Source organism: Mauremys mutica, chromosome 13 (assembly GCF_020497125.1).
Source record: "Mauremys mutica isolate MM-2020 ecotype Southern chromosome 13, ASM2049712v1, whole genome shotgun sequence".
NCBI classification, from domain to species: domain Eukaryota; kingdom Metazoa; phylum Chordata; order Testudines; family Geoemydidae; genus Mauremys; species Mauremys mutica.
In genome coordinates this window covers 56,878,169-57,005,645 of record NC_059084.1, presented here as the reverse complement: position 1 = coordinate 57,005,645, position 127,477 = coordinate 56,878,169, and the positions used below count along the sequence as shown (strand labels likewise).

Below are 127,477 nucleotides of genomic sequence, written 5' to 3'. Positions count from 1 at the left end.
GTTGATGGCTCCATAAAATGAACTTGGGGGCCATAACAGTAACATAGGAAAATGCCCCAGACTGTCTCGTATTTACCTTCCCACTTGTGATCCACTACTTCATTTCTGAAACCCATTAAGCTACAGCAGAGAAGCTTCTCTGCTAGAGAATCTCAGATGTAGATCCTTTCTGTATTCTTCAGTGACCCCTGGTATCAAATCTCCAGGGTTCTCTTTGACTATGGGTGCCCAGGAGAATTAGTCAATGCATTCTGTTTGTAAACATTTTGATCAATGAAATCAACTCAGTAACTCAGCAACAATCATTCTGTTCAGAGATGGCCTAGTCCAGATTGCAAGGCCATTTGTACTTGTTGATCAAGGTGAAGAATATTGGTTTACTGTCAGTTCCCCAAGCATTTCCTGTAAGCATATTCTTCAGCACTGTTAAGCTGTATTTGTTGCACTAAAGATCTGAGCCCCTAGAGCCTGGACAATTTACCTAAACTTCTCAGGTACAAGTACATGTCATAAGGATGTATCATTTATATTTATAGATCTCAGGAAGAAATATAATTGATTGCTAGGCCAAAAGCTTTTAGCAATAACTGTCAGTGACATCAACAGCATAGCGCTTGGTGGAACTGGTGTGAGGTCTGACTAGACCGTAATGGGACACTGTGTCCATTTCATCATGACCAAACCATCATGCTGGGAACTAATTGCCCAGCTTGTTGGCACTCTCAGGATGGAGCTGAGAACTCACTGGACCGTGGGTAGTTCTTAACTCCCCTCTCAGCCCTAGAGTGACTTCTTAAGGACAGAGTTGAGGCAGACTGGCAGGGAGTGGGTGTAGGGAAATTCACAGAGCCCTTTTCATGCTGTATGTGACCTCCAGAAAGCCAAGGACAGTGTCCTACAGAGATATCAGCTCTTTCTACCATGCATTTCTAAATCTCCACTTCAGATCTGTCCCCTGGCAAGAGTGACTGCAGTTTCTTACCACCTGATGACTCTTTGGTATCTCATGTGAAACGCATACACTGGGTCTCAGACCAACTCCCAATGGACAAGTCTCCATGTCTAAAATGTATTCACCAATGGCCTTGGAACTCATTTGAACACCTCTTGGTCCATTCATGTCACTGGCCAAGAGCTAGTGGCAAACTTCAATCCAGTGCAATTCCCACTGAGTGTGACTTTCAGTGTGACCTGGACAATCCTTCGAATATCCCAGCCTAAACCTGCAAAGGTCTTGATTGGTGCATAGGCCTTGAGTGTACTTGATGCTGAAGGGTCATGGACCTTGAGGCAACCTGGGACACCCGGATGCAGGCTCCCCAAAGCCGGGCTGAGGCAGATTGGTGAGACAGTGCGTTGGAACTGTCACTACTTCAGCTTTCGCCCGATCTCTTTGATGGGCCACAGGAGAAATTTTGTCCTCATGTGCAGAGCTGTGCTTGTTGGATTATGGTTTTCTTCACCTCCCTCTGAGACATTGGATCTTGGCAATTGACAAAGTTATGACACTGACAGGAATGGTCTCACCTTTTAGAGACAGTCTTTTTTGGCCTGTGATTTTTGCCAGTTTTGAATATTAAGTAGAACTGGTATAAGAATAATGAAACCTCTGATTTATAAACTTGTTTGTGAATGACATAGTAAGGACACTTCTCCAATCATTGGAGAAAAGCCTGTTTCAAGAAGATTGACTGTTTAGAGAAGGTAACTGAGCATCAGCTTTTGTGGATTCAATTCCTCGCTCGGAGAGAGGAGTGGGTGTAGCAGTTAAAGTGTGCGGGGTGGGTGGGAGTCTAGATTCTGGGCTAAAAGGGGACATCGGGGAGATGGTTCGGCGTACATATGAATATTGTAATCTCTCTCCTCCTTCCTGTGGAGATCAACTGTCTTCTTTAATTGACAGCTTTTCAGGGAAGGGATCCTATTGTCAAATAAACCTTTGTTATGGCCATATCAATAGAGCTCCTGTCCTCATTGGAGCCTATGAGCATTGATCTCACTCCCTCCATGGTTGTAGACTTGGATTTCCAAAGGAGACTCGTGGAATTAGGCGCCCAAATTGAATTGGGCGCCTACAGGAGTTGGGTGACTGACAATCTCAGCCTTCATTATTTTTGCCATATGGTCAAGGTCTACAACAATGACTGTGAGTGACCACAGATGGGTGGACAGAGTCTGTGGTTGCTTCCATTTCCCTGAAGAAGGGTTCAGCTTTGAACAAACAGAGAAGCACTGGGCAAAGGGATGAGTATTCTGAGACACGATGCCATTAATATACGAAGGCGAAGATTTGGAGTCAACCAACTCTCATTGACTTTGAGCACCATTTGAGAGTCTACCTCAATTAGGAGTCTTTGAACTCCAAGTGGGGTGTCAATGTCATCATGGAATACATCTTTTTCACACCTAGACAAATTTCTTCACACCCTTGCTGTCAAACTTTTGACACCCCAAATGTCAAAATCAGTTCTTCCCCCTTAGGGATCGTTGGCTGGGGGGAAGTGCTAAGAGATTGGTTAGGGGTAGCACTATGGAGGACATTATTTCGGTACTGCTCCCACTGGGCATCTGCTCTGGAGCACAAGCAGGCCTTTCTGTGGTAGTTCCTTCTCTCCCCCTGACCAATCAACACTGAGATGTGTTCAGAAATCAAGTCCTATGAGGTCCTGAGTTGCCAATGAGCATGTACAACACCTCTGGTTTCATTCTAATCAGAATTGCCCCTCCGAAGAGTTCACTTTGTTTTCTCATTTCGCCCCAAGTTATGTCACCCAGCCAGAGATATTGGCCACCCACTGTGACAGTATGAACCCCTATGTTCACCCTTTTACAGGACTCTTCTGTACAAAGTATGTCTTGTGAGGAATCATTTGGAAAATCATACATTGCTGAGCATTATTTTCAATATGGAACTATTGTATGTAGAGTTATAAGATGCATCCATATAACAATGCTAAAACACATTCTAAGGCTAAGGAACAAGTCCAGACAGATCCTCAGAGGCCAAAGGAAGGCTTGAGTCTCAGCCAGGAGTCACCTAGGACTTTCACCTGTTTAAGTGGCCATTCATCAGGCAGGAAAAAGAATGTGGGGTGAAAATCCACATTTTGACAAGGAGATAATTGTGGTTCCTGTCAAAAAGCAGACTTGCTGGTGCCTGAACCCCAGCATGAGATGGTTCTCAAAAAAGAAAAGAAATAATAAAAGGTGGAAAGGACACTCCAAATGACTCCTTCTCCCTTCCTCACTGCCCATGGCATCCATGACATCTTATGAACCGAGAACTGGGGGTGAGGGGCCCTTGCTGGAGGGTACCTAGCCAGTAGGAATGCAAAAGCATATGGTGAGAAAACCATTGTTTTGAATGCTTTTAACTTGTGAAGTTAGATGTTATTTGCATTTTACCTTTTTTTTTCTTTGTAAATAAATCTGATTTTGTGCCACATTGCTTGAAATCATTTCAAATGTATCTTTTGTGGTTAATAAACTTGTTTTCTTGTTTTATCTACACCAGTGTGTTTGGATTAAGGCATTTGGTAAACTCCATTTTGGATAACAAGGCTTGTGCATATCATTTATTATTAATAAAATGATGGACATTGCATGAGCTTTTATTATCCAGATTGCACCCTGGGGAATGTCACACCCACTCTCCACCCTTTCATTCTGGAAGAGCCTGATTTTGCAAACATTAGCTTTTGAAGCCAGTCTTGCTGACATGAGATTTCTCATTGACTGCATTGTGACCACTTATACAAGCACAGATTTCTCCTCAGAATTGGAGCTGTTCAGAATCCCACTCCAAAGACCATATTCCCTGCTGGTGGACACTGGCAGAGCTGTGGTGATTTCAGGGGAAAACTGGCAGAGCTGTGGTGATTTCTAGTTGGCATCATCTGAAGATCTGACTCCTGGAGATTGGCTCTATTTTGGTTTAACCTTAGAGCCTTACTCCAGGCTGTCTAAATTCTTGTGACGGGCACCAATTTACTGAGAGCTTTCCACAGGGCCTCCTTCACCGCGTTGTTTCTCAAGCTGTATATCAGGGGGTTAACCAGGGGAGTCAAGATGGTGTAGAAGCCAGAGAACACTTTGTTCAGGGATCTCAGCCTGTTGGAGTCTGGGAGCATGTACACAATGATTAGGGATCCATAGTAAATTGTCACCACGCTGAGGTGGGAGGAGCAGGTGGAAAAGGCCTTTTGCCTCCCGGTGGTGGAGGGGATTCGCAGGATGGCAGCAATGATATGAATATAGGATGCCAAGGTCAATAGAAATGGGGGCAGGGTGAATATGGAGGAAGATACGAAAGCAGTAACTTCCAGAAGGTGAGTGTCACTGCAGGCGAGTTTTACTATGGGGGTGAAATCACAAAAGAAATAGTCGATTCCATTGGAGTCACAGAAAGTCAACTGTGACAACAACACTGTCAATGTGGCAATCGCTAGGGAGCCACTTACCCAAGAGCCAATCGCCAGCTGGAGGCAGAACCTGTCATTCATACGGGTGGTGTAGTACAGGGGTTTGCAGATTGCTAAATACCGATCATACGACATTGCAGACAAGAGAAAACATTCAGTAGCTGCTAAGCATCCAAAGAAATAAAATTGTACAAAACAAGCAGTAACAGAAATAGTCTTGTTGCCAGTCAGGAAACTTGACAGCAACCTGGGCAGGATTACTGAGGTGTAGCAGATCTCCAAGCAGGACAAGTTTCCCAAGAAAAAGTACATGGGGGTGTGAAGGTTCTGAACAGATACAACCAGCGCCAGGATGAGGATGTTCCCAACTATGGTCACAATGTAGATCACTAGAAAGAGGAGGAAGAGAAGAGTCTGCAGCTCCGGGAGATTTCCAAATCCCAGGAGGATGAATTCTGTGATGGATGTTTGATTTCCCTCTTCTGTGTCTGCCATGGATTGTGCCTAAATGAAATTGGAACTAGAATTGAAGGGAAATAAATGTATATGTTAAGAGATGTTCAATATGTTTATTCCATACACCCATTTCCCCCTCCGATAATCACAAATTCAACATCTTATGATACCACCCAAAAATTAAGGCAGACAAAACCAGTTGTCACTTAAAAATATATAAAACTAGGAGGATACAACATCCTGAAACTTTGGTTCTATTCATTCCCCCAAACCCTTTAACCAGGGAGCAAACATGACCATTCAGGAAGGTATAACTATTAATAAGTACACTACAATTAAGTATTAACCATACTTTGCACATGGGGTTAAAACAAGTATATTAGTTGTTAGATTTGAGATTCACATAAATAGACAAATATTTAGGCACACAAAGAGATAAACATCTCTCTCTCTCTCTCTCTCTCTCTCTCTCTCTCTCTCTCTCCTTCCACCCTTCTCCATAGCATCTGAGCGCCTTTCCCATCAAATCAGTAGTAATAGAGAAGTACCTAGTTAACTTCAAAGTGTTTGGACATTCCTCCTTTTTTGAGATACCAGCTCATCTCATGGAAGGTTTTCTTGGTTTTGGATTTTGGGAGAGGAGGAATAAAGTTGAAGTAGGTGTCACAGAATCCTACATCAGAGGCCAGGAGGGAGCATTGCATTGCAGGTATGAGGCTCATTCCTGTTTAAGTGGAAAAGCTTTCCCAAAGGTTTTACAGTGTTTCCTAAAGACAGAAAATGGATTTACCTCATCTGACTCTGAATGCACCTAATCTCCTCTGGAAGCTCCTTTCATTACCACATCCCCCCATCCAAGAATGCCTTCTCCCCAGTTCTCATGCATTTCATCCTTAGCTTTGTGATTTTGGATATTACCGGGCTCCTAGGTGCTACAATAATACTTGGAGAAAATTGAATGCATAGACACAATTTGAATCAGATACAAATCTACACACACAAGCACAATGGTGCATGCACAAACACAGACAAACAAACAAATGTCTACAGACCCACAAACAAGTATAACGGAATACATAGACATGTCAACATACAAAGATATAAAGCTGTGATCTTCAAAAGACTCCAGAGGAGTTAGACATTCAAATCCTATAGATTTTCAGTTTGATTTGGGCACCTAAATCTCTTAGGGGTATTTGAAAATCCCAGTTTCAACCTACAAGGACAATCACACTCACATCGACAGGCACACCCAAACTGACACATTAGCACACTCAAGTGGCCATACATATATGAATATACAATCAAATAGGAATGTACAGTCAGAATCTCTTTCATGGTCATGAAAACACAAGAGAGAAAATGGTTTACTTTGGTACGGAATGAATTTGCTGGAAGTGGCTGTGAAAACTTCACTATTTTACAAGCTAGAAATTAGAGCTATTGTAACTCTCCCTTGTCTGGTTGATATATCATACCTGTTGTTTTGCTTGAGTGCTGTAGTCCCTTGACCATTCTGAGCTCTTATATTTATAATGAAGACTGTTTGTGTTCAAATTTTTACTAACCTATGTTCATTTCAACCATGAAAACTCCTAACTCATCTTGCCAGAAATGAATTGTCACTATCTTGCATGGATCTCCAAGTGCTGCAGAACAATTGTTTATACAGCTTCTGGTGACCATTGGGAAAATATTCTCAGAGAGACTCTGCTGAGGTGTTGCCAGGCAACCCAAACTCCACTGACAAACAAGAGATGATGAGCTCATTCTTTCAACAAAAGAATCGCAGGCTCTATCTGACTGAGCGAAGGATTGGTATATCGTAGACCGGTGCAGTGCAGGGTTGAAAATGTGAAGAGTGAACTTGTCTCTCAATTAAGCTGTGAAGACCCATGGTCCCCTTTCCATTACATTGCAAGGATGGTATCATGGTGCATTGCTCCCTTGATGAAAAATCACATCACAGACATTGGGTAGCCATTGCCAAGAGGGTATCCCATAGTTATTTTACATATCTATCTATAGATCTATGTAATCAGGATAATATCTGAGTTTGTCCCAATATCTCTTCTCTCTCCCTCTCTTCCTACTCCTCCTCTCTCCCTACCCTTCTCCTCTCATCTTTTTTTTCTGGATGTTTCTAAACTGCTATGAGCTTCCTTCTCTCTCTTCCTCTCCCAGGATCCTGTGTGTCTCCTCCTTTGCCATCCCACCAGCCTCCTCTAGGCCTGAATCGACCACTGGGATCCATGAGTGGCTCCTGTCAAATTCACAGGAGTTCTTGGCATTTACGTGGCATTAAGATTTGAATGAAAAGAGAGCAGCTTTTCTACTGTTTGCTCAACACCTCCTACACAGGCCAACACGTGGGAGTCAAAGACAGGGAGGATTCCTCCGAGCAGTCTTTCAAAAGGAATTATTTTGGGGAATTTCTCTGGCCTGTGTGACTCAGGGGGGTCAGACCAGATGATCATAATGGTCCCTTCTGACCTTGGAGTCTATGAGCCGTCACAGTGCCTATCTGCAGACAGGTTGAAAAAAGCACCTATTCAATACGAGGTTTCCAGGAGAGAAATGTATGGCCACCTGGATGTTGCTGGTTAAAAAGTGTGTCTGCTGCTATTAAGTCATTATTGGAGTCTGACCTTCAGTCTCAAACCATCCCTCATTCTAGACAGTGATGAGCTGCCAAAATCTTAACAACGGGTTCCCTATAAAAAGTTCTGATTTAACAACGGGTTCCCTATAAAAAGTTCTGATTTAAGGGATGTGCGACAGCATGTATTTTTTGTACCAATAGGGTTACCATACGTCCATATTTTCCCAGGAGGTGATTAAGAACCGAAAAGCCTGACATGTCCAGGAAAATACAGATGTATTTTAACCCTACCTAAAGTTCTTTTTTAAAAAGATGGGGCTGAACTAGAAATGAGCTCCATTTCACATGTGTGGGTGGTGATCAGGGACAGTCTCAGTTTTTGGGTCTTTTTCTTATATAGGCTCCTATTACCCCTCACCCCCGTCCCGATTTTTCACACTTTCTGTCTGGTCACTCTAGGGTGTGCACATGTGTGGTTCCCAGCTGCTCCCTGCCCCCCCCTCATTAAAGCAGGTGTGCAGGGTTACTGCCCTGGGAACTGCAGGGCACCAGTGGATGTGGGGCTGGCTGCAGATAGGGGCGTGGGGCAGGGCTAGCTGGAGGCAGGGAGTGACACGGGCTGGCTGTGGGCAGGTGATGCAGATGGGCGGGCTGCAGGTGGCTGTGGGCAGGGGGTGGCTGCGGGCGGCTGTGGGCAGAGGCTGGCTGCAGGCAGGGGGTGGCTGTGGCAAGGGCTGCAGGCAGAGGCTGGCTGCGGGCAGAGGGCGGCTGTGGGCAGGGGCTGGCTGCGGGTGGCTGTGGGCAGGGGGTGGGGCAGAGGGCAGCTGTGGGCAGGGGCTGGCTGCGGGTGGCTGGGGCAGGGGCTGGCTGGGGGCAGGGGTTGGCTTTGGGTGGCTGCGGGCAGGGGCTGGCTGGGGGCAGGGGCTGGCTGTGGGTGGCTGGGGGCAGGGGGTGGCTGGGGGTGGCTGGGGGCAGGGGCTGGCTGGGGGCAGGGGCTGGATGTGGGTTGCTGGGGGCAGGGGCTGGCTGGGGGCAGGGGGTGGCTGGGGCTGGCTGGGGGCAGGGGCTGGCTGGGGGTGGCTGGGGGCAGGGGCTGGCTGGGGGCAGGGGCTGGATGTGGGTTGCTGGGGGCAGGGGCTGGCTGGGGGCAGGGGGTGGCTGGGGCTGGCTGGGGGCAGGGGCTGGCTGGGGGTGGCTGGGGGCAGGGGGTGGCTGGGGGCAGGGGCTGGCTGGGGGCAGGGAAGGCGGGGGAGGGGCGCAGATACTCACACGGGGGGGGGCTGAGAGCAGCAGGACGCAGCTGGGAACCCCCCCCCCCCCCCCAGGCAGCAGCAGGAGCCCCAGGGCCAGAGGTCCAAAGAGCAGGAGCAGCAACAGGGCCAGGAGGCAGCTCACATGGCTCCCGCAGCACAGCGCAGCGCCCCCCCGGCCGGGAGGAGGAATTACAGGCTTCCCAGGCAGAGCCCATCAAAGCTTCCCTTGCAGGGAAGCTAGTTAACAAGCGGTTCTAAAACCGCTTCTAAATTTAACAACGGGTTCGCGCGAACTGGTGCGAACCGGCTCCAGCTCACCCCTGATTCTAGAGCCATATAACAGACTCATTGGAGCAGACAAGTGGATTATGGGTTGCCCACCTTCCACCGGTCTATAAAGTCATGCACTTGCTCTCTCTCTCTCTCTCTCTCTCTCTCTGGCCCAATGGCTATTTAAGTATTTATCCAATGTGGAAAGGCTTCAGCAGGAGAGACTGGGGAACCTCATATCAAAATATCCCCCAGCCCAGTGGTAATAGCACTGTTCCTAGAAATTTCAGATCTCTGTTCAAGTCCCTTTACTCCTAATGCAGAGGTGGGAACTGAAGCTGTGTCTTTCACCTCCTAGGTGAGTGCTCCAAATGACTGAGCAAAGAGTTATGAAGGAGGTGAGAGTGCTCACAGCTGAGCATCCCAAGCAGAGATGAGAACCTTGATGGTATCTCTCATTGGCTAGCCTAGACAAGGAACCCCTGAGTGCACTGACTTTTGTGAATCCCATTTTTATGTGCCTACCTTACCCCATTCACTGTACAGGAGACTGGGTGATTGAACTGAGGCTTTCAGAATCGGAGTGAATTTTTCAGCACCTAAAAAGTTACTTGCCGCAATGCTCCAAAGTTGCTCCTGAAATACAAATAATGACTATGAAACACACAACAGTTATATAGGTAGGAAGAGCTGATATCTCTGGAGGATGCCATCCTTGGATTTCTGTAGGTCACATATAGCATGGCAATGGCTCTCTTAATTTCCCTACACTCACTCCCTGCCAGTGTGCCTCAACTCTGTCCTTAAGAAGCCACTCTAGGGGTGAGAGGGGTTTTAAGAACTACCCGTAGTCCAGTGAGTTCTCATCTCTGTCCTGAGAGTGCCAACAAGGTGGGCAATTAGTTCCCAGTGTGCTGGTGTGGTTATGATGACATGGACATGGTGTTCCATTACTGACACCACCCCAGCTCCACTATGATGTGTGCTGTTGCTGTCACTGACAGTTATTGCTAAAAGCTTTTGGCCTGGACTTCAGAGTCAAGAAAGAGAGACAGAGGGTCAGGAGCTGTAGCGGAAAAGCTGTAATTTGGTGCTCATAGAGAACAAGAACCTCCAAGGCTGAGTAATGTCTACCTAGTGACTGTCAGGAAAGGCCGACTGTAGGAAAGACAATGGGTTTATAGGTATTTTAAATCTACTTTTCTAAGTTTTGGGCACTGTATGGACAAATACTCCTGCTTCTGCTCGCTGAAAACTTTTCCTGACCTCAGGCCTCCAAAGGGGAACTCCAGACAGGTCCAAGGACAAATGGACCTACCAAGTATCCCAGCTGGAGCCCAGGGAAGAGTAATCAAAAGACACAGTCAGAGAGTGGTAGGATTGCGGGCTTCCCACCCCAGAGAGAAGTGGAGGCATGAACCGGCCACGTGAAAGGGATGCACTAAAGGGACTGGAGAAGGGTCTCAGGTAAGTTTTAAAGTCTGGGCTGTATTTTATTACAGCCACATTTTAGGAAAGATGTGGGCAAACAGGAGAGAGTCCAGACTAGAGCAACAAAAATGATGAAAAGTTTAGAAAGTCTGACCTATGAGAAAAGAGGAAAAAACTGGCCAAGTTTAGTCCTGAGAAAGGAAGACTGGGGGAGAACTTGATAAGAGTCTTCAAACACATTGTTATAAAGAGGACAGGGATCAATTGTTCTTCATGCCCACAGAAGGTAGAACAAGAAACAATGGGCTTAATCTGCAGCAAGGGAGATTCAAGTGAGATATTAGGAAAAACTCTCTAACTCTCAGGGTAGTTAAGCTCTGGAACAGGCTTCCAAGGGAGGTCGTAGAATCTCCGTCATTGGAGGTTTTTCGGAACAGGTTGCACAAGCCCCTGCCAGGAATGGTCTAGTTTTACTTGGTCCTGCCGCAGCACAGTGGCTGGATTTGATGACTTCTTGGAGTCCCTTCCAGCCTGACATTTCAATGATTGTAATTGTTATCCCATAAGGCCAAGCTCCTGGTGTTCTTCTGCAATTTAGTGAGGTGAAATTCCTATTGACTTCATAGGCTTGGATTTTCTAAACCACCTAAAGGGTTTAGCTACTGATATTCCACTGACTTTCACAGGAATAAGAGGGGAGATTTTCAGAAGCAGAAATAGGAGTGAGGCACCACACTTTCATGGATGTACAATAGGATTTAGGCACCTAATTCCCTTAGGCCATTTTGAAAATACCAAACCGAACCCTTATTGGTATTTGTCATTGATATTGAAAATTCGTCCTCAGATCAACGTCAATGGGAATAATACTCTCAGCTCTCTCTGTGTATGACGTTTTCTTTGAGTCGAGAGGGGACATTGTCAAAGAAACAAAGGTAGTTTAGGGACTTACCTTTGATTGAAAAGCAACCATAATTTCCAATGAAAAATATAATAAATCATAAAGTGAGTGGGAGATGGAACCCTTTGAAAGTCCTCATTCTAATTATATTAATCTGTATCATCTAGATCTGTGTCTACCCATCAAAACTACATTAATTTGTCATTGAAAATAATGAACACTTATACAACACTTCTTTTTTTTCATTTTCTGTTATTTTTTTGAAGGGTGCAGGAGTAAAAAATGTGTAGAAATTTCTCCGTGGTGATGAAATACAATATTTGATTCTGCTGCTTCTTTGCAAGGTCACAGAGTTACATTTGCTTTGGAAATCGAAAGTATGATGAATATCCTGATTTTCTGAAATTAAAACTTCAACCTCAATGTCATAGTTACATGTTGTCACCTTTTTTACAAAAAGCACCTTTCTGAACCAGCCCTGGTAGAGGGAACAAGCCCTAGTATCTAACATTGATACATCATATGGTCACACTGGACATAATTCTTTTGTCACTTATGTTGGTGTGAGTCCTCTGACATCACTGGAATTATCCGAGATTTGCACTGCAATGAGTATCAATCCTTTCTTTGTTTTGTGTTGTTTGTCACCATAATAATTCTTGACCAGGTTTAACCTAACAGAAAGACATCATTTCCTGAACTGCAGAGGTGCTGAAGGTTCTCCAGGAGCGCACAGATGGACCTCTCAATTGTCCTCCAGAGACTCCTCTTTAATTCTGGAGACTAAGGGCTAGGCTCACAAGGGAGAATAAGGGGTTTCAAGACTCAGGGTCTCATCGCCTCCATTTCAGATGCTCTTCTGCCTGGTGGAGCCCACACCCCCAAATTTGGAACCTAGGAATAGACTCACAAAACAATTTGGGTATGGTGAGGCTGAGTGTCACCATGCCCAGCTTTTAGGAAGCTGGAGAATCACTGGGGCTCACAAAGCATGAGTGCCTTAGCTCCCTATGCAATGAGTGAGAGACGGGCACTACGAATGTGACTCACAAAAGGCAGCCCGCTAGGTGAGGAGAGGCCACAGGGAGGTGACCAGGAGAGGGGTGTCCTCTTTTGCAGACAAGTTCCTAATCCCATTGGCAGGGAGGCACCTCACTCTGCTTGAGATTCTCCGCTGTCAACCATCTCTTGGTGTTAGGCACCTACGTCATTTTCATAGAATCATAGAATCATAGAATCTCAGGGTTGGAAGGGACCTCAGGAGGTCATCTAGTCCAACCCCCTGCTCAAAGCAGGACCAAACCAACTAAATCATCCCAGCCAGGGCTTTGTCAAGCCTGACCTTAAAAACCTCTAAGGAAGGAGATTCCACCACCTCCCTAGGTAACCCATTCCAGTGCTTCACCACCCCACTAGTGAAAAAGTTTTTCCTAATGTCCAACCTAAACCTCCCCCTCTGCAACTTGAGACCATTACTCCTTGTTCTGTCATCTTCTACCACTGAGAACAGTCGAGATCCATCCTCTTTGGAACCCCCTTTCAGGTAGTTGAAAGCAGCTATCAAATCCCCCCTCATTCTTCTCTTCTGCAGGCTAAACAATCTCAGTTCCCTCAGCCTCTCCTCATAAGTCATGTGCTCCAGCCCCCTAATCATTTTTGTTGCCCTCCGCTGGACTCTCTCCAATTTATCCACATCCTTTTGGACGGGACAAATCACAATCCCTGCTAACATTTAGCCCAGTGGTTAGCCTACTCACTTGAGATGTGGGAGGTTCCTAGTTCAAGTCCCCCCACCTCCACAATTCCTGAGTGGGAGGACGGATTTGAACAGATCTGTTAGATTCATAGACTGTAAGGACAGAAGGGATCATAGAGATCATCTCATGTGTCCTTCTGCACATTGCAGGCTGCAGAATCTCATCCACCTACTGCTCTAATACACCCCACACCTCTGGATGAGTTTACGACCTACTCACTGTGATGGGCTGGAACACAGAACCCCCTTTGGGACTGCCGTCTGATGTGCCTAGACAATCTCTAAGCCTGTTTTCCCTGCCAGCTTGGGACTTCAGTCCCTTGCCTTGTTTGAGTCAGACACACTTGCCTGCTGCAAACACAGATCCAAGTCTGAAACACATCCCCCACAAGCTGCAGGCTTAACTGAAAACAGCTTAAGAAGTGCTCCTGTCTTCAGCAGTCAGATACCCAGCTCCCAATGGGGTCCAAACCCCAAATAAATCCATTTTATGCTGTATAAAGCTTATACAGGGTAAACTCATAAATTGTTCACCCTCTATAACACTGATAGAGAGATATGCACCGCTGTTTGCTCCCCGAGGTATTAATTACTTACTCTGGGTTAATTATTAAGTAGAAACTGATCTTATTAAATACAAAAAGTAGGATTTCAGTGGTTCCAAGTAATAACTGAAAGAACAAAGTAAGTTACCAAGCAAAATAAAATAAAACACGCAAGTCTAAGCCTAATACAGTAAGAAAACTGATTACAGATAAAATCTCACCCGCAGAGATGTTTCAATTAGCTTCTATCACAGACTGGACACCTTCCTAGTCTGGGCCCAATCCTTTCCCCAAGTACAGTCCTTGTTCCAGCTCAGGTGGTAGCTAGGGGATTTCTCATGACTGCAGCCCCCTTTGTTCTGTTCCACCCCCTTACATATATTTTGCACAAGGCGGGAATGCTTTGTCCCTCTATGGGTTCCCACTCTTCCTTCTAAATAGAAAAGCTCCAAGTTAAAGATGCATTCCAGTGAGGTGACATGATCACATGTCACTGTAAGACTTCTTTAACCACTTGCCAGCACACACCTCTACAGGAAGACTTAAAAGTAAACAGAGCCATTTACAACCAATTGTCCTGGTTAATAGGAGCCATTAAGATTCCAAGCCACCATGAATGGCCCACACTTTGCATAATTACAATAGGACCTCAGAGTTATAGTTCATATTTCTAGTTTCAGATACAAGAATGATACATACATACAAACAGGATAACCACACTCAGTAGATTATAATCTTTGTAATGATACCTTACAAGAGACCCTTTGCATGAAGCATATTCCAGTTACAGTATAGTCACACTTATTAGCATATTTTCATAGAATCATATGCAGTGCAATGGCACACGCACATAATGATTTACAGAGAGTTATAGAGAGAATATAAATTATAGAGAGAATCCACCTTTTACTCTAGTTTAAACCTGCAACTGGTCCATACCCTAAGATGCAGAGAAATGTGATCCTCCCCATCCCCAAAAAAGTCTCTGCCAATCTGACCTGGGGGAAAATTCCTTCCTGTCCCCAAATATGGCTATCAGTTTGACCCTGAGCATGTGGGTGAGACCTACCAGCCAAAGAATACTTTGTAGTAACTTAGAGCCCACCCCATCTAGAGTCCCATCACCGGCTGTTGGGCAGATTTTCTACTAACAGGCTCAGATATGCCACATGCCATTGTAGGCAGTCCCAACAGACCATACCCTCCATAAACATAACAAGCTCAGTCTTGAGGCCAGTTAGGATTTCTGCCCCCACTGCTCCTCGTGGGAGGCGATTACAGAACTTCACACTCTGATGGTTAGAATCGTCTACCTATCAGGTGAGTGTTCTGCGTTATTCTGGTGCAGGGCTCCCTCTGTCTCACTAGGTGAAATCCTCCACTGTGGAGAGATAATTTTAAAAGGAATTGGAGCAGGAAAATCAGAATATTTTGGCAAAATCAAAATTTTCCTATGGAAGATTAAAGTTTAAGATTTAAGTTTTCCAGAAACTTTATTTTCCATCGATAAATATTTCAATGAAAAATTCCCAATCAGCAGTAGACACAGTATCTGGGATTATAGACCTTCTTAAACTGGAGGGGTGAAAATCTAGCATGATTGAAATCAATGGCAAAACTCCTATCGACGTCAGTGATTTCACCCTATGTGGCTGTTGTAGAAATCAGCTTCTACCAAAAGTACAAACACATAAGTTCCCACACATCTTGAGTTCCAGCCTTGTCTGCATTGTTGTTTACCATGCGTCACACCATTCTCTGGAACTGTATACCATCTACAGAGCTGACCAGTGTTGGAATATCATTGTTTTGCATTCATCAAATACTTCTGCCCCCTTTTGAATAAAAAAGTATCTAGTTATATTTTGGGACCCTGGAGACGTTACAGATGGAAGAATTTTCCTTGATGAAATCTTGTTTATTTACGAGGAATTTACAAAGTCCTACTTCTCTGAACGCAGGAGAAAACAAGAACAAACAAAAGAGGCAGATTCTTAGCTTACAGTCACAAACCTCTTTAGTCAACACCAACCCAAAAAACTTTCTCTTTCTAGCTTTTCCCAGGGTCTCAACAGGCTCACGGGCTACTGCTTGGCTTCTTTGATTTTTTGCCTCTGCCTCTTTTTCTGTTCCTTTATGTTATCAGCTTCTGTGTGTTCTGCCTTCCCCTCCCCCGCACCAGACTCTTCCCCCTCCACACACAGACACACTCACAAAGAAAACCCCCACAAACAATACTCAGTAACAGCCCTCCATCCACTCAGTCCAAACTCCTGGGCAGGATCACAACCTCCTTTTGCCCTAGGTGAGAGGCTTTTGCTTAACTCATCCTAACTGATGAGTGAGGTTTGTGATTGATGTAATTCCTGGTACCACTCCATGTAATGAAGCCACCTGGGTAAAGTTCTTCCTTAGACCCTAAATAATCCTGAGGTTGTCACTGATTTCCTCAGTGCCTCTTTCACCATGTTGTTCCGTAGGGTGTATATGATGGGGTTCAGCAGTGGGGTCAGGACACAGTAGAAGAGCGACACCACCTTGTCCATGTTAGAGGACTCCATCACAGGTGGCCGGGCATACATAGAAAGTGCTGAGCCATAGAATATGCCTGTGACCACAATGTGGGCACCACAGGTGGTCAGAGCTTTCTGGAGCCCACTCTCTGAAGGCGTCCGCCATGCTGTCCGTATGACGCAGCTGTAGGAACCGACGGTGAGGAGGAAGGAGGTCCCGGCTACGGTGCATGTCAGGGTGAAGCACACGAGCTTGCTAAGATGCATGTCTGAGCAGGAGAGCTTGGCCAGGGGGACAAAGTCACAGAAGAAGTGGTCAATCTCATTGGGACCACAGAACGACAGCCTGGACACGAACATGGTGAGAACAGAGGAGGCCAAGTAGCCAGACACCCAAGCGACTGCTGACAGCTTGAGGCACAAGATGTTGCACATGATAGTGGAGTAGCACAAGGGGTGGCAGATGGCCAAGTAGCGGTCATACACCATCACTGCTAGAAGGAAGAACTCAGTGGAACCCATGGAGAAGAAGAAAAACATCTGGGCTATGCATCCACGGACAGAGATTGATCTGTTCCCTGGCAGAAGCCCAGCCAGCAACTTGGGCACCGTCACTGAGGTGTACCAGATCTCCAGGAAGGAGAGGTTGCTGAGTAACATGTATATAGGGCAGTGGAGGCTCAGACAACTCCTGACTATGACAATGATGGAAGTGTTGGTGGCAATGGTCAGGAGGTAGATGATCAGGAACATCACAAAGAGGATCCACTGTAGCTCTGGGGATGCAGAGAAACCCATAAGAATGAACTCAGTCACTTCAGTTTGGTTAGCCCCTTCCATGGGGCTTGCAACTGTTTGAGCCACAGGAGAAAAAATGTATATGTTAATATGAGGATTTCCAGAACAGAGCCAAATCCTGAAAGGCACTGAGATAGATAGATAGATCTGGAAGGGACCTCGAGAGGTCATCTAGTCCAGTCCCCTGCACTCAAGGCAGGACTAAGTATTATCAAGACCATCCCTGACAGGTGTTTATCCAACCTGCTCTTAAAAATCCCCAGTGATGGAGATTCCACAACCTCCCTAGGCAATTTATTCCAGTGCTTAACCACTCCAACAGTTACGAAGTTTTTCCTAATGTCCAACCTAAACCACCCTTACCTAAATTAAAACCCATTGCTTCTTGTTCTATCCTCAGAGGTTAAGAAGAATAGAGGGAACATATGGTGATAGATAGATAGATACATAAAGACTGTGAGCACTCTAAACTGCTTTGTTTTTTGGCAATTAAAATATGTGGAGCTATACCTATCTCAGAGAACTGGAAGGAACCTTGAAAGGTCATTGAATCCAGTCCCCTAAATTCACAGCAAGACCAAGTACTGTCCCTGACAGATTTTTGCCCCAGACCCCTCAGTGGTTGAGCTCACAATCCTAGGTTTAGCAGGCCAATGCTCAATCCACTGAGCCATCCCTCCCCCTCTCACAAAAGTCACTATATAGGACATTAAAAATCTAATTGCATGTGCTCTTTAGTAGCTCAATAAAGTAATGAAGAGCTAAAATTTCTAATGCTCTGTGAGAATCTGGTACCTTAGATTTATCCTGGATGCACTCTAGATACTTCTTCTTGTGTCAAATTAATGCCCTCCGATTAAATACCAGCTCATGTGTGTACGATTATCAATGTCTCTGCTGCCTCTTCATTCAGGAATGGGGTTTGGAGTTGCAAAGCAGCACTCCGCACGCCTGAATCCTGTCTGTCCCAAACTGGGCCATTTATAACGAGTGAAGGACACATCCAGGGAATGCACTGGGAATCTGAAAGCTGAGGGATGTGTCTGCTGTTGCTCTACCTAATTACAATATGATGTGTACATTTTCCCCCAGCTCCTATTTTACCTCAGAGGCGGATGAGTCTGCCATAGCCTGAGCTAACAACCTTTGGGATTTTAGCTCAGCCTGGAGCGGTTCAGAACTCAGAGGTCCTGGGTTCATTGCCCCAACCAGACCTGAGACCCTCATGTAACATGTGGCAATGTGAACAAGAATTTAAGCTGTGATATGGGTTCCTCAGCCCCACCCCTCAGTGCCACAGGAAAGAAGGGAGATTCTAGGCTACTTGTGCAGCTTTTAATTATGCTGGAGCAGAGGCAGGTGGATGGTCCATTTGGAAGAGCTGCGAGGCAAGAGGCTGGGATTCTGTCCCCACACTTGTCCAGTTGCTTCCCTGGGTGACCCAAGGCAAATCACGTTGGCCAGATTTTCAGATCTATGGATTCATAGATGCCACGGCCAGAATTGGCCAATATGATCATCTAGTCTGACCTTCTGTACAACTTAAGCCAGAGCACTGCTCCCAAATAATTCCAGTCTTCATTTAAAAACTATCCGTGATGGAGACTCCACCAGAACACTTGGTAAATTGTCCCAGTGTTTAATTACTCTCCCCATTAAAAATGTAGGAATTTGTCTACCTTCACCTTCCAGGCATTTCGGTGCCCAAAGATACATACAGGTGTCTAGTGGGATTTTCAAAATGCCTTCACCGATTAGCCACCTAACTCCCAGTGAAATCACACAAACGCCTAACGTACATGCCAGTGCCAAGCAAAGGAACAAACCACACCCACCCAGACACCTACACAACTCTGCCATATACCCAAGCAGATACACTCCACACACCATCTATATCCAACACACACACACCCCACTCCCCAAAGGCCTGGTCTAAACTTAAAAGTTAGGTTGTCATAGATACCTCAGTCGGGGGCATGAAAAAACCACACCCATGAATGACACGCTATGCTGCCCTAACTCATGGAAGACGTTTTCTGTCAAGTTAGCTAGTGATGTTCCTACACTGACAGAAATACCCCTTACATTGGTGTCAACTGCATCTATGATGTGGGTGAACACTAGCATAGCTACACTAATGTAGCTGTGCCAGTATAGTCTCTGTATTCTAGACACAGCTTCAGGCTGAATTCTTCCAAGCCTGTTTCTGTTTGCTACTCATGGCACTAACTGAACTATTTATTAATTAATATTTCTCATTTTAAATATATTTCTGGTTCTTTTATGTAACACAGACACATTAATCTGCCAATGCACCCTATTTATCCCCCCCACCACACACACATAAATATATTAGACAAAATTAAACAAAGCTTTCAAGTACACAAAATAACCTGCAAATTTGCTTCTTCTCCAGTCTCTGTTTTTTATTAAACTTCTTCTTGTTTTTACTGTGAATATATCTGGGTATGGTGTATTGAGTAGAGAATGAATCTGAGGTGAAAGTGGGCACTATCCATTTGGGACTTGCGATCTGTGAACTTTGTCCACTGGAAAAGGGGTTGGAGGCTAGGAGGGCTTGTGGACTGGCAAATGCCTATCGCTAAGCTGTGAAGGAAGAACAATGTCTGAAGAGGCGTAGCGTTGCTAGAGGCTGCTGGGGACACACAGTCTTCTGCCCTCCCCCCCCCACAGCCACCATTTTTTGGGGCGTTGGGCAACATACACATTTTATCTTGGCTACATTTTGAAGATTTAACACAAATTTAGAAACTTCCCATCATGAAAAGGTTAAAAGAGAGGCCCCCTTCTCCCACAATTCCCATGACATTTCATGAATCCTTTAGCCAAAATGACTGAAATCAAAGCAAAATTTGTCGAGTTTGATTGAAATGAAATGTTTCACTTCAACATTATCAAAACATTTAGATTCTTTTTTTCAGTTTCTTCACAACTATGTGGTAAACGTGACACACATGGATGAACAGTTTGGGGTCAACCAAAACTGCATTTTTTTGGTGAATTAACTCAGCGCTACTTGCCAGAGTTCAGTACTGTTTTTTCTGCAGAATTATTTTGTCTTATAAGATTGGCCATAGTGGGTCAGACCAATGGTCTATCTAGCCAAGTATCCAGTCTTCCAAGAGTGCCTGGTGCCAGATGCTTCAGAAGAAATGAACAGAACAGGGCAATTTTCAAGTGATCCATCCCCTGTCATCCAGTTCCAGCATCTGGCAGTCAAAGGTTTAGATTATCTGTGAGCATCAGCCATCAGGAGGTAATGACAGATAGTAAGTGTCCAAACTGGATTTATAGAATGTAGGAATAGTTCTGTGTTCTGTTCCTAACTCCTCCCTTGCCTCTGTGAATTAAGAGATTTGAGATCTAGATGTTACATCGGAGTGGCCTATTAGTTTGCACTCCTGGGTAAAGCTGGGAAAAAATTTTCTGATGAATATTTTTTTGGTCAAAAAATGCAGTTTCAGGCCAATCAAAACTATTCATGAATTCAGGTTAAATTTGGTGAGTAGTTTTGACTGCAAAAAAATGTTCATTTTGACATTTTCTAAATGCACCATTTTGTCTTTTTTGTCAAATGACATTTTTTAGATGCTTAGCTAGATTTCTTAAAAAACAAACATACAAAATGGAAAAAAAAAACCACCCAGAACAAAATGAAACAAACAAAATAAAATAATAATAATAATTTTGGTCAAATGAATTATTTTACTTGACCAAAACTAAAATTAAATGTTTTATTTCAGATTAACTAAAATGTTTTGGGTTTTTTGCTTAATCCAATTGGGTTTTTATCCATTTTGGGGAAGAAAAGAAATCCATTTCCGGTTGACCCAATTTTATTTTTATTTTTCCATAGTTTTGGGGTTGGCCACTGAACCAAAAAACTCAGCAATTCACTCAGCTCTACTTTTGGCTTCGATTCCCAGCTCAGGGATGAAAGTGGCATCTAGTGGTTAGAGCACGGGGTCCCTGAGTGTCAGGACTCCTGGCTTCTATTTCCAGCTCTGGCAGAAAGAAAGTCTAATTGTTTAGAGTAGCTGGCTGGGAATGAGGAATCCTGGGTTCACTTTCTGACTCACTGTATGACTTGGAGCAAATCGATTCACCTTTCTGCACGTCACTTTACACATCTGTAGAGTGCTGATTATAGAGAGGGTCATTTTCACACAAGGGATATGCTGTGAGCAAATAAATGATGCATACATTGTATTTTCCTTTTTAAATGCAGAACTTTTTATTTTATATATTCTGATTGGAATTTTTTTTTATCTATTTCTCTTCTAAAGGCAGCTTCTTCTGTATTACTGACATGAAAGGAGTGATTTGAAAGAAAGAAAGAAAGAAAGAAAGAAAGAAAGAAAGAAAGAAAGAAAGAAAGAAAGAAAGAAAGAAAGAAAGAAAGAAAACTTTTATTTTAGTCATACTGGTATATTTTTTCATATCTCCCTGCTAAAACACCCACTTCTTCTGTACTGGTCAAAGGGAAACGATCAACATCATCATCCCGGTTTTCGTTCCTAGCTGAGATGCTACAAGTCCCACACCGGTGGACCAGTGCAATGCTGCTGCTGTGGGACTCTTATAAATCACTTGTCAGTTTATAACCCAGCCATCAGCGCCGCAAACACAAGGAGCAGCTAAACGACACAATGGGCAGCTTTGAAAAAAAAAGCATAGGCCTTCCTTTGTGACCTTGCCAGGTGCTTGTCGGGAAATGCTGAGCATCCTCAAGGACAACAGTGGGAGTTGTGGGTGCTCAGTCAATTCAAGGAGGTTGTCTGCACCCCGAACAATCATGCCCATGGGCACCTTCCATTGTGAAGCAGATGTACTAGGGAATACCAAGCCTCTATACTTCTGCACTCTCTCCTTCTTAGCTCAGCTCAGACTGCGTGTTCGATGAGCCTCAGGCACTTGGCAATTGAGTCTCTCAATGCCTCCTTGACCTTCTAGTTCCTGAGGCTGAATATGAGTGGGTTGAGCATAGGGGTCACTGCAGTGGTCATCAGAGCGGCGACCTTGTTGAGGTTCATGGAGCTGGCTTAAGAGGGCTTGACGTAGATGAAGATGGAGGTGCTGTAGCCGACGGTGACCACGGTGAAATGAGAGGCACAGGTGGAGAAAGCTTTCTGCCTGCCCTTGGCAGATGGGATCCGGAATTCAGTCACACATGTCCCATTCCTTCCTTCCATACCTGTTACGACCCTTACCTAGACAGAGAACGATAAAATAATGAAACCAACACATTTTCAAATGTTATCGAGAACTTTACTCAGAATTGAAGAGGGAAACGTGAGGTTTAATTAATAGATAACAGTAAATAATAATGGAGAAAATACAGGAGAGGATGGAGAAAAAAATGATGAAGAACAAGAACATAAAGAATGAGAAGAGCCTCTAAAACAAGATTGGTCATTGGGATTGATACATGAATCACTGGATGAGGTTCTTAGGCCTGTGTTATGCAGGAGGCCAGAATAGGTGATCCATAATGGTCCCATTTGGCTTTGAAATCTATGAAACTATCAAAAAGACAACGACAACAATGAAAATAGAGAAGCAGAAGTTAATGACAATGCAAAATAACTAAATCACAAAAGTGGAACGAGGCATATTTTATTTTATTTTTCTCCCAAGCACATGATGATCTGATCTGAACACGTAGGCTGATATTTTCAAAGCAGGCTAAAATTAATTGGAATTGGCCATCCAAATCTGCTATGCACTTTGACAATCTGTTTATTTGTCCATCATCTTTAATAATATTTCAGGATTTGCTCTTCCCTGCATCACGCTTTGTGGCAACAGCATGCCCTATACCAGTGGTTTTCAAACTGCAGGTCATTACCCAGTACTGGATCATGGCATGTCAGGCACTGGGTCGTGGTGGCTCTGGCCAGCACCACCAACTGGGCCATTAAAAGTCCCATTGATGGTGCTGCCCGGCTAAGGCAGGCTAGTCCCTACCTGTTCGGACACCATGCTGCACCCCAGAAGCGGCCAGCAGCAGGTCCCTAAGAAGGGGGGCCACAGGCCTCCACGTCCTGCCCCCGCCCCGAGCACCGGCTCCGCACTCCCAACGGCCAGTTCCCAGCCAATAGGAGCTGGGCGAGGTGATCCCTGCTGGTGAGAGCAGCATGGACCCGCTTGTACACCTCCACCTAGGAGCCAGACCTGCTGCTGGCCTCTTCCAGGGCGCAGTGCAGTCCATGGTGCCAGGACAGTCAGGAAGCTGCCTCTGTACCCCTGCTGTGCCGCTGACCAGGAGCCATCAAAGGTAAGCCTGCACCCCAATCCCCTGCCAAAGCCCTGAGAGCACCAATCCCCTGCTCCCAAACCTTCCTGCACCCCAGACTCCTCAGCCCCATCCCAGAGCCTTCACCGCCAGCCCAGAGCCCTGACCCCCTCCCGCACCCCAACCCTCTGCCCCAGCCCTGAGCCCCTTCCACACCCCAAACCCCTCATCCTCAGCTCCGTTGGGTCATGGGCATCAACAATTTTCTTCAACTAGGTCACCAGAAAAAAGGTTTGAAAACCTCTGCCCTATACCATACCTACCACATACCTACCTACCCTGAAAAATCAATCCGTAAAAAACAATCACTGAAAAATTCATCCAAAGCAAAAGAACTATAAAAAGACCTGAAACAAACAAAACAAAGAGAAAAATAAGTAGTTTTTTATACCCCCAAATGGAGAAGAGTCAGAAGCTTAAACACATTTCTATGGGCAATCTATTTTATGTCAAAGATGCTGAGATAGGTGTTGGGAAGCAGGATAAAGTGAGAAGAGAAACAAAGAGAAGAGATATTTTTACATCTGTACGCAGAGAATATAAAGTAGTTGCCAGAGATTAATATAAGTAACAACGGAATTTGGATTTGGTACCATTTTACACCCAGTTTGCATTCATCGTGCAACAATTCTTAATGCATGGTGCAAGGCATGAGAAAAACAGATCTACTGATGGCATTTATTGAATGGCATGTTTGTGTATTAGGCATTATTTTACACTACTTAATAAAACAGTGGTCTACAGAATCTGACAAGAGTGTCCCTTCTAGTCTCTCAAATGAGAAAAGTGAAATATCCATGTTTCTTAGAATTTTCAGATCTACAAGGCTTAGAAAGGGTTTTACTCTGTGTTTTGTGAAGCATCATGTAGGTTTGTGGTGTGAAATAAAAGAAAATAAATAACACTGGGGCTCATATTTCTCTGTGGTGTAATTCCTCATTCAACAGGGCTCTCACTCAGCCTGGTGTGAATGAAGCCTATGGAAGTCAAGGGATAAAGGGAACTTAAGTGAAAATCCAACCCACCCCAGTAACATCACCATCTAAAGAGCTCCCTCATTCTCTGAGTCTTCAGCTGCATCTCCAAATGGAGCTGATGATAGTGTTCAAAGTTGCCTTGCTCACAAATAAAATAAAGATGATGTTTTATTCTCCAGGTACAAGATGAAAAAACTAAAACCAACAATCCACAAACCAAGGGAGATTCTCTCCAATTAATGCATTATTGCCACTAATGAACATTTTGCCAGGGAAATTCTATCCTCAGTGACTCCTCTGCAGCCCTGGCCCCTTCACATCCAGCCCTCTGTGACCCCTCTGCAGTCCTGCTGCCTGCCATGGTTCTATAAGTTAGAAGCTGGCCATGTCAATGAAACTTGCTTGGCAATGCAGGAGCCAGAAGATGATCCGTCTCTCATCAGTGCATTGATTCAGGAGGATAACTAGAATGAAAAGTTGCACAAGCTTGGCACTGTCCCTTCATTTAACAAATCTGAGTCTGATAAGCATGGAGGGAGGGGGAGTGGTGCAAAGGAGGAAGTTGTTGGTTTAGCCAGGGAATGCAGTAGGATTCCTAGTTAAGTATTACAATGCAACAGCCAGGTACAATTCCTTGGTTTACAGATCTCTTTACCAGGTGGAATTTCCTGGACAACATGCCAGACTCAGGGTCCCATTCTCCATGTATTGCACCTTGTGTTCTCATTTACAGCAGAGCAAAATGTGTGCAAAATGCTACAAAACCAGAATGTTAGTGAGAGTCTGGGCTTTCTATTCCTGGCTCTACCATGGGCCAGCTGTGTGGCCTTGTGACAGTTCCTTCCCGTCTCTGTACCTCTCTGTCTCCTCTCAACCTTTCTCTGTCATTTCTATTTAATCTGGAAGATTTTTGGTGGGGACTGGCTTTCTCTATATGTCTGTGCAGTGCCGAGCACAGTGGGGCTTCATTCTTGTTTGGCGTTTCCAGGTAATAAAAATAATAATTATTGTTGTTGTTGTTCTACACCCACTTTGCACAAGAATAAATGGCAACCCAAGTTGCAAGGCAATGGAGAAGCAAGCCCTATACAAAAACGCCTTGGTGTCACCCCATATGAATAACACCAGAAAACCGTGAAATACACAAAATATGATAGTCAGAAATACTCACATCATTTCCCACACATCATCCTCAAGGGCTGCATTTAGCGCTATTGTCCTTTCTCAAAGGAGAGAGGTCCCATCCAGCCTATATGGACTCCAGAATGCACAGTTCTCTCCTTTCAGGACATCTTCGGCTAACGACAGCTGCGCTCTTCCTGCCTATACCCAGACCACTGGCTTCCGTACAGATTTTCCAAGCTTGGAAATTTGTGTGAGAGACAACTTCATTGTAGGAGTTATGGAAACACTGAGCACAGACTCGCTAATTTAACTGTTCACTGCTATACTGACAATAACCCTAGTCTTAACCTCAGCACTATGTATTGGCAGGATGTGCCAAGTTTGGCTACCAGTCGAGAACCTGCTAATAGCATAATCTGCGTCAGTATCCAGCCACCATTTGGCCATCATGACAAGATCATGGGTTCCAGCAGTCAGATATTTGAAGCATCGGTGCTGAGCAAGAATAATTGATGTGCTGCTTGAAATTATCTCCCCCGGCAGCAAAGATGCATGTGGGAAATAGCCAGTTCTTTTCTGGCTCACCATATGTATTTTTAGCCAACTGATTAGTATGTTCCATAACAATGTCCTCTGGGGCCAGTTATAAACATTTCTCCTAGGGGAAGGAGAAAAAAATGTTTCCAAAATACTACTAAAAAACTATCTAAGAACTGAGATTTAGCAGTATTGATCATCCACAGCAGATAGATAGATAGATAGATAGATAGATAGATAGATAGATAGATAGATAGATAGAAATTGCCTCTAGGCTCCAGTACCAGCATGGGCAGGCTCCTTTCCCTAAAATCAGCAGTCATGTCTCCCATCATTATCATTTACCTTGGCTTGAGGAGTCATTTTGACCTGGATCAAACTTGGGTTCAGCCACTGACAACTAAGTCCTGGTCCACATTACAAAGTTAGGTCAACATAATGCACATTGCATCAACCTTTTTGTGCATGGGTCTACCCTCTAATTTGTCTCTGGCTGACATAAGCACCCCGTTACGGTGACACAGTGAAATCACCTCTCCAAATGGTGTTGAGTCTTGGGGTATGTCTATACTACCTGCAAGATCGGGTTCAATGTGTCGGGGATAGATTTATCGCGTCTCGTCTGGACATGATAAATCGATCCGCTAATCGACACCCATACTCCACCTCAGCAGGAGGAGTAAGCAGCATCGATGGGGGAGCTGCAGCAGTCGACTCGCCGCTGTGAGGATGGCCAGGTAAGTCGAACTAAGATACTTCAACTTCAACTACGCAAATAGCATAGCTGAAGTTGCGTTTCTTAGTTTGAAACCCCCTCCCCACCAGTGTAGACCAGCCCTTGGTTAACCTACTGAGGTTGATGCAGTGCGAGTGTAGACACAGTGTAGACACTGTAGCAGTTCTCCAGCAGCTGTCCCACAATGCCCCGTTCCCTGGTCATAATTGTGAACTCCATTGTCCAGGGGTCACGGAGACTGGAAGCCACACACCAGTGGAAAACACCCAGCATATTTTTAAAATGCCTTTTCTAGGGCAAGCCAACCTAGGAGCTCTCCTGTGTTGTGAAATCAGCAATGAACAATAGGCACCAGTTCTAGTGGACTGAGCATTGGGCTGGGATCCACACATCAGACTTCTCCTGGGCTCTCAAGGACACGTTGTTAGCTAAATCACAAATTCAGCCTTCTGTTTGTCTACTCATATGGTCCTCAGCACCATATGAGCCCCTCCTAATTGTGAATCGATGGTACCCTCACAACACCCCTGTGAAATAGGGAACTATTACTCTAGCCTTACAATGGAGAACTGAATGACAGAGAGATTAAGTGACTTCTCCAGGCTACAGAGGCTGTCTAAAGGGGAACAAGGAATTGAATCCAGGTCTCTTGAACACAGGGCCAGTGCCCTATCCAGTCGATGATGGCAAGCCCCAGAGTCTGTGAGCCTAACACTCCTCTCTCTTGCAACTGTATAACTCCAGTGGAGTTACTCCTGATTTACATTGGGGCTGGAGCTCAGATGCTGAGACTGACGGGTTCCAGATCCAAAGCTGTGGCCTGAATGAAAGTACCTACACTGCTATTTTTAGCCCTGTAACATGAGCCCCGCACGCCCACGACAGTAGACCCAGGCTCTGAGACTCCCTGATATGAGGGTTCTCTGCAGTGTAGACATACCCTGAGTGTCTAGAGTCGAGGAGCTTATTCCCAGGGTTGGCACCGACAACTGGGTTCTGTAACCTGCACCATCACCAGTCTTACAGTCTGCCATCTGTTTGTGGATTAGGGCAAAAATGGTTTAGCCTGTCACAACTGGAGGGAGAGTGAGCAATAGTTTAACTCTGCCTTCCTACTGAGATTTTGCTTTCCCTGGTTGTTCAGTATGTGTATGTGATCCTGAAAGGACAGGCACTGCCTCAGCTCCCCATGGCTTCAATTGTGAGGCACGAACCCTATGTGTCATAGAGCCCATACTCCAGATATTTAATGGAGAGTTTACTTTAGTTCAAGTGAGCACTTGCAACACTGGGAGTTGAGGGCCAGACACTCAACTGAAGTAAATCGGCTGAGAAACTGTCCCTTTGTATATTGTGCTATTTTAAGCTGCAAAGTTCCCTCAGTAACTGATACACGGGGGTTGAGCTCGGCAACAACATCTCAGTAGGATGGGAACACCCTGAAGATGGACTACCAGAAAATAGTGTGGACTTCAGGAATGCCCACAATGAAGGAAGATTAGTATAATAGATCCAAAGGCCTGAAGGAAACATCTAATCTGAACTCCTGCCTAGTGCCGGCTATCAAATGTCACCGATTTACACCTATATTGAGTCCAATACACATATATTCCAGACAGGCATCCCATCTGGGTCTAACATCAGAAGTTGGAGAATGCACCACTTCCCTTGAGAGTTGGTTCCATTCAGGGGTTAATCACCCTCCCTGTTAGACGTGTGGTACTTATTTCTAATTTGAAGTGGTCTGGTTTTAACTTCCAGCCACTGGTTCTCGTTATGACTTAAAGGGCTGCCCGTCCCCTTGGCTTGGCCTAGAGACACAGGAAACGGGTAACCAGAGTTGCAAAGGGGGCACTGGGGTAAAGAAGCAATATGTGTGGTCCTGGATTAGCTCTGTAATCACCACAGGATTAGACTTCTCTCTGGAATAGGGGACGAAGGGTTAGGGAGGGTTGCTCATAGTTCCCCGCCCATTCACTGGCTGATGTTCTCCTGACCCTGCTTCTCCTACTGGTTCCAAAAGCAGGCCAGGTATACAGGGGTCTCAAAGAGCATGATTGTTCAGCCTTACCAGGAGAAGGTGGAGGGGAGCTAGGATTGCTCTCTATGAATACATCAGAGGGAGAAATGCCAGGAAGGAAGAGGAGTTATTTAATTACCAATGTGGACACAAGAATAAATGGAAATAAACTGGCCATCAGCAAGTTTAGGCTCGAAATTAGGAAAAGGTTTCTAAATAAGGCTACATTTTCGTCACAGGTATTTTTAGTAAAAGTCATGGACAAGTCACAGGTAGTAACAAAAATTCACAGCCCATGACCTGTCCATGACTTTTACTATATACCCCTAACTAAAACTTGGGCCGGGAGGCTGGGAGTGCTCAGGAGGGGTGTTCTGGGGGTGCTGCGGGTGCTAGGGGATGGCCCGGGACCCCTGCTGGTGCTGGGGCAGAAGCAGGCAGCAGCATACAGCCCAGGCCCCCTGCTGGTGCTGGTAGGGGAATTGGCGGGGTTGGCAGGCTCCCTACCCAGCTCCAACCAGCACGTCACTGCAGCTCCTACGGGGAGGATGGCCAGGGGGTCTCCGCACGCTGCTCCTGCCGCAAGCACTGGCTCTGCAAGCGCAGCTCCCACTGGCCCATTGGGAACCGCAGCCAATAGGAGCTGTGGGGGCAGTGCCTGTGGGCAATGGCAGCTCGCAGAGCCCTCCTGGCCGCTCCTCCCCCTGGGAGCGTGGGGACATGTTGGTGGGAGCTGTGGACTCCCCTAGGTAAGCGCCCCCCTCATCTCCTTTGCCTCAGCCCTAAGCCCCCTCCCACACTCAAACTGCTGCTGCTGGCCCAGAGGCTGCCTGGCTTGGGCAACCCCTGAGCCAGCATTGGCCACTTCAGAAGTCACGGAAAGTTACAGAAACCGTGGCTTCCATGACCTCTGTGACAGAGATGCAGCCTTATTTCTAACCATTAGAGGAGTGAAGTTCTGGAGCAGCCTCCCAAGGGCAGCAGTGAGGGCAAGAATCCTAACTGGATTGAAGACTGAGCTTGCTATGTTTGTGGAGGGGATGGGATGATGGGGCTGCCGACAATGGCATGGGGCACATCTGCGACTGCAATTAGCAAATATCCCCAATGGCTGGTGATGGGACACTAGACGGGGAGGCCTCGGAGTTACTACAGAGAATGTGTCCCAGGTGTCTGGCTGGTGGGTCTCACCCACATGGTCAGGGTCTAACTGATCCCCATAGTTGGGGTCAAGAAGGAATTTTCCCCCGGGTCTGTTTAAATTCTACACAAATCAGTGAAATTATGCACAGTAAAGCCAATAGAAAGTGAGAGGAAGACTTAGGCTCCATGGATACTACTGCCAGCTCTGGCACCCGCTCCCTTTGTGACCCTGGGCTAGTCAACTCGACGATCTGTGCCTCAGTTTCCCCTTCTATACAATACGAGCAGTAATGCACACCGGTGCAGTGAGATTAAGCTCATCATTGTTTGCAAAGTGCTTTGAGGTCCTTGAATGAAAAAGGAATGGAATTCTGTACTGCTACACCTAAAATCCCAGTTTAGTAGCTAAAAGAGGATGAATTTTCTTCTCACTCACCCTGATGTAGAACAGAGTTAACTGCTTTGGAATCAATGGACCCAATTTCCCTCTTACTAATCATCATGTAAACCAGGAACAACTCCACTCATCTCCACAGACTTGTACTGGTCTAAAACTGGTGTAAGAGGAAAAGCAGGCCCAGAGAAAATTTCTGCTAGTGACTGTGCAGTTTGGGCTTTGTGTATCGATTGTGTTAGGTCTCAGTGGAGAAATGTCTAGCTCACAAGAAATAGCTGGTGTCTTCACTGTAAGTCAGAGCGTAGAGGTAAATATTATTATTTTTAGAATATAAGAACAGCCAGACTGGGTCAGACCAAAGGTCCATCTAGACCTGTATCCTGTCTACCAACAGTGGCCAATGCCAAGTGCCCCAGAGGGAGTGAACAAAACAGGTAATGATCAAGTGATCCATTCCTTGTTGCTCATTCCCAGCTTCTGGCAAACAGAGGCTAGGGACATCATCCCTGCCCATCCTGGCTACTAGCAGGGCCAGCTCCAGCATTTTTGTCACCCCAAGAGAAAAAAAACCCCACCATGATTGGCGGCACTTCGGCGGCAGCTCTACTGCCGCCGCTTCATTCTTCGGCAGCAATTTGGCGGCAGGTCCTTCCCTCCAAGAGGGACTGATGGACCCACCCCTGAATTGCCGCTGAAGAGCCGGACATGCCGCCCCTTTCTGTTGGCCGTCCCAAGCACCTGCTTGCCATGCTGGTGCCTGGAGCCAGCCCTGGCTGCTAGCCATTGATGGACTTATCCTGCATGAATTTATCTAGTTCTTTTTTGAACCATGTTATAGTCCTGGCCTTCACAACATCCTCTGACAAGGAGTTCCACAGGTTGACTGTGCGTTGTTTGAAAAAATACTTCCTTTTGTTTGTTTTAAACCTGCTGCCTATTAATTTCATTTGGTGACTGCTAGTTCTTGTCTTATGAGAAGGAGTAAATAACACTTCCTTATTTACTTTCGCCACACTTCTCATGATTTTATAGACCTCTATCATATCCCCCCTTAGTTGTCTCTTTTCCAAGCTGAAAAGTCCCAGTTTTATTAATCTCTCCTCATACAGCAGCCGTTCCATATTCCTAATCATTTTTGTTGCCTTTTTCTGAACCTTTTCCAATTCCAATATATCCTTTTTGAGATGGGACGACTACATCTGCATGCAGTATTCAAGATTTGGGCATACCATGGATTTATGTAGAGGTTATATGATATTTTCTGTCTTATTATCTATCCCTTTCCTAATGCTTCCCAACACTCTGTTAGCTTTTTTGACTGTTGCTGCACATTGAGTGGAAGTTGTCAGAGAACTACAATGACTCCAAAATTGCTTTCTTGAGGGGTAATAGCTCATTTAGACCCCATGTGTAGGTGAATGAACTGGTGATGTTGTGGCTGATCTGGTTAGGTCCTGTGATGGTGTCGCTGGTGTAGATATGTGGGCAGAGTTGGCATCGAGGTTTGTTGCATGGATTGGTTCCTGAGTTAGAGTTACTATGGTCCGGTGTGCAGTTACTGGTGAGAATATGCACATTCACCAATGTAATATACGCCATCATATGCCAGCAATGCCCTTCTGCTATGTACATCGGCCAAATTGGACAGTCCCTACGGGAAAGGATAAATGGACACAAATCAGATATTAGGAATGGCAATATACAAAAACCTGTAGGAGAACACTTCAACCTCCCTGGACACACAATAGCAGATTTAAAGGTTGCCATCCTGCAGCAAAAAAACTTCAAGACCAGTTTTCAAAGAGAAACTGCTGAACTTCAGTTCATCTGCAAATTTGACACCATCAGCTCAGGATTAAACAAAGATTGTGAATGGCTAGCCAACTACAAAAGCAGTTTCTCCTCCCTTGGTTTTCACACCTCAACTGCTGGAAGAGGGCCTCATCCTCCCTGATTGAACTAACCTCGTTATCTCTAGCCTGATTCTTACTTGCATATATATACCTGCCTCTGGAAAGCTCATGCTCCAATACGTCTGTTAGTCTATAAGGTGCCACAGGACTCTTTGCTGCTTTTACAGATCCAGACTAACACGGCTACCCCTCTGATATTGACATCATTTTATATGTAGAGTTGGGATTATGTTTTCCAACGTGCATTACCTTGCATTTATCAACACTGAACATTGTTCAACTCTTTTCTCATCCCTATTGTTCTCCCTCCACATCAGGGTATGAATATTTGTATGTGTGGTCGGAGCTCTGGGCCATCTGAATCACCCATGCTGACACTGGGGTAAATGGAGGATTTAGGCTCAGATTTCAAAGGCCTTTAAGAGATTTAAGATCCTTATTCGAATTGAAATCCAATGGGAGTTGGACATATAACTCTATTAAATAACGTCCAATATCATCCGCAAGCCATTCTAAACCACTTCAAGTGATAATTGAATATAGACTAATAAACCACCTAGATTTTCATGATTTGATAGGGTCTAGCCAGCTGGACTTCTGCAGAAGGGCTCTCTGGACTCGTTTGATCTATTACAGCAATTCCTATATTCCTGTGATCTTTCAAATAAAAAAATCCCCGGTGTAGCTGTGATCCAAAGACAGTGAGGACATGTCAGTTTTCTGCAGAGGCAAACATTTCAACCAGCTTTTTTGGATCCAATTAGCTACAAAACAATTAGATTTTTCTCTTTTCCCATCTCACATGCAAAACCCCACAGAAATCAGTGTAACTTTGGAGACAGAATTCCCTCAACCAATTCCTGCTAATGAATGGTGCAGAAATCTGTTTAATAAACTCCTGAACTGGGTTGGGGGAAAAAAGTTCTGAACACGAGTGGATGGAGAGAGAAGCAGGAGAAGTTAACAATGCACTTAGTTATGTCTCTGGAAGATACTTGCTATCCCCTCTCATTAATAGTGTGAATCCTCTTAATTAGTCTCCTGGTAATAAAGTTATGTGCAGAAACACCTGTGTTAAGAATCCCTGACCCAGAGTTCACTGCTTGGGCCGGTGGTGATTTCTTCTACAAATGTGAGTTCAAAAAGCCTGTAACTTACAGGGACCAGATCCTGATGTCCTTACTCAATCCTTACTCAGTGTTTGCTCACATGAAATTCCCATTGAAGTCAATTGGTCAAATCTTTCCATTTTACTTAGGTTTTACTCTGTACTTGCTCAGTAAATGTTCACACTCAAGACAATGGGCCAAAACCTTAGGGCCTTGGTTCTTCTGTACTCATGTAAACCTGCTTCAAAGTCAATGTGTCACATACTGAAGTCCTATCTAGTTCTTACTCAGGCAAAACTATCCCTGAACTCAATGGGAGAAGGCTGGTGTTTTCAATGGGGCCTAAGGGAGTTAGGCACCTAAATGATGTTGACTCTTAAAGAGAGTTCTGCATCTAACTCCTGCAGACTCCGGTCAAACTCCCAGCCTAAATCCTGAGTCTTTACCCAGTTTTTACTCAGGAAAACTTACAGTGAGTACAAATAAGAGTTTTATCTGAGCAAACCCTTCTGCCATGGTAATAGGTAACCGTTATGCTCTTCTTGATACAGGAGAGAAGGAATCACCCCCTACAATAACGGAGGAGAAGCCTTGTACCCCTAAGGCTTGGAGGTCTGCTGCCACCACTGCGAATAGGAAATGTAGGGTAGTGGTGGTCGGAGACCATCTGCTGAGGGGGATGGAGGTGCCCATCTGCCGCCCTAACATTTCAGCTCGGGAGGTATGCTGCCTGCCAGGGGCCCATATCCGAGATGTTACAGAGGCATTGTCGAGGATTATCCAGCCCTCTGACTACTACCCCATGCTACTCATCCATGTGGGCACAAATGATACTGCGAGGTGTGACACTGAGCGGATCCAGAGTGACTACAGGGCTTTGGGAGTATGGATGAAGGAGTTTGGAGTGCAGGTGGTATTCTCTTCAATTCTTCCTGTGAAAGGTAGGGGCCCGGGCAGAGACAGATGCATCATGGAGGTGAATGCCTGGCTGCGAAGATGGTGTCACCAGGAGGGCTTTGGCTTCCTCGACCATGGGATGCTATTTGAGGAAGGACTGCTAGGAAGAGATGGTGTTCACTTTTCGAGGAGGGGAAAGACCCTATTTGCACACAGACTGGCTAACCTAGTGAGGAGGGCTTTAAACTAGGTTCGACGGGGACAGGTGAGCAAAGCCCACAGGTAAGTGGGGAACATGGAGACCTGGGAGATGGGTCGGAAACAAGAGGGAGTGTGGGCTATAATGGCAGAGAGAAAGGAGGGTCAGGGCAAAACTGGGAGGCAAGATCAAACCAGTATCTTAGATGCCTATATACAAATGTGAGAAGTATGGGTAATAAGCAGGAAGAACTGAACGTGCTAATAAATAAATACAACTATGACTGAAACTTGGTGGGATAATACACATGATTGGAATGTTGGTGTGGATGGGTACAGCTTGCTCAGGAAGGATAGACAGGGGAAAAAGGGAGGAGGTGTTGCCTTATATATTAAAAATGTACACACTTGGACTGAGGTGGAGATGGACATAGGAGACGGGAGTGTTGAGAGTCTCTGGGTTAGGCTAAAAGGGGTAAAACACAAGGGTGATGTCGTACTAGGAGTCTGCCACAGGCCACCTAACCAGGTGGAAGAGGTGGATGAGGCTTTTTTTAAACAACTAACAGAATCATCCAAAGCCCAAGATTTGGTGGCGATGGGGGACTTCAACTATCCAGATATATGTTGGGAAAATAACATCACAGGGCACAGACTATCCAATAAGTTCTTGGACTGCATTGCAGACAACTTTTTATTTCAGAAGGTTGAAAAAGCTACTGGGGGAAAACTGTTCTAGACTTGATTTTAATGAATAGGGAGGAACTCATTGAGAATTTGAAAGTAGAAGGCAGCTTGGGTGAAAGTGATCATGAAATCATAGAGTTTGCAATTCTAATGAAGGGTAGAAGAGAATATAGCAAAATAGAGACAATGGATTTTAGGAAGGTGGATTTTGGTAAGCTCAGAGAGCTGTTAGGTAAGGTCCCATGGGAATCAAGACTGAGGGGAAAAACAACTGATGAGAGTTGGCAGTTTTTCAAAGGGACACTATTAAGGGCCCAAAAGCAAGCTATTCTGCTGGGTAGGAAAGATAGAAAATGTGGCAAAAGACCATCTTGGCTTACCCATGGGATCTTGCATGATCTAAAAACTAAAAAAGAGTCATATAAAAAATGGAAACTAGGACAGATTACAAAGGATGAATATAGGCAAACAACACAGGAATGCAAGGGCAAGATAAGAAAGGCAAAGGCACAAAATGAGCTCAAACTAGCTACAGGAATAAAGGGAAACAAGACTTTTTATCAATACATTAGAAGCAAGAGGAAGACCAAGGACAGGGTAGGCCCACTGCTCAGTGAGGAGGGAGAAACAGTAACAGGAAACTTGGAAATGGCAGAGATGCTTAATGTCTTCTTTGTTTCGGTCTTCACCGAGAAGTCTGAAGGAATGCCTGACATAGTGAATGCTTATAGGAAGGGGGTAGGTTTAGAAGATAAAATAAAAAAGAACAAGTTAAAAATCTCTTAGAAAAGTTAGATGCCTGCAAGTCACCAGGGCCTGATGAAATGCATCCTAGAATACTCAAGGAGCTAATAGAGGAGGTACCTGAGCCTCTAGCTATTATCTTTGGAAAATCATGGGAGACAGGAGAGATTCCAGAAGACTGGAAAAGGGCAAACATAGTGCCCATCTACAAAAAAGGAAATAAAAACAACCCAGGAAACTATAGACCAGTTAGTTTAACTTCCATGCCAGGGAAGATAATGGAGCAAGTAATCAAGGAAATCATCTGCAAATACTTGGAAGGTGGTAAGGTGATAGGGAATAGCCAGCATAGATTTGTAAAGAACAAATCATGTCAAACCAATCTGATAGCTTTCTTTGATAGGATAACGAGTCTTGTGTATAAGGGAGAAGCAGTGGATGTGGTATACCTAGTCTTTAGTAAGGCATTTGATACGGTCTCGCATGATATTCTTATCGATAAACTAGGCAAATACAATTTAGATGGGACTACTATAAGGTGGGTGCATAACTGGCTGGATAACCGTACTCAGAAAGTAGTTATTCATGGTTCCCAATCCTGCTGGAAAGGTATAACAAGTGGGGTTCCGCAGGGGCCTGTTTTGGGAACAGCTCTGTTCAATATCTTCATCAACAACTTAGATGTTGACATAGAAAGTACGCTTATTAAGTTTGCAGATGATATCAAACTGGGAGGGATTGCAACTGCTTTGGAGGACAGGGTCATAATTCAAAATGATCTGAACAAATTGGAGAAATGGTCTGAGGTAAACAGGATGAAGTTTAACAAAGACAAATGCAGTGTTCCACTTCGGAAGGAACAATCAGTTTCAAACATACAAAATGGGAAGAGACTGTCTAGGAAGGAGTACAGCAGAAAGGGATCTAGGGGTTATAGTGGACCACAAGCTAAATATGAGTCAACAGTGTGATGCTGTTGCAAAAAAAGCAAACGTGATTCTGGGATGCATTAACAGGTGTGTTGTGAGCAAGACATGAGAAGTCATTCTTCCGCTCTGCTATGTGCTGGTTAGGCCCCAACTGGAGTATTGTGTCCAGTTCTGGGCACCGCATTTCAAGAAAGATGTGGAAAAATTGGAGAGAGTCCAGAGAAGAGCAACAAGAATGATTAAAGGTCTTGCGAACATGACCTATGAAGGAAGGCTGAAAGAATTGGGTTTGTTTAGTTTGGAAAAGAGAAGACTGAGAGGGGACATGATAGCAGTTTTCAGGTATCTAAAAGGGTGACATCAGGAGGAGGGAGAAAACTTGTTCACCTTAGCCTCTAGTGGTAGAACAAGAAGCAATGGGCTTAAACTGCAGCAAGGGAGGTTTAGGTTGGACATTATAAAAAGTTGCTAACTGTCAGGGTGGTTAAACACTGAAATAAATTGCCTAGGGAGGTTGTGGAATCTCCATCTCTGGAGATATTTAAGAGTAAGTTAGATAAATGTCTATCCGGGATGGTCTAGACAGTATTTGGTTCTGCCATGAGGGCAGGGGACTGGACTCGATGACCTCTCGAGGTCCCTTCCAGTCCTAGAATCTATGAATCTATGATGACATAATGCCACGCTGATTAGGCCTTAGCTGGAGTGTTGTGTCCGGTTCTGGATGGGCTTCTGGTTTGAGCCACTATCACTGTGATTACTGTAGCATCCAGAAATTTCAATCCCGTTCAGGGCCCCCTTTTGTTGGGTGCTGCCCAGAGACCAAAAAGTGGAAAGATCTTGCCCAAGGAGTAAATAATCTAAGTATGCAAGGCTGGGGGGTAAGACAGAAGGGAAATGAGTTGCCTGAGTTCACCCCGTAGGAAAGCTGGGAAGAAGACCCAGGTGTCCTGAGGCCCAGTGAAATGCCCTATGCACTAGGCCATGCTGCAGCCTTTCTGTACCAGTTTGCAGAATGGGAGATGGGGAGTCACAATGGTGGTGCCATTCTAGGCCTGAAGGACCTTTGTGGAGTTGAGGATAGTCAGCAGTTTATAAACTTGCACCCGAAAGTCCCACTGGACCCAGTCCTGCAGTATGTAGGAAGTTTGATGAAATAAAGGCTGCAGGTCAGGGCCCACAGAGGTCTTTACATGGACAGGAAATAAGCTGAGTCCTGTCACTTCCATGCATCCCTGTGTCTGGTAAACTGAGCCCGTGTACCCTAGGGTTAAGGAATAGCTATAGGCCATTCTCAGTTCTTTGTCCACTGGACAAAATGTCATGCCTAAAACAATTTGGGCAGCTTTCTTGGCTGTATTCCTTTATGGAGAAATCAAGAAAAAAGGAGAGAGCGAGGGAGAGAGACTTCCAGAAAAAACACAGAGGGTGAAATCCTGGCCATGCTGAGATCAATGGAAGTCCAATAATTGACTCTAATATGGCCAGTATTTCACCAACAGAGCGCAACACGCCAGCACACACACATTTTCTCCTACACACTGGAGCCTAGATTTTCTGCCATCTAGAACCACCCTAGTAATAAGACACAAAATTTGAGTCCAGATATGAAACTATTGGACAATAGCCCTTAACAGTGTGTCTAAGGAATTACCTAAGATAGATAGATAGACAGATGTACTATTAGACTGAAAAAAGTCAGAAAAGGAGGAAGAGAGTAGAACTGGTCTAAAATCTTTTGGCTCATGGGAAATTTTCACATTTTGAAATGTGTTTTCAGTCCCAACTGGAACAAAAACAAACATTTTCAGAATTTCCCATGAAATGAAAATTATGAAAAATTTCAGTTTGGGGAAATTGCCATTTAGGAAAGTTTTGGAATTTTGTTTCAGAGGGGCTCTGCTGGCACAGGTAGCATCATTTGGGGAGGACATGGTCCTACTCCAGTAGAAAAATTCCTTCTGGGTACATGCTGTGTCTACCCTAGTGCACTGACTCCAGCTCCCACCAGAGCTCTGGTTGGTGATCAGTCCTTCGAACCCCTGCGGTGGGGGTTCTGTGGTTACAACTTGGGAACTGCTGTTAGCTCAGAACAAGCAACCACACGAGTCGCTTATTTGTTCCTTTATGTATTTGGAACCTTTGATTTTGTCCTCCTGTCACAGGTGATCAACAGACAAAGATTCCGCCTCAGGGCGCAGCTTAAGAGGCAGAGTTTTTGCATGACATGAGCTGGTACATTTGCATCATCTCCCCTTAGAGATTTCCTGGGAAATAAATGTTGTTTGTCCCAGTCATTCATTCTTGTCTGGCACATTATTTCAACTATTCTTGGAAGCTCATAACACTTCCTAGGGTTAACATTGGTTACATTTGAAATGTGCATGGGGTGGGTGGGTTTTTTTGTTTTGTTTTGGGTTTTTTTTGCACCGTTCTATTTCTATCTTTGATACTTTACTTTTATATTATTTCCTGTCATGTCACTGTCAAAAATGCATAATATGAGCAGACAGAGCTCTTGAAGATTCTTGCTGTTAAGCATTTTCTCCAGGGTATGAATCACTTTTGTGGCTCTGTTCTGCACCCTCCTCAAAACCAGATGCAGTATTCCGGTATTGGTCTCATCTATGCTGCATACAGAGGTAAAATCACCTTCCTACCCCAATCATTATTTCCCGGTTTATATATCCCTTGGGTTCCTTTCAAAATCCCACTATTAAGCCTCCTCTATCTTTAACTAACTATTTTTCCTCAGACAGAAGCAGCCATTTTATTGTTAAAGTGATCTACTCTGAAGAGTCAGTGTGTAAGAATGGCTGCTTCTTATTCCGCACACATTCTCCTTGCATGTGTCCAGAATCCGACCTCCTACACTTAGGGAGAAAAATAATGTTTCCCTATTTTTTAATACTCAGAAATGGGAAGGGGAGATGGATTCTATTTAGGCCTGTGTATTATGGAAATAATATCCCACAGAGTACACCTAGCACAAATAACCAGAATACAAAACGTAGCCACATTTTAATATTTAACCTATAATTACAGTATGAACAATTGGAAAAAATATGACAACTTTAGTTCTAAAAATCAGACTACATTTTATTTTTGCACTTTATGTATTGTGCTTCACTTTACCATTTTAGTGGGTATACGCCACTATTAATACTGCACCATTTTTATTATCGAACTGTAACTTACAATTCTGTACATTACAATCAAATCATCTTTGTTTACATATGATGCGTATTTTAGCAATTGTAACTCTAAATTGAAAATCTCTTTGGAAAAAGGTGTTGGCAAAATAAATTCTAATAAAAACAAACAACTTTGAAAGGAGGTAAATGTGTCCCCATGTAAGGCCTACTATATAAAATGATTTTTTTTCTGTTTTATAAAAATAAAATAAAATCAAAAATATATTTTTATATTAGTAGAAAACCTAACAAACACCATCCACAGGCTGTAGTAGATCAGAGCAATACGATATCTATTAAGCAAAAATTGAAAACTTAATGCAATTTTGATTCCATTTCTCCCAGCCATCCCGGGATCATCTCATCATCATCTTATGATCCACTGATCATCAACTGGCAAGAGCAAACAGGACAAATGCACAGTTTTGGCAAAAAAGTGGGGTGTGACCCCTAGTGGGGTGCAGAGGAATGTGCAGGGGGCAGGAGTAAATGAGCAGTTCGGGCCGGGCCAACTCCATGCAGGCAGGTGTCAGGGAGTCTTGGGCTGCCACACCTGCAGGGGTTGAGGTGGGGCCCTTGGGCCGGTCCTGGGTCGGTGGCAGGGGGCTTAGGATGGCCCCACAGGCAGGAAGCAGGGAGGGCTACAGGGGTGGCTTACATGGCGGGGAGGGGACGGGGGCTCAGGCCGGCCCTGTGTGGTGTCCCATTTTCCCTTTGGGAAATATGGTCTCCCTAGATAGCAGTGGATACCAAGGAATGCATCTGACCCAATCTCACAGCGCATCTTAGCTTTTAGCAGTATCATCATTTTTTCCGCACTATGTACATGTTTCTTTTGTTAAAACCATGGCCCCTGGGACCCCCTGGTTCTGGGGCCAGTGATCACATTTCTCTCCCAGTGCCGAGAATTAAACTTGGGGCTCCTGGGATTTCTTCTTCTTCACAGGCCACCCAAAAGTCCATTTCATTCCATGCATCTCCTATATCCCTCTTGTGTCTGCCAGCCCAGAGTTGGTTGATAATCTTTGTTTGTCAGTGGGTGGCGACGGATGGCAGGAGAGAGATCACTTATGAGTTTTGGTGGCTGACATCAATGCGTAACCAAACTGAACCACCCCAGGAATTTATTAATGATTCCCCTTGTGGCAGACTCTCTCAGTGTCCCAAAAGGCAGCTCTCTTGATCCTGCCCAGGAAAGCTGAGAGGGTTTTCATTAGAGAGTCTTTGATGCTAAAGTCAGACACTTGAGTAAGAGGCAGATTTCTGGGGCTGTGTCGGCTTTGGAATGAGATCCACTTCCCCTGCCTGACAGAACAGCAATGTGACTCTCCCAGGGCTTCCTCGCTTTGTCTGGAGGCAGCTGACTCTGACAGCACGCTGGAGGAGGTATTGACTCTTGAAATGTGCAGCATGATACTTGCGATAACCAATTTTTTATTGCAGGTGGGATGCTCAGAGCCCATGGTGAGAAGCAAGGAGAGATTTGGTTGGGGAGATCACACTGAGCCCTTGTATTATTTTCTGTTCTAACGAGTTCTAAGATATTGGCTGGTGCTTTCACACTCCTGCAGAGTAGGGAACAATTGGTCACTCCATTTTTGAGACAGGGACTAGATGCAGGGAGCCTCAGCTTTTGAAAGAATTCAGGTATCCAACTCCCTATCAAGTTCTATGGGAACTGGACACCCAACTATCTTCCTGTCTCTTGGAAATCCCAATCCAAGACAGGGTGTGAATTATCCAGGGTCACAGAGGCTGTTCTCAGCAAGGCAGAAATAGAAGCCATCACCCCACAGGCTTTGGCAATAAACTTCCCTCCTAGAACTGGCATATACCTCACAAGAGAGTGTGGATGGGAAAATTCTGCTTTGTATTATATTTTTTTTCAATTTTTCATCAGAAAACTTCAATCAAAAATTTTTTTTCTTTAATTTTGAATCAAATTTTTCTTCTGTCAAAAGATGTCACTGTCCAAAAAAAAAGGGGGTGGGGGGGAGGTTCTCAGACTCAAAGTATTTGACGGGAAAATGGCTTTTTGGATGAAAATCTGTTTTTTTCCATGAGAAAATTTCAAAACAATGTGAAACTTGTCATTTCGTTTGAATTCATTTCTTAATCTTCGCACAGCAAATTGTGAGAGATGCCATTTTTTTCACACTTTCTCACCTTCTTTTAAATTTCCCCATACAGTGGAAAAAAGTGGGGTAAAGTAAAACAGTGAGAGAGTAGGAGGAAAGAGGTTGAACATCTAAACCCTGACAGTGAATACCAACATTTGGCAGGTCAGTTGAATCAGGGAGGGCCCTGTGGTGAGCAGAGGGCTCTTCTGGTGAGTAGACTACTCCACTTCCCTCCCAGCACCCTATCCTGTGGTGAGCAGTGGTAGGATGACTTGGGTTTGATGAATCAGGGTTCTCCTGAAGTGAGGCTGAGGATACTGTGTTAGTAAGAAAAGCCCCAAACAAAATGTGCTTCTTAATGTGGATTGAAAATAGATTTAATATCAATAAGTTAAAGGGAAGCTGAAAAAATATAATTATTATTAGCTCTCTTCAATTTGCAGATATAGTTTAAGGACACAAAATGAAGCAGCAGAACCTCACCAGTACAGTGACTGAATTTGTTCTCTTGGGCCTCACCCAGAATCAACCACTGAAGTATTTTCTCTTCATGGTCTTCTTCGTAGTCTACGTGACCACCTGGCTGGGAAACTTCACCATCATCATCACGGTGATCGCTGACCACCGACTCCACACCCCCATGTACTTCCTGCTGGCCAACCTGGCTTTTATAGATGTCAGCGACTCCTCAGTCAATGCTCCCCACCTGCTTTCAGGTCTCCTCTCCCAACATAAAACAGTCTCCTTTGAGGAGTGCATCCTCCAGATGTTTTTCTTCCACTTCATCGCGGGTGCAATGGTGTTTTTTCTTGTGGGGATGGCCATTGATCGGTACGTGGCCATCTATAAGCCACTGAGATATTTGATTATTATGAACCGGGGCACGTGCATGGGGCTAGTGGTACTGGCATGGCTAGCTGGATTGGCTCACTCTGCTGTTCAAATTGGACTTCTCCTCCAGTTATCATTCTGTGGGCCTAACATCCTGGATAATTTTTATTGTGATGTCCCACAAGTCATCAAACTGGCCTGCACCGACACCTACTTGGTTGAACTGCAGATGGTCTTCAATGGTGGAGTTCTCCTCATCATACTATTTATCAGTCTGCTGATTTCCTACACCATCATTTTAGTCAAGATCAGGACACATGTCACAGAAGGAAAACACAAGGCTCTGTCCACCTGTGGAGCCCAAATCTTGGTTGTGAGTTTAATATTCACACCCTGCATCTTCATCTACGCTCGGCCCTTTAAGAAGTTCACCCTGGACAAGGTGGTCTCAGTCATTTACACTGTAATCACCCCAATGCTGAACCCGATGATCTACACGCTGAGAAATGCTGAGATGAAGAAGGCCATCAAGAGACTGATGAGGAGAGTGCTGTGCTCAAGGAGGGAAATAAATACATAATTTATCTTTCAATGTCAATTTGTGTTGAAAAACTGAATACAGTGCACTCATGAGAAACTGTGCTCACAAATGAGTGATAGACTGAGGGCCAGAACCTCCATAAAGGGAAGAAAAGCAATCGGTTTAAATAAGATATGACTCCATCCGGGTAAATAGACCAGATCCCCAGCTGGCGGAAATGGGGGCATCTCCCTAAATTGCTTCCATCAGCTGAGGCTTTGACACTGAGTCTTGATGGTTGAAATTATTCTAAGAATGATTTTGACCAATGAGGAATCCATGAGGGATCAATATCTTCTCTGAGAAAAGAGCTGTTCAGTATATTAAGTGTCACAAATAACGTACTGGCTGTGGTGAGGAAATTACTGTAGAGTATTGCAAGAAGTGATTAGGAACAATCTTTTGCTTTATGACTTATATTTATCCCTTATACATATACAACTCTTACCTGTATTTGTCATGTGACTTTCCATCAAAGTGATTTAAGAATGATCAAACCTTACTTTCACAAGGAAGTGATTTTAATTTTCATACATGCTATTTCTGTTTCTATCTCTAACTTCACAGGTAAAAAGTCAAAAACAAACAAAACACAACTTGGACTTGCTTGTCTTTTCTATTAATCCTTATATAGAGTGCAGTAACGGATAGAGTTGGGAAACATTTTGATGGATTTTTTTTTATAGTGTCCGTTTCATTGATAATATATAAATAATATTTTAAAAAGTTTCCGTACATATTCCAGATTTTTGTTGTCAAGGGGAAAAAAGATGTTGATGTTTCCATATTTACTTCAAAAGAAAGAAAGAAAGAAAGAAAGAAAGAAAGAAAGAAAGAAAGAAAGAAAGGAAAATTGGTGGATATTTTGTTATAAAGGAAACAATTATGAAATTTTCCAATAAGAGAAAAACAGAGTTGTTTTCCAAATATAAATAATTTTGTGAATTTTCAAATAATATGGTGGTTCTTTTTTCTTTCTCAAAAAGTTCTATATTCTCAAAATTTAAGAGCTAAAGAAGATGTTCTACAGTTATAATTATTTAGCTCAAACTGGGCACCTGTTCCACAACAGATCTACTCTTCCTGTGTATCAGAACTTGAGTGTCAGATCCAGAAATGAATTATAACTATCTATACTCCTGTTAAGACCTCCAATACAAGCACTGCTCTGCAACAACAGCTTCACACTATTTCTAGAGAGAAAAGGTAGGTGATGTAATATTTTTTCTTGTGCCACCTTCTTTTGGTGAAAGAGACGAGCTTTCACGCTTACACAGAGCTCTTCTTCTGGTCTGGGAAACTTACTCAGAGTGTCACAGCGAAATACAAGATGGAACTGATAGTTTAGCATATAGAGTTAGCACATATTTCAAGTGATCATTCAAGGTGAAGTGGCCCATTAACAATGCTCCAGTCATAGGGAGGAAAGAAAGTGGGGGGGGACACTAAATGCCCAAATAGCAACTATATGGGTGAAACCAGACAATCACAACTCTCTCCAATGAACTCACACAGGAAAACAATAATGGCCCAAAACACCTCATCACAACTGGGTGAACACTTTTCACTAAGTGATCACTCTAAATCTGACCTGTCAGTCCTCATGCTCAAAGGAAACCTGCACAACACTGGGTAAGCTCAAAAGGTTGTCTCTCTTGCCAACAGATGTGTCAAGTAAAAGATATTACCTCCCGCACCTTGTCTCTCCAGTATCCTCGGATTGACACAGTTACTGCATACACACTATTTCTGACTGTAATATCTTTAGAATAGAATTGTCAATCAATGTCAAATCAATCACACCTATATATAATGAATGAAGTCAACAAGAACATAAAAAATTAAGGGTTTGATATTCAACTGAGGTCAGTGGGGTCAGCATGTGACCGGGATGGGGACTACTGAGAGGCACTGAGGGCAAGGTGTCAAGAGGATGGGTTTCCACAGGGGTCCACAGTGAGGGCAGCTTTTCAGTGATGGAGACCGTCTAGGTAACCCGAGAAAGACAGAGTGAGAGAGGCGGGGAGAAAAATATAATCGCTTCTACGCCCATGCGGTCAGCAGATTTGGGTTGTGTTGGGGAAAATGGTAAGTGATTGATCTGCTCCCAACCCAACAGATCAGAATTCTTGTCTCTTGCAAGCCAGCCCAGGTGGGTCTCTTCAGTTCTGTTCAAGGCATCAGGGTGAGATTTTTAAAGGTATTTAGGGGGCCCAGTGGAATGTCCAAAAGCACCTAGGTGCCTTTGTACTCAATGGGTTTAGGCACTCAGGTGCATTTAGAAATCCCATTAAGTGCCTAAATACTTTTAAAAAACTGGTGCTAATTCTCTGAACACCCCTACTGCTGCCTACACACATCTGGGCATCAGTCTAAAGTGCTGCTCAGTCCCCCCACACATAACAAGCGATCCTCGTTGGTCCCAGTCCCTCACTGACGTCATAAGTTCCCATGTTCCTATTGAGCTGGAATGTTGAAATTCTTGGACACTGATTGTCCATTGGCTGCTGAGTGCAAAAGGGGACCGAATTTGAACTTTGACCTTTCAGGCAGTGCTCACCAAAAGGTAATCCGGATCTTCAGCCTTGCTCGTAGCTCAAGTATGTTAAAGAGGGTGTGAGGGACTTGACATGACCATGCCTGCTTGTTCTAACCACTACACCTCACTCCCCTCCTAGACCTGGCATACAACCCACAAGTCTCTGTCTCTGACCCCTGGAGCAGACTGATCTCTCAGTGGCAGGAGAAACACTCAGGAGACCTGGGATTTCTGCTGCTTTGGAGGCCAGACAAACACCCTATTCATCCTCTGTGTCCCGACTATCCTCCTTGTGTCAGCCCCAGACAACTCTGCAAAGTTTACAAGCCTGTTGAGTTCGGATGGCCAGAAATAAACTAAATGAAACACTCCAGAAACATATTAAAGATTCTCCTTGTGGTGCAATCTTCACACCTCTGGGGAAGCAATTTCTCAATCAAGCCCCATAAAGCTCAGGGGGATTTCAGGGAATCTTTTAGCCCAGCGCCTGGGCAGATATTATACATGGAAAAGATTTCTGAGGATGTGCCATTTTTGGAACCACGCTCACTTCCCCTGTCAGTCAAGAGAGCAATGAACATCTCTGAGATGTGACTTCCCCTGGCCATCCTCAGTCGTTTGGAGGCAGCCGGCTCTGAAAGCAGAAAGCAGACTTTTACTGCAGAACATCTTTGATGTGCTACTAGAACATAAGAACGGCCGTACCATGTCAGACCAAAGGTCCATCTAGCCCAGTATCCTGTCTACCGACAGAGGCCAATGCCAGGTGCCCCAGAGGGAGTGAACCTAACAGGCAATGATCAAGTGATCTCTCTCCTGCCATCCATCTCCATCCTCTGACGAACAGAAGCTAGGGACACCATTCCTTACCCAGCCCTAGACATTGTGATAGCAGGTGATGGAGGTGGGAAGACAGTTTTTCTGATATTCAGGGCCGACCAGAGGGTGGGGGCAAGTGGAGCAATTTGCCCCAGGCCCCGGGCCCCACAGGGGCTCTGTGAGCCCTGGCCCGGCAGCGGTCCGGGTCTTTGGCCGGCATTTTGGCTGGCGGGGGGCCCTTCAGTGCTGCCAAACACGCGGGGCGACTGAAGGGCCCCCTGCCGCCAAAGACATGGACTGCTGCCGGGTGAGTACAAGCGCCGTGGCTTCCCCGCTTTGCCCCAGACCCCCTGAATCCTCTGGGCGTCCCTGCTGATATTGACTTGGATATTTAGAGGAACCTAAGTGAGTCAGAAAGAGAACTGAGAACAGAGCCTATCTGAGACCTTCCGTGAGACTATCTCTGTCTGACCAAGCTTCTCCTATGGCTTCTCCTATGGCTCTATGCTGCTCTGATGTGAAAGACATTTTCTCTGAGGCAGGTTGGAGCATGGAAGTGAAAACTGGGAAAAGCCCAGGGAAGTGCCGTGATCTGTGGATAAAACCTGAGTGCAATTCCTTGCATCTAACTTCCTTATTCTCCTTTAAAACTCCCCGATGAGGAGGGGATATGAGTTTTCCAGGGTGCCAGAAAGATGTCTGCAGTAGGGCAGAATTTCTGTGACAGAACTGTAGCCGTCCTCCCACTTTCCTCATGGAAACAGAGCATGGTCCTTTAAGGATGAGATTTTTAGGGCTGGATGACATTCATGTGCAGGGGAGGTGGTGGGACATCCTGCTGAAGAATGAGCTTCCCTCGAAATCCAAATTGCAGATAGGAAAATCTCTTCTTTCATTTTGTTACCAAAAAATTGAATTGGAAGTTTTATTTCTTACTCTTTCAAATGCAAAAGGAATGAGAGAAAGGGTCCCCCCGCCTACCCTCTGCCATGCACACAACATTTTCTCACATAGTTTTATTTTTTCCTTTGCAAAAGGTGAGGTAAAGTAAAAAGTAAGGGGAAAAAATTGATTGAGGGGACATTAAAAGCAGCATGGCCAAGCAGAGAGAGCACTGGACTGGAACGCAGAAAAATTCTGTTTTATTCCCAACACTACTGATAGCCTGCAAGTGATATTGTCTAACTCACATCCCCTCTGTGCCTCAGTTTCCCATCTGTTGGATAGGATTAACAATAGTGACCTCCTCTGTAAGCTGCTTTGAGATCCATGGATGAACCCCACTATACAGGGCTAAGTGTCATTAAAAGTGACAAATATTTTTCATTTCCCAAAAAAAGGAGCCAAAATTTGAAAGAAAAAAATATTTACTATTGAAACAAAAACATTGAGGGAAATGAAATTTTCATAGAATCATAGAAATGTCGGGCTGGAAGGGACCTCATGAGGTCTTCAAGTCCAGCCCCCTGCACTGAGGCAGGACCGAGTGAACCTAGCCCATCTCTGACAGGTGTTTGCCCAACCTGTTGTTAAAAACCACCAGTGATGGAGATTCCACCACCTCCCCTGGAAGCCTGTTCCAACGCTTAACAACCCTGAGAGTTAGAAAGGTTTTGCTAATATCTAACCTAAATCTCCCTTGCTGCAGAATAAGCCCATTGCTTCTTGTCCTCCCGTCAGTGGACGTGAAGAACAATCGATCCCCATGCTCTGTATAACAGCCTTTAACAAATTGGAACACTGCTCTTAGGTCCCCCTCAGTCTTCTTTTCTCAAGACTAAACATGTCCTTTATTTCTGACCTATCCTCATAGGTCAGGTTTTCTAAAGCTTTTATCATTTTTGATGGTCTCCTCTGGATCTCTCCAGTTGGTCCGTGTCTTTCCTAAATTGTGGCACCCAGAACTGGACACAATACACCAGCTGAAGCCTCACCAATGTTGAGCTGAGAGGGACAGTTACCTCCTGTGCCTTACGTACACTCCAGTATAATATTAGCCTTTTTCACAACTTCATCATGTTGAATAATATTCATTTTGTGAGCCACTCTGACCCCATCCTCTCCCGATCCTTTTCAGCAAATATGGCATCTGTGCTAACTATGCAGTACCTGGCTAGCTCAGTTAGTAGTATATGAGACTTTTAATCCTAGGGGTGCGGGTTCATGTCCTGCATGAAATACAGCAAACTTTTGATTTAGTTGGTATTGGTTCTGCTTTGAGCAGGGGATTGGGCTAGATGACCTCCTAAGTTCCCTTCCAACTCTGAGATTCTATGATTCTATAATTCTATGCCCCATTTTGTAGCTGTGGATTTGATTTTTCCTTCCCAAGTGAAGTACTTTGCACCTATTTTATTTTAATTTCATCTAATTGATTTTGGACGAATTCTCATGTTTCTCAAGGTCATTATGAATTCTAATCTAGTCCTTCAAAGGGTTTTCGACCAGTTCTAGAGATGCGCAAAAATGTTAATCGGAGTACAGCATAAACAAGTCCATGGCAGCTTGGAATATTTCACTCTATATGCACACTTGGAAACATTTATGTATTTACACTTTTGAAATGCGAGTGTTTAAGTTCAGCACCAGAATCATGGGCACCATAATACAGCTACATCATTCTTCAGAGATGTTGAGCACACCTTATTCCTAGTAAAGTTAATCAGATTTAATTTCTTCTCTTTTTGTAGTAACTAGAAGGGGGCAAAGACCATCATTATGGTAAGGTGGGATACACGTTAGGACCTCTGATATCAAGGTCATGAATTGGGCATCAGAACCCCTGAATCGGTGTGTCTAAAGTTTTCCATTGCAACCCCCTCCCATCTTGTGAGGCTCTAGCTGGGATCCCCCTCCCATTTAGCATCTGTGACCCCTCCGATGAGAATCTCTAGACACAGAGAATCTCTGCTATGCACACCCGCTGCAAATCCATATTCTTCCCCACCCTGGACCTAGGCCCCTTCAGGAATCTGTGGCCCATCAGAGGTGTGCCCCATCAGGGCTACAGGAAGAAGAATGGAGACTGTGGGTTAGCAGAGGGCTTGTCTGGGTGTGTAGACCACTCCTCTTCACTCCCTATGACCCCAGGAGTGGAGAAGTCCACTGGTGGAGCTCACAGGTTCTGCTGAAGCAGATTTACTCACAATCAGGGCTGAGGATACAGTGTGGAATTTAGCAAACAAAGGAAATTCCCAAGCAAATGTTTTTTATCAAGGTGGAGTTAATGTTCATTTAATGTCAGTAATGCAGTAGGATCACATCATAATTATTATCATCACTATTCCCTCTTCAGGCACATTTTGAGGTTAACAAATGGAGAAGAGCCTCACTACCCCAGTGACAGAATTTATCCTCTTGGGCCTCACTCAGAGTTCTGATCCAAAGTGATTCCTCTTTGTGGTTTTCCTCATCGTCTACATGACCACCTGGCTGGGAAACTTCACCATCATTACCATGGTGATCACCAGCCACCAGCTCAACAGCCCCATGTACTTTCTGAGGGCCAACTTGGCTTTCCTGTATGTCAGTGAATCATCAGTAAATGCTCCAAAATTGCTGGTGGGTCTCCTCACTCAGCTTAAAAACATCTCCTTCTATGAGTGCTTCCTGCAGATCTTTTCCACTTTATTGGGGGTGCAATGTCATTTTGTCTTTTGGTAATGGCTCTCGATTGGTACATTGCCATCTATAAACCACTGAGATACTTGACTATCATGAACCAAGGTGTGTGCATGGCATTAGTGTTCAGTGCATGGCTGGGTGGATTGGCTCACTGCTGTTCAGCTTGGACTGCTCCTCCAGTTACCATTCTGTAGTCCAAATGTCTTGGACAATTTCTACTGTGATGTCCCACAAGTCATCAAACTGGCCTGTATTGACACTCATCTGGTAGAACTGCAGATGATCTTCAATGGTGGGGTACTGCTCATAATAGCATTCATCATGGTGCTGATATCCTACGCTTTCATTTTAGTGAAGATCATGACACATATTACAGAAGGGAAACAGAAGGCTCCATCCACTTGTGGAACTCAAATTACTGTGGTGCATATACAATTCATACCCAGCATCTTTGTCTACGCTCAGCCCTTCAAGCACTTCACCCTGGACAAGGTGGTTTCAGCCATTTACACTGTAATCACCCCGATGCTGAACTTGATGATCTACACGCTGAGAAATCCCGAGATGAAGAAGGCCATCAGGAGACTGGTGAGCAAAGTGCTGTGCTCAGGGAGGAAGATAGAGGCATAATTTATCTTTCAATGTCCATTTGCGTTAAAAACCTGATCTCAGCAGGTATTAGACAGGAGATGTATGTGAAACATGTAAGGGATCAGATAGTGCTCTCTTATCAGACTTTCTGAAACATAGAACATCAAGGTTGGAACAGATCTCAGGAAGTCATCTAGGCCAACCCCCTGCTCAAAGCAGGAGCAATCCCCAGACAGATTTTTACCCCAGTTCCCTAAATGGCCCTCTTAAGGATTGAAGTCAGAACCCTGGGTTTAGCAGGCCAATGCTCAAACCACTGAGCTATCCCTCCCCATTTGTTGACAAATTTGTTATAAACTGAGGGCAAGAACCTCCATATAAGTAGAAAAAGTGGATGATGTAAATACGGGTTTATACTGAGGATTCTTGATTCAGATTCTTATAAGAATTATTTCAACTGACGAGGAATCGATGAAAATCAGAAACTTCTCCAAAAAAAAAAGATTGGTTGAATAAATTATGTATCATAACTAATGTACTAAATGTGATAAAGAGATTAATATAAAATGTTCCAATGGGTGAATAAAAACATTATTTTTATTTACAACTTATTCTTTTTCTCCTTTCTACACATAGAACACTTATTTGTCTTTACCTAATGGCTTCTCATCAGAATGGTTTAATAATATTGAGGCCTTACATTCACATGGAACTGGTTTTAATTTTCCTACATCATGTTACTAATTATATCTCTAACTGCACATGCTGAACTATACTCATCTCTGGTGTTCTTTTCTCCTAATATTGATATAAACAAATAATAATATATATAAGAATAGCCATACTGGGTCAGACCAAAGGTCCATCCAGCCCAGTATCCTGTCTGTCGACAGTGGCCAATACCAAGTGCCCCAGAGGGAGTGAACCTAATAGGTAACGATCAAGTCATCTCTCTCCTGCCATCCATCTCCACCCACTGACAAACAGAGGCTAGGGACACCATTCCTTACCCATCCTGGCTAATAACCATTAATGGACTTAACCTCCATGAATTTATCTAGTTCTCTTTTAAATTCTTTTATAGTCCAAGCCTTCACAACCTCCTCAGGCAAGGAGTTCCACAGGTTGACTGTGTGCTGTGTGAAGAAGAACTTCCTTTTATTTATTTTAAACCTGCTGCCCATTAATTTCATTTGGTGGTCCCTTGTTATTATATTATGGGAACAAGTAAATAACTTTTTCTTATTCACTTTCTCCACACCACTAATGATTTTATATACCTCTATCATACCCCCCACTTAGTGTCCTCTTTTCCAAGCTGAAAAGTCCTAGCCTCTTTAATCTCTCCCCATATGGGACCCATTCCAAACCCCTAATCATTTTAGTTGCCCTTCTCTGAACCTTTTCTAATGACAGTATATCTTTTTTGAGATGAGGAAACCACATCTGTACACAGTATTCAAGCTGCGGGAGTGCCATGGATTTATATAAGGGCAATAAGATATTCTCCAATTTATTCTGTATCCCTTTTTAAATGATTCCTAACATCCTGTTTTCTTTTTTGACTGCCACTGCACACTGCGTGGATGTCTTCAGAGAACTGTCCACAATGACTATCCACGATAACTCCAAGATCTCAAGAACATGGAGTTATAAATATATAAAAACATTTTTGCTGGATTTTTTAGTGTCCTTTCCATGGTTAACAAATAAATAATGGGTAATAAAAGACTTCAAATATTTTCTGTATATAAATATTTTTTTAAAAAAAAGAACAAATTTTCCTAATGATTCTTAGTTTTTTAATTTTTCCATATTGATTCCTTTTATACTAAGAAAGAAAGAAATAATAAATATGAAATTTTACAGTAAGAGGACATGATGGGGAGGGGGCTGCAAAGAGGTCACTGAGGGCAGGGGGAAAAAATTATAGAAATATACCTAGAACTGGAAGGGACCTTGAAAGGTCATTAAGTCCAGTCCCCTGCCTTTACTAGCAGGATCAAGTACTGATTTTTGCCCCAAATGGCCTCTTAAAGGATTGAATATATAACCCTGGGTTAAGCAAGCCACTGCTCAAACCACTAAGCTATCCCTCCTCCCAGGTCCTCTGAGGGCAGGGTGTGAAGGGGAGGGGGCTGCAAAGGGGTCACTGAAGGCAGGATTTGGAGGGGAGCTACACAATTATCTCTGAGGGCAGTGCTGATCGGGATGGGGCTCCACAGGGGTCATTGAGCGCAGGGTGTGGAGGGGAGGGGGCTTCACAGAGGACACTAGGGGCTGGGTTTTGGGGGGCAGGTGTTTCACAGGGGTCACTGAGGGGACGGTGTGAAGGGGAAGGGGCTGCACTGGTGTTACGGAGGGCAGAGTGTGGAGAGGAGGGGCTGCATTTGGATCACTGAGGGCAGGGTGGGGTCTGCACACAGGTTACTGAGGGCAGAAGTTGTAGGTAAGAGGATACCCAGTGTTTAAGATGGGCTGAATGCTATAAGGAAGACTGACTTTTTTTCCCTTGCCACATGACTATCCATTGTTGTCATGAATGACTATGAGTTGTCCTTGTGAGTTCCAATATACAGGAACACCTCACTTAACGTTGTAGTTATGTTCCTGAAAAATGCAACTTTAAGCAAAATAATGATGGGGGGATAGCTCAGTGGTTTGAGCCTTGGCTTGATAAACCCAGGGTCATAAATTCAATCCTTAAGGGGGCCAGTTGGGGATTGGTCCTGCTTTGAGCAGGGGGGGTTGGACTAGATGACCTCTTGAGGTCTCTTCCAACCCTAATAATCTATGATGTTAAGCAAATCCAATTTCCCCATAAGAATTAATGTAAATGAGGGGGTTAGGTTCCAGGGGAAAAAAACTTTCACCAGACAAAAGTCCATACTATATATATATATATACATACACACAGAGTATAAGTTTTAAACAAACAATTAAATACTGGTACACAGTGACGATGATTGTGAAGCTTGGTTGAAGTGGAGGAGTCAGAGGGTGAGATATTTCACAGGGAATGCCTTACCGCTAAACGAACTAGCAATTGACTGAGCCCTCAGGGGTTAACTCTCACACTCTACAAGGCAGCAGGAAAGGAGGGACAGCAGACAGAGACAGAGACACATACCCTTTAAGTAGCTGACTCCAGGCTTAAGTACACTGCCTTGTTAATTAAATCAGCTTGCTGAGACCTGAGACTGCAGCTACTGCCTAGATATTCTCTCCATTGTGTGTCCCCCCCTGCTCTATGGAAGATGGGGTAAGTGGGGTGCAGGAGCAGGGCAGGGCAGATACCCTGACAATAGCCCCCCTCTTCCCCCCTCCCCCATACAGCAAGCAGGAGTCTCTGGGAGCAGCTCCAAGGCACAGGGCAGGATCAGCACATGGCAGTGTGGGAGGGAACTTAGGAGAGTGGGGAGCCGATAGGGGGAGCTGATAGTGGGGTCGCTGGTCCACCCTGGTTCCAACCACCCACCAGCTAGCTGCAATGGGCTTCTCTTCCTGCAAGCAGTGGACACAACAGGTGGCTGCCAAGACATTAGAAAGGAGCATTTCAAAACTTTAAAGGCGCATGTTCCCTAATTGATCAACAACTTAACATTGAAACAACCTTAACTGGGACGACTTTAAGTGAGGAGTTCCTGTATAAGGTTTGGCTTGAGTGAGAATGAGAATTACTCTAGTGCGTGAGCATGCTTTAGAGTTTTCACTGAGACATCCCACAACTCATCCAACTGGCCTGAACCGACACCTTCCTGGGCGAGCTGCTGATGGCCTCCAACGGTGCAATGGTTCTCCTCATAATCTTTATACTCCTCCTCTTTTCGTACATCATCACTTTAGCCAAGATAAGGACAGACATTACAGAAGGGAAGCACAACACACTGTCCTCCTGCAGAACCTAGATCACAGTCATCTCTGCTCCACCCTTCCGGAAATTTCCCCCAAATAAGTTGGGCTTCAGTCTTCATAGCGTATCCACAACATGCCTCAGGTGGTGCGTGACCAGGATTTATCCCCGAACTTGGTCTGCTGGTTGGATCATTAGCTTCCCTGGCTCAGGTACTGATGGGGAGTGCGACATGAATGCTGGCTTCAGTCATTAACTCTGTAATCTCCTGGATGCTGCTCATTGTTCTCCATGCTGAGAAACACCAAAATGAAAAAGGCCATCACGAAACTGAGGAGCAGAATCCTTTTCTCGGGATGAAACTATAACAGCAGAATTTATCTTGGCATTAGCTTTTTTTCTTTTGAAATTATTATTCTACATGCATTTTTCATTGCAATATTAATAAACCTCATTTATAATCTCTATTACATTTAAAAATATGTATTGAGGATCAACCTCTTACCATGACGCTTATAATCATTACAGTCCAATTCCAAATGTAGATATGATTCATTACATAGTCTAATTGACCCTGGACTAGGGATCTCTACCATCTTCTCCACTGGAGGAATTCCCCCCTACTTTATTCCTTCAGGCCACTAGTGTTGAATTTAGACAACAAGGGAAATTTCCCAATCCAATATCTCTGTTAAGGTGGAGGTAATATTGATTTAATATAGGCAATGTAAAGGGACAAATATATCACTGCTGTTATTTCTGTTTGTTTTTTGTTTGTTTGTTGTTTGGTTTTTTGCAGTATATTTTAAGGATACAAAATGGAACATTTTCAAAAATGGAAATACTAGTTCTTTTCCAAATTTACAAATAATGTGTAGGAAAATAAACTGTGTTACAATGGGTGACTTCAGTCTGACTGACATATGCTGCAGGTTGCATGCTGCTAATCATGAAATGTCCTCTGAGTTTCTAAAAAAGGATAGCTGACAATTTCCTAACACAAAAAACGTTGCATCTAACAGCAGGGAATTCTATAGCAGACCAAATCTCGACAGCAAAAGAGAACTAAAAGAAAATTGTTGCATGGGTGTAAATGATCAGCACACAATTACATTTGTTATGTGCAAACAGCATACAATCTAAAGCAATAGCACCCAGTGCTTTAAAAGGCCAGTTTCACAAAGATGAGTCGTATCAGGTAGTAGAAAAAGTTTAAACAGAAAAATGGAAGGATAATTGGGAACTGCTTCAGAACACTTCATTAGATGACACAAAAGCTACAACTGAGAGACAAGGTTACGCTGGTTAGAAAAAAAACAGTTTGGCTTGCAGGGCAAATGAAAGCAATTATAAAGGATGGGATAGACATTAAGGTCAGGCTGTGACAGACACGGGGCTGCACAAGGGTCCTTGGTAGTGCTGAGCAGGGAGGATTCTAAGATTGCAAGTTGAGCATGGAGAAGGAGAAATGTCTTTTCCGTACCCCGCAGTGTAATAGAGGCCAAACTTCACAATATGGTCCTGGTGACTGAGTCACTTCCCCCCTTCCCTGTAATATAGGGAACATATACATAATGCTGGGAGCCCTATTTATCCCCTACCTCTGTGAGGTGCTTATCAAAGCTCCCCAGGCCTGGTAGGCCAGGTTTGGTGCCCAGACTTCATACAGAACCTGTCTGTGAGAAGAGACAAAGGAAAGGGGAGGGGGAATCACAGCAGTGGGGTTGAGGACTCTCTGGGCATGGGGTGCTGCCACTTTAGACCCCTACATCCCAGAATCAGACCCCAGTGGCAGGGCTGGCTCCAGGGTTTTTGCCACCCCAAGCAGCAAAAAGAAAAAAAAAGAAGCTGTGGTCTGCTCTACTGCCGCTGCTTCAGTCCTTGGCGGCAGGTCCTTCGCTCCGAGAGGGAGAGAGGGACCCACCGCCGAATTGCCGCCGAAGAGCTGGACATGCCACTCCTTTCTGTTGGCCACCTGCTTGCTGGGCTGGTGCCTGGAGCTGGCCCTGCCCATTGGGATTCACAAAATCCTCTAGCAGCTTCTGGCTAACCCTGTAGGTACCTAAAATTTTATTGTGGGGGTGCTGAGAGCCATTGAACCAAACTGTAAACCCTGTATACGATGGACTCCACTTCAAGCCAGGGAATGAGGCAGTTCCCCACCCCAGCATCCCTAGTTCCAGCACCTCTGCTACCAGTCTATGTTTCGGTCTCTGGGTGTGTGCGTTGCTGCCTCCCTCTAGGTACTTGGATGCCTAAACCCCAGAGAGATGCACAAAATGGGGGGAGATAAGCATCCCTCTGCCTAGCTCAACAGCAGAGCCTGATCCAGCAAGTGTGCTCAGAGCTCACCTACTGGATCAGGTCCCTGTGCTGGAGCTCAGACAAGACATATTTGCAGATAAGGCCCCACCCTTCTGACTTTTAGCCCAGTGCTTAGGGTTCTCCCTTGCGATGTGGGAGGCTTCCAGCTCAAGTTCCCCCTCTGCCCGAGGGCAAGAAGGGATGTGAAGAGGGATCTGCTATTTCTCAGGTGACTGCCCTAGTCAAATCCCTTCTTCAGAACACATAAGAAGGCCATACTGTGTGTCAGACCAAAGGTCCATCTAGCCCAGTGTCCTGTCTTCTGACAGTGGCCAATGCCAGGTCCCCCAGAGGGAATGAACAGAACAGGTAATCATCAAGTGATCCATCCCCTGTCACCTGTTCCCAGCTTCTGGAAAACAGAGGCTAGGAACACCATCCCTGTACATCCTGGCTAATAGCCATTGATGGACCTATCATCTGTGAACTTATTGAGTTATTTTTTGAACCCTGTTATAGTCTTGGCCTTCACAACATCCTCTGGCAGAGTTCCACAGGCTGACTGTGCGCTGTGTGAAGAAATACTGCCTTTTGTTTGTTTTAAACTTGCTGTCTATTAATTTCATTTGGTGACCCCTAGGTTCCTTATTTACTTTCTCTGCACCAGTTGTGATTTTATAGACCTCTATCTTCTCCTTCAGGGAGTGGGAATGAGTTGAACAGAAGATGTTCCTCATTCCAGGTGAGGATAGATTAAAAGTTACAAGGGAGGTGGTCCGCCTCAGAAGAGGCTCCTAACTCCAGGAATTTAGCCCACTTTCCAGCCTAATGGGGAGATGTGATTTATGCCATAATCCCTGCCCTCCTTGGGAGTTGCTCTGAGGCTTAGAGGACAAGTTTGGATATATAGGGGATAACAATATGAACATTGGTTTGTTTTTTTTCCCCCTGCATAGTGCCTAGAAACTCCAATCAGGATGATGGCCAAATTGTATTAAGTTCTCTTACAAACATATAGTAAGAGAAAATACCTGCAACTACACTAACACCACCATTCTGTGGCGAATAAGAATAATATATGGAGATATTAATAATAGCAATTAACAGGGCTGTCTGAGAAATATTTTCCCCTTCCTCTCCCCCCTCCCCCAATTGATGACAATTTAAAATATTACAAATCTTTATTTTTTCCCAGGGAAAACAAACAAAACAAACCCACCCAGGTTTTAACTGCAACTGAAACCCTGACATCTGAAAAAAATCTACTTTTAGTTGACAAAAACAATTTTTTTCAGAGTTTTGGTTTTTAGACAAAACCCTAAATGTTGTAGATGAAAATGTCTAAAACCTATTTTAAATAGAAAAAAAATGTTTACATGGAATTTGTTACCATGTAACTGTTAAGTTTGCTGTTTGCTGTATCACATATATTCACAATTCTGTTACTAACGGTAGCCATTTTGTTGCCAAAGTTGCTGCAGGCTGTTGAAACAGATAGAAATGCACTTTGCTTTTTGTTTCTCATGAAGATTTTTTTTTATTTTATTCATTCTTGCTCCCTCATCTAAACCAAAACCCTTTTTAAACTGAGGGCACCTACTTTAATTTTACATGTTGCAAACATAATACTGACCCACTAACAAAGATGTTACATATTTGGCTTCCTCCATGAGAAGACCCTGTTCATTAATCGCTTGATGGCATTCTTCATCTCAGTATTTCTTAGTGTGTAGATCATGGGATTGAGCATTGGGGTGATGACTGTGTAGAGAGCAGATACTGCTTTGTCTATGGAAAATTTCCGGAAGGGTCGAGCGTAGATGAAGATACAAGGCATGAAATGGATGCTCACCACCACAACCTGGGCTCCGCAAGTGGACAGGGCTTTGTGCTTCCCTTCTGGGACATGGGTCCTTATCTTGACCAAGATGACTGTGTATGACACAATCAGGATGATGAAGATGATGATGGTGAGCAGCCCACTGTTGGAGACCATCAGCAACTCCACCATGTAGGTGTCTGTGCAAGCCAATTTGATCACCTGAGGAACATCACAGTAGAAATTGTCCAGTGTATTGGGTCCACAGAAAGGCAGTTGGATTGTCAGTGCAACCTGGACAATGGAATGGACAAAGCCACCTAGCCATGCCCCAGCCACCAGCCCTACACACACACCCCAGTTCATGATTCTGTGGTAGTGCAAAGGTTTATGGATAGCCACATACCGATCAAGTGCCATCACCATGAGGAAGGAAACCACAGTGCCCCCGGTGAAGTGGAAGAAAAACATCTGTGACATGCAACCACCAAACGTGATTGTCTTTTGCTTGGACAGGAGGTCCCACAGCATCTTGGGCACCGTGACCGAGGACTCGCTCAGGTCAATGAAGGCCAAGTTTCCCAGCAGAAAGTACATAGGGGTGTGGAGCTGGTGGTCAGTGATCACGGTGGTGATGATGGTGAGGTTTCCCAGCCAGGTCATCATGTAGACTACGAAGAAGACCACAAAGAGGAATCTCTTCAGTGCCAGACTCTGGGTTAGACCCACGAGAAGAAATTCTCTCACTCTACTGGTGAGGTTCTGCTGTTCCATTGATCAACCTTAAAATGTGCCTGCAAAAAGTACACTAGTATTAATTATTATTCACAGGTTCATATATTTTAAGGCCAGAAGTTCATTTAGTCTGACTTCCTGTATAACACAGGCCAGAGGATTCATCCAGATACCCCTGCATTGAACCCAATAACTTGTGTTTGACTAAAGCTTTTTCCAGAAGGGCATCCAGTCTTGATCTGAAGCCATCAAGAGCTGGACAATCTACCACTTCCCTTGGTACTTCACAACAAATGGTTAATCACTCTCACTTGTTAAAAATGTGTGCCTTAGTTTTAATTTGAATTTGTCTGGCCTCAGCTTCTGGCCATTGGTTCTTTTTCTTCCTTTCTCCACTAGAGAAGGTAAAGGTATTGTTTTACTGTAATCATCACTTCTCAATCTTCTTTTTCATAAGCTAAACAGATTGAACTCTTTAAGTCTTACACTGCCATGCATTATCTCCATCTCTCTCTTTTTTCTCTCTCTCTCTCTTTTCTGCAACATCTCCAAATTTTAAGTATTTTTTGTTTAAAATATGGATACCAGACCTGGATCCAGTAGTCCGGTATTGGTCTCACCAACCCTGTGCACAGAGGTAAAATCACCTCCTGGCTCCTCCTCCGAAGTGTTCCCAAATTTACAAATTGGAAAATTTCAGAATTTACCTTCCATGCAAATTTTTGAAACTTCAATTTTTTTGTCGCTGTTTAACATGAAAAGAAATATTGGAATTTCAGTATTTCCCTCATCTCTAATTAGCACTGTTCCCATCTTCTGGAGTTTCCCCAGAATTCCAAGATTTATTAAAGATTAACATGAGCAGGACTAGACAGTAATTCAACAACCACAAGTCATACAAATATATCATCCTGTTTCTTTCCACGTAGGGAACAGAAATATTTATTGAACACTACTGCGTTCCAGCATCATATTAATGATTTTATTATGTCCATGTAGTAATGAGCCTATATCATTACTAGGATTTCTTCTGTTCCTAACATACTTTAAAAACATCCTTCTACTTGTCCTTATCCCTGCCAGCCATGCATTTTCTCCATATGTCTTTAGCTTCTCTTACCAATTGTATGCACTTGATTGCTATTTATTTTCCCCCTTTTTTTCATTTTGTTACATACTGCTTTTCTTTAAATTCTTTCTAATTTCTGCCTTCACTTTGCTATTGAACCAAAATTGTCTTTTAGCAGAAGATGCCCTTTTTCTTCACTGCACAATCATGGCTTTTGGACCATCTAATAAACTCTTATCTAAGAATTCTCAATTTCCTGTCTAAATTTTTCCTCCAAATCAGTTTTGTTCATAATTTTCCTCAGCTTTGGGAAATTAGTTCTTTTGAAGCACCAAGTATATCTGTTACTGGTTGGGACTGTCTTTTTTTTGCCCATAATGGATGTTATCAGGTCATGATTACTGGTCTGTAGGAAATCACCAACTTCCAGTCCAGTGATTAATGCATCTTTATTTGTCATAATGAGGTTAATATGGAGTTACCTTGTGTTGGATGCAATACCTTTGGGTTAGAAAATCATCATCTATAATTTTTTAGAAACTCTAATGGTGTTTACTACTGGCTGCATGAGACTTTCAGTATGTGTCCCAAACTTAGCTCCTCTATTACAACATATTTATTTCCACACATGGGAGACAGGTATTCAAGGAGAAACTCATCCTGGTCTCTGATTTGATTCAGTGGTCTCTAACAATATCCCCTCCTGAGTGTTGTTAGTCAGAACACTGGCCCATATGCATTTCAGCTCTAGTGGTTCTGAATTATCAATAACTCTAAAACAGGTACTGGTGTCTTTAATGTGGAGTGATGGGCCTATCTGACCCCCCACCACACCCCTTTTTATTCACTCTTTCCTTCCTGAGCAGGTGATAACCAATGATTTAAACATCCCAATCAGTTATCAAAAAGAGCAATTGTATCAATTCTCTTCTCATCGGTGAGAATTTCCCTTCCCTCTTGCTTGTTACCTAGCATTGGTATATGGCAACTGAAAAAAAAATCTCTTCACATCCTTCAGCACCTGGGCTCAATTTGTTCACAACACACTGAGTTTGAGTTTGTCCCACATTTGCCTCCTTAGCTCCCTTCATACCCATTCTTTATTTAATGTCCGCTCAACTTCTCCAACTAGTCTCCAACCAAGATGCTTAGAAAGACGGGCGAGGGCTTGCATGGATGAAGGAGGTAGTGTCACTGGTTGTACTCCAGGGGTATTCAGATAATTTAGGTGGAGATTTTGAAAGAAGCCTAAGAGAATGTCAGTGCTCAGCCACTATTGCAAGTCATCTAGGATAGTAAAACTTGGATATCTAATTCCATTATGCCCTATTGAAACCCCCAGCCAAAGCCTGCACCAGATCTGCTTAGGCCTGGTTGTAATTGCAGTGTAATTACATTGTAATGTGGAGATAGGCTTATTTGCTGAAGACTGGTCCTCGAGTCATTTTCTAGTAGAGACTCTAGTGTTTAATTCTAGGCACCCATATTTGGAAATTTCATGTTCATGAAGACTGCCATGTTAGAAAGTAGGGAAGAAAGAAAAACAGACTATTTATCACCATAAAAGTTCAAGGCCAGACAGAGAGATTCCTAAATGAATTTTATAGTGAAAAAGAATTTCTCTGTACCCACTGAAAGTTATACTGGTTTAATTAAACCCATAGAGCAAAGAGCAACCTAGATAACAACTAGTCAGGAACTTTTGTTTCAGTTCAGAGTCATATTCTAAGCCTGACTTGTAAGATCTATGAAGATTTTGTTTTAATGAATTCAGTTCTTCCATCATATGAGGTAGGTCATCCATTAACAAGCAGTTAAATGAATGGAGACATAGAGACTCAGATAGAAATTCATGGACAGGAATGGATGAGAAAGCAAGCAAGCAAGAAGCCCTTTCTATATACTCACAATGGTGATATCAGCAGAACTTGGCTCGGTCCACTTTGACCTACAGCAGAGGGATGAGTGGCCCGTATTGGCTGGAAAATTGGGTTCAGTAATGAGTAGTTACATTATGGCACCAGACAATCATGGCAATATTCACTCCCTTGACTTCTCCCCTCCTTCCAACTCCAGCCCTGAGAGTCTTTTTTCTCCTTACCTACCCTTCCACTAGCTCCAGTCCATACACATGCAGTTACGGGCTAGCCTAGGTGTTGAAGGGAAGGGTCTACGTCATTCATATCCGCATCTCCCCCAGCTCAGAAGAATCTAAACCTTCCCTTCAGTATCCCCACTCGGACCTTCTCCTTTGTCTTAAACTTAGCCTGCGTCTACCCTTGCAGCTGTTCGTAGAGCACAGGCATTACACATATCGCTACTGGCTGCAGTGAACGGCACCTGTCACTGGGGTATGAAGCCACATGCCACAGGGAAAGGCTCTGGCAGCAGGGAGGCAGTGGCATGCTAGACTGATAAAAACAGCAGTGCAGAAATGGGATGCACTGGCTGGACATGTAGAGAGCTATGCAGGGTACATACCCTAGGGTTTAGGCAGGTAGGGCACTCTATTCACCTAAGCCATGCCGCACCGTATACCCTGATGACTCTACCCATGCTAGCTGAGCGTGGAGTGTCTGTCTGCTACACGCCACTATAAGTGTAGACATACACTCCGAGAACCATCCCACTCCAAAGGTCTGCAGCCCTTGCCAAGACCTGGAAAGCCACCACCCATTCAACCCTTCCTACTAGAAGCAATTGTTAAAATCAAACATGTGATGGGGTACAAAGAGAGTGGCTGGGATTTTCACAGGGGTCTAATTGATGTAGAAGCAGCAAAGAATCCTGTGGCACCTTATAGACTAACAGACGTTTTGCAGCATGAGCTTTTGTGGGTGAATACCCACTTCTTCGGATGGAAGTGCACTTGCATCCGAAGAAGTGGGTATTCACCCACGAAAGCTCATGCTGCAAAACGTCTGTTAGTCTATAAGGTGCCACAGGATTCTTTGCTGCTTCTACAGAACCAGACTAACACGGCTACCCCTCTGATAATTGATGTAGGTGTCCAATGCCCATTGACTTTCAAATAGGTTAGGCATCTAACTCCCCTAGGCTACTTTCAAAATCCCAGCTAATATTTGTTTCTTTTAGAAAAGGAAACTGTCTACCGGTGCTAAGGATTATCCCCCCTAACCGGAGCTCTCTTTCCTTACCACCGGATTCTCTGTGCATATCCCTCCGACCATATCCAACCACCAGAGGATCCTTGAACATCTCAGAGCTGTGTGTGGTTCCCCATAACAGGCAAGGGAAGTAGGTCAGATACAAAGAGGAGGCTTCCCTAGAAATCTTCCCCTTTTATCATTCTTACCCTCCCATTGACACTAGAACTGGGGCCAAAACCGTTCAGAAATCCATCTGAGGAATATTTGGTGTGATCAAGAAACCTGCTGCTTTGGAGGGCTGAGGATTAATTATCTGGAGATTTAGTCTCAAGGAAAATCATTAAAATGTCGGTGGAATCTTCAAGAGTATTGTTTATTTACAGACAGACAAACACAACAGACTTTGGGTGTCCTCACATTTAACCCCTTGACCCGGAGGACTTTGAAGACACTGCAGAGGAACACTGGACCTCACTGTTGCGGGACCCCATGCATTATGCATGTGCTGTGTATGCTGGCAAGTAGGAAGCTTCATAGTCAATTCCAATGAGGGAATTAGAGAGACAATGCTCCCCAGCCCAATTGTCACCAGAGGACTGAGAGCCAAGACTCCAGAGATATAGTGCAAATTTATTCTAGCGGTTAGAGCAGTGGAGAATGATGCCGAGCACTGTTTTCCTGGCTCTCCCATACCCTCCTGGTATCACCTTGAGCAAACCCTTTCAGCACACTGACCCTCAATTTCTCCATCTGTAAAAAGAGGCAATGCTATTTCCTGCTTTCTAGTATTAATGATGAGTTCATGGACTGCAGGATCTATCTATCTATCTATCTATCTATCTATCTATCTATCTATCTATCTATCTATCTAAACAGTTTCTCTCCTCATTCATCATCACCAAGAAAAAAATAATCTTTAGGCCCAAGTAGACCTGTCCCCTTCTCACCCTTCTCTCAGTGACCCCTGTGCAGCCCCCTCCCCTTCACACCCTGCCACCAGTGACCCCGTCCAGTCTTTTAAGCTTCCAGTCTTTGGAATGGACCAGGCATGGCTGCTGTCTTTGGGCCACTGGGGACACTTTTGGGGTGTAGATGTCATATCCCCTTCTGAAAGGTTTGACCACATGATCCACTGCCCTGTCCCGAGGTCCTGTGATGACCCCTGGTCCCCCACATTGCTTCAGCCCAAACTCAAGTCAAATCTCCACCAAAAGGGTGGCCTTGTCTTTTACTTCATCGGTCAACTGATAAGGTCCTGTAGAGCACTGTGAACAGCCCAGTAGTAGCTATTGCTCTTTCTTTAACAGCAGGAGACATACACAGATCTATGCTGTGATGGGTTGGATCACAGAAACCCCTTTGGGAATTGCCAACTCATGTACCAAGACTACTTCTGCCCCTGCTTTCCCTGCCAACTCAGGATCCCAGCACCCTGTCCTGTTGAGCCAGACACGCCCGTCTGCTCCGATAAAGACCCAGGGTCCAAATTACTTGCCCCAAAGCTGCAGGTTTACCTGAAAGCAGCTCACAGAAGTGTTCTTGCCTTTAACACTCAGATGCCCAACTCCCAATGGGATCTAACCCAAATAAATCCGTTTTACCCTGTATAAAGCTTATGCAGGGTAAATTCATAAATTGTTCGCCCTCTATAACGCTGATAGAGAGATATGCACAGCTGTTTCCCCCCCCCCCCCGGTATTAATAAATACTCTGAGTTAATTAATAAGTCAAAATTTATTTTATTAAATACAGAGAGTAGGATTTAAGTGGTTCCAATTAATAACAGACTAAACAAAGTGAATTACCAAGTAAAATAAAATAAAACACGCAAATATATGCCTAATACTGCAATACAACTGAGTATAGGTAAAATCTCTCCCTGAAAGTTGTTTCAATAAGTCTCTTTCACAGACTGGATGCCTTCCTAGTCTGGGCACAATCCTTTCCCCTGGTACAGCTCTTGTTCCATTTCAGGTGGTAGCTAGGGAATTCCTCATGATGACTCCTTCTTTGTTCTGTTCCACCCATTTATGTATCTTTTGCATAAGGCGTGAATCCTTTGTCCCTCTCGGTCGTCCCACCCTGCCCTTCTCAATGGAAAAGCACCAGGTTAAAGATGGATTCCAGTTCAGGTGACATGATCACATGTCACTATAAGACTTCATTGTCCACTTGCCAGCACACAGGTATACAGGGAGACTTACTGGTAAAACACACCCATCTGCAGACAATTGTCCTGGGTTGATGGGAGTTATCAAGATTCCAAACCACCATTAATGGCCCACACTTTGCATAATTACAATAGGCCCTGAGACTTATATTTCATATTTCTAGTTTCAGATACAAGAGTGGTACATTTATACAAATAGGATGACCACACTCAGTAGATTATAAGCTTTCCAATGATACCTTACAAGAGACCGTTTGCATGAAGCATATTCCAGTTACATTAGCATTTTTCCATAAAATCATATAGAGTGCAACATCACATATTCCAATACAATAAACTCCACACATATTTGCCTGCCTCGGTTTTCTCACCTGTCACTATCATTCTTTTGGCCCGGTTTAGGGGTCTCTGGGGCTATGCTCGATCCTGATGCAGCCGTGCATGGCTACACTTCTGAAACAAGGAGACTTCACCCTTGCAGCTCATGGTCTCTGACCTTGGTTGGACAGTCCATTGTCCCTCTGTAGCCTGCCACAGGTGTAAAGCAAGGGCCCACAGGCCTCAAGCCTATTGGACAATTAGCTTAGCAGAACTAAGGCCTAGGTATAAAAGGATGATGCATGTAGTTGCTAGGTACGTTGTATTTAACCGATAGTTTGACCTTAAGTTATAATATCACAGTAAAGAAGAGAGGTACCTGATGGGAAAAAGCAAAGCAAAGAACTCAGAGCCTCATGGACTTTAAGCTCAGAAGGGACCATCATGTATCCTTCTGGCATTTTAGGGGACGTTTAAAAGGATGTTGAACTTAACCAAAATTTACATGTACTAGTTGCAGATGTACCATGGCCACTAATTGACATAAACGCTAATGATTCTAACATAAGTAACTGACTGACCTACTGAAGATAAGAACTCCAATATTGTTGAGAGGTGGAAGTGAGTTGAAGGAGGAAAAGAAGAATCCATCATTAAGAAGGATGGTGGTTATCAGTCTAACATCCTATCAAAGGTCAGACCCAGCCCGAATGCAGGGTGATAAGTGGAATGCGTTGGCCTGATGACCCCGCAGATGGCTTCAAATATTCTGGGGCTTAAAGAATGCTGTGAGTATAGAAGTGCTAGCCATTTTGTACTGGCTCTACCGCCTTTGCTGTGTTACACTGTCTGTGATCTTGGTGGTTTTGCTAATAAATGTTAGACTTGTGGGAGAACAGGATGTGACTTGTTTCTCAGGCTCTCCTCAAGAGCCTCATTCTATTGATAATTCTATTGCGGTGCCTGATTTGGAGAAAGAACCTATCAAACCACTGTGTAGTGTATCAAAATAAATATCTCCCCTGATCAGTCGGGGTACACCTCTCATGCCCAAAACTTCCCGTGTGTCTCCTTCAGTGTCAGTCTTTTTAGACCCTCCTGGTTTGCCCCCTTTATCTCTGTGTCCTGTTGTTAGTAACTTTCCATCTCCAAACCCTCAGCCCCAGAGAGCCCATGGAACCAATCTGCTTTGCCTTGAGTAGGTTGTCATTGGCTTCTAACAACACATCATTGTCCATGGTCTTGCAGAGACTTGACACATCCCTGTCAGCCCATGCTGGACTTTCCATTTCCTCGAAGGAATTCAGAAACATGGCAGTTTTAATAGTGACAATTTCAAAACATCAACCATCATTCGTAAGTTGTAAACACAGATCCCTCCACAAACCATCCCACCATGCCGCTTTCACAGTCCAACCTCATTCACCTCTCTGCGGCCCCAACTCCTTCACATCCTTCACCCTCTGTGCAATACCATTCCTTCATGATCTGCTCTCAGGTACTCCTGTGCACTCGTGCAGACCTCAGCAGTTTTGCACAGGTGTCACTGGTGATGGTGAGAATTTAGCTCATAATGTTGCTGACAATAGCCCAGCCAGCAATAACACCCATGCTCCCTGGTGGAAGACACTCACTGAACCGCAATATGTTAGCCTAGCTAAGGACATCTTTACTGCAACAATGTTGATTTACACCTGCTGTGGATCTTTCCCATTCACTTCCACAGAGCTCCACAAATTAACACCAGCCGAGTATTTTCCATATTAACTTAAATGGGGCAAAGTTCTTTTACTCCAGATGGGGATCGGGCCCCAATGACTACAATGGAAATACATCACTTCCTGGGGAAGTGGCTCATTGATTCCAATGGAGCAAGGCCAATTTATACCAACTGAGGCTCTTTCCCATTAGTGTTAGTGGAGCTGCACTGATTTGCACCAATGTGTCCCACTGACTCATGCCCTGGGTCTATAATTCATTCACTAGCATGTTGTTTTCATGAGGGTTCAGTATCTGATCTCCTTAGATGCAGGGCTGACAATCCTTCAGGATTGGCCTGGAGTCTCCAGGAATTAAAGATTAATCTTTAATTAAGGATTATACCACGTGATTAAATTTCCCAGAATACATCCAACCAAAATTGGCAAACCTACTTGGATAGCACACCCAGCTATGCCATTTGACAGAGATGAGGCATAGCCACTTCCCCTCTTGTTTCACATCTGTATAAAACAGGACACAGTTTCAGCCTGGGTTATCTAATCCAATAGAAGAAGTTACGGAGGGGAAAAGAATGTAAAACCATTAGTCGATACCTCTTGGTGAAGATGAATATATCCGATTTGGCGTACTTGCAACTGAAGCTTTCTGTCAAACCCCATGTCCAAAACCCAGATTTCTGGAGACCATTAACAAGGAAAGAAAGACTATACACAAGGAGCCACGGAAGCTCCCCAAAAGTTGGGGGGGCATGGCTCTTTGCCCAGTCCCCCCTTCCAGTGCCCCTGCTATGCATAAAGCCCATCGCTAAAGTCCAGTGTTGGTTATTGACTCAGCAAGGACCCCTTGATAACACGGTTGCGGCGAGTAGCTGGATGTGTGGTAGCTTGTTTTCGGAAAAGGACAGATCCCGCCACATTAGTGGCTCGGAGGAATAAACTATGTGGAATCCTGCCAGTGACTGGGACGCGGGCGGTTGTGCCCAGTGGTTAGAGCAGGCCTCATGCCTAGTGGTTACAGCTGGAGTCGGTAGTCAGGAATCGGAGCCAAGGCTCAGAGCCAAAGTCAGAAGTCAAGAATCGCAGGCACAGCTCAGGACCAGGGAAACTGGAGTGTGGGAAGGCAGGACTCATGACACGACTAAGGCTGAAACAGCTGGGAACAAGAAAGCACAGGTACTCTCCCAGCCACTGGTGAACACTTTGAGCAGGTGTGGAACTGCTGCAGCTGCTGGGCTTAAAAGCCAGTCTGCTCACTCTTGACACCAAAAAGGTGGTGCCTCTAATTAGGCACCACACTTGTGCTCATTAGGTTGCCTGGAGAATAGCTTTGCAGCAGACCCTGCTTCCCAACAATCCTTCCAATAAAAGAAAAGGGAAGCCAGATCTATCACAGGGTCATCCACATTTTCTAATGTATAATATTTTTTAGAATTTGAACAAAATAAACCCACAGAAAATTATCACAGCTTGACCCAACACAATGGGTCCTATAAAGGGAACAAACACAGATGCCTACTGAGAGTTGTTAACACTGTATGACAAGTTCCTGTACTGTGTTAATAACAAAATTGAAAACATAATAATTTGGGAAATCATAATTTTTAAAAATTATGTCTTTATTTTCCTCCCTGAAAAGACCGTTCTGCTCATCAGTCTCCTGATAGCCTTCTTCATCTCGGCATTCCTCAGCGTGTAGATCATTGGGTTCAGCATCGGGGGGATTATAGTGTAAAGGACTGAGACAACCTTGTACATAGGGAATTTCCGGAAGGGCCGGGCATAGATGAAGATGCAGGGCACAAATATTAAACACACTACCATGATTTGGGTTCCGCAGGTGGACAGAGCCTTGTGCTTCCCTTCCGTAAGGTGTGTCCTGATCTTGACTAAGATGATGGTGTATGAAATGAGCAGGAGAATGAAGATAATTATGACAATCACCCCATTGTGGGAGACCATCAGCAGCTCAAACAGGCAGGTGTCAGTGCAGGCCAGTTTCACGACTTGTGGGATATCGCAGTAGAAATTGTCCAGGATGTTCGGCCCACAGAACGGTAGCTGGAGGACCATTCCAATTTGAACAGCAGAGTGAGCCAATCCACCCAGCCATGTGCCGGCCACTAGCCCCATGCACACACCCCAGTTCATGATAGTCAAATATTGCAATGGTTTATGGATAGCCACGTACCTATCGGCGGCTATCGCTGCAAGTAAAAATACCATAGCACCGGCGATGAAGTGGAAGAAGAACATCTGGAGGATGCATTCATTGAAGGAGATGGTTTTGCGCTGGGAGAGGAGACCCAAGAGCATCTTTGGCACACTGACTGTAGAGTCACTAATATCTATGAAAGCCAGGTTGGCCAGCAGGAAGTACATAGGGGTGTGGAGCTGGTGGTCAGTTATCACACTGATGATGATGGTGAAGTTTCCGAGCCAGGTTGTCAGGTAGACTATGGAGAAGACAATGAAAAGGAATCGCTGCAGCTCAGGACTTTGGGTGAGGCCCAAGAGGACAAAATCTGTCACTGTAGTGGTGAGGTTCTCCTGCTCCATTTGGTGTCCTTAAAATATATCTGGAAACTGAATGACAATAATAATTAATAAAAGTTTCTTGTAATTTTTCCACCTTTAAATTACTGATATTGACTCCTTCTTAACTGCACCCTAAGAAAGACATTGGGTTTGGGTTTGGCTAGGTCTGTATTTTCCTAAATTAAATACTATCCCCTCAGCCCCACTGCAGGGGACTCCTGCTTCAGCAGACCCTAAGAGCCAGAAATTTCTCTACTCACACACCCCAAACTCTGCCATCCCCACTGCAGTAGTCAACTAGTTACATACTGTGTAGTCAATTTAGTCCAGCCAACCCTGTAAATTTGATCTAATTTCAATGCCTGGGAAAAGTACTGACTGGGGGTCTGCATTGGTAGCTTGGGGGTGAAGAGGCATGGTTTGCTCACCCACCATTAAAAATTTGGAAAATCTCTAGAGCTGCTTGAAAAAGACGTTATTTCCAGCAACATCTTTCATGGGAAAAATCTGATATTTTTGGTTCAAACTTTTTTCACAGGGAATTTTTTTTTAGATGAAACAAAATGATAATGTTCGTTTAATTGCTTTTCCTGCCAAATTTTTATTTTGATTCCTATTTGTACTGAAATTTTCATTTTGATTTAGCTTTTTAAAAAAAAACATTCTAGATTTCTTTTTTTGGTTTTCTGTTTTCCATATCCTCCCAGGCATTTTCTCTCCCATTTTTAATTTGCTATTTGGAAAAATTGGCACAGGAGAAGGAAGGGGAGAAAAAAAAGTGTGAGAAGGTGAGAAAAATGGCTTTTTTGCCCACTTGAAAATATAAAAATTCAAAATGTATTTACGTGTCTGTTTCTGTAAAAGAATATCAGCCGGCTTTAAAGGAGAGTGGGATGCTGCTGTGAGCAATGGGGAAGAATGGCTTTGTGAGTAAGCCTTTGGGAGCGAGGTCCAATATCTGTCCTGCCACAGACAATCTTTGTGCCCATGGATAACTCACATCCCTGACTTGTCTGGGATTTTCCAAGGAGAATAAGTGAGTTATGTGACCAATTCCCCTTGATCTTCCCATAGATCAGTGGATTTCTAACCACTCCAGTGTCTTTTGAAAATCACAGCCTTTGTGCCTCAGTTTCCCTTTCTAAAATAGGTGTAATTCTTCAGCTCACCAGTTATATAGGTAGGAAGAGCTGTTATCTCTGGAGGATGCCGTCCTTGGCTTTCTGTAGGTCACATATAGCATGGCAATGGCTCTCTGAATTTCCCTGCACTCACTCTCTGCCAGTGTGCCTCAACTCTGTCTTAAGAAGCCACTCTAGGGGTGAGAGGGGTTTTAAGAATTACCCATATTCCAGTGAGTTCTCATCTCTGTCCTGAGAGTGCCAACAAGGTGGGCAATTAGTTCCCAGTGTTATGATGACATGGACATGGTGTTCCATTACTGACACCACCCCAGCTCCACTATGATGTGTGCTGTTGCTGTCACTGACAGTTATTGCTAAAAGCTTTTGGCCTGGACATCAGAGTCAAGAAAGAGAGACAAAGGGTCAGGAGCTGTAGCAGAAAAGCTGTAATTTGGTGCTCATAGAGAACAGGAACCTCCATGGCTGAGTAACGTCTACCTAGTGACTGTCAGGAAAGCCCGACTGTAGGAAAGACAATGGATTTATAGGTATTTTAAATCTACTTTTCCAAGCTTTGGGCACTGTATGGACATTTACTCCTGCTTCTGCTCGCTGAAAACTTTTCCTGACCTCAGGCCTCCAAAGGGGAACTCCAGACAGGTCCAAGGACATCTGGACCTACCAAGTATCCCAGCTGGTGTCCAGGGAAGAGTAATCAAAAGACACAGTCAGAGAGTGGTAGGATTGCGGGCTGCCCACCCCAGAGAGAAGTGAAGGCATGAGCTGGCCATGTGAAAGGGATGCACTAAAGGGACTAGAGAAGGGTCTCAGGTAAGTTTTAAGACTGGGCTGTATTTTATTACAGCCACATTTTAGGAAAGATGTGGGCAAACAGGAGAGATTCCAGAGTAGAGCAACAAAAATGATGAAAAGTTTAGAAAGTCTGACCTATGAGAAAAGCGGAAAAAACTGGACAAGTTTAGTCCTGAGAAAGGAAGACTGGGGGAGAACCTGATAAGAGTCTTCAAACACATTGTTATAAAGAGGACAGGGATCAATTGTTCTTCATGCCCACAGAAGGTAGGACACGAAACAATGGGCTTAATCTGCAGCAAGGGAGATTCAAGTGAGATATTAGGAAAAACTCACTAACTCTCAGGGTAGTTAAGCTCTGGAACAGGCTTCCAAGGGAGGTCGTAGAATCTCCGTCATTGGAGGTTTTTCAGAACAGGTTGCACAAGCCCCTGCCAGGAATGGTCTAGTTTTACTTGGTCCTGCCTCAGCACAGTGGCTGGACTTGATGACTTCTTGGGGTCCCTTCCAGCCTGACATTTCAATTATTGTAATTGTCATCCCATAAGGCCAAGCTCCTGGTGTTCTTCTGCAATTTAGTGAGGTGAAATTCCTATTGACTTCATAGGCTTGGATTTTCTAAACCACCTAAAGGGTTTAGCTACTGATATTCCACTGACTTTCACAGGAATAAGAGGGGGAGATTTTCAGAAGCAGAAATAGGAGTTAGGCACCACACTTTCATGGATGTACAATAGGATTTAGGCACCTAATTCCCTTAGGCCATTTTGACAATACCAAACCGAACCCTTATTGGTATTTGTCATTGATATTGAAAATTCGTCCTCAGATCAACGTCAATGGGAATTATACTCTCAGTTCTCTCTATGTATGACTTTTTCTTTGAGTCTAGAGGGGACATTGTCAAAGAAACAAAGGTGGTTTCAGGACTTACCTTTGATTGAAAAGCAACCATAATTTCCAATGAAAAATACAATAAAGCATTAAAGTGAGTGGGATATGGAACCCTTTGACAGTCCTCATTCCTATTATATTAATCTGTATCATCTAGATCTGTGTCTACCCATCAAAACTACATTAATTTGTTATTGAAAATAATTAACACTTATACAACACTTCTTTTCTTTCATTTTCTGTTATTTTTTTGAAGGGTGCAAGAGTAAAAAATGTGTAGAAATTTCTCCGTGGTGATGAAATACAATATTTGATTCTGCGGCTCCTTTGCAAGGTCACAGAGTTACATTTGCTTTGGAAATCGAAAGTATGACTAATATCCTGATTTTCTGAAATTAAAACGTCAACCTCAATGTCATAGTTACATGTTGTCACCTTTTTTACAAAAAGCACCTTTCTGAACCAGCCCTGGTAGAGGGAACAAGCCCTAGTATCTAACATTGATACATCATATGTTCACACTGGACATAATTCTTTGGTCACTTATGTTGGTGTGAGTCCTCTGACATCGCTGGAATTATCCGAGATTTGCACTGCAATGAGTATCAATCCTTCTTTGTTTTGTGTTGTTTGTCACCATAATAATTCTTGACCAGGTTTAACCTAACAGAAAGACATCATTTCCTGAACTGCAGAAGTGCTGAAGGCTCTCCAGGAGGGCACAGACGGACCTCTCAATTGTCCTCCAGAGACTCCTCTTTAATTCTGGAGAGTATGGGCTAGGCTCACAAGGGAGAATAAGGGATTTCAAGACTCAGGGTCTCATCGCCTCCATTTCAGATGCTCTTCTGCCTGGTGGAGCCCACACCCCCAAATTAGGAACTCAGGAATAGACTAACAAAACAACTTGGGTATGGTGAGGCTGAGGGTCACCATGCCTAGCTTTTAGGAAGCTGGAGAATCACTGGGACTCACAAAGCAAGAGTCTGGTGCCTTAGCTCCCTATGCAATGAATGATAGACAGGCACTACAAAAGGCAGCCCGCTAGGTGGGGAGATGCCACAGGGAGGTGACCAGGAGATATGTGTCCTCTTTTGCAGACAAGTTCCTAATCACATTGGCAGGGAGGCACCTCCCTCTGCTTGAGATTCTCAGCTGCCAACCATCTCTTGGTGTTAGGCACCTACATCATTTTGGAGGGGACAAGACACAATCCCTCCTAACATTTAGCCCAGTGGTTAGCCTACTCACTTGAGATGTGGGAGGCTCCTAGTTCAAGTCCCCCCACCTCCACAATCCCTGAGTGGGAGGACGGATTTGAACAGATATGTTAGATTCATGGACTGTAAGGCCAGAAGGGATCATCGAGATCATCTCATCTGTCCTTCTGCACATTGCAGGCTATAGAATCTCACCCACCCACTGCTCTAATACACCCCTCACCTTTGGATGAGTTCACGACATCCTCACTGTGGGCTGGATCACAGAACCCCTTTTGGGACTGCCGTCTGATGTGCCTAGACTATCTCTAAGCCTGTTTTCTCTGCCAGCTTGGGACTTCAGTCCCTTGCCTTGTTTGAGTCAGACACACTTGCCTGCTGCAAACACAGATCCAAGTCTGAAACACATAACCCACAAGCTGCAGGCTTAACTGAAAACAGCTTAAGAAGTGTTCCTGTCTCCACCACTCAGATACCCAGCTCCCAGAGAGGTCCAAACCCCAAATAAATCCATTTTACGCTGTATACTCATAAATTGTTCACTCTCCATAACACTGATAGAGAGATATGCACAGCTGTTCCCCCCCCCACCAGGTATTAATACATACTCTGGGTTAATTATTAAGTAGAAACTGATTTTATGAAATACAAAAAGGAGGATTTAAGTGGTCCAAAGAAATAACTGAAAGAACAAAGTAAGTCACCAAGCAAAATAAAATAAAACACACAAGTCTAAGCCTAATACAGTAAGAAAACTGATTGCAGATAAAATCTCACCCTTAGCGATGTTTCAATTAGCTTCAATCACAGACTGGACACCTTCCTAGTCTGGGCACAATCCTTTCCCCTAGTACAGTCCTTGTTCCAGCTCAGGTGGTAGCTAGGGGATTTCTCATGACTGCAGCCCCCTTTGTTCTGTTCCACCCCCTTACATATATTTTGCACAAGGCGGGAATGCTTTGTCCCTCTCTGGGTTCCCACCCTTCCTTCTAAATGGAAAAGCTCCAAGTTAAAGATGCATTCCAGTGAGGTGACATGATCACATGTCACTGTAAGACTTCCTTAACCACTTGCCAGCACACACCTCTACAGGAAGACTTAAAAGTAAACAGAGCCATTTACAACCAACTGTCCTGGTTAATAGAAACCACCTAAGATTCCAAGCCACCATGAATGGCCCATACTTTGCATAATTACAATACGACCTCAGAGTTATATTTCATATTTCTAGTTTCAGATACAAGAATGATACATACATACAAACAGGATAACCATACTCAGTAGTTTATAATCTTTGTAGTGATACCTTACAAGAGACATTTTGCAAGAAGCATATTCCAGTTACATTATAGTCACACTTATTAGCATATTTTCATAGAATCATATGGAGTGCAATGGCACATTCACATAATGATTTACAGAGAGTTATAGAGAGAATATAAGTTATAGAGAGAACCCACCTTTTACTCTAGTTTAAACCTGCAACTGGTCCATACCCTAAGATGCAGAGAAATGTGATCCTCCCACTCCCCAAAAAAGTCTCTGCCAATCTGACCTGGGGGGAAATTCCTTCCCGACCCCGACCTCAGTTTGACCCTGAGCATGTGGATGAGACCTACCAGCCAAAGAATACTTTGTAGTAACTTAGAGCTCTCCCCATCTAGTGTCCCATCACCAGCTGTTGGGCAGATTTTTTACTAACAGGCTCAGATATGCCACATGCCATTGTAGGCAGTCCCAACAGACCATACCCTCCATAAACTTATCAAGCTCAGTCTTGAGGCCAGTTAGGATTTCTGCCCCCACTGCTCCTCCTGGGAGGCGATTACAGAACTTCACACTCTAATGGTTAGAATCATCTAGCTATCAGCTGAGTGCTCTGTGTTATTCTGGTGCAGAGCTCCCTCTGTCTCACTAGGTGAAATCCTCCGCTGTGGAGAGAGAATTTTAAAAGAAATTGGAGCAGGAAAATCAGAATATTTTGGCAAAATCAAAATTTTCCTATGGAAGATTTAAGTTTAAGATTTAAGTTTTCCAGAAACTTTATTTTCCATTGATAAATATTTTGATGAAAAATTCGCAATCAGCAGTAGACACAGTATCTGGGATTATAGACCCATCTTAAACAGGAGGGGTGAAAATCTAGCATGATTGAAATCAATGGCAAAACTCCTATTGACGTCAATGAATCCAGGATTTCATCCTATGTGGCTTTTGTAGAAATCAGCTTCTACCAGAAGTACAAACACATAAGTTCCCACACATCTTGAGTTACAGCCTTGTCTGGATTGTTGTTTACCAGGCATCACACCATTCTCTGGAACTGTATACCATCTACAGAGCTGACCAGTGTTGGAATAACATTGTTTTGCATTCATCAAATACTTCTGCCCCCTTTTGAATAAAAAAGTATTTAGTTATATTTTGGGACCCTGGAGACGTTACAGATGGAAGTATTTTCCTTGATGAAATCTTGTTTATTTACAAGGAATTTACAAAGTCCTACTTCTCTGAATTAAGGAGAAAACAAGAACAAACAAAAGAGGCAGATTCTTAGCTTACAGCCACAAACCTCTTTAGTCAACACCAAACCAAAAAACTTTCTCTTTCCAGCTTTTCCCAGGGTCTCGATAGGCTCCTGGGCTACTGCTTGGCTTTTTTGATTTTTTGCCTCTGCCTCTTTTTCTGTTCCTTTATGTTATCAGCTTCTGTGTGTTCTGCCTTCCCCTCCACCGCACCAGACTCTTCCCCCGCCACACACAGACACACTCACAGAAAACCCCCCCACAAACAATACTCAGTAACAACCCTCCATCCACTCAGTCCAAACTCCTGGGCAGGATCACAACCTCCTTTTGCCTTAGGTGAGAGGCTTTTGCTTAACTCATCCTAATTGAAGGTTGCTTCCCACCCAACCCCACTGAGGTTTGTGATTGATGTAGTTCCTGGTACCACTCCACGTAATGAAGACACCCGGGTAAAGTTCTTCCTTAGACCCTAAATAATCCTGAGGTTGTCACTGATTTCCTCAGTGCCTCTTTCACCATGTTGTTCCGTAGGGTGTATATGATGGGGTTCAGCAGTGGGGTCAGGACACAGTAGAAGAGCGACACCACCTTGTCCATGTTAGAGGACTCCATCACAGGTGGCTGGGCATACATAGAAAGTGCTGAGCCATAGAATATGCCTGTGACAGCAATGTGGGCACCACATGTGGTCAGAGCTTTCTGGAGCCCACTTTCTGAAGGCGTCCGCCATGCTGTCTGTATGACGCAGCTGTAGGAACTGGTGCTGAGGAGGAAGGAGGTCCCGGTTACGGTGCATGTCAGGGTGAAGCACACAAGTTTGCTAAGGTGCGTGACTGAGCAGGAGAGCTTTGCCAGGGGGAAAAAGTCACAGAAGAATCATAGACTCATAGAATCTCAGGGTTGGAAGGGACCTCAGGAGGTCATCTAGTCCAACCCCCTGCTCAAAACAGGACCAAACCCAACTAAATCATCCCAGCCAGGGCTTTGTCAAGCCTGACCATAAAAACCTCTAAGGAAGGAGATTCCACCACCTCCCTAGGTAACCCATTCCAGTGCTTCACCACCCTACTAGTGAAAAAGGTTTTCCTAATGCCCAACCTAAACCTCCCACTCTGCAACTTGAGACCATTACTCCTTATTCTGTCATCTTCTACCACTGAGAACAGTCTAGATCCATCCTCTTTGGAACCCCCTTTCAGGTAGTTGAAAGCAGCTATCAAATCCCCCCTCATTCTTCTCTTCTGCAGACTAAACAATCCCAGTTCCCTCAGCCTCTCCTCATAAGTCATGTGCTCCAGCCCCCTAATCATTTTTGTTGCCCTCCGCTGGACTCTCTCCAATTTATCCACATCCTTCTTGTAGTGTGGGGCCCAAAACTGGACACAGTACTCCAAATGAGGCCTCACCAGTGCTGAGTAGAGGGGAATGATCACATCCCTCGATCTGCTGAAAATGCCCCTACTTATACAACCCAAAATGCCATTAGCCTTCTTGGCAACAAGGGCACACTGTTGACTAATAGTCAGCTTTTCGTCCACCGTAACCCCTTGGTCCTTTTCTGCAGAACTGCTGCCCAGCCATTCGGTCCCTAATCTGTAACAGTGCATGGGATTCTTCCGTCCTAAGTGCAGGACTCTGCACTTGTCCTTGTTGAACCTCATCATATTTCTTTTGGCCCAATCCTCTAATTTGTCTAGGTCCCTCTGTATCCTATCCCTACCCTCCAGCGTATCAACCACTCCTCCCAGTTTAGTGTCATCTGCAAACTTGCTAAGAGTGCAGTCCACACCATCCTCCAGATCGTTAATGAAGATATTGAATAAAACCGGCCCCAGCACCGACCCTTGGGGCACTCCACTTGATACCGGCTGCCAACTAGACATGGAACCATTGATCACTACCCGTTGAGCCCGACCATCTAGCCAGTTTTCTATCCACCTTACCGTCCATTCATCCAGCCCATACTTCTTTAACTTGCTGGCAAGAATACTGTGGGAGACTATATCAAAAGCTTTGCTAAAGTCCAGAAATAGCACATCCATGCTTTCCCCTCATCCACAGAGCCGGTTATCTCATCATAGAAGGCAATTAGGTTAGTCAGGCTTGACTTGCCCTTGGTGAATCCATGCTGACTGTTCCTGATCACTTTCCCCTCCTTTAAGTGGTTCAGAATTGATTCCTTGAGGACCTGTTCCATGATTTTTCCAGGGACTGAGGTGAGACTGACTGGCCTGTAGTTCCCTGGATCTTTCTTCTTCCCTTTTTTAAGGATGGGCACTACATTAGCTTTTTTCCAGTCGTCCGGGATCTCCCACGATCGCCATGATTTTTCAAAGATAATGGCCAATGGCTCTGCAATCTCATCTGCCAACTCCTTTAGCACCCTCGGATGCAGCGCATCCGGCCCCATGGACTTGTGCTCGTCCAGCTTTCCTAAATAGTCCCGAATTACTTCTTTCTCCACAGAGAGCTGGTCACCTCCTCCCCATACCGTGCTGCAGAGTGCAGCTGTCTGGGAGCTGACCTTGTCTGTGAAGACAGAGGCAAAAAAAGCATTGAGTACACTAGCTTTCTCCACATCCTCCGTCACTAGGTTCCCTCCCTCATGCAGCAAGGGGCCCACACTTTCCTTGACTTTCTTCCTGTTGCTAACATACCTAAAGAAACCCTTCTTGTTACTCCTAACATGTCCGGCTAGCTGCAACTCCAAGTGTGATTTGGCCTTCCTAATTTCACACCTGCATGCCTGAACAATACTTTTATACTCCTCCCTGGTTATTTGTCCAATCTTCCACTTCTTGTAAGCTGTTTTTTTGTGTTTAAGATGAGCAAGGATTTCACTGTTAAGCCAAGTTGGTCGCCTGCCATATTTACTTTTCTTCCTACACATCGGGATGGTTTGTTCCTGCAACCTCAATAAGGATTCTTTAAAATACAGCCAGCTTTCCTCGACTCCTTTCCCCGTCATGTTATTCTCCCAGGGGACCTTGCCCATCAGTTCCCTGAGGGAGTCAAAGTCTGCTTTTCTGAAGTCCAGGGTCTCTGTTCTACTGCTTTCCTTTTTTCCTTGTGTCAGGATCCTGAACTCGACCATCTCATGGTCACTGCCTCCCAGGTTCCCATCCACTATTGCTTCCTCTACTATTTCTTCCCTGTTTGTGAGCAGCAGGTCAAAAAGAGCTTTTCCCCTAGTTGGTTCCTCCAGCACTTGCACCAGGAAATTGTCCCCTACGCTTTCTAGTAACTTCCTGGATTGTCTGTGCACCGCTGTATTGCTCTCCCAGCAGATATCAGGGTGATTAAAGTCACCCATGAGAACCAGGGCCTGTGATCTAGCAACTTCTGTTAGTTGCTGGAAGAAAGCCTCGTCCACCTCATCCCCCTGGTCTGGTGGTCTGTAGCAGACTGCCACCACGACATTACCCTTGTTGTTCATACTTCTAAATTTAATCCAGAGACTCTCAGGTTTTTCTGCAGTTTCATACCGGAGCTTTGAGCAGTCATACTGCTCTCTTACATACAACGCAACTCCCCCACCTTTTCTGCCCTGCCTATCCTTCCTGAACAGTTTATATCCATCCATGACAGTACTCCAATCATGTGAGTTATCCCACCAAGTCTCTGTTATTCCAATTACATCATAATTCCCTGACTGTGCCAGGACTTCTAGTTCTCCCTGCTTGTTCCCCAGGCTTCTTGCATTTGTGTATAGGCACTTAAGATAACTCGCTGATTGTCCCGCTTTCTTGGTCTGAGACAGGAGTCCTCCCCTCTTGCAGTCTCCTGCTTGTGCCTCCTCCCGGTATCCCACTTCCCCACTTACCTCGGGGCTTTGGTCTCCTTCCCCCGGTGAACCTAGTTTAAAGCCCTCCTCACTAGGTTAGCCAGCCTGCTTGCAAAGATGCTCTTCCCTCTCTTTGTGAGGTGGAGCCCGTCTCTGCCTAGCAATCCTTCTTCTTGGAAGACCATCCCATTGTCAAAGAATCCAAACCCTTCTCTCCGACACCATCTGCGTAGCCATTCGTTGATTTCCACGATTCGACGGTCTCTACCCTGGCCTTTTCCTGCCACAGGGAGGATAGACGAGAACACCACTTGCGCCTCAAACTCCTTTATACTTCTTCCCAGAGCCACGTAGTCTGCAGTGATACGCTCAAGGTCATTCTTGACCAAGAGCTGCCAGACAGGATGTGCAGTAGAGAAGAGAAATGGAATTTTCTGTGTATGGAAGTAACAAACCCGGATGTTGATCTCGGTGAAGTCAACGAGAGTTTTGTTTTTCATTTTTGTGGGAAGAGGGCTGGGCCCATGGACTGGACTGGAAAATGGCCTTTTGCGTAACAGTAAAATGAGAACACTCCAAATAAAATCCCAATCTTAAACTTCCTTTTTTTTTTAAAATGTTTTAAATTTTATATCGGAAATAAAAAACTTTGCCCGCACTGAGTTAAAAATAATTAATCAAAATTGCAAGACAGTATGAAGCCCATGTTCCCAAGAAACAGGATCATTACATCCCATATTCATCTTGCCATCCATTTAAATGAAAAGTTAGCCATCCCATTTCTGATCTCAGCCACGTAGGATAAATCTTGCTGAACTACCCTGAGTTCTACGGAACCACTCCGTATAAATACTTCACACCGGTTCCAGGGAGATCAGAATCTGTCCATTTCTAAGTTTGCTACTAGCAGGTCACTCAGGATCATGTACACAGAGTCAGTGTCTGCTCTCACTGTGGTAACCACATACTTTCTGGTTGAAGCAGCATCTCCAAATTTCTAGCAGTCCTACATCCACCGTGCGATTTCATACAGATTAGAGTTGTGACTGTGGTGTAAATGGTTGTTGTCCTTTTCTACAATTATGAGTCTCCAATTGCCTATTACCTAACTGGTACGTTGGCTCAAGCAGTAGACGGTCATTGGAACTGGAATCGATCCCTACACACACAGACTAACCAGGTGAGTTATTACCCTACAAATGAGGACTGAAATCTGTGGGCCAGATTCTGTGTCCTGGCTGGGCCCAGATGAGCATATGTGACATTGGGCCTCCAATGTTTCAGCCCCTGCATGGATAGGGGTTTGTGTTGGTCAGAGGGGGCGGTGTTCCCAGGTCCCTATCCTATAGAGAATAGCCTAGAGTGGGAAAAAAGTACAGGGGCTGCTAACAGGGAGTTTCGCAAGGGAGTTCTCCAGGTGAAGGAGGAGCTAATACAGCATCTGTGGGGTAAGTGACTGTCTGTAGAGTGTGTTTGTTTGTGTTTGGGGGTTACTTGCTGTGTGCTGAGCTTGTGTTTGTCAGTCTGTTTGTTTGTTTGGTTGTTTGAGAGACCGTGTGCTCTGGCTGGCAGTTGGAGGCAGGTTTGAAAGCTCGAAGCCTCTGGTAATTGGCTGAGCCTTAATGAGTGGGCGGGGCATTCACTCAGGCCAGGGCTTTATAAAACCGCGCACAAGCGACCAGGGAGCTTTTCGAACAGGGGCTGCTAACAGGGAGTTTCGCAAGGGGAGTGGGAAGGGAGTGGGAGACCCTCGCCAGCCCTAACCCCTTCCCCGTGGCCCCCCCCTAAAACCTATAAACCGAACGACATTCCAAAACTACTTCCATAAACCACCCTTTCACTAACTAGGAGACTATGCAGGCAGAAGCCCAGCAGCAGAGTGGGGGCTATCCAGTTTATTGCACTGACTGTTGCATGTATGATTACCTGCCCTGTGGGCGGGTGGCATATGTGTGCAGTCGGTGCAAGGAGCTCCTGTCCCTCAGAGACCATGTACGGACTTTGGAGGCCAGGGTGGCGGAACTGGAGGAGCTGAGAGAGGCAGAGAGGTATGCTGATGAGGCTTTCCAGGACACTGTAGAATTGTCCCACCTCCGCTTAGACAGCTCCTGTGCTGTTGAGGAGGAAGAAGGGCCCAGGGAAGTAGAGTAGTCAATGGGAGCAGAGGGAAACCTTCCCGTAGTTGGGACCCTCCTTCCAGATGGTGCTGGGGTTGCCTCTCGCACTGAGGTTGCCTCTCCGGGGGAGGGAACTCCAGTTTCTAGGAAAAGGCAGGTGTTAGTAATGGGAGATTCGATTATTAGAAATGTAGATAGCTGGGTCTGTGATGACCGGGAGAACCGTATGGTGACTTGCCTGCCTGATGCGAAGGTTGCGGATCTCTCGAGGCATCTAGATAGACTTATGTGTAGTGCTGGGGAGGAGCCGGTGGTCGTGGTACATGTAGGTACCAATGACATAGGGAAGGGTAGGAGAGATGTCCTGGAAGCCAAATTTAGGCTGCTAGGGAAGAGACTGAAATCCAGGACCTCTATGTTGGCATTTTCAGAAATGCTCCCAGTTCCACGCGCAGGGCCAGGTAGGCAGGCAGAGCTTCAGAGTCTCAATGCGTGGATGAGACGATGGTGTAGAGAGGAGGGGTTCATGTTCATTAGGAACTGGGGAAACTTCTGGGATGGGAGGAGCCTATACAGGAGAGATGGGCTCCACCTAAACCAAAGTGGAACCAGACTGCTGGCACTAAACATTAAAAAGGTTGTAGAGCAGTTTTTAAACTAGGAGATGGGGGAAAGCCGACTGCTGCAGAGGAGCATGTGGATCGGACACAGACTTCTCTTAGGGGAGAGTCTGATGATAGAGAATCTCCAGGTTATAGTCAGGAGCAGAGGAATGAGAAGTATAATGTAAGGGCCGGATCAGATGATAAACAGTCACATAAAAAAGAATCTGGCACAGAAAAAGACAGGCTAATAAACAGGGACAAGTTTTTAAAGTGCTTGTACACAAATGCCAGAAGTCTAAATAATAAGATGGGTGAACTAGAGTGCCTTGTGATAAAGGAGGATATTGATATAATAGGCATCACAGAAACCTGGTGGACTGAGAGCAATCAATGGGACACAATCATTCCGGGGTACAAAATATATCGGAAGGACAGAACAGGCCGTGCAGGGGGAGGAGTGGCACTATATGTTAAAGAAAGTGTAGATTCAAATGAAGTAAAAATCTTAAGCGAATCCACAGGTTCCATAGAGTCTCTATGGATAGAAATTTCATGCTCTAGTAAAAATATAACAGTAGGGATCTATTATCGACCACCTGACCAGGACAGTAATAGTGATGATGAGATGCTAAGGGAAATTAGAGAGGCTATCAAAATTAAGAACCCAATAATAGTGGGGGATTTCAATTATCCCCATATTGACTGGGAACATTTCACTTCAGGACGAAATGCAGAGATAAAATTTCTCGATACTTTAAATGACTGCTTCATGGAGCAGCTGGTACGGGAACCCACAAGGGGAGAGGCGACTCTAGATTTCATCCTGAGTGGAACGCAGGAGCTGGTCCAAGAGGTAACTATAGCAGGACCGCTTGGAAATAGTGACCATAATACAATAGCATTCAACATCCCTGTGGTGGGAAGAACATCTCAACTGCCCAACACTGTGGCCTTTAATTTCAAAAGGGGGAACTATACAAAAATGAGGGGGTTAGTTAGACAAAAGTTAAAAGGTACAGTGACTAAAGTGAAATCCCTGCAAGTTGCGTGGGCCCTTTTTAAAGACACCATAATAGAGGCCCAACTTCAATGTATACCCCAAATTAAGAAAAACAGTAAAAGAACTAAAAAAGAGCCACCGTGGCTTAACAACCATGTAAAAGAAGCAGTGAGAGATAAAAAGACTTCCTTTAAAAAGTGGAAGTCAAATCCTAGTGAGGCAAATAGAAAGGAGCACAAACACTGCCAACTTAAGTGCAAGAGTGTAATAAGAAAAGCCAAAGAGGAGTTTGAAGAATGGCTAGCCAAAAACTCCAAAGGTAATAACAAAATGTTTTTTAAGTACATCAGAAGCAGGAAGCCTGCTAAACAACCAGTGGGGCCCCTTGATGATCAAAATTCAAAAGGAGCGCTTAAAGACGATAAAGTCATTGCGGAGAAACTAAATGGATTCTTTGCTTCAGTCTTCACGGCTGAGGATGTTAGGGAGATTCCCAAACCTGAGCTGGCTTTTGTAGGTGACAAATCTGAGGAACTGTCACAGATTGAAGTATCACTAGAGGAGGTTTTGGAATTAATTGACAAACTCAACATTAACAAGTCACCGGTACCAGATGGCATTCACCCAAGAGTTCTGAAAGAACTCAAATGTGAAGTTGCGGAACTATTAACTAAGGTTTGTAACCTGTCCTTTAAATCGGCTTCGGTACCCAATGACTGGAAGTTAGCTAATGTAACGCCAATATTTAAAAAGGGCTCTAGGGGTGATCCCGGCAATTACAGACCGGTAAGTCTAACGTCGGTATCAGGCAAATTAGTTGAAACAATAGTAAAGAATAAAATTGTCAGACACATCGGAAAACATAATCTCTTGAGCAATAGTCAACATGGTTTCTGTAAAGGGAAATCGTGTCTTACTAATCTATTAGAGTTCTTTGAAGGGGTCAACAAACATGTGGACAAGGGGGATCCGGTGGACATAGTGTACTTAGATTTCCAGAAAGCCTTTGACAAGGTCCCTCACCAAAGGCTCTTACGTAAATTAAGCTGTCATGGGATAAAAGGAAAGGTCCTTTCATGGATTGAGAACTGGTTAAAGGACAGGGAACAAAGGGTAGGAATTAATGGTAAATTCTCAGAATGGAGAGGGGTAACTACTGGTGTTCTCCAAGGGTCAGTCCTAGGACCAATCCTATTCAATTTATTCATAAATGATCTGGAGAAAGGGGTAAACAGTGAGGTGGCAAAGTTTGCAGATGATTCTAAACTACTCAAGATAGTTAAGACCAAAGCAGATTGTGAAGAACTTCAAAAAGATCTCACAAAACTAAGTGATTGGGCAACAAAATGGCAAATGAAATTTAATGTGGATAAATGTAAAGTAATGCACATTGGAAAAAATAACCCCAACTATACATACAACATGATGGGGGCTAATTTAGCTACAACGAGTCAGGAAAAAGATCTTGGAGTTATCGTGGATAGTTCTATGAAGATGTCCACGCAGTGTGCAGAAGCGGTCAAAAAAGCAAACAGGATGTTAGGAATCATTAAAAAGGGGATAGAGAATAAGACTGAGAATATATTATTGCCCTTATATAAATCCATGGTACGTCCACATCTCAAATACTGTGTACAGATGTGGTCTCCTCACCTCAAAAAAGATATTCTAGCACTAGAAAAGGTTCAGAAAAGAGCAACTAAAATGATTAGGGGTTTAGAGAGGGTCCCATATGAGGAAAGATTAAAGAGGCTAGGACTCTTCAGCTTGGAAAAGAGGAGACTAAGGGGGAATATGATAGAGGTATATAAAATCATGAGTGGTGTGGAGAAAGTGGATAAGGAAAAGTTATTTACTTATTCCCATAATACAAGAATTAGGGGTCACCAAATGAAATTAATAGGCAGCAGGTTTAAAACAAATAAAAGGAAGTTCTTCTTCACGCAGTGCACAGTCAACTTGTGGAACTCCTTACCTGAGGAGGTTGTGAAGGCTAGGACTATAACAATGTTTAAAAGGGGACTGGATAAATTCATGGTGGCTAAGTCCATAAATGGCTATTAGCCAGGATGGGTAAGAATGGTGTCCCTAGCCTCTGTTCGTCAGAGGATGGAGATGGATGGCAGGAGAGAGATCACTTGATCATTGCCTGTTAGGTTCACTCCCTCAGGGGCACCTAGCATTGGCCACTGTCGGTAGACAGATACTGGGCTAGATGGACCTTTGGTCTGACCCGGTACGGCCTTTCTTATGTTCTTATTATAATTCCACGTGTTTTATTGCTTGTTCCGGATGGGAGTTCAGCTAGCTTAGTGACTATCTCACAAGACTGGGAATCAAAAGCAGAGGGTTATATTCTTGACGCATTTGTGAAGTCACTTCACCACCTTCTGCTTCAGTTTTCCCCATCTGTCAAATGAAGGGAATGTTACTTATCAATGTTTGTAAAGTGCTTTTAGATGGTATCCTTTTAGTGAGGATAATTGGCGGCATGTGACTTCCAGAAGAGGAAAGAGTACCAGAAACGTCCATGTACCAGAAACACAGATGCAGGTGAGCAACCATTTTCATGTTCTCTCCGCAGATACTAGTGCAGAGAGTGGAGTGGATGATACATCTGAGGGAACAGAGCAGAAGGAGACTACACTGATTGGAAGGCATGAGATGCACCGTCCTAGGGATGGGGGTTCCACGACCACCACTCCCAAGAGGAGGAGGAGGAGGGTGGTGGTGGTCGGGGACTCTCTCCTCAGGGAGACTAAGTCATCTATCTGCCACCCTGACTGGGAAAACTGAGAGGTGTGCTGCCTGCCAGGGGCTAGGATTCATGATGTGACGGAGAGACTGCCGAGACTCATTAAGCCCTCGGATAGCTACCTCTTCCTGCTTCTCCACGTGGTCACCAATGATACTGCCAAGAATGACCTTGAGCGTATCACTGCAGACTACGTGGCTCTGGGAAGAAGGATAAAGGAGTTTGAGGCGCAAGTGGTGTACTCGTCCATCCTCCCCGTGCAGGGAAAAGGCCAGGGTAGAGACCGTCGAATCGTGGAAGTCAACGAATGGCTACGCAGATGGTGTCGGAGAGAAGGGTTTGGATTCTTTGACAATGGGATGGTCTTCCAAGAAGAAGGAGTGCTAGGCAGAGACGGGCTCCACCTCACGAAGAGAGGGAAGAGCATCTTTGCAAGCAGGCTGGCTAACCTAGTGAAGAGGGCTTTAAACTAGGTTCACCGGGGGAAGGAAACCAAAGCCCTGAGGTAAGTGGGGAAGTGGGATATCGGGAGAAAGCACAAGTAGGTGAGTGCAAGAGGGGAGGGCACCTGCCCCATACTGGGACACCAGGACGATCAGAGAGTTATCTTACATGCCTATACACAAATGCAAGAAGCCTGGGGAACAAGCAGGGAGAACTAGAAGTCCTGGCACAGTCAAGGAATTATGATGTAATTGGAATAACAGAGACTTGGTGGGATAACTCACATGATTGGAGTACTGTCATGGATGGATATAAACTGTTCAGGAAGGACAGGCAGGGCAGAAAAGGTGGGGGAGTTGCGTTGTATGTAAGAAAGCAGTATGACTGCTCAGATCTCCAGTATGAAACTGCAGAAAAACCTGAGAGTCTCTGGATTAAATTTAGAAGTATGAACAACAAGGGTAATGTCGTGGTGGCAGTCTGCTACAGACCACCAGACCAGGGGGATGAGGTGGACGAGGCTTTCTTCCAGCAACTAACAGAAGTTGCTAGATCACAGGCCCTGGTTCTCATGGGTGACTTTAATCACCCCGATATCTGCTGGGAGAGCAATACAGCAGTGCACAGACAATCCAGGAAGTTACTAGAAAGTGTAGGGGACAATTTCCTGGTGCAAGTGCTGGAGGAACCAACTAGGGGAAAAGCTCTTCTTGACCTGCTGCTCACAAACAGGGAAGAAATAGTAGAGGAAACAATAGTGGATGGGAACCTGGGAGGCAGTGACCCTGAGATGGTCGAGTTCAGGATCCTGACACAAGGAAGAAAGGAGAGCAGTAGAACAGAGACCCTGGACTTCAGAAAAGCAGATTTCGACTCCCTCAGGGAACTGATGGGCATAGTCCACTGGGAGAATAACATGACGGGGAAAGGAGTCGAGGAAAGCTGGCTGTATTTTAAAGAATCCTAATTGAGGTTGCAGGAACAAACCATCCTGATGTGTAGGAAGAAAAGTAAATATGGCAGGCGACCAGTTTGGCTTAACAGTGAAATCCTTGCTCGTCTTAAACACAAAAAAACAGCTTACAAGAAGTGGAAGATTGGACAAATAACCAGGGAGGAGTATAAAAGTATTGTTCGGGCATGCAGGTGTGAAATTAGGAAGGCCAAATCACACTTGGAGTTGCAGCTAGCCGGAGATGTTAGGAGTAACAAGAAGGGTTTCTTCAGGTATGTTAGCAACAAGAAGAAAATCAAGGAAAGTGTGGGCCCCTTGCTGTATGAGGGAGGGAACCTAGTGACAGAGGATGTGGAGAAAGCTAGTGTACTCAATGCTTTTTTTGCCTCTGTCTTCACAGACAAGGTCAGCTCCCAGACAGCTGCACTCTGCAGCACGGTATGGGGAGGAGGTGACCAGCCCTCAGTGGAGAAAGAAGTAGTTCGGGACTAATTAGAAAAGCTGGATGAGCACAAGTCTATGGGGCCGGATGCACTGCATCCGAGGGTGCTAAAGGAGTTGGCCGATGAGATTGCAGAGCCATTGGCCATTATCTTTGAAAAATCATGGTGATCGGGGGAGGTCCCGGACGACTGGAAAAAAGCTAATGTAGTGCCCATCTTTAAAAAAGGGAAGAGGAATGATCCAGGGAACTACCGGCCAGTCAGTCTCACCTCAGTCCCTGGAAAAATCATGGAACAGGTCCTCAAGTAATCAATTCTGAACCACTTAAAGGAGGGGAAAGTGATCAGGAACATTCAGCATGGATTCACCAAGGGCAAGTCATGCATGACTAACCTAATTGCCTTCTATGATGAGATAACCAGCTCTGTGGATGAGGGGAAAGCAGTGGATGTGCTATTTCTGGACTTTAGAAAAGCTTTTGATATAGTCTCCCACAGTATTCTTGCCAGCAAGTTAAAGAAGTATGGGCTGGATGAATGGATGGTAAGGTGGATAGAAAACTGGCTAGATGGTCGGGCTCAACGGGTAATGATCAATGGTTCCATGTCTAGTTGGAACCCGATATCAAGTGGAGTGCCCCAAGGGTCAGTGCTGGGGCCGGTTTTGTTCAATATCTTTATTAACGATCTGAAGGATGGTGTGGACTGCACCCTTAGGATGTTTGCAGATTACTCTAAACTGGGAGGAGTGGTTGATACGCTGGAGGGTAGGGATAGGATACAGAGGGACCTAGAGAAATTAGAGGATTAGGCCAAAAAAAACCTGTTGAAGTTCAACAAGGACAAGTGCAGAGTCCTGCACTTAGGACGGAAGAATCCCATGCACTGCTACAGACTAGGGACCGAATGGCTGGGCAGCAGTTCTGCAGAAAAGGACCTAGGGGTTACGGTGGACGAAAAGCTGACTATGAGTCAACAGTGTGCCCTTGTTGCCAAGAAGGCTAATGGCATTTTGGGTTGTATAAGTAGGGGCATTTCCAGCAGATCGAAGGACGTGATCATTCCCCTCTATTCAGCACTGGTGAGGCCTCATTTGGAGTACTGTGTCCAGTTTTGGGCCCCACACTACAAGAAGGATGTGGATAAATTGGAGAGAGTCCAGCGGAGGGCAACAAAAATGATTAGGGGGCTGGAGCACATAACTTATGAGGAGAGGCTGAGGGAATTGAGATTTGCCTGTAGAAGAGAAGAATGAGGGGGGATTTGATAGCTGCTTTCAACTACCTGAAAGGGGGTTCCAAAGAGGATGGATCTAGACTGTTCTCAGTGGTAGAAGATGACAGAACAAGGAGTAATGGTCTCAAGTTGCAGAGGGGGAGGTTTAGGTCGGACATTAGGAAAAACTTTTTTACTAGTAGGGTGGTGAAGAACTGGAATGGGTTACCTAGGGAGGTGGTGGAATCTCCTTCCTTAGAGGTTTTTAAGATCAGGCTTGACAAAGCCCTGGCTGGGATGATTTAGTTGGGTTTGGTCCTGCTTTGAGCAGTGGGTTGGACTAGATGACCTCCTGAGGTCCCTTCCAACCCTGAGATTCTATGATTCTATACAGAAATTGCTACCTATGAACTAAGTATTATTAACAAAAGACCTTGCAAGAGATATTAGAGAGACGAAGTGGGTGAGGCAATGTCCTTTATTGGACCTACTTCTGTGGGTGAGACAGACAACGGTGTGGTTTACATTATAAAGTTAGGGCAACATAAGGTAGCTTTCATTTACCTAACGATGGAAATGTCTACTCTTAAATTTCACTCCCACTGACTTAATTACCGCACTACATTGACTTAATAACTCCACCTCCATGACCAACCTAGAGTCAAAGTCGATGTAGTTCGGTTGATGCACCATCAGCGTAGAAACTGCATTGTTTATGTCAACTATTAATGGCTTTCAGGAGCCATTCCACAATGTTGCACAAAACAGTACAATGGATATAAGTACTCCTGGTGTGTCGCACCAACGACACAAAGAACAAAGTGTACACACGCACTAGTGATGTAATTACTGTGGCAGATGTATGCCGACATAAGTTAGGTCAATACAAGGCCAAGCTTTCAATCTGCACAGAGCTCTTCCCTGGGTCTGAGGAAGGTATTCAGAGTGTCACAGCTAAATACAAGATCAAACAGACAGTTTAACGTAAGTAGTTAGCACATATTCTAAGATACCACATACCAGGTCAGTTCCTCCTGTGTCTGATCAGGAGTTGGGAGGTTTGGGAGGGAACCTGGGCCCACCCTCTATTCCGGCTTCCAGCCCAGAGCCCTGCGGACTACAGTTGTCTAGAGTGACTCCTGGTACAATTGTGCAAGAGCTACAACTCCCTGGGCTACTTCCCCATGGCCTCCTCCCAACACCTTCTTTATCCTCACCACAGGACCTTTCTCCTGGTTCCTGATAATGCTTGCACTCCTCAGTCTTCCAGCAATATGTCTTCTCACTCTCAGCTACTCGTGCCTCTTACTCCCAGCTCCTCGTGCCTCTTACTCCCAGCTCCTCACATGCACGCGACAAACTGAAGTGAGGTCCTTTTTAAACTCAGGTGCCCTGATTAGCTAGCCTGTCCTAATTGATTCTAGCAGTTTCTTAAATGTCTCCAGGTGTCTTAATTATCCTGCCTGTCTTAATTGGTTCTAGCAGGTTCCTGATTACTCTAGTGCACCCCCTGCTCTGGTCACTCAGGGAACAGAAAACTACTCAGTCAGTGACCAGTAAATTTGCCCTCTACCAGACTCCTGTACCCCACTGGCCTGGGTCTGTCACACTTGTTAACACCATTTAATGTTGGACAGTGATTGGATGATGCTAACACCTTTGGGTGCATGTATTACATCTAAATTAAAACAACACTACAATTTTAGACACCTAAGTTCAAAATTTAGGCACCACTGAGATACTCAAAGCCCCCACTTAGCTGTTGCCGAGCCCTATAAGTACCTTAATTCAGATTCCAAAAGTTTTGCTGCAAAAGTCCCCAAAGTGCCTATGTTTCTGCCATGATTCATGCACACCACAGCAAACATAGACATGACTGCACTTCTTTCTCCTGTGGAACCTGATCTGGTAGATGGGCTCTGAACATGCCTAAATCCACATAAGACAGTGTAGGGTGCATTGAAGATTTCCCTCATTTCTAAGCTGGGAAGGAATAGATTATTATTGATAAATACCGCTAAACAGCAATTTCACCAAACACACAATACGACAAAAAATATTTCCATCGATAATCAAAATTGACTGATAGGCAAAGTAAGCAAAATGCTGCGTGAGCACTGATTAGAGTTTGATTTAAGGATATTGACCTTGTATATTTTGACATGTGATGTTGCCAGTTTGTGTTGTAACATTTTATAAAGCTTTAACTTTCTGAATCTCAGCGTCTACCCTCATTAAATAATTATTGTCTGATCCTCTCCCCCATAATTGGCTGCAACTGTGAAAATTTAAATCAATAAACATTGAGGGGGGAAATAAAGCTTAAAATCTGTGATTTTGCACAACTGTGAAAATTAAAACAATATTAAAAACTTAAAAATAAGCATCAATAATATCTGTCAACATTATTTTTTTAAAAATTGAATTTTGCCAACCCTATTAATAACTTGTAGGTTTAGGCCATAACAGTGGTTAGGACACACCCGGGGGCTGAGGATTCCTAACCTCTTGTTTTTGGTTTTCACTGGGTGACTAAGGCCCAGATCCACAAAGAGACTAAGGCCTGGGACTTACCTGGGACATTAGAGACCTGGGTTCAGTGTCACCCTCTATCCAATGTGAAGAGCAGATCTGAACCAGGGCATCCCATATCCCAGGTGAGCACCTTAACGACTGAGATAAAGGTTACAATGGAGCTCCTCCTTCTGCCCCGCTCCCCACCGCCATTTTGTGTGGCGTTGGGCAACATACACATTTTATCTTGGCTACATTTTGAAGATTTAACACAAATTTAGAAACTTTCCATCATGGAAAGTTTAAAAGAAAGGTCCCCTTCTCCCACAACTCCCATGACATTTCATGAATCCTTTAGCCAAAATGACTGAAATCAAAGCAAAATTTGTCGAGTTTGATTGAAATGAAATGTTTCACCTCCACATTATCAAAACATTTAGATTCTTTTTTTCAGTTTGCTCAAAACTATGTGGTAAAAGTGACACACATGGATGAACAGTTTGGGGTCAACCAAAACTGCATTTTTTTGGTGAATAAACTCAGCGCTACTTGCCAGGGTTCAGTACAGTTTTTTCTGTAGAATTATTTTGTCTTATAAGATTGGCCATAGTGTGTCAGACCAATGGTCTGTCTAGCCCAATATCCCGTCTTCCAAGAGTGCCTGGTGCCAGATGTTTCAGAAGAAATCAACAGAACAGGGCAATTTTCAAGTGATCCATCCTCTGTCATCCAATTCCAGCATCTGGCAGTCAAAGGTTTAGATTATCTGTGAGCATCAGCCATCAGGAGGTAATGACAGATAGTAAGTGTCCAAACTGGATTTATGGTGAGGAATAAGTCTGTGTTCTGTTCCTAACTCTTCCCTTGACTCTGAATTAAGAGATTCGAGCTCTAGATGTTACATCGGAGTGGCCTATCCGCTTGCACTCCTGGGTAAAGCTGGGCAAATTTTTTCTGATTAATATTTTTTTTGGTCAAAAAATGCAGTTTCAGGCCAACCAAAACTATTCATGTATTCAGGTAAAATTTGGTGAGTAGTTTTGGCTGCAAAAAAATGTTCATTTTGACATTTTCTAAATGCATCATTTTGACTTTTTTTTCAAATGACATTTTCTAGATGGTTATCTAGATTTCTTAAAAAACAAACATACAAAATGGAAAAAAAACCCACCCAGAACAAAATGAAAAAAACAAAATAAAATAATAATAATAATTTTGGTCAAATGAATTATTTTACTTGACCAAAACTACAATTAAATGTTTCATTTCAGATTAACCAAAATGTTTTGGATTTTTTTGGTTAATCCAATTGGGTTTTTATCCATTTTGGGGAAGAAAAGAAATCCATTTCTGGTTGACACAATTTTATTTTTATTTTTCCATAGTTTTTGGGTTGGCCACTGAACCAAAAAACTCAGTGATTCACTCAGCTCTACTTTTGGCTTCTATTCCCAGCTCAGGGATGAAAGTAGTATCTAGTGGTTAGAGCACTGGGTCCTTGAGTGTCAGGACTCCTGGCTTCTATTTCCAGCTCTGGCAGGAAGAAAGAATTTTTTTTATATATTTCTCTTCTTAAGGCAGCTTCTTCTGCATTACTGACATGAAAGGAGTGATTTGAAAGAAAGAAAGAAAGAAAGAAAGAAAGAAAGAAAGAAAGAAAGAAAGAAAGAAAGAAAGAAAGAAAGAAAGAAAGAAAAAGAAAACTTTTATTTTAGTCATACTGGTATATTTTTTCATTTCTCCCTCCTAAAGCACCCACTTCTTCTGCACTGGTCACGGGAAACGATCAACATCTTCATCCCGGTTTTCGTTCCTAGCTGAGATGCTACAAGTCCCACACCGGTGGACCAGTGCAATGCTGCTGCTGTAGGACTCTTATAAATCACTTGTCAGTTTATAACCCAGCCATCAGCACCGCAAACACAAGGAGCAGCTAAACGACACAATGGGCAGCTTTGAAAAGAAAACATCGGCCTTCCTTTGTGACCTTGCCGAGTGCTTGTCGGGAAATGCTGAGCATCCTCAAGGACAACAGTGGGAGTTGTGGGTGCTCAGTCAATTCCAGGAGGTTGTCTGCACCCCGAACAATCATGCCCGTGGTCACCTTCCATTGTGAAGCAGATGTACTAGGGAATACCAAGCCTCAATACTTCTGCACTCTCTCCTTCTTAGCCCAGCTCAGACTGTGTGTTCGATGAGCCCCAGGCACTTGGCGATTGAGTGTCTCAATGCCTCCTTCACCTTCTGGTTCCTGAGGCTGAATATAAGTGGGTTGAGCATAGCGGTCACTGCAGTGGTCACCAGAGCGGCGACCTTGTTGAGGTTCATGGAGCTGGCTTGCGAGGGCCTGACGCAGATGAAGATGGAGGTGCCGTTGCCGATGGTGACCACGGTGAAATGAGAGGCACAGGTGGAGAAAGCTTTCTGCCTGCCCTTAGCAGATGGGATCCGGATGATGGTGCAGATAATATACATATAGGAGATGACGGTCAGCAGCAGGGACCCTAGCAACACAGGCGGCGAGATGATGAAATCAATGAATTCCACCAGCTGGATGTCAGCACAGGCGAGGTACAACAAGGGGGCACTGTCACAGAAGAAATGGTTGACGATGTTGGGGCCACAGTAGGGCAGTCCAAGTTTGATCACGGTAGGAACCAAGATAGAGAAGAATCCCCCCATCCATGACCCCACCACCAGCCAGACGCAGACCTTTCCATTAATGATGATGCTGTAGCTCAGTGGGTAACACATGGCCACGTAACAATCATAGGACATCATGGCCAAAAGGACATACTCCGAGATTCCCAGCAAGAAATAGAAGTAGGATTGAGCCAGGCACCCATAAAAGGAGATTGTCTTCTTCTCTGATAGGAAGTTATCCAGCATTTTCAGGACCACGGTCATAGTCATGAGGATTTCAATGAGGGACAGGATGCAGAGGAAGAAATACATGGGAGTCTGCAGGCGGTAGTCAGTGCATATTAAGGTGATGATGATGGAATTCCCAATCATTGCCACTACAAGGATGATGAAGAAAAGCATCCTCATACAAGGCCATTCCGTGAGTGAGAATGAGATCCCAGAGTACTGAGAGGAAAAGCATTAACCAACCCAACAACTAACAGCCCAGAGTTACCTTGATAGCGTGACATGATGCATAGTATCTTATATAAGACAGAGAGAAAGAGATGAGGGACAAATCTGTAAATTAGATCCATAACAGTAAGTTAGAGTGAGTGAAGTTAGAGAGAGAGAGAGAGAGAAACAATTCTGGAGACAATTTAGGTGTTGATGGCTCCAGAAAATGAACTTGGGGGCCATAACAGTAATATAGGAAAATGCCCCAGACTGTCTCGTACTTACCTTCCCACTTGTGATCCACTGCTTCGTTTCTGAAACCCATTAAGCTACAGCAGAGAAGCTTCTCTGCTAGAGAATCTCAGACGTAGATCCTTTCTGTATTGTTCAGTGACCACTGGGATCAAATGTCCAGGGTTCTCTTTGACTATGGGTGCCCAGGAGAATTAGTCAATGCATTCTGTTTGTAAACATTTTGATCAATGAAATCAACTCAGTAACTCAGAAACAATCATTCTGTTCAGAGATGGCCTAGTCCAGATTGCAAGGCCAATTGTACTTGTTGATCAAGGTGAAGAATATTGGTTTACTGTCAGTTCTTCAAGCATTTCCTGTAAGCATATTCTTCAGCACTGTTAAGCTGTATTTGTTGCACTAAAGATCTGAGCCCCTAGAGCCTGGACAATTTACCTAAACTTCTCAGGTACAAGTACATGTCATAAGGATGTATCATTTATATTTATAGATCTCAGGAAGAAATATAATTGATTGCTAGGCCAAAAGCTTTTAGCAATAACTGTCAGTGACATCAACAGCATAGCGCTTGGTGGAACTGGTGTGAGGTCTGACTAGACCGTAATGGGACACTGTGTCCATTTCATCATGACCAAACCATCATGCTGGGAACTAATTGCCCAGCTTGTTGGCACTCTCAGGATGGAGCTGAGAACTCACTGGACCGTGGGTAGTTCTTAACTCCCCTCTCAGCCCTAGAGTGACTTCTTAAGGACAGAGTTGAGGCAGATTGGCAGGGAGTGGGTGTAGGGAAATTCACAGAGCCCTTTTCATGCTGTATGTGACCTCCAGAAAGCCAAGGACAGTGTCCTACAGAGATATCAGCTCTTTCTACCATGAATTTCTAAATCTCCACTTCAGATCTGTCCCCTGGCAAGAGTGACTGCAGTTTCTTACCACCTGATGACTCTTTGGTGTCTCATGTGAAACGCATACACTGGGTCTCAGACCAACTCCCAATGGACAAGTCCCCATGTCTAAAATGTATTCACCAATGGCCTTGGAACTCATTTGAACACCTCTTGGTCCATTCATGTCACTGGCCAAGAGCTAGTGGCAAACTTCAATCCAGTGCCATTCCCACTGAGTGTGACTTTCAGTGTGAACTGGACAATCCTTCGAATATCCCAGCCTAAACCTGCAAAGGTCTTGATTGGTGCACAGGCCTTGAGTGTACTTGATGCTGAAGGGTCATGGACCTTGAGGCAGCCTGGGACACCCGGATGCAGGCTCCCCAAAGCCGGGCTGAGGCAGATTGGTGAGACAGTGTGTTGGAACTGTCACTACTTCAGCTTTCGCCCGATCTCTTTGATGGGCCACAGGAGAAATTCTGTCCTCATGTGCAGAGCTGTGCTTGTTGGATTAGGGTTTTCTTCACCTCCCTCTGAGACATTGGATCTTGGCAATTGACAAAGTTATGACACTGACAGGAATGGTCTCACCTTTTAGAGACAGTCTTTTCTTGCCTGTGATTTTTGCCAGTTTTGATTATTAAGTAGAACAGGTATAAGAATAATGAAACCTCTGATTTATAAACTTGTTTGTGAATGACATAGTAGGACACTTCTCCAATCATTGGAGAAAAGCCTGTTTCAAGAAGATTGACTGTTTAGAGCAGGTAACTGAGCATCAGCTTTTGTGGATTCAATTCCTCGCTCGGAGAGAGGAGTGGGTGTAGCAGTTAAAGTGTGCGGGGTGGATGGGAGTCTAGATTCTGGGTTAAAAGGGGACATCGGGGAGATGGTTCGGCGTACATATGAATATTGTAATCTCTCTCCTCCTTCTTGTGGATATCAACTGTCTTCTTTAATTGACAGCTTTTCAGGGAAGGGATCCTATTGTCAAATAAACCTTTGTTATGGCCATATCAATAGAGCTCCTGTCCTCATTGGAGCCTATGAGCATTGATCTCACTCCCTCCATGGTTGTAGACTTGGATTTCCAAAGGAGACTCGTGGAATTAGGCACCCAAATTGAATTGGGCGCCTACAGGAGTTGGGTGACTGACAATCTCAGCCTTCATTATTTTTGCCATATGGTCAAGGTCTACAACAATGACTGTGAGTGACCACAGATGGGTGAACAGAGTCTGTGATTGCTTCCATTTCCCTGAAGAAGGGTTCAGCTTTGAACAAACAGAGAAGCACTGGGCGAAGGGATGAGTATTCTGAGACACGATGCCATTAATATACGAAGGTGAAGATTTGGAGTCAACCAACTCTCATTGACCTTGAGCACCATTTGAGAGTCTAGCTCAATTAGGAGTCTTTGAAACTCCAAGTGGGGTGTCAATGTCGTTATGGAATACATCTTTTTCACACCTACACAAATTTCTTCACACCCTTGCTGTCAAACTTTTGACACCCCAAATGTCGAAATCAGTTCTTGCCCCCTTATGGATGGTTGGCTGGGGGGAAGTGCTAAGAGACTGGTTAGGGGTAGCACTATGGAGGACATTATTTCGGTACTGCACCCACTGAGCATCTGCTCTGGAGCACAAGCAGGCCTTTCTGTGGTAGTTCCTCCTCTCCCCCTGACCAATCAACACTGAGATGTGTTCAGAAATCAAGTCCTATGAGGTCCTGAGTTGCCAATGAGCATGTACAACACCTCTGGTTTCATTCTAATCAGAATTGCCCCTCCGAAGAGTTCACTTTGTTTTCTCATTTTGCCCCAAGTTATGTCACCCAGCCAGAGATATTGGCCACCCACTGTGACAGTATGAACCCCTATGTTCACCCTTTTACAGGACTCTTCTGTACAAAGTATGTCTTGTGAGGAATCATTTGGAAAATCATACATTGCTGAGCATTATTGTCCATATGGCACTATTGTATGTAGAGTTATAAGATGCATCCATATAACAATGCTAAAACACATTCTAAGGCTAGGGAACAAGTCCAGACAGATCCTCAGAGGCAAAAGGAAGGCTTGAGTCTCAGCCAGGTGTCACCTAGGACTATCACCTCTTTAAGTGGCCATTCATCAGGCAGGAAAAAGGATGTGGGGTGAAAATCCACATTTTGACAAGGAGATAATTGTGGTTCCTGTCAAAAAGCAGACTTGCTGGTGCCTGAACCCCAGCATGAGATGGTTCTAAAAAAAGAAAAGAAATAATAAAAGGTGGAAAGGACACTCCAAATGACTCCTTCTCCCTTCCTCTCTGCCCATGGCATCCATGACATCTTATGAACCGAGAACTGAGGATGAGGGGCCCTTGCTGGAGGGTACCTAGCCAGTAGGAATGCAAAAGCATATGGTGAGAAAACCATTGTTTTGAATGCTTTTAACTTGTGAAGTTAGATGTTATTTGCATTTTACCTTTTTTTTTCTTTTTAACCAAATCTGATTTTGTGCCACATTGCTTGAAATCATTTCAAATGTATCTTTTGTGGTTAATAAACTTGTTTTCTTGTTTTATCTACACCAGTGTGTTTGGATTAAGGCATTTGGTAAACTCCATTTTGGATAACAAGGCTTGTGCATATCATTTATTATTAATAAAATGATGGACATTGCATGAGCTTTTATTATCCAGATTGCACCCTGGGGAATGTCACACCCACTCTCCACCCTTTCATTCTGGAAGAGCCTGATTTTGCAAACATTAGCTTTTGAAGCCAGTCTTGCTGACATGAGATTTCTCATTGACTGCATTGTGACCACTTATACAAGCACAGATTTCTCCTCAGAATGGGAGCTGTTCAGAATCCCACTCCAAAGACCATATTCCCTGCTGGTGGACACTGACAGAGCTGTGGTGATTTCAGGGGAAAACTGGCAGAGCTGTGGTGATTTCTAGTTGGCATCATCTGAAGATCTGACTCCTGGAGATTGGCTCTATTTTGGTTTAACCTTAGAGCCTTACTCCAGGCTGTCTAAATTCTTGTGACGGGCACCAATTTACTGAGAGCTTTCCACAGGGCCTCCTTTACCGCGTTGTTTCTCAAGCTGTATATCAGGGGGTTAACCAGGGGAGTCAAGATGGTGTAGAAGCCAGAGAACACTTTGTTCAGGGATCTCAGCCTGTTGGAGTCTGGGAGCATGTACACAATGATTAGGGATCCATAGTAAATTGTCACCACGCTGAGGTGGGAGGAGCAGGTGGAAAAGGCCTTTTGCCTCCCGGTGGTGGAGGGGATTCGCAGGAGCAGGATGGCAGCAATGATATGAATATAGGATGCCAAGGTCAATAGAAATGGGGGCAGGGTGAATATGGAGGAAGATACGAAAGCAGTAACTTCCAGAAGGTGAGTGTCACTGCAGGCGAGTTTTACTATGGGGGTGAAATCACAAAAGAAATAGTCGATTCCATTGGAGTCACAGAAAGTCAACTGTGACAACAACACTGTCAATGTGGCAATCGCTAGGGAGCCACTTACCCAAGAGCCAATCGCCAGCTGGAGGCAGAACCTGTCATTCATACGGGTGGTGTAGTACAGGGGTTTGCAGATTGCTAAATACCGATCATACGACATTGCAGACAAGAGAAAACATTCAGTAGCTGCTAAGCATCCAAAGAAATAAAATTGTACAAAACAAGCAGTAACAGAAATAGTCTTGTTGCCAGTCAGGAAACTTGACAGCAACCTGGGCAGGATTACTGAGGTGTAGCAGATCTCCAAGCAGGACAAGTTTCCCAAGAAAAAGTACATGGGGGTGTGAAGGTTCTGAACAGATACAACCAGTGCCAGGATGAGGATGTTCCCAACTATGGTAACAATGTAGATCAGTAGAAAGAGGAGGAAGAGAAGAGTCTGCAGCTCCGGGAGATTTCCAAATCCCAGGAGGATGAATTCTGTGATGGATGTTTGATTTCCCTCTTCTGTGTCTGCCATGGATTGTGCCTAAATGAAATTGGAACTAGAATTGAAGGGAAATAAATGTATATGTTAAGAGATGTTCAATATGTTTATTCCATACACCCATTTCCCCCTCCGATAATCACAAATTCAGCATCTTATGATACCACCCAAAAATTAAGGCAGACAAAACCAGTTGTCACTTAAAAATATATAAAACTAGGAGGATACAACATCCTGAAACTTTGGTTCTATTCATTCCCCCAAACCCTTTAACCAGGGAGCAAACATGACCATTCAGGAAGGTATAACTATTAATAAGTACACTACAATTAAGTATTAACCATACTTTGCACATGGGGTTAAAACAAGTATATTAGTTGTTAGATTTGAGATTCACATAAATAGACAAATATTTAGGCACACAAAGAGATAAACATCTCTCTCTCTCTCTCTCTCCTTCCACCCTTCTCCATAGCATCTGAGCGCCTTTCCCATCAAATCAGTAGTAATAGAGAAGTACCTAGTTGATTTCAAAGTGTTTGGACATTCCTCCTTTTTTGAGATACCAGCTCATCTCATGGAAGGTTTTCTTGGTTTTGGATTTTGGGAGAGGAGGAATAAAGTTGAAGTAGGTGTCACAGAATCCTACATCAGAGGCCAGGAGGGAGCATTGTGTTGCAGGTATGAGGATCGTTCCTGTTTAAGTGGAAAAGCTTTCCCAAAGGTTTTACAGTGTTTCCTAAAGACAGAAAATGGATTCACCTCATCTGACTCTGAATGCACCTAATCTCCTCTGGAAGCTCCTTCCATTACCAGATCCCCCCATCCAAGAATGCCTTCTCCCCAGTTCTCATGAATTTCATCCTCAGCTTTGTGATTTTGGATATTACCGGGCTCCTAGGTGCTACAATAATACTTAGAGAAAATTGAATGCATAGACACAATTTGAATCAGATACAAATCTACACACACAAGCACAATGGTGCATGCACAAACACAGACAAACAAACAAATGTATACAGACTCACAAAGAAGTATAACGGAATGCATAGACATGTCAACATACAAAGACATAAAGCTGTGATCTTCAAAAGACTCCAGAGGAGTTAGACATTCAAATCCTATAGATTTTCAGTTTGATTCAGGCACCTAAATCTCTTAGGGGTATTTGAAAATCCCAGTTTCAACCTACAAAGACAATCAAACACACACATCGACAGGCACACCCAAACTGACACATTAGCACACTCAAGTGGCCATACATATATGAATATACAATCAAATAGGAATGTACAGTCAGAATCTCTTTCATGGTCATGAAAACACAAGAAAGAAAATGGTATTCTTTGGTACGGAATGAATTTGCTGGAAGTGGCTGTGAAAACTTCACTATTTTACAAAGCTAGAAATTAGAGCTATTGTAACTCTCCCTTCTCTGGTTGATATATCATACCTGTTGTTTTGCTTGAGTGCTGTACTCCCTTGACCATTCTGAGCTCTTATATTTATAATGAAGACTGTGTTCAAATTTTTACTGACCTATGTTCATTTCAACCATGAAAACTCCTAACTCATCTTGCCAGAAATGAATTGTTACTTTCTTGCATGGATCTCCAAGTGCTGCAGAACAATTGTTTATACAGCTTCTGGTGACCATTGGGAAAATATTCTCAGAGAGACTCTGCTGAGGTGTTGCCAGGCAACCCAAACTCCCCTGACAAACAAGAGATGATGAGCTCATTCTTTCAACAAAAGAATCGCAGGCTCTATCTGACTGAGCGAAGGATTGGTATATCGTAGACCGGTGGAGTGCAGGGTTGAAAATGTGAAGAGTGAACTTGTCTCTCAATTAAGCTGTGAAGACCCATGGTCCCCTTTCCATTACATTGCAAGGATGGTGTCATGGTGCATTGCTCCCTTGATGAAAAATCACATCACAGACATTGGGCAGCCATTGCCAAGAGGGTATCCCATAGTTATTTTACATATCTATCTATAGATCTATGTAATCAGGATAATATCTGAGTTTGTCCCAATATCCTACTATTCCTCTCTCCCTACCCTTCTCCTCTCATCTTTTTTTTCTGGATGTTTCCAAACTGCTATGAACTTCCTTCTCTCTCTTCCTCTCCCAGGATCCTGTGTGTCTCCTCCTTTGCCATCCCACCAGCCTCCTCTAGGCCTGAATCGACCACTGGGATCCATGAGTGACTCCTGTCAAATTCACAGGAGTTCTTGGCATTTACGTGGCATTAAGATTTGAACGAAAAGAGAGCAGCTTTTCTACTGTTTGCTCAACACCTCCTACACAGGCCAAGACGTGGGAGTCAAAGACAGGGAGGGTTCCTCCGAGCAGTCTTTCAAAAGGAATTTTTTTAGGGGATTTCTCTGGCCTGTGTGACACAGTGGGGTCAGACCAGATGATCATAATGGTCCCTTCTGACCTTGGAGTCTATGAGCCATCACAGTGCCTCTCTGCAGACATATTGAAAAAAGCACCTATTCAATACGAGGTTTCCAGGAGAGAAATGTATGGCCACATGGATGTTTCTGGTTAAAAAGTGTGTCTGCTGCTATTAATTCATCATTGGAGTCTGACCTTCAGTCTCAAACCATCCCTCATTCTAGAGCCATATAACAGACTCATTGGAGCAGACAAGTGGATTATGGGTTGCCCACCTTCCACCGGTCTATAAAGTCATGCACTTGCTCTCTCTCGCTCTCTCTCGCTCTCGCTCTCTCTCTGGCCCATTTAAGTATTTATCCAACGTGGAAAGGCTTCAGCAGGAGAGACTGGGGAACCTCATATCAGTATATCCCCCAGCCCAGTGGTAATAGCACAATTCCTAGAAATTGCAGATCCCTGTTCAAGTCCCTTTACTCCTAAAGGGGGGTGGGAACTGAAGCTGTGTCTTTCACCTCCTAGGTGAATGCTCCAAATGACTGAGCAAAGAGTTATAAAGGAGGTGAGAGTGCTCACAGCTGAGCATCCCAAGCAGAGATGAGAACCTTGATGGTATCTCCCGTTGGCTAGCCTAGACAAGGAACCCCTGAGTGCACTGACTTTTGTGAATCCCATTTTTATGTGCCTACCTTACCCCATTCAGTGTACAGGAGACTGGGTGATTCAACTGAGGCTTTCAGAATCCCAGTGAATATCTCAGCACCAAAAAAGTTACCTGCCGCAATGCTCCAAAGTTGCTCCTGAAATACAAATAATGACTATGAAACACACAACAGTTATATAGGTAGGAAGAGCTGATATCTCTGGAGGATGCCATCCTTGGCTTCTGTAGGTCACCTATAGCATGGCAATGGCTCTCTGAATTTCCCTACACTCACTCCCTGCCAGTGTGCCTCAACTCTGTCTTAAGAAGCCACTATAGGGGTGAGAGGGGTTTTAAGAATTACCCATAGTCCAGTGAGTTCTCATCTCTGTCCTGAGAGTGCCAACAAGGTGGGCAATTAGTTCCCAGTGTGCTGGTGTGGTTATGATGACATGGACATGGTGTTCCATTACTGACATCACCCCAGCTCCACTATGATGTGTGCTGTTGCTGTCACTGACAGTTTTTGCTAAAAGCTTTTGGCCTGGACATCAGAGTCAAGAAAGAGAGACAGAGGGTAAGGAGCTGTAGCGGAAAAGCTGTAATTTGGTGCTCATAGAGAACAGGGACCTCCAAGACTGAGTAACGTTTACCTAGTGACTGTCAGGAAAGGCCGACTGTAGGAAAGACAATGGGTTGATAGGTATTTTAAATCTACTTTTCTAAGCTTTGGGCACTGTATGGACAAATACTCCTGCTTCTGCTCGCTGAAAACTTTTCCTGACCTCAGGCCTCCAAAGGAGAACTCCAGACAGGTCCAAGGACATCTGGACCTACCAAGTATCCCAGCTGGTGCCCAGGGAAGAGTAATCAAAAGACACAGTCAGAGAGTGGTAGGATTGCGGGTTCCCCACCCCAGAGAGAAGTGGAGGCATGAGCTGGCCACGTGAAAGGGATGCACTAAAGGGACTGGAGAAGGGTCTCAGATAAGTTTTAAAGTCTGGGCTGTATTTTATTACAGCCACTTTTTAGGAAAGATGTGGGCAAACAGGAGAGAGTCCATTGGAGAGCAACAAAAATGATGAAAGGTTTAGAAAGTTTGACCGATGAGAAAAGCGGAAAAAAATGGACAAGTTTAGTCCTGAGAAAGGAAGACTGGGGGAGAACTTGATAACAGTCTTCAAACACATTGTTATAAAGAGGACAGGGATCAATTGTTCTTCATGCCCACGGGAGGTAGGACAAGAAACAATGGGCTTAATCTGCAGCAAGGGAGATTCAAGTGAGATATTAGGAAAAACTCTCTAACTCTCAGGGTAGTTAAGCTCTGGATCAGGCTTCCAAGGGAGGTCGTAGAATCTCCATCATTGGAGGTTTTTCAGAACAGGTTGCACAAGCCCCTGCCAGGAATGGTCTAGTTTTACTTGGTCCTGCCTCAGTACAGTGGCTGGACTTGATGACTTCTTGGGGTCCCTTCCAGCCTGACATTTCAATGATTGTAATTGTCATCCCATAAGGCCAAGCTCCTGGTGTTCTTCTGCAATTTAGTGAGGTGAAATTCCTATTGACTTCATAGGCTTGGATTTTCTAAACCACCTAAAGGGTTTAGCTACTGATATTCCGCTGACTTTCACAGGAATAAGAGGGGGAGATTTTCAGAAGCAGAAATAAGAGTTAGGCACCACACTTTCATGGATGTACAATAGGATTTAGGCACCTAATTCCCTTAGGCCATTTTGAAAATACCACAACGAACCCTTATTGGTATTTGTCATTGATATTGAAAATTCGTCCTCAGATCAACGTCAATGGGAATAATACTTTCAGCTCTCTCTGTGTATGACTTTTTCTTTGAGTCTAGAGGCGACATTGTCAAAGAAACAAAGGTAGTTTCGGGACTTACCTTTAATTGAAAAGCAACCATAATTTCCAATGAAAAATATAATAAAGCATTAAAGTGAGTGGGAGATGGAACCCTTTGAAAGTCCTCATTCCAATTATATTAATCTGTATCATCTAGATCTGTGTCTACCCATCAAAACTACATTAATATGTCATTGTAAATAATTAACACTTATACAACACTTCTTTTCTTTCATTTTCTGTTATTTTTTTGAAGGGTGCAGGAGTAAAAAATGTGTAGAAATTTCTCCGTGGTGATGAAATACAATATTTGATTCTGCTGCTCCTCTGCAAGGTCACAGAGTTACATTTGCTTTGGAAATCGAAAGTATGATGAATATCCTGATTTTCTTAAATTAAAACTTCAACCTCAATGTCATAGTTACATGTTGTCACCTTTGTTACATAAAGCACCTTTCTGAACCTTCAGCACCTCTGCAGTTCAGGAAATGATGAAACAAAACAAAGAAGGATTGATACTCATTGCAGTGCAAATCTCGGATAATTCCAGTGATGTCAGAGGACTCACACCAACATCAGTGACGAAAGGGTTCCCTCTACCAAGACTGAACCAACCCTGGTAGAGGGAACAAGCCCTAGTATCTAACATTGATACATCATATGGTCACACTTTGGTCACTGATGTTGTTGTGAGTCCTCTGACATCACTGGAATGATCCGAGATTTGCACTGCAATGAGTATCAATCCTTCTTTGTTTTGTTTCATCATTTCCTGAACTGCAGAGGTGCTGAAGGCTCTCCAGGAGGGTACAGACGGACCTCTCAATTGTCCTCCAGAGACTCCTCTTTAATTCTGGAGACTAAGGGCTAGGCTCACAAGGGAGAATAAGGGGTTTCAAGACTCAGGGTCTCATTGCCTCCGTTTCAGATGCTCTTCTGCCTGGTGGAGCCCACACCCACAAATTAGGAACCCAGAAATAGACTCAGAAAACAATTTGGGTATGGTGAGGCCATACTTTTAGGAAGCTGGAGAATCACTGGGGCTCACAAAGCATGAGTGCCTTATCTCCCTATGCAATGAGTGAGAGACGGGCACTACGAATGTGACTCACAAAAGGCAGCCCGCTAGGTGAGGAGAGGCCACAGGGAGGTGACCAGGAGAGGGGTGTCCTCTTTTGCAGACAAGTTGCTAATCCCATTGGCGGGGAGACACCTCCCTCTGCTTGAGATTCTCAGCTGCCAACCATCTCTTGGTGTTAGGCACCTACGTCATTTTGGAGGGGACAAGACACAATCCCTCCTAACATTTAGCCCAGTGGTTTGCATACTCACTTGAGGTGTGGGAGGGTCCTAGTTCAAGTCCCCCCACCTCCACAATCCCTGAGTGGGAGGACGGATTTGAACAGATCTGTTAGATTCATAGACTGTAAGGCCAGAAGCGATCATCGAGATCATCTCATGTGTCCTTCTGCACATTGCAGGCTGCAGAATCTCACCCACCCACTGCTCTAATATACCCTACACCTCTGGATGCGTTCACGACATCCTCACTGTGATGGGCTGGATCACAGAACCCCCTTTGGGACTGCCATCTGATGTGCCTAGACTATCTCTGAGTCTTTTTTCCCTGCCAGCTTGGGATTTCAGTCCCTTACCTTGTTTGAGCCAGACACACTTGCCTGCTGCAAACACAGATCCAAGTCTGAACCACATCACCCACAAGCTGCAGGCTTAACTGAAAACAGCTTAAGAAGTGTTCCTGTCTTCAGCACTCAGATACCCATCTCCCAATGGGGTCCAAACCCCAAATAAATCCATTTTACGCTGTATAAAGCTTACACAGGGTAAACTCATAAATTGTTCACCCTCTATAACACTGATAGAGAGATATGCACAGCTGGTTCCCGCACCCCAGGTATTAATACATACTCTGGGTTAATTATTAAGTAGAAACTGATTTTATTAAATACAAAAAGTAGGATTTAAGTGGTTCCAAGTAATAACTGAAAGAACAAAGTAAGTTACCAAGCAAAATAAATAAAACACGCAAGTCTAAGCCTAATACAGTAAGAAAACTGATTACAAATAAAAATCTCACCCTTAGAGATGTTTCAATTAGCTTCTATCACAGACTGGACACCTTCCTAGTCTGGGTCCAATCCTTTCCCCTAGTACAGTCCTTGTTCCAGCTCAGGTGGTAGCTAGGGGATTTCTCCTGACTGCAGCCCCCTTTGTTCTGTTCCACCCCCTTACATATATTTTGCACAAGGCGGGAATGCTTTGTCCTTCTCTGGGTTCCCACCCTTCCTTCTAAATGGAAAAGCTCCAAGTTAAAGATGCATTCCAGTCCAGGTGACGTGATCACATGTCACTGTAAGACTTCGTTAACCACTTGCCAGCACACACCTCTACAGGAAGATTTAAAAGTAAACAGAGCCATTTACAACCAATTGTCCTGGTTAATAGGAGCCATTAAGATTCCAAGCCACCATGAATGGCCCAAACTTTGCATAATTACAATAGGACCTCAGAGTTATATTTCATATTTCTAGTTTCAGATACAAGAATGATACATACATACAAACAGGATAACCACACTCAGTAGATTATAATCTTTGTAATGATACCTTACAAGAGACCTTTTGTTGGGCAGATTTTCTACTGACAGGCTCAGATATACCACATGCCATTGTAAGCAGTCCCAACAGACCATACCCTCCATAAACTTATCAAGCTCAGTCTTGAGGCCAGTTAGGATTTCTGCCTCCACTGCTCCTCATGAGAGGCGATTACAGAACTTCACACTCTGATGGTTAGAATTGTCTAGCTATCAGGTGAGTGCTCTGCGTTATTCTGGTGCAGGGCTCCCTCTGTCTCACTAGGTGAAATCCTCCACTGTGGAGAGAGAATTTTAAAAGGAATTGGAGCAGGAAAATCAGAATATTTTGGCAAAATCAAAATTTTCCTATGGAAGATTTAAGTTTAAGATTTAAGTTTTCCAGAAACTTTATTTTCCATTGATAAATATTTTGATGAAAAATTCGCAATCAGCAGTAGACACAGTATCTGGGATTATAGACCTTCTTAAACAGGAGGGGTGAAAATCTAGCATGATTGAAATCAATGGCAAAACTCCTATTGACGTCAGTGAATCCAGGATTTCACCCTATGTGGCTGTTGTAGAAATCAGCTTCTACCAGAAGTACAAACACATAAGTTCCCACACATCTTGAGTTCCAGCCTTGTCTGCATTGTTGTTTACCAGGCGTCACACCATTCTCTGGAACTGTATACCATCTACAGAGCTGACCAGTGTTGGAATAACATTGTTTTGCATTCATCAAATACTTCTGCCCCCTTTTGAATAAAAAAGTATCTAGTTATATTTTGGGACCCTGGAGACGTTACAGATGGAAGTATTTTCCTTGATGAAATCTTGTTTATTTACAAGGAATGTACAAAGTCCTACTTCTCTGAATGCAGGAGAAAACAAGAACAAACAAAAGAGGCAGATTCTTAGCTTACAGCCTCAAACCTCTTTAGTCAACACCAACCCAAAAAACTTTCTCTTTCTAGCTTTTCCCAGGGTCTCAATAGGCTCACGGGCTACTGCTTGTCTTTTTTTATTTTTTGCCTCTGCCTCTTTTTCTGTTCCTGTATTTTATCAGCTTCTGTGTGTTCTGCCTTCCCCTCCCCTGCCCCAGACTCTTCCCCCTCCACACACAGACACATTCACCAAAAAAAAAACGCCACCAACAATACTCAGTAACAGCCCTCCATCCACTCAGTCCAAACTCCTGGGCAGGATAACAACCTCCTTTTGCCTTAGGTGAGAGGATTTTGTTTAACTCATCCTAATTGAAGGTTGCTTCCCACCCAACCCCAGTGAGGTTTGTGATTGATGTAGTTCTGGGTACCACTCCACATAATGAAGCCACCAGGGTAAAGTTCTTCCTTAGACCCTAAATAATCCTGAGGTTGTCACTGATTTCCTCAGTGCCTCTTTCACCATGTTGTTCCGTAGGGTGTATATGATGGGGTTCAGCAGTGGGGTCAGGACACAGTAGAAGAGTGACACCACCTTGTCCATGTTAGAGGACTCTATCACAGGTGGCCGGGCATACATAGAAAGTGCTGAGCCATAGAATATGCCTGTGACTGCAATGTAGGCACCACAGGTGGTCAGAGCTTTCTGGAGCCCACTCTCTGAAGGCGTCCGCCATGCTGTCCGTATGACGCAGCTGTAGGAACCGACGGTGAGGAGGAAGGAGGTCCCGGCTACGATGCATGTCAGGGTGAAGCACACGAGCTTGCTAAGATGCATGTCTGAGCAGGAGAGCTTGGCCAGGGGGACAAAGTCACAGAAGAAGTGGTCAATCTCGTTGGGACCACAGAACGGCAGCCTGGACACGAACACGGTGAGGACATAGGAGGCCAAGAAGCCAGACACCCAAGCGACTGCTGACAGCTTGAGGCACAAGATGTTGCACATGATAGTGGAGTAGCACAAGGGGTGGCAGATGGCCAAGTAGCGGTCATACGCCATCACTGCTAGAAGGAAGAACTCAGTGGAACCCATGGAGAAGAAGAAAAACATCTGGGCTATGCATCCACGGACAGAGATTGATCTGTTCCCCGGCAGAAGCCCAGCCAGCAACTTGGGCACCGTCACTGAGGTGTACCAGATCTCCAGGAAGGAGAGGTTGCTGAGTAACATGTACATAGGGCAGTGGAGGCTCGGACAACTCCTGACTATGACAATGATGGAAGTGTTGGTGGCAATGGTCAGGAGGCAGATGATCAGGAACATCACAAAGAGGATCCACTGTAGCTCCGGGGATGCAGAGAAACCCATAAGAATGAACTCAGTCACTTCAGTTTGGTTAGCCCCTTCCATGGGGCTTGCAGCTGTTTGAGCCTCAGGAGAAAAAATGTATATGTTAATATGAGGATTTCCAGAACAGAGCCAAATCCTGAAAGGCACTGAGATAGATAGATAGATAGATAGATAGATAGATCTGGAAGGAACCTCGAGAGGTCATCTAGTCCAGTCCCCTGCACTCAAGGCAGGACTAAGTATTATCAAGACCATCCCTGACAGGTGTTTATCCAACCTGCTCTTAAAAATCCCCAATGATGGAGATTCCACAACCTCCCTAGGCAATTTATTCCAGTGCTTAACCACTCCAACTTTTACGAAGTTTTTCCTAAAGTCCAACCTAAACCACCCTTGCTTAAATTTAAACCCATTGCTTCTTGTCCTATCCTCAGAGGTTAAGAAGAATAGAGGGAGCATATGGGGATAGATAGATAGATAGATAGATAGATAGATAGATAGATAGATAGATAGATAGATAGATGATAAAGAGTGTGAGCACTCTAAACTGCTTTGTTTTTTGGCAATTAAAATATGTAGAGCTATACCTATCTCAGACAACTGGAAGGGACCTTTAAAGGTCATTGAATCCAGTCCCCTAAATTCACAGCAAGACCAAGTACTGTCCCTGACAGATTTTTGCCCCAGATCCCTCAGTGATTGAGCTCACAATCCTTCATTTAGCAGGCCAATGCTCAATCCACTGAGCCAGCCCTCCCCCTCTCACAAAAACAATTATATAGGACATTAAAAATCTAATTGCATGTGCTCTTTAGTAGCTCAATAAATTAATGAAGAGCTAAAATTTCTAATGCTCTGTGAGAATCTGGTACCTTACATTTATCCTGGATGCACTCTAGATACTTCTTCTTGTGTCAAATTAATGCCCTCCGATTAAATACCAGCTCATGCGGGTACGATTATCAATGTCACTATTGCCTCTTCATTCAGGAATGGGGTTTGGAGTTGCAAAGCAGCCCTCCGCACGCCTGAATCCTGTCTGTCCCAAACTGGGACATTTATAACGAGGAAAGGACACATCCAGGGAATGCACTGGGAATCTGAGAGCTGAGGGACGTATCTGCTGTTGCTCTACCTAATTACAATATGATGTGTACATTTTCCCTCAGCTCCTACTTTACCTCAGAGGTGGGTGAGTCTGCCATAGCCTGAGCTAACAACCTTTGGACTTTAGCTCAGCCTGGAGCGGTTCAGAACTCAGAGGTCCTGGGGTTCATTGCCCCCACCAGACCTGAGACCCTCATGTAACATGTGGCAATGTGAACAAGAATATAAGCTGTGATGTGGGTTCCCCAGCCCCACCCCTCAGAGCCACAGGAAAGAAGGGAGATTCTAGGCTACTTGTGCAGCTTTTAATTATGCTGGGGCAGAGGCAGGTGGATGGTCCATTTGGAAGAGCTGCGAGGCAAGAGGCTGGGATTCTGTCCCCACACTTGTCCAGTTGCTTCCCTGGGTGACCCAAGGCAAATCACGTTGGGCCAGATTTTCAGATCTATGGATTCATAGATGCCACGGCCAGAAGGGGCCAATGTGATCATCTAGTCTGACCTTCTGTACAACTTAAGCCAGAGCACTGCTCCCAAATAATTCCAGTCTTCATTTAAAAACGATCTGTGATGGAGACTCCACCAGAACACTTGGTAAATTGTCCCAGTGTTTAATTACTCTCCCCATTAAAAATGTAGGAATTTGTCTACCTTCACCTTCCAGGCATTTCGGTGCCCAAAGATACATACAGGTGTCTAGTGGGATTTGCCTAACATACATGCAAGTGCCAAGCAAAGGAACAAACCACACCCACCCAGACACCTACATAACTCTATACCCAAGCAGTTATAGTCCACACACCATCTATATCCAACACAAACACACCCCACTCCCCAAAGACCTGGTCTAAACTTAAAAGTTAGGTTGTCATAGATACCTCAGTCAGGGGCATGAAAAAACCACACCCATGATTGACACGCTCTGCTGCCCTAACTCATGGAAGATGTTTTCTGTCAAGTTAGCTAGTGATGTTCCTACACTGACAGAAAAACCCCTTACATTGGTGTCAACTGCATCTATGCTGTGGATTTACACTAGCATAGCTACACTAATGTAGCTGTGCCAGTATAGTCTCTGTCTTCTAGACACAGCTTCAGGCTGAATTCTTGCAAGCCTGTTTCTGTTTGCTACTCATGGCACTAACTGAACTATTTATTAATTAATATTTCTCATTTTAAATAGATTTCTGGTTCTTTTATGTAACACAGACACATTAATCTGCCAATGCACCCTATTTATCCCCCCCACCACACACACACACACACACACACACAAATTTATTAGACAAAATTAAACAAAGCTTTCAAGTACACAAAATAACCTGCAAACTTGCTTCTTCTCCAGTCTCTGTTTTTTATTAAACTTTTTCTTGTTTTTACTGTGAATATATCTGGGTATGGTGTGTTGAGCAGAGAATGAATCTGAGGTGAAAGTGGGCACTATCAGTGGGCACTATCTATTTGGGACTTGAGGATCTGTGAACTTCGTCCACTGGAAAAGGGGTTGGAGGCTAGGAGGGCTTGTGGGTTGGCAAATGCCTATCGCTAAGCTGTGAAGGAAGAGCAATGTCTGCAGAGGCCTAGTGTTGCTAGAGGCTGCTGGGGACACACAGTCGGCCCCCAGCAAGTACAGGCAAACCTTCTTCACGCTCAAGGCAGGTGGTAGCCAGGTGCCTCGCAATCCTGGAAACCCCTGGGAAGTGTGACACACACAATACCCAGTCACACCAAATGCATATACACTGAAGTCATTCATACCCCATGCACACACCCCAGTGTGACTGCTAATATGACCAAGAGCTGCCAGACAGGATGTGCAGTAGAGAAGAGAAATGGAATTTTCTGTGTATGGAAGTAACAAACCCGGATGTTGATCTCGGTGAAGTCAACGAGAGTTTTGCATTTTATTTTTGTGGGAAGAGGGCTGGGCTCGTGGACTGGACTGGAAGATGCCTTTTGCGTAACAGTAAAATGAGAACACTCCAAATAAAATCCCAATCTTAAACTTCCTTTTTTTTTTTTAAAATGTATTAAATTTTATATCGGAAATAAAAAACTTTGCCCGCACCGAGTTAAAAATAATTAATCAAAATTGCAAGACAGGATGAATCCCAAGTTCCCAAGAAACAGTATCATTACATCCCATATTCATCCTGCCATCCATTTAAATGAAAAGATAGCCATCCCGTTTCTGATCTCAGCCACGCAGGATAAATCTTGTTGAACTACCCTGAGTTCTGCGGAACCACTCCGTATAAATACTTACACCACTTCCAGGGAGATCAGAATCTGCCCATTTCTAAGTTTGCTACTAGCAGGTCACTCAGGATCATGTACACAGAGTCAGTGTCTGCTCTCACTGTGGTAACCACATACTTTCTGGTTGAAGCAGCATCTCCAAATTTCTAGCAGTCCTCCACCCACCGTGCGATTTCATACAGATTAGAGTTGTGACTGTGGTGTAAATGGTTGTTGTCCTTTTCTACAATTATGAGTCTCCCATTGCCTATTACCTAACTGGTATGTTGGCTCAAGCAGTAGATGGTCATTGGTACTGGAATCGATACCTACACACACAGACTAACCAGGTGAGTTATTACCCTACAAATGAGGACTGAAATCTGTGGGCCAGATTCTGTGTCCTGGCTGGGCTCAGATGAGCATATGTGACATTGGGCCTCCAATGTTTCAGTCCCTGCATGGATAGGGGTTTGTGTTGGTCAGAGGCGGGGTGTTCCCAGGTCCCTATCCTATAGAGAATAGCCTAGAGTCGGAAAAAAAGTATTATAATTCCACATGTTTTATTGCTTGTTCCGGATGGGAGTTCAGCTAGTTTAGTGACTATCTCACAAGACTGGGAATCAAAAGCAGAGGTTTATATTCTTGACGCATTTGTGAAGTCACTTCACCACCTTCTGCTTCAGTTTTCCCCATCTGTCAAATGAAGGGAATGTTACTTATCAATGTTTGTAAAGTGCTTTTAGATGGTAATACGGAAATTGCTACCTATGAACTAAGTATTATTAACAAAAGACCTTGCAAGAGATATTAGAGAGACGAAGTGGGTGAGGCAATGTCCTTTATTGGACCTACTTCTGTGGGTGAGACAGACAAGGGTGTGGTTTACATTATAAAGTTAGGGCAACATAAGGTAGCTTTCATTGACCTAACTATGCAAATGTCTACTCTTAAATTTCAATCCCACTGACTTAACTACCCCACTACATTGAATTAATAACTCCACCTCCATGACCAGCCTAGAGTCAAAGTCGATGTAGTTCGGTTGATGCACCATCAGCGTAGACACTGCATTGTTTATGTCAACTATTAATGGCTTTCAGGAGCCATTCCACAATGTTGCTCACAACAGTACAATGGATACAAGCACTCCTGGTGTGTCGCACCAACGACAGAAAGAACAAAGTGTAGACACGCACTAGTGATGTAATTACAATGGCAGATGTATGCAGACTTAAGTTAAGTCAACTTAATTTTGTAGTGTAGACAAGGCAAGCTTTCAAGCTCCACAGAGCTCTTCGTTGGGTCTGAGAAAGGTATTCAGAGTGCCACACCTAAATACAAGATCAAACAGAGAGTTTAGCATAGGTAGTTAGCACATATTCTAAGATACCACAGTCCAGGTCAATGCCTCCTTTGTCTGATCAGGAGTTGGGAGTTTTGGGGGGGAACCCGGGCCCACCCTCTATTCCGGCGGCTTCCAGCCCAGGGCCCTGTGGACTACAGCTGTCTAGAGTGCCTCCTGGTACAGTTCTATGGCAGCTACAACTCCCTGAGCTACTTCCCCATGGCCTCCTCCCAACACCTTCTTTATCCTCACCACAGGACCTTTCTCCTGGTGCCTGATAATGTTTGCACTCCTAAGTCTTCCAGCAATATATCTTCTCACTCTCAGCTCCTCGTGCCTCTTACTCCCAGCTCCTCGCATGCACACCACAAACTGAAGTGAGGTCCTTTTTAAACTCAGGTGCCCTGATTAGCTAGCCTGTCCTAATTGATTCTAGCAGTTTCTTAAATGTCTCCAGGTGTCTTAATTATCCTGCCTGTCTTAATTGGTTCTAGCAGGTTCCTGATTACTCTAGTGCACCCCCTGCTCTGGTCACTCAGGGAACAGAAAACTACTCAGTCAGTGACCAGTAAATTTGCCCTCTACCAGACTCCTGTACCCCACTGGCCTGGGTCTGTCACACTTGTTAACACCATTTAATGTTGGACAGTGATTGGATGATGCAAACACCTTTGGGTGCATGTACTACATCTAAATTAAAACAACACTACTATTTTAGACACCTAAGTTCAAAATTTAGGCACCACTGAGATACTCAAAGCCCCCACTTAGCTGTTGCCGAGCCCTATAAGTACCTTAATTCAGATTCCAAAAGTTTTGCTGCAAAAGTCCCCAAAGTGCCTATGTTTCTGCCATGATTCATGCACACCACAGCAAACATAGACATGACTGCACTTCTTTCTCCTGTGGAACCTGATCTGGTAGATGGGCTCTGAACATGCCTAAATCCACATAAGACAGTGTAGGGTGCAGTGAAGATTTCCCTCATTTCTAAGCTGGGAAGGAATAGATTATTATTGATAAATACCGCTAAACAGCAATTTCACCAAACACACAATACGACAAAAAATATTTCCATCGATAATCAAAATTGACTGATAGGCAAAGTAAGCAAAATGCTGCGTGAGCACTGATTAGAGTTTGATTTAAGGATATTGACCTTGTATATTTTGACATGTGATGTTGCCAGTTTGTGTTGTAACATTTTATAAAGCTTTAACTTTCTGAATCTCAGCGTCTACCCTCATTAAATAATTATTGTCTGATCCTCTCCCCCATAATTGGCTGCAACTGTGAAAATTTAAATCAATAAACATTGAGGGGGGAAATAAAGCTTAAAATCTGTGATTTTGCACAACTGTGAAAATTAAAACAATATTAAAAACTTAAAAATAAGCATCAATAATATCTGTCAACATTATTTTTTTAAAAATTGAATTTTGCCAACCCTATTAATAACTTGTAGGTTTAGGCCATAACAGTGGTTAGGACACACCCGGGGGCTGAGGATTCCTAACCTCTTGTTTTTGGTTTTCACTGGGTGACTAAGGCCCAGATCCACAAAGAGACTAAGGCCTGGGACTTACCTGGGACATTAGAGACCTGGGTTCAGTGTCACCCTCTATCCAATGTGAAGAGCAGATCTGAACCAGGGCATCCCATATCCCAGGTGAGCACCTTAACGACTGAGATAAAGGTTACAATGGAGCTCCTCCTTCTGCCCCGCTCCCCACCGCCATTTTGTGTGGCGTTGGGCAACATACACATTTTATCTTGGCTACATTTTGAAGATTTAACACAAATTTAGAAACTTTCCATCATGGAAAGTTTAAAAGAAAGGTCCCCTTCTCCCACAACTCCCATGACATTTCATGAATCCTTTAGCCAAAATGACTGAAATCAAAGCAAAATTTGTCGAGTTTGATTGAAATGAAATGTTTCACCTCCACATTATCAAAACATTTAGATTCTTTTTTTCAGTTTGCTCAAAACTATGTGGTAAAAGTGACACACATGGATGAACAGTTTGGGGTCAACCAAAACTGCATTTTTTTGGTGAATAAACTCAGCGCTACTTGCCAGGGTTCAGTACAGTTTTTTCTGTAGAATTATTTTGTCTTATAAGATTGGCCATAGTGTGTCAGACCAATGGTCTGTCTAGCCCAATATCCCGTCTTCCAAGAGTGCCTGGTGCCAGATGTTTCAGAAGAAATCAACAGAACAGGGCAATTTTCAAGTGATCCATCCTCTGTCATCCAATTCCAGCATCTGGCAGTCAAAGGTTTAGATTATCTGTGAGCATCAGCCATCAGGAGGTAATGACAGATAGTAAGTGTCCAAACTGGATTTATGGTGAGGAATAAGTCTGTGTTCTGTTCCTAACTCTTCCCTTGACTCTGAATTAAGAGATTCGAGCTCTAGATGTTATATCGGAGTGGCCTATCCGCTTGCACTCCTGGGTAAAGCTGGGCAAATTTTTTCTGATTAATATTTTTTTTGGTCAAAAAATGCAGTTTCAGGCCAACCAAAACTATTCATGTATTCAGGTAAAATTTGGTGAGTAGTTTTGGCTGCAAAAAAATGTTCATTTTGACATTTTCTAAATGCATCATTTTGACTTTTTTTTCAAATGACATTTTCTAGATGGTTATCTAGATTTCTTAAAAAACAAACATACAAAATGGAAAAAAACCCCACCCAGAACAAAATGAAAAAAACAAAATAAAATAATAATAATAATTTTGGTCAAATGAATTATTTTACTTGACCAAAACTACAATTAAATGTTTCATTTCAGATTAACCAAAATGTTTTGGATTTTTTTGGTTAATCCAATTGGGTTTTTATCCATTTTGGGGAAGAAAAGAAATCCATTTCTGGTTGACACAATTTTATTTTTATTTTTCCATAGTTTTTGGGTTGGCCACTGAACCAAAAAACTCAGTGATTCACTCAGCTCTACTTTTGGCTTCTATTCCCAGCTCAGGGATGAAAGTAGTATCTAGTGGTTAGAGCACTGGGTCCTTGAGTGTCAGGACTCCTGGCTTCTATTTCCAGCTCTGGCAGGAAGAAAGAATTTTTTTTATATATTTCTCTTCTTAAGGCAGCTTCTTCTGCATTACTGACATGAAAGGAGTGATTTGAAAGAAAGAAAGAAAGAAAGAAAGAAAGAAAGAAAGAAAGAAAGAAAGAAAGAAAGAAAGAAAGAAAGAAAGAAAGAAAGAAAGAAAGGAAAAAAAAGAAAACTTTTATTTTAGTCATACTGGTATATTTTTTCATTTCTCCCTCCTAAAACACCCACTTCTTCTGCACTGGTCACGGGAAACGATCAACATCTTCATCCCGGTTTTCGTTCCTAGCTGAGATGCTACAAGTCCCACACCGGTGGACCAGTGTAATGCTGCTGTTGTGGGACTCTTATAAATCACTTGTCAGTTTATAACCCAGCCATCAGCACCGCAAACACAAGGAGCAGCTAAACGACACAATGGGCAGCTTTGAAAAAAAAGCATAGGCTTGTCGGGAAATGCTGAGCATCCTCAAGGACAACAGTGGGAGTTGTGGGTGCTCAGTCAATTCCAGGAGGTTGTCTGCACCCCGAACAATCATGCCCATGGGCACCTTCCATTGTGAAGCAGATGTACTAGGGAATACCAAGCCTCAATACTTCTGCACTCTCTCCTGGTCCCCTTCTCCCACAACTCCCATGACATTTCATGAATCCTTTAGCCAAAATGACTGAAATCAAAGCAAAATGTGTCGAGTTTGATTGAAATGAAATGTTTCACTTCCACATTATCAAAACATTTAGGCCTGGTCTACACTGGCGGGGGGGGTGTTGAACTAAGGTACGCAACTTCAGCTACGCGAATAGCATAGCTGAAGTCGAACTACCTTAGTTCGAACTACTTACCCGTCTTCACAGCGCGGGATCGAAGTCTGCGGCTCCCCCGTCAACTCCGCCACCGCCGTTCGCGGTGGTGGAGTTCTGGACTCGACGGGAGCGCGTTCGGAGTTCGATATATCACATCTAGATGAGACGCGATATATCGAACTCCGAGAAGTCGATTGCTACCCGCCGATCCGGCGGGTAGTATGGACGTACCCTTAGATTATTTTTTTCTGTTTGCTCAAAACTATGTGGTAAACGTGACACACATGGATGAACAGTTTGGGGTCAACCAAAACTGCATTTTTTTGGTGAATAAACTAAGCGCTACTTGCCAGAGTTCAGTACTGTTGATTCTGTAGAATTATTTTGTCTTATAAGATTGGCCATAGTGGGTCAGACCAGTGGTCTATCTAGCCCAGTATCCAGTCTTCCAAGAGTGCCTGGTGCCAGATGCTTCAGAAGAAATGAACAGAACAGGGCAATTTTCAAGTGATCCATCCCCTGTCATCCAGTTCCAGAATCTAGGGGTTACAGTGGACGAAAAGCTGAATATGAGTCAACAGTGTGCCCTTGTTGCCAAGAAGGCTAATGGCATTTTGGGTTGTATAAGTAGGGGCATTTCCAGCAGATCAAGGGATGTGATCATTCCCCTCTACTCAGCACTGGTGAGGCCTCATTTGGAGTACTGTGTCCAGTTTTAGGCCCCACACTACAAGAAGGATGTGGATAAATTGGAGAGAGTCCAGCGGAGGGCAACAAAAATGATTAGGGGGCTGGAGCACATGACTTATGAGGAGAGGCTGAGGGAACTGGTATTGTTTAGTCTGCAGAAGAGAAGAATGAGGGGGGATTTGATAGCTGCTTTCAACTACCTGAAAGGGGGTTCCAAAGAGGATGGATCTAGACTGTTCTCAGTGGTAGAAGATGACAGAACAAGGAGTAATGGTCTCAAGTTGCAGAGGGGGAGGTTTAGGTTGGATATTAGGAAAAACTTGTTCACTAGTAGGGTGGTGAAGAACTGGAATGGGTTACCTAGGGAGGTAGTGGAATCTCCTTCCTTAGAGGTTTTTAAGGTCAGGCTTGACAAAGCCCTGGCTGGGATGACTTAGTTGGGTTTGGTTCTGCTTTGAGCAAGGGGTTGGACTAGATGACCTCCTGAGGTCCCTTCCAACCCTGAGATTCTATGATTCTATGATCTGGCAGTCAAAGGTTTAGATTATCTGTGAGCATCAGCCATCAGGAGGTAATGACAGATAGTAAGTGTCCAAACTGGATTTATAGAATGTAGGAATAGTTCTGTGTTCTGTTCCTAACTCCTCCCTTGACTCTGTGAATTAAGAGATTCGAGCGCTAGATGTTACATCGGAGTGGCCTATTAGTTTGCACTCCTGGGTAAAGCTGGGAAAAAATTTTCTGATGAATATTTTTTTGGTCAAAAAATGCAGTTTCAGGCCAATCAAAACTATTCATGAATTCAGGTTAAATTTGGTGAGTAGTTTTGACTGCAAAAAAATGTTCATTTTGACATTTTCTAAACGCACCATTTTGACTTTTTTGTCAAATGACATTTTTTAGATGGTTAGCTAGATTTCTTAAAAAACAAACATACAAAATGGAAAAAAAAAACCACCCAGAACAAAATGAAACAAACAAAATAAAATAATAATAATAATTTTGGTCAAATGAATTATTTTACTTGACCAAAACTAAAATTAAATGTTTTATATCAGATTAACTAAAATGTTTTGGGTTTTTTGGTTAATCCAATTGGGTTTTTATCCATTTTGGGGAAGAAAAGAAATCCATTTCTGGTTGACCCAATTTTATTTTTATTTTTCCATAGTTTTGGGGTTGGCCACTGAACCAAAAAACTCAGCAATTCACTCAGCTCTACTTTTGGCTTCTATTCCCACCTCAAGGATGAAAGTGGCATCTAGTGGTTAGATCATGGGGTCCCTGAGTGTCAGGACCCCTGGCTTCTATTTCCAGCTCTGGCAGAAAGAAAGTCTAATTGTTTAGAGTAGCTGGCTGGGAATGAGGAATCCTGGGTTCTCTTTCTGACTCACTGTATGACTTGGAGCAAATCGATTCACCTTTCTGCACCTCACTTTACACATCTGTAGAGTGCTGATTATAGAGAGGGTCACTTTAACACAAGGGATATACTGTGAGCAAATATGTGATGCATACATTGTATTTTCCTTTTTAAATGCAGAACTTTTAATTTTATATATTCTGATTGGAATTTTTTTTATCTATTTCTCTTCTTAAGGCAGCTTCTTCTGCATTACTGACATGAAAGGAGTGATTTGAAAGAAAGAAAGAAAGAAAGAAAGAAAGAAAGAAAGAAAGAAAGAAAGAAAGAAAGAAAGAAAGAAAGAAAGAAAGAAAGAAAGAAATCTTTTATTTTAGTCATACTGGTATATTTTTTCATATCTCCCTCCTAAAACACCCACTTCTTCTGCACTGGTCACGGGAAACGATCAACATCTTCATCCCGGTTTTCGTTCCTAGCTGAGATGCTACAAGTCCCACACCGGTGGACCAGTGTAATGCTGCTGTTGTGGGACTCTTATAAATCACTTGTCAGTTTATAACCCAGCCATCAGCACCGCAAACACAAGGAGCAGCTAAACGACACAATGGGCAGCTTTGAAAAAAAAGCATAGGCCTTCCTTTGTGACCTTGCCAGATGCTTGTCGGGAAATGCTGAGCATCCTCAAGGACAACAGTGGGAGTTGTGTGTGCTCAGTCAATTCCAGGAGGTTGTCTGCACCCCGAACAATCATGCCCATGGGCACCTTCCATTGTGAACCAGATGTACTAGGGAATACCAAGCCTCAATACTTCTGCACTCTCTCCTTCTTAGCTCAGCTCAGACTGCGTGTTCGATGAGCCTCACGCACTTGGCGATTGAGTGTCTCAATGCCTCCTTCACCTTCTGGTTCCTGAGGCTGAATATGAGTGGGTTGAGCATAGCGGTCACTGCAGTGGTCACCAGAGCGGCGACCTTGTTGAGGTTCATGGAGCTGGCTTCCGAGGGCCTGACGCAGATGAAGATGGAGGTGACGTAGCCGATGGTGACCACGGTGAAATGAGAGGCACAGGTGGAGAAAGCTTTCTGCCTGCCCTTGGCAGATGGGATCCGGATGATGGTGCAGATAATATACATATAGGAGATGACGGTCAGCAGCAGGTACCCTAGCAACACACGCAGCGAGATGATGAAATCAATGAATTCCACCAGCTGGATGTCAGCACAGGCGAGGTGCAACAAGGGGGCACTGTCACAGAAGAAATGGTTGATGATGTTGGGGCCACAGTAGGGCAGTCCAAGTTTGATCACGGTAGGAACCAAGATAGAGAAGAATGCCCCCATCCATAACCCCACCACTAGCCAGATGCAGACCTTTCCATTCATGATGATGCTGTAGCTCAGTGGGTAACACATGGCCACGTAACGATCATAGGACATCATGGCCAACAGGACATACTCGGAGATTCCCAGCAAGAAATAGAAGTAGGATTGAGCCAGGCACCCATAAAAGCAGATGGTCTTCCTCTCTGATAGGAAGTTCTCCAGCATTTTCGGGACCACGGTCATAGTCATGAGGATTTCAATAAGGGACAGGTTGCAGAGAAAGAAATACATGGGTGACTGCAGGCGGTAGTCAGTGCATATTAAGGTGATGATGATAGAGTTCCCAATCATTGCCACCACAAGGATGATGAAGAAAAGCATGAAAAGGACAATCTCCACCTCGCGGGGGCTGGGGAAACCTATCAGAATGAATTCAGTCACACATGTCCCATTCCTTCCTTCCATACCTGTTACGACCCTTACCTAGACAGAGAACGATAAAATAATGAAACCAACACATTTTCAAATGTTATCGAGAACTTTACTCAGAATTGCAGAGGGAAACATGAGGTTTAATTAATAGATAACAGTAAATAATAATGGAGAAAATACAGGAGAGGATGGAGAAAAAAATGATGAAGAACAAGAACATAAAGAATGAGAAGAGCCTCTAAAACAAGATTGGATCATTGGGATTGATACATGAATCACTGGATGAGGTTCTTTGGCCTGTGTTATGCAGGAGGCCAGATTAGGTGATCCATAATGGTCCCATTTGGCTTTGAAATCTATGAAACTATCAAAAAGACGACGACAACAATGAAAATAGAGAAGCAGAAGTTAATGACGATGCAAAATAACTAAATCACAAAAGTGGAACGAGGCATATTTTATTTTATTTTTCTCCCAAGCACATGATGATCTGATCTGAACACGTAGGCTGATATTTTCAAAGCAGGCTAAAATTAATTGGAATTGGCCATCGAAATCTGCTATGCACTTTGACAATCTGTTTATTTGTCCATCATCTTTAATAATATTTCAGGATTTGCTCTTCCCTGCATCACGCTTTGTGGCAACAGCATGCCCTATACCAGTGGTTTTCAAACTGCAGGTCATTACCCAATACTGGGTCATGACATGTCAGGCACTCGGTCGCGGTGGCTCTGGCCAGCACCACCAACTGGGCCATTAAAAGTCCCATTGATGGTGCTGCCCGGCTAAGGCAGGCTAGTCCCTACCTGTTCGGACACCATGCTGCACCCCAGAAGCAGCCAGCAGCAGGTCCCTAGGCAGGGGGGCCACAGGCCTCCGCGTGCTGCCCCCGCCCCGAGCACCGGCTCCGCACTCCCAACGGCCAGTTCCCAGCCAATGGGAGCTGGGCGAGGTGATCCCTGCTGGTGAGAGCAGCATGGACCCGCATGTACACCTCCACCTAGGAGCCAGACCTGCTGCTGGCCTCTTCCAGGGCGCAGTGCAGTCCATGGTGCCAGGACAGTCAGGAAGCTGCCTCTGCACCCCAGCTGTGCCGCTGACCAGGAGCCACCAAAGGTAAGCCTGCACCCCAATCCCCTGCCCCAGCCCTGAGAGCACCAATCCCCTGCTCCCAAACCTTCCTGCACCCCAGACTCCTCAGCCCCATCCCAGAGCCTTCACCGCCAGCCCAGAGCCCTGACCCCCTCCCGCACCCCAACCCTCTGCCCCAGCCCTGAGCCCCTTCCACACCCCAAACCCCTCATCCTCAGCTCCGTTGGGTCGTGGGCATCAACAATTTTCTTCAACTGGGTCACCAGAAAAAAGGTTTGAAAACCTCTGCCCTATACCATACCTACCCCATACCTACCTACCCTGAAAAATCAATCCGTAAAAAACAATCACTGAAAAATTCATCCAAAGCAAAAGAACTATAAAAAGACCTGAAACAAACAAAACAAAGAGAAAAATAAGTAGGTTTTTATACCCCCAAATGGAGAAGAGTCAGAAGCTTAAACACATTTCTATGGGCAATCTATTTTATGTCAAAGATGCTGAGATAGGTGTTGGGAAGCAGGATAAAGTGAGAAGAGAAACAAAGAGAAGAGATATTTTTACATCTGTACGCAGAGAATATAAAGTAGTTGCCAGAGATTAATATAAGTAACAACGGAATTTGGATTTGGTACCATTTTACACCCAGTTTGCATTCATCATGCAACAATTCTTAATGCATGGTGCAAGGCATGAGAAAAACAGATCTACTGATGGCATTTATTGAATGGCATGTTTGTGTATTAGGCATTATTTTACACTACTTAATAAAACAGTGGTCTACAGAATCTGACAAGAGTGTCTCTTCTAGTCTCTCAAATGAGAAAAGTGAAATATCCATGTTTCTTAGAATTTTAAGATCTACAAGGCTTAGAAAGGGTTTTACTCTGTGTTTTGTGAAGCATCATGTAGGTTTGTGGTGTGAAATAAAAGAAAATGAATAACACTGGGGCTCATATTTCTCTGTGGTGTAATTCCTCATTCAACAGGGCTCTCACTCAGCCTGGTGTGAATGAAGCCTATGGAAGTCAAGGGATAAAGGCAGCTTAAGTGAAAATCCAACCCACCCCAGTAACATCACCATCTAAAGAGCTCCCTCATTCTCTGAGTCTTCAGCTGCATCTCCAAATGGAGCTGATGACAGTGTTCAAAGTTGCCTTGCTCACAAATAAAATAAAGATGATGTTTTATTCTCCAGGTACAAGATGAAAAAACTAAAACCAACAATCCACAAACCAAGGGAGATTCTCTCCAATTAATGCATTATTGCCACTAATGAACATTTTGCCAGGGAAATTCTATCCTCAGTCACTCCTCTGCAGCTCTGGCCCCTTCACATCCAGCCCTCTGTGACCCTTCTGCAGTCCTGCTGCCTGCCATGGTTCTATAAGTTAGAAGCTGGCCATGTCAATGAAACTTACTTGGCAATGCAGGAGCCAGAAGATGATCCGTCTCTCATCAGTGCATTGATTCAGGAGGATGACCAGAATGAAAAGTTGCACAAGCTTGGCACTGTCCCTTCATTTAACAAATCTGAGTCTGATACGCATGGAGGGAGTGGGAGTGGTGCAAAGGAGGAAGTTGTTGGTTTAGCCAGGGAATGCAGTAGGATTCCTAGTTAAGTATTACAATGCAACAGCCAGGTACAAGTCCTGGGTTTACAGCTCTCTTTACAAGGTGGAATTTCCTGGACAACATGCCAGACTCAGGCTCCCATTCTCCATGTATTGCACCTTGTGTTCTCACTTACAGCAGAGCAAAATGTGTGCAAAATGCTACAAAAGGAGAATGTTAGCGAGAGTCTGGGCTTTCTATTCCCGGTTCTACCATGGGCCTGCTGTGTGGCCTTGTGACAGTTCCTTCCCGTCTCTGTATCTCTCTGTCTCCTCTCAACCTTTCTCTGTCATTTCTATTTAGTCTGGAAGATTTTTGGTGGGGACTGGCTTTGTCTATATGTCTGTGCAGTGCCGAGCACAGTGGGGCTTCATTCTTGTTTGGCGTTTCCAGGTAATAAAAATAATAATTATTGTTGTTGTTCTACACCCACTTTTCACAAGAATAAATGGCAACCCTAGTTGCAAGGCAATGGAGAAGCAAGCCCCATACAAAAATGCCTTGATGTCACCCCATATGAATAACACCACAAAACCGTGAAATACACAAAATATGACAGTCACAAATACTCACTTCATCTCCCACACATCATCCTCATTTAGCGCTATTGTCTTTTCTCAAAGGAGAGAGGTCCCATCCAGCCTATATGGACTCCAGAATGCACAGTTCTCTTCTTTCAGGACATCTTCGGCTAACGACAGCTGCGCTCTTCCTGCCTATACCCAGACCACCGGCTTCTGTACAGATTTTCCAAGCTTGGAAATTTGTGTGAGAGACAACTTCATTGTAGGAGTTATGGAACCACTGAGCACAGACTCGCTAATTTAACTGTTCACTACTGTACTGAAAATAACCCTAGTCTTAACCTCAGCACTATGTATTGGCAGGATGTGCCAAATTTGGCTACCAGTCGAGAACCTGCTAATAGCATAATCTGCGTCAGTATCCAGCCACCATTTGGCCAACATGACAAGATCATGGGTTCCAGCAGTCAGATATTTGAAGCATCGGTGCTGAGCAAGAATAATTTATGTGCTGCTTGAAATTATCTCCCCTGGCAGCAAAGAAGCATGTGGGAAATAGCCAGTTCTTTTCTGGCTCACCATATGTATTTTTAGCCAACTCATTAGTATGTTCCATAACATTGTCCTCTGGTGCCAGTTATAAACATTTCTCCTAGGGGAAGGAGAAAAAAAAGTTTCCAAAATACTACTACAAAAACTATCTAAGAACTGAGATTTAGCAGTATTGATTATCCACAGCAGATAGATAGATAGATATTGCTTCTAGGCTCCAGTATCAGCATGGGCAGGCTCCTTTCCCTAAAATCAGCAGTCATGTCTTCCATCATTATAATTTGCCTTGGCTTGAGGAGTCATTTTGACCTGGATCAAACTGGGGTTCAGCCATTGACAACTAAGTCCTGGTCCACATTACAAAGTTAGGT

The 127,477-nt window shown here is 44.1% G+C and overlaps 9 protein-coding genes and 1 pseudogene across 15 annotated transcripts; 2 read left to right on the top strand and 8 right to left on the bottom strand.

The window, feature by feature from the left end:
- Window positions 1-3,681: 3,681 nt before the first annotated feature.
- LOC123348795 (olfactory receptor 11L1-like) lies at window positions 3,682-9,919 on the bottom strand. Of its 7 annotated transcripts, none has more exons than XM_044986434.1 (4): window positions 9,848-9,919; window positions 9,528-9,638; window positions 5,426-5,644; window positions 3,682-4,941 (listed from the first exon to the last, which is right to left on the bottom strand). In XM_044986434.1, exon 4 carries the CDS (start codon window positions 4,914-4,916, stop codon window positions 3,963-3,965), a length of 954 nt encoding a protein of 317 aa, XP_044842369.1. In that variant the 5' UTR covers window positions 4,917-4,941; window positions 5,426-5,644; window positions 9,528-9,638; window positions 9,848-9,919; the 3' UTR covers window positions 3,682-3,962. The 7 variants fall into 7 exon arrangements, with proteins under 7 accessions (XP_044842369.1, XP_044842368.1, XP_044842371.1 ...); XM_044986433.1 differs by having other exon boundaries at window positions 9,533-9,638; XM_044986436.1 differs by lacking the exon at window positions 5,426-5,644.
- A 6,127-nt stretch (window positions 9,920-16,046) lies between these two features.
- LOC123347808 (olfactory receptor 6B1-like) lies at window positions 16,047-16,988 on the bottom strand. Its single transcript, XM_044985002.1, has one exon. The coding sequence runs from the start codon at window positions 16,986-16,988 to the stop codon at window positions 16,047-16,049; it is 942 nt and encodes a 313-aa protein (XP_044840937.1).
- Window positions 16,989-42,451: 25,463 nt separating this feature from the next.
- On the top strand, window positions 42,452-43,399 carry LOC123348687 (olfactory receptor 4D1-like). The gene has a single exon (XM_044986290.1). The coding sequence runs from the start codon at window positions 42,452-42,454 to the stop codon at window positions 43,397-43,399; it is 948 nt and encodes a 315-aa protein (XP_044842225.1).
- A 6,847-nt stretch (window positions 43,400-50,246) lies between these two features.
- On the top strand, window positions 50,247-51,011 carry LOC123347807 (annotated as a pseudogene).
- Window positions 51,012-58,777: 7,766 nt separating this feature from the next.
- LOC123347806 (olfactory receptor 4D1-like) lies at window positions 58,778-59,722 on the bottom strand. The gene has a single exon (XM_044985001.1). It carries the CDS (start codon window positions 59,720-59,722, stop codon window positions 58,778-58,780), a length of 945 nt encoding a protein of 314 aa, XP_044840936.1.
- Window positions 59,723-69,679: 9,957 nt separating this feature from the next.
- LOC123347805 (olfactory receptor 4D2-like) lies at window positions 69,680-104,706 on the bottom strand. Its single transcript, XM_044985000.1, has 3 exons — window positions 104,609-104,706; window positions 104,296-104,401; window positions 69,680-70,654 (listed from the first exon to the last, which is right to left on the bottom strand). The coding sequence occupies exon 3, from the start codon at window positions 70,625-70,627 to the stop codon at window positions 69,680-69,682; it is 948 nt and encodes a 315-aa protein (XP_044840935.1). The 5' UTR covers window positions 70,628-70,654; window positions 104,296-104,401; window positions 104,609-104,706.
- On the bottom strand, window positions 95,196-96,062 carry LOC123347913 (olfactory receptor 6M1-like). The gene has a single exon (XM_044985105.1). It carries the CDS (start codon window positions 96,060-96,062, stop codon window positions 95,196-95,198), a length of 867 nt encoding a protein of 288 aa, XP_044841040.1.
- LOC123347804 (olfactory receptor 476-like) lies at window positions 100,271-100,870 on the bottom strand. Its single transcript, XM_044984999.1, has one exon. It carries the CDS (start codon window positions 100,868-100,870, stop codon window positions 100,271-100,273), a length of 600 nt encoding a protein of 199 aa, XP_044840934.1.
- A 5,356-nt stretch (window positions 104,707-110,062) lies between the features above and the next one.
- Window positions 110,063-116,492, bottom strand: LOC123347803 (olfactory receptor 6B1-like). Its single transcript, XM_044984998.1, has 2 exons — window positions 116,431-116,492; window positions 110,063-111,015 (listed from the first exon to the last, which is right to left on the bottom strand). The coding sequence occupies exon 2, from the start codon at window positions 111,002-111,004 to the stop codon at window positions 110,063-110,065; it is 942 nt and encodes a 313-aa protein (XP_044840933.1). The 5' UTR covers window positions 111,005-111,015; window positions 116,431-116,492.
- A 5,911-nt stretch (window positions 116,493-122,403) lies between these two features.
- LOC123347802 (olfactory receptor 6M1-like) lies at window positions 122,404-123,354 on the bottom strand. Its single transcript, XM_044984997.1, has one exon. The coding sequence runs from the start codon at window positions 123,352-123,354 to the stop codon at window positions 122,404-122,406; it is 951 nt and encodes a 316-aa protein (XP_044840932.1).
- Window positions 123,355-127,477: the final 4,123 nt, after the last annotated feature.

Coding starts and splice junctions, on each gene's coding strand:
- LOC123347803 (XM_044984998.1), bottom strand. CDS start 111,004: ATGGAAGGGGCTAACCAAACTGAAGTGACTGAGTTCATTCTTATGGGT.
- LOC123347805 (XM_044985000.1), bottom strand. CDS start 70,627: ATGGAGCAGGAGAACCTCACCACTACAGTGACAGATTTTGTCCTCTTG.
- LOC123348687 (XM_044986290.1), top strand. CDS start 42,452: ATGAAGCAGCAGAACCTCACCAGTACAGTGACTGAATTTGTTCTCTTG.
- LOC123347806 (XM_044985001.1), bottom strand. CDS start 59,722: ATGGAACAGCAGAACCTCACCAGTAGAGTGAGAGAATTTCTTCTCGTG.
- LOC123348795 (XM_044986434.1), bottom strand. CDS start 4,916: ATGGCAGACACAGAAGAGGGAAATCAAACATCCATCACAGAATTCATC.
- LOC123347804 (XM_044984999.1), bottom strand. CDS start 100,870: ATGTCGTATGATCGGTATTTAGCAATCTGCAAACCCCTGTACTACACC.
- LOC123347802 (XM_044984997.1), bottom strand. CDS start 123,354: ATGGAAGGAAGGAATGGGACATGTGTGACTGAATTCATTCTGATAGGT.
- LOC123347808 (XM_044985002.1), bottom strand. CDS start 16,988: ATGGAAGGGGCTAACCAAACTGAAGTGACTGAGTTCATTCTTATGGGT.
- LOC123347913 (XM_044985105.1), bottom strand. CDS start 96,062: ATGCTTTTCTTCATCATCCTTGTAGTGGCAATGATTGGGAATTCCATC.